At 41.4% G+C, this 127,046-nt stretch overlaps 4 protein-coding genes and 1 pseudogene across 18 annotated transcripts; 3 read left to right on the top strand and 2 right to left on the bottom strand.

The window, feature by feature from the left end:
• Window positions 1-26,207: 26,207 nt before the first annotated feature.
• Window positions 26,208-66,401, bottom strand: LOC112254760 (engulfment and cell motility protein 2). 6 transcript variants are annotated; one of them, XM_042324580.1, is made up of 23 exons: window positions 66,303-66,401; window positions 64,838-64,908; window positions 60,449-60,562; window positions 59,734-59,774; window positions 54,468-54,540; window positions 54,260-54,310; window positions 53,849-54,018; window positions 53,273-53,372; window positions 48,980-49,131; window positions 48,594-48,672; window positions 41,603-41,638; window positions 41,226-41,276; window positions 40,366-40,488; window positions 40,117-40,236; window positions 39,792-39,896; window positions 39,436-39,544; window positions 39,069-39,205; window positions 38,627-38,790; window positions 38,356-38,468; window positions 38,097-38,204; window positions 37,668-37,750; window positions 35,774-35,851; window positions 26,208-28,223 (listed from the first exon to the last, which is right to left on the bottom strand). In XM_042324580.1, exons 3-23 carry the CDS (start codon window positions 60,524-60,526, stop codon window positions 28,023-28,025), a joined length of 2,172 nt encoding a protein of 723 aa, XP_042180514.1. In that variant the 5' UTR covers window positions 60,527-60,562; window positions 64,838-64,908; window positions 66,303-66,401; the 3' UTR covers window positions 26,208-28,022. The 6 variants fall into 6 exon arrangements, with proteins under 6 accessions (XP_042180514.1, XP_042180516.1, XP_042180515.1 ...); XM_042324582.1 differs by having other exon boundaries at window positions 48,986-49,131; XM_042324581.1 differs by having other exon boundaries at window positions 60,449-60,549.
• A 175-nt stretch (window positions 66,402-66,576) lies between these two features.
• On the bottom strand, window positions 66,577-92,053 carry LOC112254759 (ADP-ribosylation factor GTPase-activating protein 1). Of its 9 annotated transcripts, XM_024427575.1 has the most exons (14): window positions 91,836-92,053; window positions 91,463-91,533; window positions 89,681-89,790; window positions 89,243-89,414; window positions 88,980-89,080; window positions 78,189-78,275; window positions 77,628-77,739; window positions 75,614-75,670; window positions 75,491-75,523; window positions 74,143-74,172; window positions 71,649-71,705; window positions 71,156-71,215; window positions 70,691-70,758; window positions 66,577-70,589 (listed from the first exon to the last, which is right to left on the bottom strand). In XM_024427575.1, exons 2-14 carry the CDS (start codon window positions 91,520-91,522, stop codon window positions 70,211-70,213), a joined length of 1,326 nt encoding a protein of 441 aa, XP_024283343.1. In that variant the 5' UTR covers window positions 91,523-91,533; window positions 91,836-92,053; the 3' UTR covers window positions 66,577-70,210. The 9 variants fall into 9 exon arrangements, with proteins under 9 accessions (XP_024283343.1, XP_024283345.1, XP_024283346.1 ...); XM_024427577.1 differs by lacking the exon at window positions 71,156-71,215; XM_024427578.2 differs by lacking the exon at window positions 71,156-71,215 and having other exon boundaries at window positions 70,691-70,752.
• A 4,605-nt stretch (window positions 92,054-96,658) lies between these two features.
• On the top strand, window positions 96,659-97,952 carry LOC112255297 (annotated as a pseudogene).
• Window positions 97,953-112,792: 14,840 nt separating this feature from the next.
• LOC112254757 (translocon-associated protein subunit alpha) lies at window positions 112,793-116,942 on the top strand. Its single transcript, XM_024427571.2, has 9 exons — window positions 112,793-112,943; window positions 114,040-114,164; window positions 114,278-114,371; window positions 114,524-114,651; window positions 114,991-115,125; window positions 115,291-115,367; window positions 115,505-115,583; window positions 115,693-115,786; window positions 116,023-116,942. The coding sequence occupies exons 1-9, from the start codon at window positions 112,874-112,876 to the stop codon at window positions 116,091-116,093; spliced, it is 873 nt and encodes a 290-aa protein (XP_024283339.1). The 5' UTR covers window positions 112,793-112,873; the 3' UTR covers window positions 116,094-116,942.
• Window positions 116,943-117,064: 122 nt separating this feature from the next.
• On the top strand, window positions 117,065-121,619 carry LOC112254758 (neuritin). 2 transcript variants are annotated; one of them, XM_024427574.2, is made up of 4 exons: window positions 117,065-117,535; window positions 117,637-117,725; window positions 120,248-120,398; window positions 121,239-121,619. In XM_024427574.2, the coding sequence occupies exons 2-4, from the start codon at window positions 117,668-117,670 to the stop codon at window positions 121,459-121,461; spliced, it is 432 nt and encodes a 143-aa protein (XP_024283342.1). In that variant the 5' UTR covers window positions 117,065-117,535; window positions 117,637-117,667; the 3' UTR covers window positions 121,462-121,619. The 2 variants fall into 2 exon arrangements, with proteins under 2 accessions (XP_024283342.1, XP_024283341.1); XM_024427573.2 differs by having other exon boundaries at window positions 117,065-117,725.
• Window positions 121,620-127,046: the final 5,427 nt, after the last annotated feature.

Raw genomic sequence — 127,046 nt, 5'->3', positions numbered from 1 at the left:
TGTTTGGAGTGTTTATCCGACAGGATAAAAAATTTATCATAATAATAATGCCCCGCCACTTCTAAAAACCAACGTTGCGCCTCTGATTATTTTTATATGCACATTTTCATGGACCAGTTTCATTTCAATAATGAAGTTTTCGTTTCTAAAAAAGGGTGTAGTGTATACACCCTTATGTTATAGTTGGGCTGACAGTGAGGACTTGTGAAGAGCAGAATCAACAGCCTCTGCATAATCAAAACAGTTGCTTTGTGAGAAGGTGTTAGCCATTGTTATGTAAATGAAATCTGAAAAGTGCCAGTGGCCTGGCTTTGGTCCCAAGTGAGAGAAGGTCCGCAGGAGCCATGGCCCAGTGAGACATGGGTGCCGGACCACGTAGATGGAAACAGAAAAGTCTGAGCCTTTTGGTTAAAACACTGGGATAATCGCATATGGAAATGCGCTAGAAGAGTAGAAGTGCTGATCTAGGGTCCCACAAGTTAATATCATTTGATTCATTATGATCTAAAAGTACAAACTGATCCTAGATCAGCACTCCTACTCTAAGAAGCTTTGTGAATATGGGTCCAGATAAAACAAGTTGACCCTAGCCCCCCCACCCGGCACATAAGCTATTGCAGAATAATTACTGGGGACTGAGACAGGTGGATGGGAGACACGGTCACCAATGTCACCCCTGGACAGGGCCAGCCAGGAAGGAGCTTACCCACTCTGAGGCAGTGATTGTGTGGCTATCAGAGGTGTGCTTAGCAGATCTGAAAGAAAAGCCCAGCATTATTTTAATGAGAATTCAGTCCACTTGAAAATTCAACAGAATTCAGAATTCTTCATGCTGATGATTTGTACAACTTGAGACAGATAGCATTACAGTACAAATATATTAAAACATCATAGGGAATGTAACACAGATACAGATGATGTGCATGTGGTGGTTTCAAATAATAATGTTACTACAGATAACAGCTAGCTCTTTCCATGCTTTTCCTGAAAATGTTTATCTGATATTATAGCTAGCTAGTCGATGTTGTTTTTTAATTTTTAATTTCACCTTTATTTAACCAGGTAGGCTAGTTGAGAACAAGTTCTCATTTGCAACTGCGACCTGGCCAAGATAAAGCAGAGCAGTTCGACACATACAACAACACAGTTACACACGGAATAAACAAACATACAATCAATAATACAGTAGAAAAAACTATATACAGCATGTGCAAATGATGTAGGATAAGAGAGGTAAGGCAATAAATAGGCCATGGTGGTGAAGTAATTACAATATAGCAATTAAACACTGGAATGGTAGAATGTGCAGAAGATGAATGTGCAAGTAGAGATACTGGGGTGAAAAGGAGCAAGATAAATTAATTAATTAATACAGTATGGGGATGAGGTAGATTGGATGGGCTATTTACAGATGAGCTATGTACAGGTGCAGTGATCTGTGAGCTGCTCTGACAGCTGGTGCTTAAAGCTAGTGAGGGAGGTAAGAGTCTCCAGCTTTAGTGATTTTTGCAGTTCGCTCCAGTCATTGGCAGCAGAGAACTGGAAGGAGAGGTGGCTGAAGGAAGAATTAGCTTTGGGGGTGACCAGTGAGATATACCTGCTGGAGCGCGTGCTACGGGTGGGTGCTGCTATGGTGACCAGTGAGCTGAGATAAGGCGGGGCTTTACCTAGCAGAGACTTGCAGATGACCTGAAGCCAGTGGGTTTGGCGACGAGTATGATGCGAGGGCCAGCCAACGAGAGCGTACAGGTCTCAATGGTGGGTAGTATATGGGGCTTTGGTGACAAAACGGATGGCACTGTAGTAGACTGCATCCAATTTGTTGAGTAGAGTGTTGGAGGCCATTTTGTAAATGACATCGCCAAAGTCGAGGATCGGTAGGATGGTCAGTTTTACGAGGGTATGCTTGGCAGCATGAGTGAAGGATGCTTTGTTGCGAAAAAGGAAGCAGATTCTAGATTTAATTTTGGATTGGAGATGTTTAATGTGAGTCTGGAAGGAGAGTTTACAGTCTAACCAGACTCCTAGGTATTTGAATTTGTCCACATATACTAAGTCAGAACTGTCCAGAGTAGTGATCCTGGACGGGCGGGCAGGTTGCCGGCAGCAATCGGTTGAAGAGCATGCATTTTGTTTTACTAGCATTTAAGATCAGTTGTAGGTCACGGAAGGAGAGTTGTATGGCATTGAAGCTCATCTGGAGGTTAGTTAACACCGTGTCCAAAGAAGGGCCAGAGGTATGGAGAAGGGTGTCATCTGCAGAGAGGTGGATCAAAGAATCACCAGCAGCAAGAGCGACATCATTGATGTATACAGAGAAGAAAGTCGGCCCGAGAATTGAACCCTGTGGCACCCCCATAGAGAATGCCAGAGGTCCGGACAACAGGCCCTCCGATTTGACACACTGAACTATGTCTGAGAAGTAGTTGGTGAACCAGGTGAGGCAATCATTTGAGAAAACAAAGGCTGTTGAGTCTGCCAATAAGAATGTTGTGATTGACAGAGTCGAAAGCCTTAGCCATGTCGATGAAGACGGCTGCACAGTAATGCCTCTTAACGATGGCGGATATGATATCGTTTATGACCTTGAGCGTGGCTGAGGTGCACCTATGACCAGCTCTGAAACCAGATTGCATAACGGAGAAGGTACGGTGGGATTCAAAATTGTCGGTAATCTGTTCGTTAACTTGGCTTTCGAAGACCTTAGAATGGCAGGGTAGGCCTCCCGGGTGGCGCAGTCGTTAAGGGCGCTGTACTGCAGCGCCAGCTGTGCCATCAGAGACTCTGGGTTCGCGCCCAGGCTCTGTCGTAACCGGCCGCGACCGGGAGGTCCGTGGGGCGACGCACAATTGGCCTAGTGTCGTCCGGGTTAGGGAGGGCTTGGCCGGTAGTGATGTCCTTGTCTCATTGCGCACCAGCGACTCCTGTGGCGGGCCGGGCGCAGTGCACGCTAACCAAGGTTGCCAGGTGCACGGTGTTTCCTCCGACACACTGGTGCGGCTGGCTTCCGGGTTGGATGCGAGCTGTGTTAAGAAGCAGAAGAGAAGTTGAACAGGCTAGTAGTTGCAACAATTGCGGCAGATAATTTTAGAAAGAGAGGGTCCAGATTGTCTAGCCCTGCTGATTTGGGGTCCAGATTTTGAATCTATTTAAGAACATCAGCTATCTGGATTTGGGTGAAGGAGAAGTGGGGGAGGTTTGGGCAAGTTGCTGCGGGGAGCACAGGGCTATTGATCGGGGTAGGGGTAGCCAGGTGGAAAGCATGGCCAGCCATAGAAAAATGCTTATCGAAATTCTCAATTATAGTGTATTTATCGGTGGTAACAGTGTTTCCTAGCCTCAGTGCAGCGGGCAGCTGGGAGGAGGTGCTCTTATTCTCCGTGGACTTTACAGCGTCCCAGAACTTTTTTGAGTTTGTGCTACAGGATGCAAATTTCTGCTTGAAAAAGCTAGCCTTAGCTTTCCTAACTGCCTGTGCATATTTTTTCCTAACTTCCCTGAAAAGTTGCATATCACTGGGGCTGTTCGGTGCTAATGCAGAATGCCACAGGATGTTTTTGTGCTGGTCAAGGGCAGTCAGGTCTGGGGAGAACCAAGGGCTATATCTCTTCTTGGTTCTACATTTTTTGAACGGGGCATGCTTATTTAAGATGGTGAGGAAGGCACTTTTAAAGAACAACCAGACATCCTCTAATGACGGCATAAGGTCAATAGCCTTCCAGGATACCAGGGCCAGGTCGATTAGAAAGGCCTGCTCACTGTATTAGGGAGTGTTTGACAGTGATGAGGGATGGTCTTTTGACTGCAGACCTATTATGGATGCAGGCAATGAAGCAGTGATCGCTGAGATCTTGGTTGAAAACAGCAGAGGTGTATTTGGAGGGCAAGTTGGTTAGGATGATATCTATGAGGGTGCCCATGTTTACGGATTTGGGGTTGTACCTGGTGGGTTCATTGATCATTTGTGTGAGATTGAGGGCATCAAGCTTAGATTGTAGGATGGCAGGGTGTTAAGCACGTCACAGTTTAGGACACCTAGCAGCACAGGCTCTGAAGATAGATGGGGGCAATCTATCTTCAGATAGCTAGCTCACCCAAAGCAGGCTTTTCTCCTCCTCGCTGGTCTGCAGATGCATGACTAAATGATCATGATGTTGTAGCTGTAACATTTAATGGAAACTAGAATAACAACAACATCTAATTAGCTATACCAAATATACATTTTCAGGAAAAGCAGCTCATATAGCAAGCCAATAAAAGGAATATGATTGCATTGGTTTGACATTGACACCTAGCTAGCTAGTCAAGATAAAAAGGTGTGATTGCTCAGATTCTATGTAGCATTTAGCTCTCATCTTATCTGGGCATTGCATCAGCGGCATGTAGATGGACCTGGCCCGGTGGTGGTGATGGTGGTCAAAGGAATGAGGTGCCCAACCAGACAGTGAAGGTTACCCACTATGGGGAAGCGGAGCCCTGGGAACTCTACCTAGCCCAGTTTCAGCTAGCTGTGTGGCAAAATAAATGGGCTGAAGAGAAAATGGCTATGCAGCTGGTCCTGGAGAGGCGTGCATTACAGGCTCACTAGAACTCAGCTCTGATCAGCGGAGGTACTATACTGCCCTAACTACCACCTTCAGGCAGAGGTTTGGCAGTAGAGACGACAGCAAGAGCATGCAGGTGAAGTTAGCAGGTTGCGAGAGAAATGGAGGTGAGAGCCTTGGTGCCCTGGCTGCAGACAAGCGTACCCCAAGTTTGCTATGGCTGATCAAGATTAACTGTCCCTACATGTCTTCCTCCGGGCCTTGACACCTGAGAGGCTCCAATAGCAGGTGCTCCTGGTCACCCCTGCCACCCTGTCTAAGGCCCTGGAAGAAGCGGAAAGACTGGAAAACATCTTGGGCCCAGAGAGTCGGGTTATCCAAGGACATGGCGGGTAGAAACGGAGGTGGAGACTAAGAGTGACTCAGATGAGGTGGTCTGTCAAGCCACGGTGGCACACCCGCAGTGGACTCCACGACGGTCCACTTCGAGAGGTCAATGCCGGCCTGAGATAATCTGTTTCCGCTGTGGCCAGAAAGATCACAACTCTTGTCACTGTGAATCCCAATCTCACCCCTTGCCCACCCCTGAGTCGACGGGAAAAGCCAGGGGGATGATGAAGTGAGGGGAACATCATCCCAGTCTCCTGACCCCCTCTTTGAGTCGGAACATCAAGTTGGTTGTTTGGTCCAGATGCAGGGCCTCTACCTTCCATGCAGCATTAGCAGTGAGGCCTGCCAGGTGTTGATTGACACCGGTTCCACGATATCCCTTGTTCGGCCTGGTGTTCTTAAAGACATAGAGGGCCCTTCCCCTCTGGGTTGCACCCCTACCACGGTATGGCTTCTCACTGTGACGGGAGGTTGCAGACATGAAGGGTCCTTATCGGTGAGAGTCGGCAATGTATTTTTGGAGCACGAATTCTGGTTGGCCGATATCCAAGATGACTAGGGTTGGATTTCCTCAGTCAAATAGGAGCATGGCTAAATGCTGAAACGCGGAAACTCCAGATGAAAGACTCTGTGATGGGACTTTGGAGCAGTGGAAGGGAGCCCCAGGTGTTTTGGATGGAATTGGAGACAGACAGCAACACAAAGATCCTTCCCTCAGATGAGAAGGAGCAGGTAAAGCCCCCCAAAGGGGTGACTGTGCCCCAGCAGATGACCAGAGGCACAGTAGACATACCTTCGGAAGCTACCCGGCAAACTGTGCGGGAACTAGGGCAGAGATGTTTGGAAAGGTTGGAGAATGAGCAGTGGGATAAGTTGGAACCACTACTTGCAGAGTTTGTGGATGTCTTTGCAGCACGAGACAAAGACTGCCAGAGAACCAGCACTCTATCGATACTGGTGACGCAGCACCTATCCGTTTGCGGCCCCATCACTTGCCACTGGCAAAGAGAGAGGTAGAGGAGCAGAAGATCCGGGAGATGGCGGCCTATATCGAATCTTCCATTCCTCTCGAAAATTTTAGAAAAGGCTGTTGCACAGCAACTCCCTGCCTTCCTGAAGACAAACAATGTATGGCATCAGACCGAGGCTCTGCATCTGTCCTCGTGCTCCAAGACCTTAGTGCTGCTTTTGATGCCATCGATCACCACATTCTTTTGGAGAGATTGGAAACCCAAATTGGTCTACACGGACAAGTTCTAGCCTGGTTTAGATCTTATCTGTCAGAAAGATATTTTTATTTTATTTATTTTATTTCACCTTTATTTAACCAGGTAGGCTAGTTGAGAACAAGTTCTCATTTACAACTGTGACCTGGCCAAGATAAAGCATAGCAGTGTGAACAGACAGCAACACAGAGTTACACATGGAGTAAACAATAAACAAGTCAATAACACAGTAGAGAAAAAGAAAAAAGGAGTCTATATACATTGTGTGCAAAAGGCATGAGGAGGTAGGCGAATAATTACAATTTTAGCAGATTAACACTGGAGTGATAAATGATCAGATGGTCATGTGCAGGTAGAGATACTGGTGTGCAAAAGAGCAGAAAAGTAAATAAATAAAAACAGTATGGGGATGAGGTAGGTAAATTGGGTGGGCTATTTACCGATGGATTATGTAGAGCTGCAGCGATCGATTAGCTGCTCAGATAGCAGATGTTTGAAGTTGGTGAGGGAGATAAAAGTCTCCAACTTCAGCGATTTTTGCAATTCGTTCCAGTCACAGGCAGCAGAAAACTGGAAGGAAAGGCGGCCAAATGAGGTGTTGGCTTTAGGGATGATCAGTGAGACACACCTGCTGGAGCGTGTGCTACGGGTGGGTGTTGCCATCGTGACCAGTGAACTGAGATAAGGTGGAGCTTAACCTAGCATGGACTTGTAGATGACCTGGAGCCAGTGGGTCTGGCGACGTATATGTGGCGAGGGCCAGCCGACTAGAGCATACAGTTTGTCTCTGTGAATGGTTTGTCCTCTGACAAATCAACTGTAAATTTCGGTGTTCCTCAAGGTTCCATTTTAGGACCACTATTGTTTTCACTATATATTTTACCTCTTGGGGATGTCATTCGAAAACACAATGTTAACTTTCCCTGCTATGCGGATGACACAAGCTGTACATTTCAATGAACCATGGTGAAGCCCCAAAATTGCCCTCGCTAGAAGCATGTGCTTCAGACATAAGGAAGTGGATGGCTGCAAACTTTCTTCTTTTAAACTCGGACAAAACAGAGATGCTTGTTCTAGGTCCCAAGAAACAAAGAGATCTTCTGTTGAATCTGACAATTAATCTTAATGGTTGTACAGTCGTACAGTCGTCTCAAATACAACTGTGAAGGACCTCGGCGTTACTCTGGACCCTGATCTCTCTTTTGACGAACATATCAAGACTGTTTCAAGGGCAGCTTTTTTCCATCTACGTAACATTGCAAAAATCAGAAACTTTCTGTCCAAAAATGATGCAGAAAAATTTATCCATGCTTTTGTTACTTCTAGGTTAGACTACTGCAATGCTCTACTTTCCGGCTACCCGGATAAAGCACTAAATAAACTTCAGTTAGTGCTAAATACGGCTGCTAGAATCCTGACTAGAACCGAAAAATGTGATCATATTACTCCAGTGCTAGCCTCCCTATACTGGTTTCCTGTCAAGGCAAGGGTTGATTTCAAGGTTTTACTGCTAACCTACAAAGCATTACATGGGCTTGCTCCTACCTATCTCTCTGATTTGGTCCTGCCGTACATACCTACACGTACGCTACGGTCACAAGACGCAGGCCTCCTAATTGTCCCTAGAATTTCTAAGCAAACAGCTGGAGGCAGGGCTTTCTCCTATAGAGCTCCATTTTAATGGAATGGTCTGCCTACCCATGTGAGAGACGCAAACTCCGTCTCAACATTTAAGTCTTTACTGAAGACTCATCTCTTCAGTAGGTCATATGATTGAGTGTAGTCTGGCCCAGGAGTGTGAAGGTGAACGGAAAGGCTCTGGAGCAACGAACCGCCCTTGCTGTCTCTGCCTGGCCGGTTCCCCTCTTTCCACTGGGATTCTCTGCCTCTAACCCTATTACAGGGGCTGATTCACTGGCTTACTGGTGCTCTTTCATGCTGTTCCTAGGAGGGGTGTGTCACTTGAGTGGGTTGAGTCACTGATGCGATCTTCCTGTCTGGGTTGGCGCCCCCCCTTGGGTTGTGTTGTGGCGGAGATCTTTGTGGGCTATACTCGGCCTTGTCTCAGGATGGTAAGTTGGTGATTGAAGATATCGCTCTAGTGGTGTGGGGGCTGTGCTTTGGCAAAGTGGGTGGGGTTATATCCTTCCTGTTTGGCCCTGTCCGGGGGTATCATCGGATGGGGCCACAGTGTCTCCTGACCCCTCCTGTCTCAGCCTCCAGTATTTATGCTGCAGTAGTTTATGTGTCGGGGGGCTAGGGTCAGTTTGTTATATCTGGAGTACTTCTCCTGTTTTATCCAGTGTCCTGTGTGAATTTAAGTATGATCTCTCTAATTCTCTCTTTCTCTCTCTCGGAGGACCTGAGCCCTAGGACCATGCCTCAGGACTACCTGACATGATGACTCCTTGCTGTCCCCAGTCCACCTGGCCATGCTGCTGCTCCAGTTTCAACTGTTCTGCCTGTGATTATTATTATTTGACCATGCTCGTCATTTATGAACATTTGAACATCTTGGCCATGTTCTGTTATAATCTCCACCCGGCACAGCCAGAAGAGGATTGGCCACCCCTCATAGCCTGGTTCCTCTCTAGGTTTCTTCCTAGGTTTTGGCCTTTCTAGGGAGTTTTTCCTAGCCACCGTGCTTCTACACCTGCATTGCTTGCTGTTTGGGGTATTAGGCTGGGTTTCAGTACAGCACTTTGAGATATCAGCTGATGTACGAAGGGCTATATAAATACATTTGATTTGATTTTTCTATTGTGTTATTGACTGTATGTTTGTTTATGTGTAACTCTGTGTTGTTGTTTTTGTCGCACTGCTTTGCTTTATCTTGGCCAGGTCGCAATTGTAAATGAGAACTTGTTCTCAACTGGCTTACCTGGTTAAATAAAGGTTAAATACATTTTTTTTAAGTTTAAAAAAACAGTAGCCAGCCCTCTACACTGCCTTACAAACAAGGACCAGCGGTTCGACTGGGATGTTTACTACATGGCAGAGTTCGCTGAACTACACCAGGCACTTATCAAGCTTCAGTCCTGGCATACCCCAACCTCCAGCACCCATTCATTGTGGACACAGATGCCAGAAATGTGGGCATTGGTGCCGTTCTTTCACAGGATGATGTCAGTCATCCCATAATTTTTGTCAGGGAATACTTACCCCTTATGTGGGGGCAATGTAGCTCCTCCAACCTATTAGAGGATCTGGAGGTGCAGCCTTGGGTTAACTATGTTTGGACAGCTGTGGGTGAAAGTTTCATGCCAGTTCGTTCAAGTATCATGTTGTACTCTGTTAATAAAGGTTAAGCTTGTACACTGCCAGTTCTGCAGTCTTAAATGGGAATGGAAACACTTTAGGAAGTAAATCTAAGCAAATTGATGTATTCAATCCACTAACACTAAACATGTGCATTTAACATAAAAACATCTCTATATTCAGTATTTCGATTGCCGACTAGGTTAATTTGAGCTATGGTTAGCGCCATTTTAAATTGCCATAGTAACGACTGACGCCAGTGCGTCACTGGCAGGAATCAGCAAATTGTCTGTGGTATGGAGTTAGTTACTGTATACATAAAACATAAATTCAGCTTTCAATCTTCTTCGTAAGTTTGTAAACAAAATAGGACTTCTGGTCATACAAGAACAAACTAATGAATTGAAATACCTGAGTATTCCTGTAAAATAGTCACCTGATGCTTGTTAGGTAAACCACATAAGGAAAATGAGAATACCATGGCTGAAACCATCAACCTGTTCCTTCTGGTGAGATTTTAGGGAGGAATATGGATTTCTGAACCGTTGATGAAACCTCGTCCTCCTACGAAGTAAGCAGCCTTCCCCTCACTTCGTGCTATCTTGATCGTTGGCCACAACTTGTTCCTTCTTTCTATGTCTTCCGGGCTGAGATGCTCGGCGAAACGCATACCATGGCTCTGAAGGATGGCGTTCTTCCTAGCAGCTTTCCAGACAGCATCCCTGTAGAATCTGGTAGTGAATAGGATGATGATACCCCTGGGTCTTGAATCGCTTTGCTGTTGCTTCTTGCCGAGGCGATGTACAACGTCGATGGTATCACCAACTTTGTTCTTCTCTGCAGGCAAAACTTCTTGGCAGATACGGATAGCCTCTCCTCGCACATCTTCCTTCTCCACCTCTGGCAAGCCGTAGAGTCTCAGGTTCCATTTTCTTGTGTATTGTTCCAGATCATTGAGACGTCTATGGTAGACATTGTTATTCTTTTCCACCCTTTCCACATTTTTTTCAACTTTTGCCACTCTCGTTTTCACATCATTAATTTCACCACATGCAAACTCCACAGTCTTTTTCAAGCCTTCGATAACCATGGTGTTCGCGCCTACCATTTTCTCAATGGCGTCACACCTGGAGTTGATGAGTAAGGAGAGGGTAGCCACGATGTCAGAGTTCATGTTGGGTTTTTTGGAGGGTGGAGGTTTGCACGGAGTAACCGGTAAAGAGGGGAATTCGTCATCTTCAGCATTCGAAAGCATGATATTATCCATAGGCCAAGTGTAGTTATGGCAGTTGTCTATAAGCACGTTTCTCTCTTGTTGATTAGCAATAGAACGGCTAACTTTTTCCTTTCTTTTTTTGTCACGACTTTGCATGGACATGCTGAAATAAATGATCCAATTATCATTCCAGTCACAGGAAAGGTCTTATATCTTGAACAAATAAAGATAATAATGACTAAACTTTTTTTGTAAAATTTTTTCACAATCTTTCTGAAGTTTGGTACGGAGCTCGGTAAAAAGCGTCTGTTCAAGCAGCCATCTTGGCACCGTCCTTCAACCCTAGGTTTATAATTGAACACATTTATGAAGATTTTACACTATTGTGGAGAGATGTACTGTTTGGATTCTTTACATACAATAGAAATAAGCGGAATCATTTTTATGTAATTAATTTCATTATTCTTTTGGCCAAATTTCATAACACAAATGTAAATTTACAAACAGAAAACCACATTTTCGTACCCTACAAAAAGAAATTGAACTGTATTTTAAGACGGTTAAATGCTCTACTAACAAAAAAGCTGTTAGAATTGTAAGTATATGCATGTCCCTTAATTAAGGTCCTTGTGTAATTGTAATGTGATATTGTACCCCCTAGCGCGATTGTCCATTGTTTGTAATCTATGTATGCTTGTGTTCACTCATGTGCTTTATGTATTGATTTGTTGTTAATAAAAATAAAATTTATATTTAAAATTTAAAAAAAAAACTGTGGTATGGAGTTTTCGTGCGGAGAGTGAATCGAAGAGAGTGAGGCTAGGGGCGGACAACGAAGATGTAGCAGTAATTCAAATATGAAGTGTATAGCGCCAGGCTCTATGAATTGGCTCAAAAAAAATCCCTCGGTAAACTACCATCGGCTGCCCAAGGACACACAACTTTTGAAGAAGTGGCTCCATGTCCTGAAGAGGAAGTACGTGCCAGCTCGAGCTAGCAGGATCTGCAGACAGTATTTTGCAGAGGCAGACTTCGTGATGAAGGGCCATTTCGATGCGACAACCGGGAGTTTCAGAATTGAAAGGAGTCACAGGCCTAAGCCCTCTAATTGCGCCTCCTTTTTAAATTGAGGGTTATGATGTAGGAGTTACCGGCCAACCGATTTTGTTGGGGGTGTGTTATAGGCCGCCCAAGCAGAATGCATTTTATGAAGGTCCTGAAATTGTGCTGTTAAACTGTAATGATTCCCTGTTGAAGGAAATCATTTTGTTAGGGGATTTCAATACTGATGTCTGCAAAAAGAATAGCCCATCCCACAATGTATTTATGCACTTTTGTAGATCACTTGCTCTGACCCAAATTATAAAACATCCCACCAGGATATGTGAAACAGTGCAAAGTACAATTAACTTAATATTGGTGTCTGATAAATCTAAAATATTGCAGAGTGGAGTAATAGTCTATGGAATCAGTGATCATTTTATTACAATTTGCACAAGGAGGATTTTTAAAGATATATTTAAGTGTCACAAAACCATTAGAATCAGAGGACTCAAAAAATACTGTGTAGAAAGGTTTGGGGAGGAACAAGGTCAAATTGACTGGTCACCTGTGCTAGATAGTGTAGGGGTAGAAAATGCCTGGGAAGCCTTTAAATGTAGATTCATTGATGTGGTGAATATGATGGCTCCCATTAGACAGGTCAGGGTAAAGCAGAGATCTAGCCCTTGGTTTAATCATGAGATTCTAGAATCTATCCAAGCAAGGAATAAGGCCTTTAAAAAATGTAAGAACTCTCAAGAGCAGCATGATTTTGTCCTATATAAACGTCACAGAAATGGAGCACAGAGGAGGATGGATGAAGCTAAGAGGGTTTACTTTGCTGAGAAAATCATTGAAAACAAAAATGGCCCTAAAAAGCTTTGGAAATCATTTAAGGTTCCTTACCTAGGCTGTAATAGTACTACCAAAAACAAACTAAACAGTATTGGACTGAACATCAAAGGGGAGATGGTATATGAAAAAGCAGAGGTTGCCAATTAATTCAACTATTTTTTTTTACTTCTGTTGCCAGCAAGCTGGTTAGCAAGCTGCCCACCAGTTCTGGTTTGTATGGAAGAAACCAAGTCAAGAAGTATTATGTAGAGTTAGGGGTTCAGCCAAACTCTTTTTCTTTTGCAAAGGTAGCAACAGCCAAAATAGTCAGTATGCTGGCAGAGGTTAAATGCTCCAAAGCCAAAGTCCTGGATAATATTCCTGCAAGGCTTCTTATAGATTCTGCTGAGCAAATTGGCCCTTGTATTACGCATATCGTTAATCTTTTTCTTGAACAAGGCACCTTTCCCAGGGACATGAAACAAGCTAAAGAAAGAGATAAAGTCTGACCCTGGGAAATTGTTAGGAAAATTATGATATAATGACTGAACAATTGTCTTATTTTATATGAAACTGTGACTAAGTTAACTTATACTCTATAAGTAAACTTATACTCTGTTTTATTATATCTGATTAACAATATGAGTTCATAAGAAGGGATTGTGTGACACGGACAAGGAGTAATTAAAGTTAATGAACACCATTCCAACTAGGAAGAAAGGAATGGTTTGTGGTTGAACTGACAAAACTGAGCTCTGGGGTGTTTTAGATAAGGCAGTGAGTGCATTCCTAGGTTTTCTGTTAATTAGAACTGTCAGCTAAGTGGTGATTGATAATGGTGAGGGGTCTAAAGTTAATTCAGTTAGGTTGTGTGACCTGTGAGTGTGTAAGTGAGTTGGAATGAACTTTTGAACTCACTTGATTCTAGGTCGGGAGGAAGGGATTCATTCTAGAAGCAATGAAATGACGTCATGTTATTGTATATAAACTGTTGCTCGTGGTAACGTGGCAGCGCGCTCCGATAATAAATTCTGTTACCTATTATTGATAAGACTGGTCTCCGTCTATTTTATGCAAACAAGAATCTTACAAATTCTCATAAAATAGATTAAGGGAATTCAATTAATGAAAACACATTGGTATAATTAAATTACAGTAACATAATTATAGGCCTGTATCTATCCTCTGTGTAACATCAAAGATCCTGGAGAGAGTTGTACATGAGCAAATGTATGAATATGTTAACAAACAGGGTCTAATGTATGATTTTCAGTCAGGTTTTAGAAAAACATACTCCACTGATTCATGTCTACTTTACTTGACTGACTTCATCAGGAAAGAGATTGATGAGGGAAATCGTTGGTACTGCTTGACCTACAGAAGGCCTTTCATACAGTTAACCACGGTCTCATAATCTCTAAACTGGAGGCACTGGGGTTAACCTCTTGAAGCTAGGGGGCACTATTTTTATGTTTGGAAAAATAACGTTCCAAAGTAAACGGCCTATTTCTCAGGACCAGATGCTAGAATATGTATATAATTGACAGATTATGATAGAAAACACTCTAAAGTTTCCAAAACTGTAAAAATATTGTCTGTGAGTATAACAGAACTGATATTGCAGGCAAAACCCTGAGGAAAATCCAATCAGGAAGTGCCTCTTATTTTGAAACCTTTCTGTTCCTATGCATGCCTATCCTCCATTTAAAGGGATATCAACCAGATTCCTTTTTTCTCTGGCTTCCCTAAGGTGTCAACAGTCTTTAGACATAGTTTCAGGCTTTTATTTTGAAAAATTAGCGTGAAAGATCACATTGCGTAAGTGGATAGGTGAGGGCTCTCAGAGTGAGTTTTTGCGCTACAGAGTAAAGCCGCCATTGTTCCTCCCGCTGTTATTGAAAAACCTACACACTCGGTTGATATATTATCGAATATATATTTTAAAAACTACCTGAGGAATGATTATAAAAAATGTTTGACATGTTTCTGTGGACATTATGAAGACTGTCTGGAATTTCCGTCTGCGTTGTCGTGACCGCTCTTTCCTGTGGATTTCTGAACATAACGCGACAAACAAACATCGGTATTTTGGGTATAAAAATAACATTTTTGGAACAAAAGGAACATTTGTTGTGTAACTGGGAGTCTCGTGAGTGAAAACATCCGAAGATCATCAAAGGTAAACGATTAATTTGATTGCTTTTCTGATTTTCGTGACCAAGCTTCCTGATGCTAAGTGTACATAATGCTATGCTAGGCTATCGATAAACTTACATAAACGCTTGGATTGCTTTCGATGTGAAGCATAATTTCAAAATCTGAGATGATAGGTGGATTAACAAAAGGCTAAACTGTGTTAGCCTTTTGCAATATTGCACTTGTGATTTCATGAATATTTTTTGTAATATTATTTGACTGCGACAGGGATGGATAGCGTCAAGAAGTTAAGCAGTGTCCCTCTAGGCTGGGTAAAGTCCTATTTATCAGGAAGGGAGCAAGTAGTAGAGGTTAATGGTTCACTGTCTCAGGCAAAACCAATGAGTTGTGGCATTCTGCAGGGGAGCGTGCTTGGGCCTCTGCTGTTTTTATTGTATATTAATGATATGAAAGATGCTTGTTTTTGCCGTCTTTTTCTTTATGACTCTACACTTCTGGTGTCTCACAAAAGCAAAACTATGTTGGAGTGCATACGTAGCACAGAGCTTACTAACATTAGCAAATGGCTTGGAGATAATAAGCTATCTCTGCACTTAGGGAAAACGGAAGCAATTATTTTTGGATCCAGACATAAATTGTGTAGGTCGTCTGAAATCAGAGTGGAGTTAGGGGGTGAGGTGCTGACTACTAAAATCTCTGTTAGCTACTTGGGATGTATCCCTGATGGAAGCTTGGGAGGTGTGAGCATGGCCAATAAGGTGCTAGGAAAGGTTAATGCCAGGACTAAGTTATTGGCTAGAACGTCCAAGCTGCTTGATAAGAACTCCTTGAAAGTGCTAGCTACTGCCCTCATTCAATGCCATTTTGACTACGCTAGTACTTCCTGGTTTGGGGCCTTATCTAAATTTATTAAGGGGAAGCTCCAGATAGCTCAGAATAAGCTGATCAGGGTAGTATTGAAGGTGAGTCCACGTACTCACATAGGCAGGAGCTGCTTTCAGGAACTAAACTGGCTGCCTGTTGAGGCTAGGGTGTCCCAGATTAGACTAGGTTTGGTTTACAGGAGTATTTATGGTCCTGCGCCCAGATATCTAAGTGATTACTTTCCTCGTGTTAGGGATGCACACAATCACAGCACCAGATCAGGTGTTGCTGATGTGTGCTTATACAGGTTCAGGAGTAATGCTGGGAAAGGTACTTTCTTGTATACTGGAGCCACAGAATGGAATGAGTTGCCTCTGCCTATAAAAACAACGTCCTCTCTGGACAGCTTTAAAAAGAAAGTAAAAATATGTTTGATGTCTTCTGTCCCCATATGAAAAACCCCTATGATGTAACTGGAATGATGAGATAGATGTTCTTCTTCTTCGTTTTGTTTTATTATTTCACTGTCATGCTGTGTTTTATCTTGTCTAGCCATCTTGTCTCAAGAGGACCACAATGGAAATATGTCCCAGACTTTATTGTGTGTTATCTTGAATGATTTTATTAATGTGCATGTATGGCTTTTAAGTTTTACGTGTACTTGTTTTTTTTAAATGGTCGAATTAATAAACTGAACAAAAAAGAAATCAACATCGCTGACTTTGGAGTCATGCAAAAGCAACTGAACGGAGGAGGACTTGAGTCATTGCAATGGAGCTAAGGTAACGATAACCGGTCAGGACTGTTGTTGACTGGCGAAGTGTTAGACACTGGAACACTTTATTGCATCTGTAGTTGAAAGTAACTATCAATTGCGTCTTTTGTGTAACACCTTCCCAGCAAATAATAGCAAGCTACTCAACCGCAACTAAATTTGCAACACAGTTTATTTGTGTACCCCTGTTATTAGGTAACATTAGTTACTGTAGCTAGCTTCCAGCTCAGATACACAAGTATTGTAATACATGTTGTTGACAAATTCGTTTTTGTAATGTTTTGTTCGCTCCACCTCATTTAGCTAGACTGAAGTTGACATAGCTAATGTTTGCTGAAAAATAAATGTCCCTGTATTTGCTGTGTGGGTGTGTTTGTGTGTGTTGACAAAGCATACAAAACAGGTAACTTGTTAATGCCAACAGATATATTTGGGTTCAGTTGTCTGAATCTTCATCCCTGAAAATGTTGTCATCCTTGAGGAGACTGTGCAGGAGGCAATAACATGCAAATCCATTTCTAAGACTATTGTTTATTTCAAGTATATGCAGTGATTCTTGAATATAACTATAGCCTAATAGATGCCTTAATTGTTTTCTACCTACAGGAAAGAACGGTTAGTACTGACCCCTGGGTGCCAGAGTGTTCCTGTGCTGCGGTGGATAAGAGGTCCACTGGGACCATCACTAAAGAGCTCGGGCCCAGCTAGATTGCCCTCACGACCATCAGTATACAACCGAGGCCTGCCCCTATACGCCCCAGATGGAGCTGACGGAGAGTGAGATCAGTGAAGACCTTAACTCGCTGTATGAACCTGAGAGCTCAGAATCACAATCATCACAGTGCGAGCCAAGATGTACTATCGACCACTTTGGGGGAGTGGGATGGTGTTCTGAAAGTGGAGAAGGAGCAGGCCATTCAACAGCGAATTCAAAGATACACCCATCCATAAAGGGAATCGGAGTGGAATTTTTACCCGTTTCAATGGATGTGCTGTGCTACCTTGTCCCGGTTCTGCTGTTTCGACTCTCTCAACATATGGATGCTCAGCTATGAAAAGCCAACCGACATTTGCTCCTGAGGTGTTGAACTGTTGCACCCTCTAGTCTATAACCACTGTGGTTATTATTTTAATGTAAAAAGGGCTTTTGTAAAATATATTTGATTTTACTTTTGATTTTACGCTACTGTTATTTTTCACTGTCTTTTTACTGTTGTTTTTTTATTTTTTTACTTACCTATTGTTCACCTAATACCTTTTTTGCACTGTTGGTTAGAGCCTTTAAGTAAGCATTTCACTGTAAGGTCTACACCTGTTGTATTCTGTGCACGTGACAAATAAACTTTGATTTGATTGATTGTTCGCTGTGCTGGATGCTGTGTACTAACTGTCTGAGTGATGGGTCCTTTTTATAGTATCTGTAACATATTTTGGTGTGTATTTAATCTGCATCTTAACTTCTTAATGTGGCAATCAGCAGTAGAAATAATAACAAAGTGTTTCCCTGTTCCTCTTTTGGTAAAAAGCTGAGGGATGGGCCTGAAGAAATGTAACCACACAAATTCATAACAGAGCTATAGATGCAGGGACTGACCATTGTCGTGTCTTACTATCATTAAATTGAAGACTTATAGTTTTTATCAAAGATTCTCTGTAATTAGTATTACACGATCAACTGATTAATCATGTAACTGTAATTAACTAGGAAGTCGGGACACCAAGGGAAAATATTCAGATTACAAAGTTATCATTTCCTAAAATAACTTCAGATATTTTATCTGATCAATTAGTCTTCGAATTAATGAATTATTTACTTTCCCTCACGTTAATCTCATTCCAAACATCGTAAATGGTTGGTTATCTGCATGAACCCAGTATTCACGATGAGTCATCCAGACATCAATTGTCTTAAATCATTTATTTATTACTAACTAAGTAATTCACAGAAATACATAAACAAACAGTAAATATGGTTACAAGAAATGATAGGAGAATGTGCCCTAGTGGGCTAAACGGGCAAGGCGGCTTGTTAGACAAAAGGGGAAGTGGGGGTCGACTAAGAAGTCACTACAGAGTGATAATTAAAACAATTGAAATGCTAATCCTTTGCACATGAATGCTCACTCATTCGGGAACAATTGCAATCAATCAATATATTTACGCTCAGTGTGTCGTCTTGATCGCTGGTGAAAAGTTTGTTTCTGTTGGAGAGTTTCGTCCTCTCTCTCTCTCTCTCTCTGTCTTGGTTAGAGGGAATAGTTCAGAGTGACATTCATTAATTTGTTATAGAATGGATGTTTCGGCGGTTGTCGTTCTTCGCGTTCAATGATAGCGAATTCCTAGCTGCAGACTAGTAATTAATATCAAAGACTTGTTCTTATTCTGTCGGTATCGATAGTCTAAGAGTTTTACCATGTGGTATGGTTAAAAGATTCAGCAATGGTCTTACAACCTTTGTCCTCTCCTAATGGAGAAAAACATGGTCTGGTGATAATTTCTCAAAGTTGGGTTTTATTCGGAATTGCAGAAAAGGGGCTGTCCCAGGATGCCTGACCCTAACTGGGCTCAGGGGCAGTCCTCTGATTTATTTAAAATCAAAAGGGAATTGTATTTTCCTTCATTAAACAGTCCAAAATAATATTACACAATTTTACAAACAGTATCATACTCACTCATTCATCTTATACAACAATTAGATGTAAACCTCATATCTGAGGCTATTATATAAACAGCGTTATGGTAATGTGGCCACACCATCTCCCATGAGCTTCCCCAAGTTGTAACAAACGGACCAGTTCGTAGCTGGATTCTTCACCAGTCTTTTATACTTTTTCCAGAACATGAAATGTGTTCGTACCTCAAGTTCTGTGAGGTGGAAGAAATTCCTTTGTGCTCTATGAAAATGTACTCTCTCTATACTGGATCTTGATAAAGGAATTCTAAATTCCTCTGTATTTTTTCCCAATCAGAATTAAATACTCTGTCAATGCATTCTAAGGGATTGTAAGACCCAATATTTTTATAATAATGGACAGAGCCTCGGTCTTAAAAGTCAGGTAACAGTGTTTAATTCAAGAGAGTACTGGTATATACACATTTTTCCACAGGTTATAAACTGAAAATGACATCAGCGTTTTCTAAATGATCTATCTCTTCATGACACCGGTAGAGAGGCCCTATAGTTCTCGAGCCTTCCCTCCTCGCCTGTAGCCAAGGTCAATTCATCAGTGTAGATAGCATTCTAGACAGTCTAGAGATTGTCCGTCCCTGCCATCTGGAGATAGTTAATTCATTTGTACCAAGGCACTGTTCTAAACTCCTGACTATATTATATACAATTGGAAAAGGGAGCAAGAGAGAAAATTCATATATGTACAGTACATAATAGCATTTGGACTAGTCAGTCCTGATTGAAATGTATACATAATTAGTCATCATTGATAAAAATTCCCTTAACATATCCACCCTTTGATTAAATATTATACATTCAAACACACATTGTAGTTATATTGTAATATTGAAAAGCCCATTTCTATTTTTATTAGAGATATTTCTTGTCATCAAAACATCACCTAAACATATCCCAACACTTGCATTCGCCATAACTGTTTCTCAGGCCTACATCAGAATCATAACTCTTCTTATCAGGATTTTCGTTACAATCTTTATTAAAAAACAGTCTAATATTGAGATGGGATACAACCTAGCCTCCCTAAACATCAAAAATGGTCTCATCAAATATAAATTCGATTCGTCCACTTGTTCTGTAGACATGCATTCAGTCCTCCACGGGTCAGAACCTGGAATCGGCCCATACCGCACCATCTATTGTCATCGATTTCTCCTGGAAATAAGGCCTCATACACAGGGAATTAGACAACAGCCCCCTAAAACTAAAACAGTCACACAGGTGAATGTAGCCCATAACACAGTGATCATAACATTTTTCCATTTTACATTTCCTGATTGAAATGTATACATAATTAGTCATCATTGATAAAAAATTCCCTTAACAGATCTCCATGAGGAGATCCTCAGGAATTTACGACGTCTCTCGGACCACAGCAGCCTAGTTAAAGGAGGAAAGGGGGTGGCAGGGAGAGGGGGATGGGCTTTCTGTTCCCAAAGAGGGCAATGTCATGACACCATCCATGATATCAAAATTGTAATACTGCTTCTATGATCTGTTTCCACTACCATGTACCCAATTCCCTTTGGATAAAGGCATCTGCTAAATGGAATATATATTATTACAGTCTACTTTGACCATGCCAACTAGCTGCCCATTCCTTTCCAATAGATGGCAGCCAAAGCTAGTTGAAGTCACTACTCTTGCGACTGGGACACAGGATTAGCGCGCACTGAAAGTAGTTTTATCTTCCAATCAAGTTTATCTGGTTACGCTTGAACCTGTTGTTATAGTGGACAAGCTAACTAATACTATTTTTACATGAGGCGCAGGCATTGGGTATATATCTCAGGCTAGGTTAGATTTACTAAATGAACTGGTTTTATTCAAACCTTTATTAAATGCCTTTGTTTCTGACTATGCATGCCTTTTAGAAGAAACGACACACGCAGGGATGAGACGCCGTACACCCCGTCTAATTCTCCCTTGTGCCCATAGGGTGTACTGGCGATAATCTGCCAGCCTGTATGCTCTGCAAACAAAATCATAAGAAAAGTTAGCCTGATACCGTAATTAAATCACAATGTATTTATAATGAGCATGCCCCATTATTGGTTAGAATGAGATTTCATGAATCATTATGCCCTCTGCGATTCGAACTCCGGTCGTTACCACCGTGCCAAACAGAGCTGATGATAAACATCGTTATAGGATACTGATTATATAAATTGAGCACCTACGTACTACTGATATTAACCTTATATAATTTATAATCAAACAAAATTTCACAAATTATGGCATATCGGCTGCTGACTGGTCGAGTAACCTCTTCTGCCAGGAAGTCCTTCATAGCATTAGTGACACGTTCAATAAATACATCGCCATCCACAGACTGACTGGAACCTCTGACTGGATGTAAACAGCAAATCATCCGCTGGGATTTTGTGCTGTATCGCTACCATCTCTCTACAACACACACACTCATACACTAGTCATTACCTGGCAGCATCCCCACTCACACCAGTTTGTGTTTGCCCACGCCGACCCTCAATCTGACGTGTTTCAGGCGGCATATATGTATTGTTACTGCTACGAGAACGAACTCTTTGATCTGGGGGGTAGCGATCGGCTCAAACATGAATGGCTCCAGTAGGTTTAGTGGCTCCCTAACAAACAGTATAGCTTCCTTCCCTCTCCTCACCCCTAACTGGGCTCGAACCAGGAACCCTCTGCACACGTCAACAACAGCCACCCTCGAAGCATCGTTATCCATCGCCCCACAAAAGCCGCCCTTGCCGAGCAAAGGGAACAACTACTTCAAGGCCTCAAAGCGAGTGATGTCACCGATTGAAACGTTATTAGCGCGCACCCCACTAACTAGCTAGCCATTTCACATCGGTTACACTTTTTTAAAAACTCCAGGTTTCCGTCATAAGAGTCAATTAAATAAATACATTTTGGGGGGAAAACTAATCCTGTGTGAATCGTCCTCTGGAATAACGCACATACTTAGAAAATAATTATATAACACGGCAAAGAAAAGGCTTATCAGCATAGAATGCAGCATGTCATCCCATGGGAAGTGCCAAGGCAGTGCTCAGCAGGAATATCACTGAAATGTTCTAGTTCCTACACATCACCTTCCTTTTATTGTCTTAAGTTAATGAGCAAATGCAAAGCTTCATACACATGCCAGTCCTCTCTAGAACGCACTATTAGTTTTCCTAGCAGGACTCCGCAATAATGAGGTGGTGTGTACATGTGCGCAGAGAGTGGAGCAAGAGCCAGCTCCTTCGATTTCAACCACAGGAGTCAGAGTTGACCCCAAAAACCCTGGAGTCCTTCACCCCTTACCATGACAACCACGGGTTGTCTAATGTTGGCGGAACATGTTTTGATGATACTCCTGAATCACTATTATCAATAAAAACACATATTGAGTGTACTTTTAATAAAGCTGAGATTTACTTCGAAGTGCATTTGCTTACAGCCTTTTTCCTTACAGTCTTTGCTTACAGCCTTACACAACAACACATCTGCCACGCTGATCCTCAACACAGGCCCCTTGGGGGTGCATGCTAAGTCCCCCCCTGTACTCCCTGTTCACCCATAACTGTGTGGCCAAGCCCGACTTCAGCAAAATCATTAAGTTTGCCTACGACACAACGGTGGTAGGTCTGATCACCGACAACAATTTGACAGCCTATTGGGATGAGGTCAGAGACCTGGAAGTGTGGTGCCAGGACACCAACCTCTCCCTCAACGTGATCAAGACAAGGGAGATAATCGTGGACTACATGAAAAGGAGGGCTGAGCACGCCCCCATTCTCATCGATGGGGCTGTAGCGGAGCAGGTTGAGAGCTTCAAGATTCTTGGTGTCCATATCATCAACAAAACTAACATGGTCCAAACACACCAATACAGTCGTGAAGAGGGCACGACAAAGTCTATTCCCCCTCAAAAAAGATTTGGCATGGGTCCGCAGATCATCAAAAAGTTTTACAGCTGCACCATCGAGAGCATCACCGCTTGGTATGGCAACTGCTCGGGTTCCGACCGCAAAGCGCTACAGAGGGTAGTGTGTACGGCCCAGTACATCACTGGTGCCAAGCTTCCTTCCATCCAGGACCTATATACCATGCGGTGTCAGAGGAGGCCCTAAAATTGCCAAAGACTCCAGCCATCCTAGTCATAGGCTGTTCTCTCTGCTACCACACGGCAAGAGGTACTGGAGCTCCAAGTGTAGGTCCAAAATGCTTCTTAACAGCTTCTACCCCCAAGCCAAAAGACTGCTGAATAGCTGATCAAATGGCTACCCGGACCATTTGCATTGACAACCCCCCCCCCCTTTTTTAGGCTGCTGCTACTCACTGTTTATAATCTATTATCAATGCATAGTCACTTGACAAATAAAATTTGATTTGTTTTGTTTCAGATCTACACATGTGCCTACGGAGTAGAGGTTAGGGTTTCTTCTAGACAGGACAGAGCATAACTACTGGCCCAGTAAGCCCATGCCCTAGAGCTATCCCTTATTAGGACAGTGGTTATGAGGACGTTGATGGAATATTCTCAGAGCCCACCGAAAACCGGACACGATGTTCTTGCAACATTCCCATGAAACGTGCCTAGAACATTCATATCTTAAATTATAAGAACATGGTAACCACGTTCTGGGTATATTTTGATATTTGACATTAAGGGAATAGTCTCTAGGAAACATTCCATGCACATCAGGAAACATACCTATGAAAACATTAACAACCTAATGAGACTCTTAACGGAACGTTTTCTAAAGTTTGTTACCCGTACACCAAGCCTAAAATGTCTGTACTAACATACACTGCTCAAAAAAATAAAGGGAACACTAAAATAACGCATCCTAGATCTGAATGAATGAAATATTTTTATTAAATACTTTTTTCTTTACATAGTTGAATGTGCTGACAACAAAAATCACACAAAAATTCTCAATGGAAATCAAATTTATCAACCCATGAAGGTCTGGATTTGGAGTCACACTCAAAATTAAAGTGGAAAACCACACTACAGGCTAATCCAACTTTGACGTAATGTCCTTAAAACAAGTCAAAATGAGGCTCAGTAGTGTGTGTGGCCTCCACGTGCCTGTATGACCTCCCTACAACGCCTGGGCATGCTCCTGATGAGGTGGCAGATGGTCTCCTGAGGGATCTCCTCCCAGACCTGGACTAAAGCATCCGCCAACTCCTGGACAGTCTGTGGTGCAACGTGGCGTTGGTGGATGGAGCGAGACATGATGTCCCAGATGTGCCCAATTGGATTCAGGTCTGGGGAACGGGCGGGCCAGTCCATAGCATCAATGCCTTCCTCTTGCAGGAACTGCTGACACACTCCAGCCACATGAGGTCTAGCATTATCTTGCATTAGGAGGAACCCAGGGCCAACCGCACCAGCATATGGTCTCACAAGGGGTCTGAGGATCTCATCTCGGTACCTAATGGCAGTCAGGCTACCTCTGGCGAGCACATGGAGGGCTGTGCGGCCCCCCAAAGAAATGACACCCCACACCATGACTGACCCACCGCCAAACCGGTCATGCTGGAAGATGTTGCAGGCAGCAGAACATTCTCCACGGCGTCTCCAGACTATCATATCTGTCACATGTGCTCAGTGTGAACCTGCTTTCATCTGTGAAGAGCACAGGGCGCCAGTGGTGAATTTACCAATCTTGGTGTTCTCTGGCAAACCCCCACCTGTGGACGTCAGGCCCTCATACCACCCTCATGGAGTCTGTTTCTGACCGTTTGAGCAGACACATGCACATTTGTGGCCTGCTGGAGGTCATTTTGCAGGGCTCTGGCAGTGCTCCTCCTTGCACAAAGGCGGAGGTAACGGTCCTGCTGCTGGGTTGTTGCCTTCCTACGGCCTCCTCCATGTCTCCTGATGTACTGGCCTGTCTCCTGGTAGCGCCTCCATGTTCTGGACACTACGCTGACAGACACAGCAAACCATCTTGCCACAGCTCGCATTGATGTGCCATCCTGGATGAGCTGCACTACCTGAGCCACTTGTGTGGGTTGTAGACTCCGTCTCATGCTACCACTAGAGTGAAAGCATCGCCAGCATTCAAAAGTGACCAAAACATCAGCCAGGAAGTATAGGAACTGAGAAGTGGTCTGTAGTCACCACCTGCAGAACCACTCCTTTATTGGGGGTGTCTTGCTAATTGCCTATCATTTCCACCTGTTGTCTATTCCATTTGCACAACAGCATGTGAAATTTATTGTCAATCAGTGTTGCTTCCAAAGTGGACAGTTTGATTTCACAGAAGTGTGATTGACTTGGAGTTACATTGTGTTGTTTAAGTGTTCCCTTTATTTTTTTTGAGCAGTGTATTTCACCTCAACCCATGCCAGATATCCCTACGGTTGTGTAATGACTATGGTGGACAAGACCTGTAACCTGGTGGATGGCAACCTGAGAAATATCTTTACAAGCAAGAAAATCTAACGAAAGGTGAGTCAGATCATTTAACACTGTTGAAGTTCCTTTAAAAGTACCATCATGTGCCAGTTATGCCAGCATTTATTGGCCAACAAATATAATCTGTAGATGTCAAATTTCAAACTGGGGAATGAGGTTACGAAGCTAAATCCGTTACATAGAGAAGCAACACATTTCTACTTGATTTCATCATCTTTCTCTGGATGGAAGAATGCAGTAATCAGCTGGGCATCCCAATGAACTGCATCCTTCCCCTAAAGGACTACGATAAGGAGGGAGATGTAAATGAGAATGTAGATGTGGTGCTGCTGCTGAAACCTATCATCCAAATCACACATTTTGCAAAGGACTATGGGACCTTCAACACCAGGAGAGTTGCACTCTAAATGGAGCTTGATGTGGTGTGCTGTTAACACCAAGTTGTGTCAAACTGCTTTTGAAAGCATTGTGGGCATTTCCAGTTTGCCTTGGATGTATTGCATTTTTTTCTGTACTAAAACTTGTATTTTGATAAGAGAACCAGTTAAATTAGTTAAATGTATTGGTGAATTTTGAATTCTTCAAAGATAATTGATACATTTTGAATTCTTTATAAAGATAACTGATGAAATTAGGTATTATACTGTACAACATTGACTACAGTTTTGTTGAGTCGATCCTGTAGTAGATGACTGACTCTCCAATACAATGTAGAGGAGTCAATAAACTTGGATACATGCAGATATACAGTGGTAAACAGGTGTGAAAAGCTAAAGACAATTTAAAACCCTCTTTTCCAGGACAAAATACCATACCAGTTTAGCTTTATTTATTCACACAACTTTTTTTTAATAAGGCAACACAATATATACAGACAATTATTTATATATGAATACCATATTTCAATTTAAAGTTATTTCGTGACAAACATGTCATTCAGTACCAGCACTAGCCTGAACACAGTCATGGTTCAGCAAGTCATGTAAAAGAGTACCAGATGCTAAAGCCTCTTCAAAAGTCTCATTGTTGGTGTCCATTAGAAACCCCACTTGGTTCAATGTGGAATTTTGTAGAATTCTCTAAGCAGCTACAAGCTTTTGAAAGTGATGTCTCTTACATAACATCCCTTTCCAATTGTGTACTATGAACAATGGGACATCAAATATCAAGACCCAGAACCCTTTTCCAAAGGAAAGACTCAGAACAGAAACACTTTTGTTGAAATAACTTCCAATACAAGACCACTAAATCTTATTAATTTACATACAGCGCAACCAAACTCCAATAGCATATACTGAGCACATTTCTTGTTACTTTCATTAGTTGTGTAAGATACAACAAAAACATATCCGATATTGAACATCTTGATCATTGAGGATTTATGTTAGAGACATTTTGGCAATCTCCTGACCTACTAATGCCAGAGAATATGACGGATGACTTCAGAGTGCTTGCATGGTGAAAGCTCCATTTGTTTAGTGTAAAACATCTCCACATACAGATCGCTATTTGGCAACTGGGACTATACAAAGTAGAATAATTATAGACGAAAAACATGTGACAAGCCTACAAATGGCTTACTGCTTGATCTGAGAACTGTTGCAGAGAACAGACAGTTTGATACCTAGCTTATTAGTCTTTCTCAATAACCACGTCTCTGAAGTCAAATTAGTAGGTTGCTAGAAAGTTAGTGTTCCTTCTCTTCACTGCTGAGACTGAATTCACAATCATTTACAAAAAATATAATTATATTCTGCATAACAAACATCAATAATATAGATTAGTACTGAATTAGAAGATGAAAGGACATGGAGTGACTTGAAAACAACACCGTGGCCCATGAAGTATCAGTTCAAACCACACCTGGGTTCAAATGCATGTGTATTTGATTATTTGCTATTTATATACTTGTGTTTGAGTATTTTCAAATAATGTGGCCTGAATCAACTACTTCTATGGTAAGTCTACTATTTGAGAGTATTTAAGTACTTATTTCAAATACTATTTTCAAATACCTGGGTTAAATGCATGGGAGTGTATTTAAGTCAGTGCATTTGAGATTCGTCAAATACATGCCAATTCATTCCAAGTGTATTTCCAAATAGATTCCAATATTCAATGACTTGTCTTATTAAATAAAAAATATCTGACTATTTACTTCGAAATGTATGTGAAAGTAATTGAGATATTTGGAATAGTATTTGAACACAGGTCTCGTTCAAACAGATCTGGTTCTGTTGTTATGCATGAAGCAATAGTAGGGCTCAGCTGTAACTGTTCAAAACACACAGAGCTTCTTTTCACACATACAGTTGATAAGGCCATGAAATGATGTGTTACAAAACAAAATGTTAAGGTTTGTATCAAGCTCATATCATAATCACGATTTAAATACGATGGTAGACTTATTGGTAGTACCCTGCCTGGATTATTTGTGGGAGGTTGGATTTCAGATCCTTAGACAAGCGACGTTGAGCTCAAGATGTAGTGGTTAGGGGATGTGTGTGGTTTCCTTGTCTTACTATACATAAAGACGCACACTCGCAATTATGCCCACACACACTATAGTCTTTCTCTCACTCATACATATGTAAACACAAACAGGCCTTCCACACACACTTCTCAGCCATAGTTGTAGGTGAAGTTGTAAGTGCTGGGCTCCTTTGGCACGGGGGGAGGGGCTTCAGGTATGGTGATGTTCTCCAGGTCCAGGAGGCGTAGCTTCATCTCCATGGAGATGAGCGTGTCCAGGTCGCTGCGTGTGAGGTCACTGCCCATCTCTCGCCCCAACAATGCACACAGCCCATCAGTCCAGATACAGTACTGCTCCATGCACAAGCAGGCAGGCAGGAACACAGACAAAGCAGACAGCGAGCAAAGGTCAGATAACATACAGTACATTTGCAACACACTCACATATAGTTGAAGTCGTAAATTAACTTCATATGGCTGCAGGGGCAGTATTGAGTAGCTTGGATGAAAAAGGTGCCCATTGTAAACGGCCAGCTCCTCAGTCTCAGTTGCTAATATATGCATATTGTTATTAGTATTGGATAGAAAACCCTATAACGTTTCCAAAACTGTCAAAATATTGTCTGAGTATAACAGAACTGATATTGCATGCGAAACCCTGAGGAAAATCAAAACAGGAAGTGGCTTCTATTTTGAAAACTCCATGTTCCATAGCCTCCCTTTGCTGGATTTAAAGGGATATGAACCAGATTCCTTTTCCTATCGCTTCCTCAAGGTGTCAGTATTCAGACATAGTTTCAGGCTTTTATTTTGAAAAATGAGCCAGAACGATAACATCGCGTCAAGTGGTCACATGAGTTATGCTTGCGCAACAGAATTTGGACAGCCATTGTTTTACCCTCTCCTACTGTAAAAGACATTTGCGGTTGATATATTATCGATTATATATTTTAAAAAGAACCTGAGGATTGATTATAAAAAAACATTTGACATGTTTTTGTGGACATTATGGAAACTATTTGGAATTTTCGTCTGCGTTGTCGTGACCTCTTTCCTGTGGATTTCTGAACATAACGCAACAAACAAAACGGAGGTATTTTGGAAATAAAAATCATCTTTATGGAACAAACGGAACATTTGTTGTGTAACTGGGAGTCTCGTGAGTGAAAACATCCTAAGATCAAAGGTAAACGATTCATTTGATTGCTTTTCTGATTTTCGTGACCGAGCTACCTGATGCTAAGTGTACTTAATGTTTTATCGTGCGATCGATAAACTTACAAATGCTTGGATTGCTTTCTCTGTAAAGCATAATTTCAAAATCTGACACGACAGGTGGATTAACAAAAGGCTAAACTGTGTTTTCCTATATTGCACTTGTGATTTCATGAATATAAATATTTATAGTAATATTTATTGTATGTAGCGCTATGCTATTCAGCGGTTGTTGATGACACTTATCCCGATAGGGGGATTGCAGCCATTACAAGTTAACATACACTTAGGTTGAAGTCATTAAAACTCGCTTTTCAACCACTCACAAATTTCTTGTAAACAAACTACAGTTTTGGGAAGTCAGTTAGGACATCTACTTTGTGCATGACACAAGTAATATTTCCAACAATTGTTTACAGACAAATTATTTCACTTATAATTCACTGCATCACAATTCCAGTGGGTCAGAAGTTTACATACAGTAACAGGCTGACTACACTGCTCTCGCGTCGCGTGCACTGCAAAATAAATGTAGAAATCTGTTATAGAGGTCGACTGATTATGATTTTTCAACGCCAATACCGATTATTGGAGGACCAAAAAAAGCTGATACCGATTAATCAGCCGATTTTAAAAATGTATTTGTGATAATGACAATTACAACAATACTGAATGAACACTTATTTTAACTTCTTCGGGATAGGGGGCAGGATTTTCACTTTTGGATAAATAGCGTGCCCAATTTCAACTTCCTGCTACTCATCCCCAGAATATAATATATGCATATTATTAGTTGATTTGGATAGAACACTCTGACATTTCTAAAACTGTTTGAATCATGTCTGTGAGTATAACAGAACTTATGTAGCAGGCAAAACCCAGAGGACAAACCATTCAGATTTTAGTTTTTCAATTAGTTTTCATTGGGAAACTAGATTTCTAAGAGACTTCCTTGGGGTTCCTACCACTTCCACTGGATGTCACCAGTCTTTAGAAATTGGTTGAGGTTATTCCTTTGTGTAATGAAGAAGTACGGTCATCTTGAATGAGTGTCATTTGAAGTGTACTTTTTGAGAGAGACTCATGGCTTGAAAAGTAGCGTCAGTTTGTTGTCTTCCTGTATTGAACACAGAAAGTCCAGTCTTCAAGTTGATCGATTATTAACGTTTAAAAATACCTAAAGTTGTATTACAAAAGTAGTTTGAAATGTTTTGGCAAAGTTTACAGGTAACTTTTGAGATATTTTGTAGTGACTTTGCGTAAATTGGAAGCTGTGTTGTTCTGGATCAAACACGCCAAATAAATGGACATTTTGGATATATATCGACGGAATTAATCTAACAAAAGGACCATTTGTGATATTATGGAACATATTGGAGTGCCAACAAAAGAAGCTCGTCAAAGGTAAGGCATGATTTATATTTTATTTCTGCCTTTTGTGTTGCGCCTGCAGGGTTGAAATATGCTACTCTTTGTTTATTGTGCTATCATCAGATAATAGCACCTTTTTGAAATCTGACATGTTGGCTGGATTCACAACGAGTGTAGCTTTAATTTGGTATCTTACATGTGTGATTTAATGAAAGTTAGATTTTTATAGTATTATTTTTTTTATTGGCCAAGTGGGACGCGACTGTCCCGCCTATCCCAGAGAGGTTTTAACTTCAATTAAGCCTCAAATAAATAATGAAACATGTTCAATTTGGTTTAAATAATGCAAAAACAAAGTGTTGGAGAAGAAAGTAAAAGTACAATATGTGCCATGTAAGAAAGCTAACGTTTAAGTTCCTTGCTCAGAACATGAGAACATATGAAAGCTGGTGGTTCCTTTTAAACATGAGTCTTCAATATTCCCAGGTAAGAAGTTTTAGGTTGTAGTTATTATAGGACTATTTATCTCTATACCATTTGTATTTCATTAACCTTTGACTATTGGATGTTCTTATAGGCACTTTAGTATTGCCAATGTAACAGTATAGCTTCCGTCCCTCTCCTCGCTCCTCCCTGGGCTCGAACCAGGAACACATGACAACAGCCACCCTCGAAGCAGTGTTACCCATGCAGAGCAAGGGGAACAACCACTCCAAGTCTCAGAGCGAGTGACGTTTGAAACGCTGTTTGCGCGCACCCCACTAACTACCTAGCCATTTCACATGGGTTACACGAGCCTAATCTCGGGAGTTGATAGGCTTGAAGTCATAAACAGCGCAATGCTTAACACACAACGAAGAGCTTCTGGCAAAACACACAAAAGTGCTGTTTGAATGAATGCTTACGAGCCTGCTGCTGCCTACCACCGCTCAGTCAGACTGCTCTATCAAATCAGACTTAATTATAACATAATAAACACACAGAAATACAAGCCTTAGGTCATTAATATGGTCGAATCCAGAAACTATCATCTCGAAAACAAAACGTTTATTCTTTCAGTGAAATACGGAACAGTTCCGTATTTGATCTAAGGGGTGGCATCCATTTGTCTAAATATTCCTGTTACATTGCACAACCTTCAATGTTATGTCATAATTACGTAATAATCTGGAAAATTAGGCAACCCAAACTGTGGCATATACACTGACTCTGTGTGCAATGAACGCAATAGAAGTGACACAATTTCACCTGATTAATATTGCCTGCTAACCTGGATTTCTTTTAGCTAAATATGCAGGTTTAAAAATATATACTTCTGTGTATTGATTTTAAGAAAGGCATTGATGTTTATGCTTAGGTACACATTGGAGCAACGATACGCACAGCATCGATTATATGCAACGCAGGACACACTAGCTAAACTAGTAATATCATCAACCATGTGTAGTTAACTAGTGATTATGATTGATTGTTTTTTATGAGAAGTTTCATGCTAGCTAGCAACTTACCTTGGCTTACTGCATTCGCGTAACAGGCAGTCTCCTCATGGAGTGCAATGAGAGGCAGGTGGTTAGAGCGTTGGACTAGTTAACTGTAAGGTTGCAAGATTGAATCCCCTGAGCTGACAAGGTGAAAATCTGTCGTTCTGCCCCTGAACGAGGCAGTTAAACCACCGTCCCTAGGCCGTCATTGAAAATAAGAATGTGTTAACTGACTTGCCTAGTTACATAAAGATTAAATAAAGGTGTAAAAAAAAAACGGCGAAAAAAACCCTGGCCAAGTCGGTGTCCAAAAATACAGATTTCCCATTGTTATGAAAACCTGAAATCGGCCCTAATTAATCTGCCATTCCGATTAATCTGTCGACCTCTACTATGTTATTCAATTATTGTACCCACACTGCTCGAAAGCGCCATTGCGCGTCTGCGTTGCCAAGGGCTAAAATAGTTATATTTCTGACGCAGATCGCGCTGCAAGTTCTGCCTCCCCATCTGCTCATTGGTTTATAGAAGTAGGTACCCACGTGCCATCTCCTCATTGGTTATACCCACGTGGGTGACTGAAAGACGAATGAGGTCAGTTGCGGTAATACACCTAATTTATGAAAGTTGCCAATCATAATATAATGTCAAGAGAAGAAAAAGCCTGGAAGGAAGAGAGATGACTAGATACGATTTGGTTGACCGTTTTATGTGTGGATTAATTGGCGGAGTAGAGGACCTTGTGCATTTCAGGTAAAATAACAACTCAATGTTTATATCCCAGGACAAATTAGCTAGCAACAGCAAGCTAGCTAAATAGGAAAAATTAGCTAGTAAGTGCAAGCTAACTAGCTAAATTGCCAAAAATGTTTAATGCTTTTCGACCAGTCCCCAAATTAATATAATTGGTTCAGAGTTTGTTTTGATATTTCAACCTGCGTGTCCTGATCATGTTTGGTGTGGGGGGACAAAATACATTTATGCACGATGGCGCACGCGCGCAGCCGGTTTGGCTTCCGTGTAAGTTGACTGTGCTTTTCAACAGCTTGGAAAATTCAGAAGCTTCTGATAGGCTAATTGACATCATTTGAGTCAATTGGAGGTGTACCTGTGGATGTATTTCAAGGCCTACCTTCAAACACAGTGCCTCTTTGCTTGACATCATGGGAAAATCCAAATAAATCCGCCAAGACCTCAGAAAATAAAATTGTAGACCTCCACAAGTCTGGTTCATCCTTGGGATCAATTTCCAAACACTTGAAGGTACAACATTCATCTGTACAAACAATTATACGCAAGTATAAACACCATGGGACCACGCAGCCATAATACCCCTCAGGAAGGAGACGCGTTCTGTCGCCTAGAGATGAACATACTTTGGTGCGAAAAGTGCAAATCAATCCCAGAACAGCAGCAAAGGATCTTGTGAAGATGCTGGAGGAAACAGGTACAAAATTATCTATATCCACAGTACAACAAGTCCTATATCGACATAACCTGAAAGGCCGCTCAGCAAGGAAGAAGAGCCACTGACATTAAAAAAGCCAGACAACGCACATGGGGACAAAGACTTTTTGGAGAAATGTCCTCTGGTCTGATGAAACAAAAATAGAACTGTTTGACCATAATGACCATCATTATGTTTGGAGGAAAAAGGGGGAGGCTTGCAAGCCAAAGAACACCATCCCAACCGTGAAGCACAGGGGTGGCAGCATCATGTTGTGCGGGTGCTTTGCTGCAAGAGAGACTGGTGCACTTCACTAAATAGATGACATCATGAGGCAGGAAAATTATGTGGATATATTGAAGCAACATCTTAAGACATCTGTCAGGAAGTTAAAGCTTGGTCACAAATGGGTCTTCCAAATGGACAATGACCCCAAGCATACTTCCAAAGTTGTGGCAAAATGGCTTAAGGACAACAAAGTCAAGGTATTGGAGTGGCCATCACAAAGTCCTGATCTCAATCCTATAGCACATTTGTGGGCAGAACTTTAAAAGCTTGTGCGAGCAAGGAGGCATACAAACCTGACTCAGTTACACCAGCTCTGTCAGGAGGAATGGGCCAAAATTCACCCAACTTATTGTGGGAAGCTTGTGGAAGGCTACCCGAAACATTTGACCCAAGTTAAACAAACAATTTAACATCTTATGGCTGGGGGAGCTATTTTCACATTCAAATGAAAAGCTTGCCCAGATTAAACTGCCTGCTACAGGTCCAGAAGCTACGATATGCATATTATTAGTAGATTTGGATAGAAAACACTGAAGTTTCTAAACCTGTTTGAATGATGTCTGTGAGTATAACAGAACTCGTATGGCAGGCGAAAACCCGAGAAAAATTCAACCAGGAAGTGGGAAATCTGAGGTTTGTAGTTTCAAGTGATTGCCTATCCAATATACAGTGTCAAATTTGGTCCAATTGCACTTCCTACGGCTTCCACTAGATGTCAACAGTCTTTAGAACCTTGTTTCAGGCTTCTACTGTGGAGGGGGCCGAATAAGAGCTGTTTGAACCAGGGGTCTGGCTGAAAGCCATTAGTTTAGTCACGCGCGGGGCCGTGAGCACGAGCTCTGTTCCTTTTCATTTCTAAAGACAAAGGAATTGTCCGGTTGAAACATGATGTTTTTATCATAAAGCTTCAGTAAAGATTGATTCTATACACCTGTTTACATGTTTCTACGAACTGTAATAGAACTTTTGACTTTTCGTCTGGACTTAGTGCTCACGCATTGTGCATTTGGATTACTGGACTAAACGCATGAACATAAAGGAGGTATTTGGACATATGGACTTTATCGAACAAAACACATTTATTGTGGAACTGGGATTACTGGGAGTGCATTCCGATGAAGATCAAAGGCAAGTGAATATTTATAATGCTATTTCTGACTTTTGTTGACTCCACAACATGGCGGGTATCTGTTTGGTAGCTGAGCGCTGTACTCAGATTATTGCATGGTGTGCTTTTGTCGCAAAGCTTTTTTGAAATCTGACAGCAGTTGCATTAAGGAGAAGTATATCTTTAATTCTATGCATAACACTTGTATCTTTCATCAACGTTTATGGTGAGTATTTCTGTAAATTGATGTGGCTCTCTGCAAAATCACCGGATGTTTTGGAGGCAAAACATTACTGAACATAACGTGCCAATGTAAACTGAGATTTTTGGATATAAATATGAACTTTTTCGAACAAAACATACATGTATTGTGTAACATGAAGACCTAAGAGTGCCATCTGATGAAGATCGTCAAAGGTTAGTGATTCATTTTCTCTGTCTGCTTTTTGTGACTCCTCTCTTCGGCTGGAAAATGGCCATGTTTTTGTGACTAGGAGCTGACCTAACATAGTTGCATGGTATGCTTTCGTCGTAAAGCCTTTTTGAAATCGGACACTGTGGTGGGATTAACAACAAGTTCTTTATCTTTAAAATGGTGTATAATACTTGTATGTTTGAGGAATTTGAATTGAGATTTCTGTTGTTTGAATTTGGCGCCCTGCACTTTCACTGGCTGTTGTCAAATCGATCTCGTTAACGGGATTTCAGCCATAAGAAGTTTAAAGGCAATGCTACCAAATACCAATTGAGTGTATCTAAACTTCTGACCCACTGGGAATGTGATGAAAGAAATAAAAGCTGAAATAAACCACTACTATTATTCTGACATTTCACATTCTGAAAATAAAGTGGTGATCCTAACTGACCTAAATGTCAGGAATTGTGAAAACTGTGTTTAAATATATTTGGGTAGGGTGCATGTAAACTTCCGACTTCGACTGTACATGTCTTCAGAGTTGTATTTATTCTAGGGATAAGACGGGTTGCTTACCTCGTATTTGTTGGGAGCCACGAAGTTGAGATTTTCATCAGGATCGTACAGGATGGAGAAAGCCTGCTCCAACACCTCCTACACACAGAGCAGAGAGCACATTTCATGTCCACAACTCTAATACGAACCGCATGCACAAGGATGACTAGATATTCCATGGATGGACCCTGATGAAAAATAGTGCACTATAAAGGGAACAGGTTGCCATTTGGGACGCAATCCATAACCATTGACATGAATAAGAGAAAGGGCTAGTAGTTAAATACAGTGGGGCAAAAAAGTGTTTAGTTAGCCACCAATTGTGCAAGTTCTCCCACTTAAAGATGAGGCCTATAATTTTCATCATAGGTACACTTCAACTATGACAGACAAAATGAGAAAAAGAAATCCAGAAAATCACATTGTAGGATTTTTTAATGAATTTATTTGCAAATTATGGTGGAAAATAAGTATTTGGTCACCTACAAACAAGCAAGATTTCTGGCAGACCTGTAACTTCTTCTTTAAGAGGCTCCTCTGTCCTCCACTTGTTACCTGTATTAATGGCACCTGTTTGAACTTGTTATCAGTATAAAAGACACCTGTCCACAACCTCAAACAGTAACACTCCACTATGGCCAAGACCAAAGAGCTGTCAAAGGACACCAGAAACAAAATTGTAGACCTGCACCAGACTGGGAAGACAATCTGCAATAGGTAAGCAGCTTGGTTTGAAGAAATCAACTGTGGGAGCAATTATTAGGAAATGGAAGACATACAAGACCACTGATAATCTCCCTCGATCTGGGGCTCCACGCAAGATCTCACCTCGTGGGGTCAAAATGATCACAAGAACGGTGAGCAAAAATCCCAGAACCACACGAGGGGACCTAGTGAATGACCTGCAGAGAGCTGGGACCAAAGTAACAAAGCCTACCATCAGTAACACACTACGCCGCCAGGGACTCAAATCCTGCAGTGCCAGACGTGTACCCCTGCTTAAGCCAGTACATGTCCAGGCCCGACTGAAGTTTGCTAGAGAGCATTTGGATGATCCAGAAGAAGATTGGGAGAATGTCATATGGTCAGATGAAACCAAAATATAACTTTTTGGTAAAAACTCAACTCGTCGTGTTTGGAGGACAAAGAATGCTGAGTTGCATCCAAAGAACACCATACCTACTGTGAAGCATGGGGGTGGAAACATCATGCTTTGGGGGCTGTTTTTCTGCAAAGGGACCAGGACGACTGATCCGTGTAAAGGAAAGAATGAACGGGGCCATGTATCGTGAGATTTTGAGTGATAACCTCCTTCCATCAGCAAGGGCATTGAAGATGAAACGTGGCTGGGTCTTTCAGCATGACAATGATCCCAAACACACCGCTCGGGCAAAAAAGGAGTGGCTTCGTAAGAAGCATTTCAAGGTCCTGGAGTGGCCTAGCCAGTCTCCAGATCTCAACCCCATAGAAAATCTTTGGAGGGAGTTGAAAGTCCGTGTTGCCTAGCAACAGCCCCAAAACAAACATCACTGCTCTAGAGATCTGCATGGAGGAATGGGCCAAAATACCAGCAACAGTGTGTGAAAACCTTGTGAAGACTTACAGAAAACATTTGACCTCTATCATTGCCAACAAAGGGTATGTAACAAAGTATTGAGAAACTTTTGTTATTGACCAAATAGTTATTTTCCACCATAATTTGCAAATAAATTCATTAAAAATCCTACAATGTGATTTTCTGGATTTTTTTTCTCTCATTTTGTCTGTCATAGTTGAAGTGTACCTATGATAAATTACAGGCCTCATATTTTTTTAAGTGGGAGAACTTGTACAATTGGTGGCTGACTAAATACTTTTTTGCCCCACTGTATCAGTCATACTAACAGGCATGCCCTCTGCTGGTAGGCTACAGTACCTTATTTTGTTTCAGTGCACTCTTTTCTTTCATGTGGGGACAGTCCTTCCCCGTCACCACTGACTTGATATCAGACACGGGGACTGCAGGGGAAGATTAGAAAGAGCAGGAAATTAAAAAGAGATGAAACAAGCATGTATCTAGGTCAGTTCCACAGATCTAGGCGTGATGTGGATCAGTCCGTTTTAAGACTTGGTTATTTGCCATCCATATCTGTGCAACATCAGCTCAGAGATAGACTGAGAACAACATGAGGTGTGGCTTTTGCCTAAAAAAAAACTAAAACTGAAGCCTACAACAGACCTCAGAGCTGATGCCTTTGCATGTGATTTTGAGACTTCACCTGATGAGCTTTAAGATAGACAACCTCACTCAAATCTCACTGTAGAGAGTCAGTGGGAGACAGAGGGTTGTAGCCAGAAGACTCACTCTTGTCGGTGAGCAGCTCAAAAGGCACTTCCCCCTGGGGAGACTCGTCTAGATCTCCATAGTGCAGCACCTTGTGGTTCAGAGATAGGCGGCAGAACCAGAACTTCTCTGAGGACAAAACAAAGGACAACGTTAGGAATAAAGACAAAGGTAGTGATCAGTCCTATGAAGTAAATCAACAGTAAGAAAATATTTGTATTAAAACTCCTGGCAAATGTTGACATATTTGTTATTGTGCATGTGTGTGTAAGGTCCTCACCTTGTCTGCGGCGGTTGCCAAGCTTGCGGAAGCAGCTTCCCTCACACAGGCGGTTCAGTCGCTGTTGCTTAATCAGCTCCAGTATCTCTGGCTGGATCCTCTCACGCAGTTCACTGCAACACACACACAGTAGGTCTCATAGTATTGAACAGAAACCAAGACAAGACTGAGGCAAGGCTAAAAAAATAACATGAGGGGTTAAGAAGCCAAACACAGAGGCAGACTAATCTGATTGCCAAAGTCAAAGAGTTAACGTGGATGTGGGACTGACATGATGGGTGGTGACTGAAAGTCGTCCTGGCTCATCCTTTCTGACTGGCGCAGACGCAGGATCTCAGAGTAGCTGAGGCCTCGTAGTTTCCCTTTTAGCTGGTCCAGGGACGAGGGCTTCATAGCCAGAGTCCGGGTGATCTGCTCCCGAACCACCTGCATCACCTGGCCAACCAAGGGTTAGCAACACAATGGATTACCAACCACAGTCAACCACACAGAGCCAATGTCTACATCCACATTTCCACAAATTTCCAGTAGTGTGCACTTTAAAAGCATAGGATCGGTGTAAGCATTGGCTGGAGGGAGTTTCCACATTGTAAAATCCATACGAGAAAGTGTGCAAGTGCACACTTCCGGACAAGGGTGGAGAATTGTGACTCAGCCTATGAGGTTCAGAGATTCTGCGATGGTCAAAGACCTCTAGGTGGTTGAACTCTGACCTTGTTGAAGTCCTCAGCCGTGGCCCTCATCTCCTTCCAGGTCTTGTTGAGCAGTTGGATGCAGACGCAGAAGAACTCCTCCCACGCCCGGTCATGAGTAAAGAACATGGGGTGGTAGTCGTTGCAGCCCTCATTGGCTGGAGAGAGGGAACACACACACAATGGATGCTTATAACGTGGTTGTCATGAACAGAATGAATCAGTTATCCCTCTGATGATACATGTACAATAGAACTCATGAGGTTGGCCATTCTGATTAGCTTGGAAAGCTCCAAACAGATTGAGGCTTGCTTGAATGCCATGTCAGCCGTAAAGCCATCTGTGGTGTGTTGAGTCCATGTATGAGAAGTGGGAGCATTGTACTCACGCAATTCTCCCACTTGAAGTATCTCACACAGCATTCGGGTGAGCTCGATGGCACAGCGTCCGAAGGGACACTCGTGTTTGTCCTCACGGCTGCTGTTCTCTAGAACAATCTGATGTGAGAAACACACACTATGGTCATACTTGGGAAAACTGAATTTCGACCATTTGAAATCTTTAATTACTTTTTCAGTTTTTTTTCTCTCCAGAAAACCTTGTGGTACAGCCTGCGTCTCAAATGGCAAGCTATTCCCTACATAGTGCACTACTTTTGACCAGGACCATGGTCAAAATTAATGCACTATAGGTAAAAAAATAGTGCCCTGAATAGGGTGCCAATTGTGAAGCACACAGACTCACCCTGATGTAGGTGTCCTGGTGCAGCTTGGCCAGGTAGAGCATGTTGTCCAGGGCCAGCATGCCTGGAGGGGTCTGAGTGAAGTCCATGGCAGGGTTCACATGGTTCTGGAGCGACAACCGACATGAGAGTCAATGAAAGACAGACCGTAACTCCTAACAACTCCTCTAGAGAGCAGCAGCTGTACCAACCCAAACAACACCTCTACAGAAGCAAACAATCCCTCTATGACCCCCAAACAGCCACTTTAATATACATCCACACACACTCCAACTCAACACCTCTAGAGAGCTATACAGAAGAAAACAGCCCACTAGCTGGACTCACAGTGAAGCCCAGCATCTTGTAGTCCTTGGTATACATGGCCTTTCTCTTCTCTGTGCCACTAGGGTCATTTTCCCCATCAAACGCAATCCTGCGCAGCTCAAAAATGATGTCCCTCTGGGCCTGGAGATGGATGAGGGCAGAACATAAAAACATAAAATCGGTATGAATAAGGCTAAAAGGGTTCAGCTTAAAGATTCAGGGAATCCAACGAAAGAAAATACCGCTTCTGTTAGTTTCTGGTCATTTTACCTGGTCACTGGGATCCATCTTGGTCATCATCCGTTCTTCCAAAAGGTTAAAGGTAAGCACCTGCAGCACGTACAGCTGGTGTGCCATCTCAGCTTTGATAGGTCGGTTGCCTCGGATAACATGCTGTGAAAGATGACATATTAGGAGTTCTGGATCTGTACTGTTTAGAAAGCATCACGTTATTATGAAGGGCTGTTTAGAAAGCATCACGTTATTATGAAGGGCTGTTTAGAAAGCATCACGTTATTATGAAGGGCTGTTTAGAAAGCATCACGTTATTATGAAGGGCTGTTTAGAAAGCATCACGTTATTATGAAGGGCTGTTTAGAAAGCATCACGTTATTATGAAGGGCTGTTTAGAAAGCATCACGTTATTATGAAGGGCTGTTTATCACGTTATTATGAAGGGCTGTTTAGAAAGCATCACGTTATTATGAAGGGCTGTTTAGAAAGCATCACGTTATTATGAAGGGCTGTTTAGAAAGCATCACGTTATTATGAAGGGCTGTTTAGAAAGCATCACGTTATTATGAAGGGCTGTTTAGAAAGCATCACGTTACTATGAAGGGCTGTTTAGAAAGCATCACGTTATTATGAAGGGCTGTTTAGAAAGCATCACGTTATTATGAAGGGCTGTTTAGAAAGCAGCATGTTACTATGAAGGGCTGTTTAGAAAGCATCATGTTACTATGAAGGGCTGTTTAGAAAGCATCATGTTACTATGAAGGGCTATTTAGAAAGCATCATGTTACTATGAAGGGCTGTTTAGAAAGCATCATGTTACTATGAAGGGCTGTTTGGTTGTGGCTCTGGTTTGTGCCATCCAAGACAAGTACACTCAGGCTTTCCCTGAAACTCACATTGAGGATGATGGATCGTAGGTGTTTCTGTGCCAGGGTGCTCGCCATCTCCTGAGAGGAAGATAGATGGACAAATACAGTGAGACTCAAAAGCGAGGCCTGGTATGGAAATAGTTGGCCAATAAGCTTACTACCAGACAGCAATATCAAAAAGATAATTTGAGAAAAGGCTTACAGCCATTTCACACAACCCTGAAAGGGGTCCATAACTGTTACAATTCTGTTTTTTGGGTGGGGTCACATCATCTGAAACCCTTACAGCAGTGAAACATGTCTAAGTACAGAATGCAGCTGCTACAACTAGGGGGACCCTTTGGATAAGAAAGAGGGGGGGTTGAGGGGATGGAGTGAAGGATTGTGGAATGATGTGTACTCACTGTGAGCCGCTGGTCCAGGGGGTTAGTATGCTCCTCCTTAGGGGGGGGTGGGTTGGGAGGAGGGGTGCAGGTGTGACGGCAATGGAAACAAAGAGTGCACACATCACTAGACACAGCATGGTACAGTACACCTTGGTAGTGAGGAACAGCACATCACAGCACAATATGGCATGGCAATGCACAACGGTATGTGACACAACTAGAGGTCGACCGATTAAATCGAAATGGCCAATTAATTAGGGCCGATTTCAAGTTTTCATAACAATCAGTAAATCGTCATTTTTGGTCACCGATCATGTCCGATTACATTGCACTCCACGAGGAGACTGCGTGGCAGGCTGACTCCCTGTTATGTGAGTGCAGCAAGGAGCCAAAGTAAGGTGCTAGCTAGCATTAAACGTATCTTATAAAAAACTATCTTAACATAAATCACTAGTTTACTACACATGGTTGATGATATTACTAGTTTATCTAGCTTGTCCTGCGTTGTATATAATCAATGCGATGCCTGTTAATTTATCATTGAATCATAGCCTACTTCGCCAAACGGGTGTTTTAACAAGCACATTTGCGAAAAAAGCACTGTCGTTGCACCAATGTGTACCTAACCATAAACATCAACACCTTTCTTAAAATCAATACACAAGTATATATTTTTAAACCTGCATATTTAGTTAATATTGCCTGCTAACATTAATTTCTATTAACAAGGGAAATTGTGTCACTTCTCTTGAATTCTGTGCAACAGTCAGGCTATATGCAGCAGTTTGGGCCGCCTGGCTCGTTGAACTGTATGAAGACTTTGTTCCTAACAAAGACAGCCAACTTCGCCAAACGGGGGATGATTTAACAAAAGCGCATTTGCGAAAAAAGCACTGTCGTTGCACCAATGTGTACCTAACCATAAACATCAACACCTTTCTTAAAATCAATACACAAGTATAGATTTTTAAACCTGCATATTTAGTTAATATTGCCTGCTAACATTAATTTCTATTAACAAGGGAAATTGTGTCACTTCTCTTGAATTCTGTGCAACAGTCAGGCTATATGCAGCAGTTTGGGCCGCCTGGCTCATTGAACTGTATGAAGACTATTTGTTCCTAACAAAGACAGCCAACTTCGCCAAACGGGGGATGATTTAACAAAAGTGCATTTGCGAAAAAAGCACAATCGTTGCACAGATGTACCTAACCATAAACATCAATGCCTTTCTTAAAATCAATACACAGAAGTATATATTTTTTTAAACCTGCATATTTAGTTAAAACTTCTTCAGGGTACCCCCCCCCCTCTTCTCAATTTCCACCCAAAGACATACCCTAATCTAACTGCCTGTAGCTCAGGCCCAGAGGCAAGGATATGCATATTATTGATATCATTTGAAAGGAAACACTCTGAATTTTGTGGAAATGTGAATTGAATGTAGAAGAATATAACACAATAGATCTGGTAGAATAAACTACAAGGAAATAAATATAAGTTCTGTTTTTTATTGTTGCTGCATCATCTTTCAAATGGCCAAGAACAGCCAAACATACAGATAGGATGCTGTGGATGGTTTGAATGAAGAACATAAGATGGAAACAATAGCTGAGCAAAGTTTTAGACAGATAACTTCAAAAATGAGCGACCTACATGGCATTGAGTATGAAGTCACCCAGGTGTCCCACACAAATGTACCCAAGTGGCCGAATTGGTACAGTGATACATTTTGAAGGAAAGAACTATATACAAAATACATAAATGCTATTCTAACACACACCCCAAAAATGTGTGTGTGTGTACATATATGAAAAAAAAATACAAAAAAATAACAAGCTTAACTATTTACACATTTTCTATTTACAATATTGTGAAGACCCTCAGTCCTCTACACAATATTGTGCTGCTGGTGCCATGGCCTATAGCCGTCTCTTTCTGCTGTAAATCAGAGGCTTACTGAACAGGTGGTGCAGGTGATGGGGCATTTCCTGTGACAAAGGGCACAACGACGTCTCCCTACTGTGCCCTTTTTGCCCTGAGGCACATTCATGCCTGCAGAGATGAATCTGGGCAGGTGAACACCACTGGTTGGAGCAGAAGGTGCTGCAGTGGACTTGCTGTAGATAGCATGCTCCTGGATGAGCAGCTCCCTGAAGGCTAGCTGTGAGATAGGGGGCTGTCCAGACTTGTATACCTAGACTTTGAATGACCTGATTTATTCGCCATAATTTAAATATATAAACTTGTTGAAAATGCTATTGAATATGTACTGCTATGCGTTACACTCGTGGCTCCGTCAAGTAGGATTTGCAATGGCGAATGAACCTCTTTTACGCCAGAGTTTACGACAAAGGCTGGTCTTCGAACGTATAACCATTACATATTGCCGTTTACCTCAGCTCATTGGCTATCTTCCAAGCTAGATTGCAAGATGACAGTGGTCATTGGGCTAAAATACAGTCAATCAACCATAGCCCGGTCCTACCATTGGTGCGCAATGAGGTCATTGATTGGTGTCTTCAAATCGGTTTGTTTCGGTCAATACGACCCGGGAAAAGAACCATCATGTATGGTTGTGTTAGTAACAACCAGAGGATTGCAATGAAACCAACCATGACTGGATAAACGTTTGTTTAGTGTGTGTACTTACCACGAACGCTTCGTCCAAAGTTGAATGAGACGGAAATCACGACGCAACAGGTTAACAAATGTTTCGTGTTAGGCTATAAAAATGGATTTTATCAAACAAAACGAACATTCACTGTGTAGTTAGGACACTTGGCATTTCCACCAGAAGAAGATCTTCAATGGTAAGTGATTTTATTGTTATTTCTGACTTTCGTGACGCTAATGCTTGGTTGGAAAATGCTAGTGATACTTGTGTGTGTGGGGCGCCGTCCTCAGAAAATCGCATGTTTGCTTTTGCAGTAAACCCTTTTGAAATCTGACACAGCAGCTGGATTAATAAGACGTTCATCTTTTAAATGATGTAAGATACATGTATTTACAACAATGTTTAATACAACGAATGATGTATTTAAAATGTTAGCTCTCTGCAGTTTCACCGGATGTTGGCCTGGTGGGACGTTCATTCAAACAGCACTTTCGTGTGTTTGCCAGCAGCTCTTCCCTGTGCTTCAAGCATTGAGCTGTTTATGACTTATCAACCTATCAACTCCCGAGATTAGACTGGTGTAACTGATGTGAAATGGCTAGCTAGTTAAAGGGGTGCGCGCTAATAGCGTTTCAATCGGTGACGTAACTCGCTCTGAGACCTTGAAGAAGTTGTTCCCCTTGCCCTGCAAGGTCCGCGGCTTTTGTGGAGCGATGGATAATGATGCTTCGAGGGTGGCTGTTGTCGATGTGTCCTGGTTCAAGCCCAGGTAGGGGGGAGGAGAGGGACGGAAGCTATACTGTTACACTGGCAATACTAAAGTGCCTATAAGAACATCCAATAGTAGGTATATGAGGTATATGAAATATGAGGTATAAAGGTATATGAAATACAAATAGTATAGAGAGAAATAGTCCTATAATTTCTATATAATAACTACAACCTAAAACCTCTTACCTGGAAATATTGAAGACTCATGTTGACCATGTTAACCAAGCTGGAACCACCAGCTTTCATATGTTCTCATGTTCTGAGCAAGGAGCTTAAACGATAGCTTTTTTACATGGCACATATTGCACTTTTACTTTTGTTTTTGCATTATTTAAACCAAATTGAACATGTTTCATTATTTATTTGAGGCTAAATTGATTTTATTGATGTATTATATTAAGTTAAAATAAAAGTGTTCATTCAGTATTGTTATAATTGTCATTATTACAAATAGATACATTTAAAAAAATATATAAAAAAATAGAAAATAAAAAAATAAAATCTGCCTTTTTTGGTCCTCCAATAATCGGTATCAGCGTTGGAAAATCATAGTAGGTCGACCTCTAGACACAACAGCGTAGTATGGCACAGCACTGAATGAGATGTACAACAATGCAGTGTTGTGTGGCAATGCATGCACAGCAGAGCACAGTACAGCATAGCATGGAATCTAGAGCCGAAGGACAGCTCAGACTGACCTGCTCCTCTGGTTGTATGAATAGTATGCATGTAGGTTGGATGTCAAATTTAATCTTTGCACTTCAAAATATGATATCTGCACTTTATTACTTTTGTCAAATAAATATTTTACACTGAACAAAAATAAAAACGCAACAATTTCAAAGATTGTACTGACTTACAGTTCATGTAAGGAAATCAGTCAGTTGAAATAAATGTATTAGGCCCTAATCTATGGATTTCATGACTGGGAATACAGATATGCATCTGTTGGTCACAGATACCTTTGGCCATGTAGTGTATGTGGACACCTGATCGTCAAACTTCTCTTCCCAAAATAATGGCTATTAATATGGAGTGAGTTCCTTCCTTGCTGTTACAACAGCCTACACTCTTCTGGGAAGGCTTTCAACTAGATGTTGGAACATTGCTGTAGGGACTTGCTTCCATTCAGCCACAAGAGCATTCGTGAGGTCGGGCTGTGATGTTGGGCGATTAGTTCTGGCTCGCAGTCGGTGTTCCAATTCATCCCAAAGGTCTTTGATAGGGTTAAGGTCAGGGCTCTATGCAGGCCAGTCAAATTATTCCACACAGATCGACAAACCATTTCTGTATGGACCTCGCTTTGTGCATGAGGGCATAGTCATGCTGAAACAGGAAAGTGCCTTCCCCAATCTGTTGCCACAAAGTTGGAAGAACAGAATCGTGTGGAATGTCATTGAACGCTGTAGCGTTAAGATTTTCCTTGACTGGAACTAAGGGGCCTAGCCCGAATCATAAAAAACAGCCCCAGACCATTAATCCTCCTCGACCAAACATTACAGTTGGCACTATGCATTGGGGCAGGTAGCGTTTTCCTGGCATCCGCCAAACCCAGATGCGTCAGATGGTGAAGCCCGATTCAATACTCCAGAAAATGCACCTCCACTGCTCCAGAGTCCAATAGCGGTGAGATTTACACCACTCCAGGCGAAGCTTGGCTTTACGCATGGTGATCTAAGGTTTGTGTGTGGCTGCTCGGCCATGAAAACCCATTTCATGAAGCTTCCGACAAACAGTTCTTGTGCTGACGTTGCTTCCAGAGGCAGTTTGGAACTCCCGCTTAAGCACTCGTTGATCCCGTTCTGTGAGCTTGTCTGGCCTACAACTTCGTGGCTGAGCCGTTGTTGCTCCTAGATGTTCAGCATCATTATGCTGAAACATGAGGTGATGGCGGTGGATGAATGGCATGAGAATGGGTCTCAGGATCTCGTCACGGTATCTCTGTGCATTCAAATTGCCATTGATAAAAAGTAATTGTGTTCGTTGTCCATAGTTTATGCCTGCCTATGCCATAACCCAAACGCCACCATGGGGCGTGCCAGTGACCATGGAGCATGCCAGTGGCCATCGAAGGTTAGCATTTGCCAAGATCCTGGTGAGGACGACGAGTAAGCAGATGAGCTTCCCTGAGACGGTTTCTGACTGTTTATGCAGAAATTCTTTGGTCATGCAAACCCACAGTTTCATCAGCTGTCCAAGTGGCTAGTCTCAGACCATTCTGCAGGTGAGGAAGCCAGATGTGGAGGTCCTGGGCTGGCGTAGTTACACATGGTCTACGGTTGTGAGGCTGGTTGGACGTTCTGCCAAATTCTCCAAAAAGATGTTGGAAGCAGCTTATGATAGAGAAATTAAAATTACATTCTCTGGCAACTGCTCTGGTGAGCATTCCTGCAGTCAGCATGCCAATTGCACACTCCTCAAAACTTGAGACATCTGTGACATTGTGTTGTGACTAAACTGCACATTTTAGAGTAGCCTTTTATTGCCCCAGCACAAGGTGCATCTGTGTAATGATTATGCTGTTTAATCATCTTCTTGATATACCACAACTGTCAGGTGGATTGATTATTTTGGCAAAGGAGAAATGCTCACTAACAGGGACCAACATTTTACATATTATATTTACATTTTTGTTCAGTGTATTTCGATAAAGTTCTGAGTCTGACAATAATTAATTTTTTTAAATTTGGAAATCACAGTGTGACATCAAATTTAAAATAGCTTGCCTCTTAAATTGCATGATGTCAAATTTGGAAATCAAAATGTTTTATCTTTTTCCCATGCATCTACCAGACAGGATGTAGGAGAAGAAAGTATTGCGTGGGTGACTTCCTACATGATGTCATAGTACACAAACTCTTGTATCCACATCTGTCTCACACATACTGCCTGTCGGTCTGGCAGTTTTACTCTGTTTCTCAGAGTAGAGTGGTTTCTTGACAGTTTACTTTATGATGTATAACATTTAACATTTTAGTGATTTAGCAGACGCTCTTATCTATAGCGACTTACTGTTAAGATCTTAAAATAGCTAGGTGGGGGGTGCTGTAGGATTATTTAAGATACTCCTCAAAGAGCTAGGGGTTTCAGATGTTTTTGGAAGATGGCAGGGACTTGGTTGTCCTAGCTTCAGGGGGAAGCTGGTTCCAACATTGGGGTGCCAAGACAGAGAAGAGCTTGGACTGGGCTGAGTGGGAGCTGCCCTCCCATAGAGGTGGGAGGGCCAAGAGACCAGAGGTGGCAGAACACCACCTTTCATATTGTGTGTGCACATTTCAAGGTAAAGACTTTCTTCAATAAGCAAAATAGATGGACTGACTAAGGTGAAAATAGGTGGAATAACTAAGCATAGAGAGCTGAGCACAGAATGACCAGAGGTCATTAAACTTGGTGACAGTGGGGTTGGCCTATATGACATGGGTTATTTATTACTGACCATGATATGTGTGAGTGACCATGAAGTGTGATGTAACAGTGAGATATGTATTACATTACCCTTGATGTGTGTCTTGTCTTGTCTAACCTTTATAGGTGGTATTCATGTATGAGTGATCGTAGTTAAGTATAAATATTTTGTAAGAGGACCCTTCCGGTGTGCTGGTGAGCAGGTACTGTACTGACCTGCCGCCTGTCCTCCGGTGCCTTGAGGAAGAGGGCGTTGATGAGTGCGATGGCGTATGTCTGGATCTCCTGATTGGACCTAAAAGTCACATCAGACACAGCAACACCAGTTAGAAGCATCTGGTTCTAGGAATTCTCACATGGGCACAAAAACATTAAGTTGCCACTGGTTAAGTGTATAAGTACAGTACTCAGTATTAGTCTGGGGTTCTACACTTCTAAGCTTAGTCATAATTACAAGGAGGCAGAGCAAGGCAAGGCTTGTCATCTACGCTCTATTGCACTGACGTTAGTTAGTTACGCCACTACATTTCTACATACTAACTCAGGCTACATCCCCCACACAGCTGTATGTGGGAGGCCCCAGTGCGTGTGTGTGTGCTCACACTTGCAGGTGCCCGATGAGCTGTCCAACGGTGATCTCCTGCGCCACCCGGTGGTAGAGGCTGTGGCTGTTGAGGACCATGCTTTCCAGGATGGCTAATGAGCGCTGCAGGATGGATACGTCTACCATCGGCTGGTTCACGTAGCTCGCAATCTGACCAGACAGGAGGGGGAAATACTCCATTAAAATGGACACCTAATTCTAGAGGCTTGTTGATTACAGCTAGGTTTATGAGGTAGTTTTGAAAGCTGATTTACTAAGGTTTGAGATTAAGACTACATACCCCAACCAGAAACCATGGATTACAGACAGCATCCGCACTGAGCTAAAGGCTAGAGCTGCCGCGTTCAAGGAATGGGATTCTAACCCGGAAGCTTATAAGAAATCCCGCTATGCCCTCCGACAAACCATCAAACAGGCAAAGCGTCAATACAGGACTAAGATCGAGTCGTACTACACCGGCTCTGATGCTCGTCGGATGTGGCAGGGCCTGCAAACCATTACAGACTACAAAAGGGAAGCACAGCCGAGAGCTGCCCAGTGACACGAGCCTACCGGACAAACTCAACTACTTCTATGCTCGCTTCGAAGCAAATAACACTGAAACATGCATGAGAGCACCAGATGTACCGAAAGACTGTGTGATCACGCTCTCCGCAGCTGATGTGAGTAAGACCTTTAGACAGGTCAACATTCACAAGGCTGCAGGGCCAGACGGATTACCAGGACGTGTACTGCGAGCATGCGCTGACCAACTAGCAAGTGTCTTCACTGACATTTTCAACCTCTCCCTGTCCGAGTCTGTAATACCAACATGTATTAAGATTTTGCTCAAGGACACTAAGGTAACCTGCCTAAATGACTACTGACGTCTGTAGCCATGAAGTGCTTTGAAAGGCTGGTCATGGCTCACATCAACACCATCATCCCAGAAACCCTAGACCCACTCCAATTTGCATACCTCCCCAACAGATCCACAGATGACGCAGTCTCTATTGCACTCCACACTGACCTTTCCCACCTGGACAAAAGGAACACCTATGTGAGAATGCTGTTCATTGACTCCAGCTCAGCGTTCAACCCCATAGTGTCCTCAAAGCTCATCAATAAGCTAAGGACCCTGGGACTAAACACCTACCTCTGCAACTGGATCCTGGAATTCCTGACTGGCCGCCCCCAGGTTGTAAGAGTAGGTAACAACACATCCGCCACGCTGATCCACAACACAGGGGCTCCTCAGGGGTGCGTGCTCAGTCCCCTCCTGTACTCCCTGTTCGCTCATGACTGTATGGCCAGGCACGACTCCAACACCATCATTAAAATTGCCGATAATACAACACTGGTAGGCCTGATCACCAACAACGACGAGACAGCCTATAGGAAGGAGGTCAGAGACCTGGTCAGGTGGCGCCAGGACAACAACCTCTCCCTCAACGTGATCAAGATAAAGGAGTTGATTGTGGACTACAGGAAAAAGAGGACAGAGCACGCCCCCATTCTCATTGACGGGGCTGCAGTGGAGCAGGTTGAGAGCTTCAAGTTCCTTGGTGTCCACATCACCAACAAACTAACATGGTCCAAGCACACCATGACAGTCGTGAAGCGGGCACATCAAAACCTATTCCCCCTCAGGAGACTGAAAAGGTTTGGCATGGGTCCTTAGATCCTCAAAAGGTTCTAAAGCTGCACCATCGAGAGCATCCTGACTAGTTGCATCCCTGCCTGGTATGGCAACTGCTCGGCCTCTGACCGCAAGGCACTACAGAGGGTTGTGCGTATGGCCCAGTACATCACTGGGGCCAAGCTTCCTGCCATCCAAGACCTCTATACCAGGCGGTGTCAGAGGAAGGCCCTACAAATTGTCAAAGACTCCAGCCACCCTAGTCATAGACTGTTCTCACTGCAAGCGGTACCGGAGCACCAAGTCTTGGTCCAAGAGGCTTCTAAACAGCTTCTACCCCCAAGCCATAGGACTCCTGAACATCTAGTCAAATGGCTACCCAGACTATTCACATTGCCTGCCTGCCCGCCCCACCACTGCCACTTTCTGTTGTAATCTATGCATAGTAACTTTAACTCTACCTACATGTACATACTACATCAACTAACCGGTGCCCCCGCACATTGACTCTGTACCGGCACCCCCCTGAATATACAGTGGGGAGAGAGGCCTGTAATTGTCATCATAGGTACACTTCAACTATGACAGACAAAATTAGGGAAAAAAATCCAGAAAATCACATTGTAGTAAATAAGTATTTGGTCAATAACAAAAGTTTCTCAATACTTTATATACCCTTTGTTGGCAATGACAGAGGTCAAACATTTTCTGTAAGTCTTCACAAGGTTTTCACATACTGTTGCTGGTATTTTGGCCCATTCCTCCATGCAGATCTCCTCTAGAGCAGTGATGTTTTGGGGCTGTTGCTGGGCAACACGGACTTTCAACTCCCTCCAAAGATGTTCTATGGGGTTGAGATCTGGAGACTGGCTAGGCCACTCCAGGACCTTGAAATGCTTCTTACGAAGCCACTCCTTCGTTGCCCGGGCGGTGTGCTTGGGATCATTGTCATGCTGAAAGACCCAGCCACGTTTCATCTTCAATGCCCTTGCTGATGGAAGGAGGTTATCACTCAAAATCTCACGATACATGGCCCCATTCATTCTTTCCTTTACACGGATCAGTCGTCCTGGTCCCTTTGCAGAAAAACAGCCCCAAAGCATGATGTTTCCACCCCCATGCTTCACAGTAGGTATGGTGTTCTTTGGATGCAACTCAGCATTCTTTGTCCTCCAAACATGACAAGTTGAGTTTTTACCAAAAAGTTCTATTTTGGTTTCATCTGACCATATGACATTCTCCCAATCTTCTTCTGGATCATCCAAATGCTCTCTAGCAAACTTCAGTCGGGCCTGGACATGTACTGGCTTAAGCAGGGGTACACGTCTGGCACTGCAGGATTTGAGTCCCTGGCGGCGTAGTGTGTTACTGATGGTAGGCTTTGTTACTTTGGTCCCAGCTCTCTGCAGGTCATTCACTAGGTCCCCTCGTGTGGTTCTGGGATTTTTGCTCACCGTTCTTGTGATCATTTTGACCCCACGAAGTGAGATCTTGCGTGGAGCCCCAGATCGAGGGAGATTATCAGTGGTCTTGTATGTCTTCCATTTCCTAATAATTGCTCCCACAGTTGATTTCTTCAAACCAAGCTGCTTACCTATTGCAGATTCAGTCTTCCCAGCCTGGTGCAGGTCTACAATTTTGTTTCTGGTGTCCTTTGACAGCTCTTTGGTCTTGGCCATAGTGGAGTGTTACTGTTTGAGGTTGTGGACAGGTGTCTTTTATACTGATAACAAGTTCAAACAGGTGCCATTAATACAGGTAACAAGTGGAGGACAGAGGAGCCTCTTAAAGAAGAAGTTACAGGTCTGTGAGAGCCAGAAATCTTGCTTGTTTGTAGGTGACCAAATACTTATTTTCCACCATAATTTGCAAATAAATTATTTTTTTTTTAATCATACAATGTGATTTTCTGGATTTTTTCCCCCATTTTGTCTGTCGTAGTTTAAGTGTACCTATGATGAAAATTATAGGCCTCATCTTTTCTAAGTGGGAGAACTTGCACAATTGGTGGCTGACTAAATACTTTTTTGCCCCACTGTGTGTATATATATATTTTTACTGCTCCCCTTTAATTACTTGTTACTTTGATCTCTTATTCTTATCCATATTTTTTGAAACTGCACTGTCGGTTAGGTGCTCGTAAGTAAGCATTTCACTGTAAGGTCTACACCTGTTGTATTTGGCACATGTGACTAATACATTTTGATTTGAAACATGTCTGTCAAATGACATACAGTTGGCAAAAAAACTATCCATACATACTAACCCTAACCCTTGTACAGTGCTTGTTGTTGTGCAGCACATCATAGGACTTCATCAGGGAGAAAACCATTCACAGAAGATACAGCTGAAAGAGCTCCAAATAACATGGGGGGGTTGCTAGGTAACAGCAACCAACTCAGTTCTGGCAGCCAATGAGGGGTTGAATGTCAAGTAATTAAAGAAAAGAGAGAAAAAATAAATAAGGGGAGGACTTTGAAATAGGCCTCAAACTACTGAAACTACCAAAACTAATCTACAGAAGAAAGTTCCACATAAGTTTCATCAAACTAGAAATACATTACACATTTTTTCCATTGCAGACAGTGTAGGAATCTAACAGCTGGGCTTCCTTATATGCCAAGTTTTACGAAGAGTGTTGTGTTTTGTGGAAGTAAGGAGGCGAGTTCTAACCTGTTTGATGAAGGACAGAGAGATAAGGTCCCAGGACACAATGCCATGGTCCATCAGCTCCAGGAAGGCTGTGAGAGTGAAGGCCAGCATCTCCCCAAAGCTGAGGAGAGAGCAGACTAGAGTCAGAGGACAACACTCTATATACACACTGAGTAAAAAATTGTTTTTTAAAATATGGCCATATTCACCAACAAAGTCCTACGACAACTCTTCCTATGCGCCACCATCAAATACAGCCACAAACAGCATGCTATCAGTATGGGCCAATAAGTGTTAACCCACAGTAACCATCTCCAGAGAGGCTCCGAAGACGTGGATGTAGATTATGGCAGCCCACCACACCTCTCTGATTCTCAGGGGTTGGGTTAAATGCGGAAGACACATTTCAGTTGAATGCATTCAGTTGTACAACTGACTAGGTATATTTCTAGTAGCCAGTAGAAGTACCTTTAGGCCAGGGGTCTCAATCTAAATCTGCCCTGGAGGCACATTTAAAAAATGGGCTTGTGCGATGCCAGTTTGAAACCCCCGCTTTAGACAACAGACCCATGGATTGACTGTCTGTATGAGACTCACTGGGTGCCACTCTCCACCAGGCGCGCCAGGGTTCCAATGCCCTCCATGCTGATGAACTCAGTGGCGAAGGTGGGGTCAGCTGACAGCTTGGCCAGCTCCTTCAGGGCCTCCAGGCGGGCGTCTATGCCGTGGGACTGGATCCTGTCCAGGAGCTGCCGCGCTGCACGGGCCTATTGGGGGGGTCAGGTATGCCGTTATATTTAATTTTTTTACCCGGTTTACCTCTGACTACATTAGCTTGATATATGCAGGCAGCAACCATTGCTGAGAAATCTATAACGTAGCAATAGGGTTTATCTAATGCAGCAACCATTATTGTTAACTGTAAAGCCGTCATTATATAGAATGAATCAAATATAATTTATTTGGGGGGGATTAAATAACTGCATGTACAAGAAGAGAGTGTCTCACAGGAGATATGGCTAATCGAAGGATGGTTCCATTCTTGATTTCACTACGGCTCTGGAAAGAAAGAAAATGGTGAACATTGCTACTACCACAGCACTTCTCTAGAGTCATTGGTAATATCACATAGAAATAGTAACATACTAAGGAACCATGTAGTGTATTGTGAAGAATTGTAAACAGCACTTTATTCTGCCATGGCGCTGAGGCTCACCTGCTCAGTAATGTAGAGCTGAGGACCGTCAGCATAACGCAGGGCAAACTGTTCCGAGCCAGACAGAGACCAGCTGTGGACACACACACACGCACAAAATCTATTGTAAAGTAGGTGACCGAATTCACCAATTTTCCACTTAATACCAGAGCGCACTGACCTCCCTAAACATGAGGCAGACAGAAGCTAAACCCATACATTTCTCAATAAGACCTATTACTATAATGACGTGCGTTTTTTCCACCCTACAGAAAATACATACCATGTGCATAAGGTTAACAAAAGTGATTATCGGAGCCTCCAGCATTTCTATTTGCCAGAAGATCAGATGGAGAACATTGTACAAGGAGATATTCAGTGGGCGTTAAGTGTTAGAAAAACATCTAATGCATTCAGATGTGAGAGGGAGGAAGCAGAGAAAAGAGCGAGAAAGGAGAAATAGGGAGTTAGCAAAAGTCTCAGTATTCATGGACAGACAAGGTAGATAAGGAGACAAAAGGAAATGGAGAGACAATGAGGAGGCACTCGGGGAAAACGAGTCAGAAAGAGAAAGCGATAAATGAACATTCAGACAAATAGGGAGAAAGAAGGAAAGAAATCAAAATGTTTATGAAATGTATGAATATAACCCTAACTCCATTAGCCAGATATCAACATAGCAAAACAAATTTAACCCCTAAGCACACGGTTCCACTTACTTAGACTGGGTCTGGCCTAGAAGCAGATTAAGGTCACTTTGGATGCATCCCAAATGGCACCCAATTCAATAGATATTTAGGGAATAGGGTGCCATTTGGGACATATTCCTTGTGTGGCATACCTTGGACTTAGTGAGTGAAGCCTGAGTATTGGCTAAAGGTTGTGTCTGTTTATTGGCAGTGGTATATGAGTAAGCTCTGAAAGGGTGGAGTACCAGAGCATTTGTGTGTATCTGGGGATTACGCTGAACTGTCTGGTATTTTATTGAATAAATATCTGCATCTAATGCAAAATCATTCTGAACTTGTACGATAACGTAGCATAGTGAATCAGTATAGCATCACTAGAATCAATTGGTATGATGGCGCAAGACTGTAGAAGGCATTCAAAATGGGATTTGTTATTGTGTGCAGAACCTTCAGCAGTATGCCAATAGGTAGTTAGTTACTCCAAACTGTTCCATTTCTACACAGGATAATATACAGTACCAGTCAAAGTTGACACACCTACTCATTCAAGGGTTTTACTTTAGACTATTTTCTACTTTGTAGAATAATAGTGAAGACATCTAAACTATGAAATGACACATATGGAATCATGTAGTAACCAAAAAAGTGTTCAAAAAAGATTATTCAAAGTAGCCACACGTTGCCTTGATGACAGCTTTTCACACTCTTAGCATTCTCTCAACCAGCTTCATGAGGTAGTCACCTGGAATGCATTTCAATTAACATGTGGGCCTTCTTAAAAGTTCATTTGTGGAATTTATTTTCTTCTTAATGCATTTCAGCCAATCAGTTGTGTTGTGACAAGGTAGGGGTGGTTTACAGAAGATAGCCCTATTTGGTAAAAGACCAAGTCCATATTATGGCAAGAACAGCTCAAATAAGCAAAGAGAAACGACAGTCCATCATTACGTTAAGACATGAAGGTCAGTCAATGCGGAAAATGTCAAGAACTCTGAAAGTTTCTTCAAGAGCAGTCGCAAAAATCACCAAGCGCCATGATGAAACTGGCTCTCATGAGGACCGCCACAGGAAAGGAAGACCCAGAGTTAACTCTGCTGCAGGGGACAAGTTCATTAGAGTTACCAGCCTCAGAAATTGCAGTCCAGATAAATGCTTCAGAGTTCAAGTAACAGACACCTCAACATCAACTGTTCAGAGGAGACTGAGTGAATCGGGTCTTCATGATTGAATCAATGTGCAATGAAACCACTACTGGAGGACACCCATAAGAAGAAGAGACTTGTGTGGGCCAATGTCAGTGATTGTCAGTGATTGGTGACAATGTCAGTGATTAATTTAGAATTCAAGGCACACTTAACCAGCATGGCTACCACAGCATTCTGAAGCGATACGCCATCCCGCGCTTAGTATTATTTTGGTTTTATCATTTGGTTTTCAACAGGACAACGACCCAACACACATACAGGCTGTGTAAGGGCTTTTTGACCAAGGATGAGAGTGATGGAGTGCTGCATCAGATGACCTGGCCTCCACAATCAACCAACCTTATCCCAATCCATCTCAATTGGGTTGGATTGGGATGAGTTGGACCGCAGAGTGAAGGAAAAGCAGCCAATAAGTGCTCAGCATGTGGGAACTCCTTCAAGACTGTTGGAAAAGCATTCCAGGTGAAGCTGGTTGAGAGAAAGCCAAGAGTGTGCAAAGCTGTTATCAAGGCAAAGGGTGGCTACTTTGAAGAATCTAAAACATTAAAAAATAGTTTTATTTGTTTAACACTTTGTTACTACATGATTCCATAGGTTTCATGTCTTCACTATTATTCTACAATGTAGAAATATTACAAATAAAAGGAAAATCCTGGAATGAGTAGGTGTGTCCAAACTTTTGACTAGTACTGTATATCCAGTGCCATGTGAAAGTATTCACACCCGTTGACATTTTGTTGTGTTACAGCCTGAATTTAAAATAGAGATGGTGTGTCACTGGCTTACACACAATACCCCATAAAGCCAAAGTGGAATTATGTTTTTAGACAATTTTACAAATTAATTAAAAATGAAAAGTATTCAACCTCTTTGTTGTGGCAAGCCTAAATAAGTTCAGTAGTATACATTTGTTTAAAAAGTCACAATAATTGGCACGGACTCATTCTGTGTGCAATAATAGTGTTTAACATGATTTCTGAATGACTGCCTCCATCTCTGTACCCCACACATACAGATAATTGTAAGGTCCCTCAGTCGAGCAGTGAATTTCAAACAGATTCAACCAAAGACCAGGGAGGTTTTCCAATGCCTCGCAAAGAAGGGTACCCATTGGTAGATAGGTTTTTTAAAAAGCAGACATTGACTATCCCTTTAAGCATGGTGAAGTTATTAATTACACTTTGGATGGTGTATCAATATACATAGTCACTACAAACATCCTTCCTAACTCAGTTGCCAGAGAGGAAGGAAACCGCTCAGGGAATTCACCATGAGGCCAATGGTGACTTTAAAACATTAGAGTTTAATGGCTGTGATAGGAGAAAACTGAGGATGGATCAACAACATTGTAGTTGCTCCACAATACCAACCTAAATGACAGAGTGAAAAGGAGGAAGCCTGTACAGAATAAAAAATATTCCAAAATGTGCATCATGTTTGCAATAAGGCACTAAAATAAAACTGCCAAAAAAGAATAATAATAGGCAAAGACATGAAATGTATGTCCTGAATACAATGCATTATGTTCAGGGCAAATCCAACACAACACATCACTGAGTACCACTCTTCATATTTTCAAGCATGGTGGTGGCTGCATCATGATATGGGTATGCTTGTCATCGGCATGGACTAGGGAGTTTATATGATAAAAATAAATGCAACAGAGCTAAGCTATGCACAGGCAAAATCCTAGAGGGAAACCTGGTTCAGTCTGCTTTTCAACAGACACTAGGAGACAAATTCACCTTCAAGCAAGACAATAACCTAAAACACATGGCCAAATATACACTGGAGTTGTTTACCAAGACAACATTGCATGTTCATGAGTAGCCTAGTTACAGTTTTGACTTAAATTAGCTTTAAATTCTATGGCAAGACTTGAAAATGGCTGTCTAGCGATGATCAACAACCAACTTCACAGAGCTTGAAGAATTATTTTAAGTGTGCAAATATTGTACAATCCAGGTATGCAAAGCTTATAGAGACTTATCCAGAAAGACTCAAAGCTGTGATTGCTGCCAAAGGTGATTCTAACATGTATTGACTTAGGGGTGTGAATACTTAGACATTTCTGTATTTCCTTTTCAATAACTTTGAAAACATTTTCTTTAAACATGTTTTCACTTTGTCATTATAGGGTAGTGTGTGTAGATGGATTCAGGCTGTAACAACTACATGTGGAATAAGTCAAGGGGCATGAATACTTTCTGAAGGAATTGTTTTTCGTTGGCTATGGCTAGAAATGCTGCAGATGTCATTTGGTTAGCTAGCAAGAAATGTGAATTGCTTTTCTAGCTAGCTGTGGATAGCATACTGTATCTCTTAGTTGTCGATCAAATGGGCGGACAGGCAAGTTCCCATTCAGTTGTCAAAACATGGGTTGGGACAAGCATGCATTGGCAGGCAAACTGCAGAAAGACGAGCAGGATACTAATCCCCATCATTTATCGGCCAACTAGCTGAAAACGTTTGAAAGGGTTTATCTAATGTTCCCTCGTTAGGTTTTAGTTTAGCATTAGTTGTTGATCTTGCTGATGTGCATAGGCAACTGAGGGAGAGAGAGCCTACCTTTTCTTGGTTGTTTGATCAACAGGTTTGTCAAGTTCCCAAATGTAAGAGGACTCCCGTGGTATTTACATATTTGCAGAAATCCATTCAGGTGTATTTTGTGGCTTTTGTCGAATGCTTTCTAATGATCTAAAGTCACGCTGTTGCTACTGCCTGTAAACACACAATCCAGTTCAATGTGAATGATGGCAGACCATCTGGAAAATGGTTTATTTGCATATAGGCCTACTGTAGCTCTGATTGACTGTCACACCGGTCTGTGTAGACTCTGGTCCTCTGGACAGACCAGATGTTTTTATTAGGTTTTATGACTACAGTGTATTAATTGTCCAAACACACCGCCACTTTCCCACTCTATATAGCTATAACATTTTCACAAATACCTTACTATATGTCATTCCCAAACATTTTATGAATTTATGACATGAAAATGACCATATCTAAGTGCTCGCTATCTAAGTGTGACAAAAATGTGTCATATTCTTCCTGGGGATATGAATGATATGAACAGATTTTAAATAAGATGTAATCTTGCTAAAATGCTGTCAGTTCCACTTTAATGATATAATAAGAAATCAGGCATTGTAATGAAGAACATGTGTGATCCAGTCCATGTGTAATGGCTCATACTAACATTTCTCTGCATGTTCTTATTATGGACCTGCTATACATGCGGCTCCCGCTGAGTCCATCTAGCTACCACTAGTCTTACGCATGTGAGCACAAGGTGTGTGTGTTCATATCACACACACACACGTTGTAAACATTGTTACGCCATTAGCTCCAGCGAGAGCAGAAACAGCTGGGTGTGGAGCTGGTGCTTACCCATCACACACCTCCCGTATGATAGATGACAGGGGCTTCTTCTGCAAAACAGACGACAGACAAAAAGAAAAAAAAAACTGTCAAACTCTGCACTGCCACTGGAATCACAGGAAAGTTGCTGATTGGTCAGAAAATACCCTTTTATAAGTTTAACAATGGTTCTCACTCCTTGCTTTGCTTTCATCAGAGGAAAATAAACGTTGATGGATTTGTTGGTGGGTAGGCGCTGTTGAAATTGTGTTGGACAAAATCAAATCCACTGTATTGTGTTGCCAGCAAAATACAGAGAAATAAGATGTGCTAGAGCTAGACTCACCAACAAAATCTCAGTGATGTAGTTTATGCTTGTCTGAGCAGAAGAAAAAAAACATACTGTAGCTTTCTTTTCCCTTCAATTATTTAATGTGGAGTCTCGTGTTTAAAGTATCTGACACAGGGAAAACAGACTTCTATAAAAAGTTTGGTTGAGACGACAGAGTGGAGGATTGATGCTGTTAAAGACAAAACAGACCAACAGAAACATCAGCACTGCACAGTGCCTGGCTGCCCTATGGTCTCTGACCACAGAGGCTGTCATTTTCTGTTAATTTCTCTAGGATTTTAAGTGTTGAATCGCCAACGTTCGTCGATACCCAGCAGGCGATCTATTGTGCACGGCTGATGTTCATGTTGGTATGTCTTGTCGTTGAGTGGTGTTTTTAGACTGGACACTGACCTGGTCAATCTCCATGAGCTGGGCGTTGGCACCAGGCCACTCGATGGCCACCTTGACGATGTCAGAGGGGGGTGGCATGGCTGCTGTCTTCTCACACACCACTAGAGGACAGACCTCACAGAGAAGAAGAAACAGCACCTTATTACTGTTACATCATTAGATATGATCCCACTTCCGCCACCATGTTACATTATTAGATATTTCAACATGACCACATTATGTTGGCATTAACGTTTCACAGCCATTTTTAAACTTCATAGTTAAATCACTCATTCTGTTGGCCCAAATGTGGCTTAAAACACCAGTTCATGGTATCAAAATGGTTCCTTACTAGTGGCACAAGATCAGACGAATTCCCTTCTCTTCATTGCCAAACAGCATCCATTCAATTTGGTCTCATTACAGTCCATTTTGTCCTTCCCCACATGACAATACAAAACTTTAATGAGAGTGATCTAGGGTAGAAAGATGGGACCAGGACCGCTTTTACGGCTGTAGTGGCTTGTCGTAGCATCTATCAGTGTAATTAAATCCTCAGATGTAATACCTGAAGTAGCTAGTAGCTACACACTTTGTTTGCCTTTAGCTCAGAGCCATTTTAACAGCCTGATGTATGGTGGTCTGGGCCATCAACGAGGAGACAAGGGCTTTTATGTGGACATCCTCTAAATATCAGTGGCCAGGGGTTTAACATCAAAGCCCTGGACCACCAAGTGGAAAACAGGCTGATATTATGCATGTAACCTGAACTTAACTTCAGCTGTGTCCCTGACAGATATAGTCTAGCACTAAAACCAGATGACCATTTGACAAAGAAAAACAATATCTTGCTGTTTAAATACACAATGTTTTGTCTGTCTGTGTTTACTCCACTATACGGTCAAATTCTCTGTTGTTGCCGACAGAAACGTTTTCATTCATCAACATTGTATTCAGACGCCTACAGAACCTTTCGAGATTCTTTCTGCACATTTCTGTACAGAAGATTTGCATGCAGGCACACACATACACACACGGTATCTGGGGTAGTTATAAACAGCAGGTTTCACATATCCACATCTCTGGCAGGCTCAGTCCTCCCACTCAGGAGTCCTAGCACCTGTAAGTGGGCTGGGTTGGTTTACCACAGCTCCCCGATCTACTGCAGATGCAACAGCACCACAGCTCTCCAATCTACTGCAGATACAACAGGACCCTGATCTACTGCAGATGCAACAGCACCACAGCTCTCCAATCTACTGCAGATACAACAGCACCCTGATCTACTGCAGATACAACAGCCCCAAAATATACTGCAGATACAACAGCACCACAGAGCTCAGGTTTATCCCTGCTAGCCTCCCTATTCTAAATCCACAGGGAATCTTTGCTCTGTGCTTGGCTGTCGTCAGGCAGTGCGATGACAGATGAGTGCGCATCAAAGGAGTAGAAATCAGTTCCATTTTACTGGGGAACCACACAACGCATAATCAAGCAGGGCTTTTCACTGCACGGTACAGATGTCGGCACTCTCCGAACCAACACTTTTTGTTGAGTGTTGGGCGGTGGGAGGAGAGAAGGAGGTTCTAAAAACTGTTTTGTTTGGGGAAATGTCTGTACACTGTCTTTTGCCAAATGCACAATGACTGGAAGGCATCCAAAGACATCAGTGAACAATCCTTCTCCCAGAATTCCCTCCGTCTCTGGGGGCCCCACTCTGGCTGGGAAGCCTGTTGGTGGCTTGTCATGGCCGTGGTTAAAAGTGTCCCTGTTTGTTTGGCTTGGTTTTCTTGCTGTTTTCTAGACAGTTTTCAAGAGGGATATTTTCAAAGCAGATACAATCTCAGGGTAATTACAGGTTCTGTGAACTAATAAATTCAAGCACCAGTTTTATTGTCGATTGATCCTACTGAAAAAATCCTGAACTGCAAATGCAGTTCAATTCAGAAATCATAATCTGTGATTATTATTCTGCAGTAGTTTGCCTAATGATCAACTGAAGTGGTCTGTGCAACACTTGTTAACTTTGAGGAAAATGGAATTCCATTCGTAACACCTCTAATAACAAGCTGGGTCCAATTCTATATTGCCTTTGAATAAAGTATTACTTCTGCTCTCATATCTGGCAATAATATCCATACATGAGTCTCAAAGTTATGCAACTCAAGGGGATAGGAGAATTTTGCAAAATGAGAACAAGTCAAACCACAATCAGGAATGAGACTTGCCTTTGAGTGAATAATGGGGCATTGTGCAACAAAGCCACTCCTAAACAGGCTGTGAAAAAGCTGCAGAGAAATACTAAGAATTGAGTCCAAGACTGGCCGGGGCAGGATAGCTCATCAACAGTGTACATTCAGAGACTCTGACTCTACTACACAAAAAGCATATGCTAGTAGTCTATGCTCCACTGCTGCATAGAATTACACAAACAGTTTTATATGAACACATCAACAGTGTTGGGGATTGTTTGAGGGTTTAATTCCTTAAGTCATTTAATATTTTTTAATTTCAACTAACATCTTTTTCTTTCCATGCTGTCACTGCATTTGAGGCAAACAACATGAAAATAGACACATGGCACACGTAATTAGGGCCAGGATGATACCAGTATCACAATATTTTTTTCAATGGCAAAAATGAAAACACCATGTAGACCAAACTCTTTGGTCCTTTAAAAATCAGCTGTAGGCCTATCTCAAATATTGTGTGCTATAGCTTGGATAATACATGTGACTCTGGATGACAACATAATGTTAGTTTCCAACACTAGGGTTGTTTTCCTAGAGAAGTGAAATCCACCTTGTGTTTTGTTTCCTTGACACGATACTAACGAGTATGGTGATACTGGTATCGTCCCGGCTCTACATGTAATGGATAAATTAAAGGTAGACTCAGCGAAATGACGTTGCCACAAGCAGCAGCGCAGATATTGAGATGAGCGAGATGCAAGATTTGGCTCTAACAGTCACATACAGTACCTGCATATGTGCATGGGCACCAAAACAGTGGAAAAGTTGAGCCTCGCACTAGAACGGTTTTAGTTTCAATCAACCCACTATGCTATTTACTTTCTGCATCTATGTAATATCGCTGAGTCTACCTTTAACCTTGCTACACAGGAACTCCTGCCATGATATATCAACTGGGCCACAATGCTGCCATTGTCTGGGGGGTATAAATGAGAGAAGTTCATTCCCAGTCTGAAATCACACCCTATTCCCTATGTAGTGCACTACTTTTAACCAGGGCATATAGGGCTCAGGTCAATAGGGGCAGCATGGTAGCCTAGTGGTTAGAGCGTTGGAATAGTAACTGGAAGGTTGCAAGTTCAAATCCCCGAGCTGACATGGTACAAATCTGTCGGTCTGCCCCTGAACAGGCAGTTAACCCACTGTTCCTTAACTGACTTGCCTAGTTAAATAAAGGTAAAAAAATAAACAAAAATAGTAGTGCACTATATAGGAAATAAGGTGTCATTTGGGACACAGTTGTCCATTCCCAGTCCCAAAGCCACTGGTGGAAGCCTCCACAGAGTAACCTCCATAATGACAGTTTGAAGAGCAGCACCAGACCTGTACAAGTGCTACAGTTGCTGTCAGCTCCACTTTGTGTACTGATTTTTGATACCATGAACTTGCAAGAACAGTGTTCATTTTTTCAGGTCACAGAATAGCTCTACAAAAATCGTTAAATGAGGGTCTTTCAAATTCTTGAATCAAGTGTAGCAAAAGTCAGACCGCTAGATCATAATTGAATTTGAAATGAGGGAAAGAATTAGAAGCCGAGTCAATATTCTACTGGTGAACAATAATGGCATGAAACAAGTCCAGCATAGTAAGGACACCGACAGAATATCAACTGTGAATTCCATTAGTTGACAGAGGGCCAAGTGCTACCGACCACAATTGTGTGAAAACCCACTAAGCGCCACTAAGAAACCAGAGTCCATGAAGGAAAGAGCTAAGAGGTTGAAAGAGACAGTGTGTGTCTAGGTTGGGGGGAGGGGGGAGAGAAATCAGACAGTCAGCACAAGTCAGGACCTATATGCCTGGGCAATTACGGAGAGAATTGAAAACAGATGCCCAGTAAGCCTGAGAGAGAGCCATTCTTAATTTAGCAGGATTTCCCCTCTCCCTATAACAAAGACTATGCAGTCTCAGGCTCAGCAGTCTCAGCAGCCATCTTGTTCAACATGAATTCACAACAACAATAAAATACTGCTGTTCCTGCCTAGAACAACTTTCCCCCACACATTTGAAGAGCAGTCTCAGCCAGGGCTCTTTTTTAATGCTAAAAGGCAAATCTCAACTCTGTGTTGCTAATCACTTAAAACCATTAAATTGGTACATTGTTTCTGTTCCCTGATCCTGGGTCTTATCTTAACGAGATATGGCGACCGGACCTCACCTGTTGGAGCGTTGAGTGGGCACCTCACTCGCTCTCGCAGTCTCACAGTTCAGAACATGGCATCAGCTCCCCTGCAAAGTCAGACGGGCAAATAACCGTCAGAGGAACTGCAGTACAGTCAAATATTCACCCTCTGAGGTTTATGTTGAGCACTCCTGTAAATGTCTTCTTTGAGAAGTTCCCTTCAGTCTTTTCTTGATGTTAATAACAAATCAAATACTGACAACCTGCTTTCATACAGACGTTTAATCTAAAGCTGCTTCAGTTACATATCAGATTGAAAACAATCTCGGAGAACGCTTTCAACTGATATTGTTTGAGTTTTTTTAATGTATTATTTTATAGCCAGGGAGGGATTGTCTTGCATTTCATATTGATGTGGGACTGGAAAAACTGCAAGCTAAAATAAGAATTTCCAACAGCATCCTGGCTGAAAATAAGGGACAGTAGTACTGCTTCGAAGCTCAGCTACTCTAGCAACTACTGACCTACCTAATCTAGGAAAGGTATGTGAGACTCCAAATAACTGATCCTAAAGACCCCATAGCCTACCTACCACTGCCTGAGTGACAATAGTACAGTAATGCCTTTCATCCTTTGTTTTCAGGACTCAATCACATGCATGATCCTGGCACCTTGACATTCTATTATGACAGGTAGGTAGGTACCTGATCTAATAGGCTACTGTGTCAAAAAATGTCTTCAGCTCGCAGGACAGATACTGAACCTTCTGTAGAATGACGGGGAGAGTCTCCGTCTCTCATAGATGTCACAAGGCAGCTGGATACATTTGTAACAATGTTATTGATTGCTCTCCACCACCACTGTAGCAGCAACACTGTTACTCAAGACAGACTGAGCTGCAGCCAGGATGCATAGTGACTGGCTGTAACTTGATTAATTGGATTGAGCTGGCTTTAAAAAGGCATTCCTGCTGTCAACGCTATATTTTTTAGAAACCATGGCAAGCATGGACAATTGTGAAATATATGTATTAGTACCCATTTTATAAACCATGATAATACATAGTGACCATTCGTAATTATCTAGCCACGAAGGCAGTGGGCTGCAAATGAGCCGCATCGCGCAAACCATGTAATTCGTTACTAATTTTGGGGCGAAACACCGAGCCTAAATTTAATTGTTACCAGTAGTCAATTGAAAACGTTGAATTTTAGGACATTCATATTTACAAACTGGAATCCCCAGCAATTCAATGGAACATGTATTACATTTACAGAACGTATTCGTCTCAAGAAGGAATCACTACACTGAAAAAAAGCCTTCACGCGATATTCCTTCAGCGAGAGATTTGTTCCTTCGCAAACATCTTTCAGCAGGCTATTGCCGATGGGCTTATTGGTTTTCAGGCGCGCGAAAGTTACAATTTAACCACCAAATGATAATTTATCCTAATTGTTAATTTACTCATAGTAAATCGTTCGTTGTAACGGTATTTACTTACCCCATGGCTTGGACCTGATCGCCGCCGTTTAATACTTCCACCAATGGAGCATCTGTGGTAAGATGATACATCACCACGCCTCATAGGCGGGACACAAGGTCTGTGTCCACGGCGCTGCACAAGACTCCCGTCTTCTATACACTTAGATTTTTAAAATCAGTGCATGTGCAGCGAAATACATGTAAACATTTAATATAACTCGTAATGTGATTCAAGTGACCTCATGACACCATCTTCTAAAAAGATATCCACCGTGAAAAAAAAGTAAAAAACATACATGTAATACGTTTTTATTTAGCATACAGACAACAGGTGGTGCACAGAAATACACCCACAACCGGAACTGTTATATTTATAGAGTATTTATGGAGTACAGTACTATAAGGGTCAAGCCTACCGTAATCTTATGGTTTACATTAGGGTTAAGGGCACTGGAGGAAATGATCTTCAATCAACCACCATTATAGAACGCGTGTATAGACAGATAAATTAGTGGAACTCAAAGAAAACTCTGACGCCCAATGCACTTAGAAATACCAATTATGTTTTAAAAAATAATCCTCAACTATTTGTTTCTTCAAACCGTAGTTACATTAGGATGCAATAACCATTTAATTTACAATATCGAAAAATAGCAATTTGACTGAACAATGATATCTACAAAATATTGTGGGTTGCAATCTCCAATGTGACAATCAAAACATGAAGACAAAGAGCACATAGTACTTTTGTGATTAGTTCTTTTAGGCCTATATTTCACACATACCACATGTTGTGAGATTTTGTAGATCTATAAATAGGATATAACATTAAACATCCTTTAAAGCACTGGAATTCATTGATAAAAAAACAAAAACATTTTGGGACTGTATAAGATGTGATTTTCCCTGGTGGAACTAGCATGATCACTACGTTCACCTTCAGGCTTGTTCCACTAGACTGATCATTTTAACTGAAAATGTTAAGTCTTCATAAAACTTACAGTACAAGGAAGAAAAAAAAATCAACAAAGCATAAGAAATATGGATGCAAACTAAACAGCAGCACCTCGTTTTACTTTAATATTTTATCACACATGCTGTCCAGCTAATAAGGGAGAACACACACACACTCTTCAAACCAAACTGACAATGGTTTATCAATAGACTGAGGTCAGCTCTTTAAGGCTGGTACCATTAAAATAGAGGGCAGGGGAGATGGAGCACTATTACAGAAGATGCACTACTACACAAACATTGCACAGTTATCCTAGTTTACATCTCCAGTCATTATGATTTTTTTTGTTCAGAAAACATGCAACTCTTAACAGATGGTCTTTGTTGCCCTTTTAGCAGAAGCATGCCATATCAGCCCATAAACTGTGGTTCCACCAAAAAAAAAACAGCCAGGGGAAGGAAATGCCAACAATCTGGTGCAACTAAGAAATAGTAGCCTCGTCATCTTTCTCAGGAGTAGAATAATTATCTAAGCAACACCTCACTCATACAGGGGTGAAATTGAGGGTTCCACCTCCTTATCCTTACAATGGGAGACTGCAAACAACTTTAATTAATCTGTTAAAAGTGACCTTGGTAAAGTCACTCAAAACATGCATAACTCGAACAAGGCCATGATTAGGCCTAGCCAAGCCTACATGGCTGATTTTGGAGTGAATCTCTGGAACCACCTTATTCTGCACGTCTATGTAAAACATGTGGCTCATTTTAGAAGTCCAGCAAATAGCTTGCTTTCAAATCAGCAGTATTCAACATCACTCCTTGAGAAGTGAACTTGTCAGAAATTCACTGCACAAATCTGAATTTTATATCAAACTTTCCTTTAAAGATTACATGAATGGCCTGAGATGTGTTCTTTGACCGTCGTTTGATTCAACATTTGAGTTCATAAACGTGCATACTTGGAGATCAACAAATTCAGATGCAACACTTACCACAGACTGAAAAGCTCAGCACACTAAGAAAGTTGTGACTTTTAGTGTTAAGAGGACAGACACAGACTAGATCCCACTACGGGTCAATGAAGTTCAGAGGTCACAGAAGGTTGCTGTGGTGGTCCCACAGGTTCGGCAGTATTACATACATGCAATTAAGCATAAGTTACCCCAAAAACAAATGTGCCCAGTTCAACACACAATCATGTTAGATTAACATACTGTACATAAAATGAACACATGATCATTCATATTACAGTTAGCGGATGAGATTAATACAATCAACAACCACCGATTGGGTGGTGGAATAGTACTTTTATACTATCAACCTCTTTAGACAGGGTTGTATAGATTTTTCTTTATTTAACCTTTACTTAACTAGGCAAGTCAGTTAAAAACACATTTTTATTTATGATGGCCTATATACCAAAATGTACTTCATCACCCGTTCATCAAAATAACCAAGTAGTACTGACTCAGTCTTCTCTTAGGGTTTCAATGAAAAGAGGGCTGAGAATGTATAAGATAAAAAAATATTGTTCAAATAATGTACTTGCATCATATGAATCCAGCAACTACATTTACCAGCAACTACATCCTACCAAGGTTAGTTGCAGTCATAAATTGACACAACAGAACGTTTTGTCTCAGTATTAGTCAACACCGACAGCATTGTTGGGGTGCAATCCAGGGATGCTGGCTTTACATGACAAACAGTCAAGTTCCTTGTCAACTTCATTATGCATCATGTGGCAACAAAGTGGAAATCCCCGTTTCTCATGGGCCAACCAGTGAGCTCCTCTCACTCTAGACACTCTGGTTCAGTAGGTGACTGCTGCCATCTTTAGTTAGAATGACTTGAACGCCTGAATATAGAGCAGGGCTATTCAAACTGGTGGCCCGCCGGCCAGATCCGGCCCATTTATTAAATTAGACTGGCCCTTTGATCAATTATAAAAGATCTGCAAAAAAATCCCAGCCAAAATGACAAGCAGCATTGTGGTTGTCTAAAGTGTAGTTTTGGGAATTTTTAGCACCTAGGTGGCATGTTAATTTTTTGTTCATATGAATGTCTCGTGTTTGAACGGTTTAAGCTACAAAATATTATGACCCCATTCCTGAAAGGTACGAACACGTACATGACTTCTGTTTCCCTCGCTGACGCTCACAGGGACTCGTTAGAAAAGATTGACAAAAACATTCACCTAATGACTGAGGGAAATTAATTCAAAGAATACTTGGCATTAACTTTATTTTTTTAATGGTTTTTATTGAAATGCTTAGTTTGATGATTTTCTAATGGCCTAATTACTTTTAAGAAGCTTTTAATAGTGGTTTAAATAAACGGTGAGCAAGCATTGTACATTTTCTTTATCAATTATATAAAGAAAAAGTGGTTGCACCTCTACTCACTTTGGTTGGGCACCCTCCACTTTTCTAATTACTTTTGGCAACATTTAAATTGGACAAGTGTCTATTGGTGTCTCCTTAGAATAATCGCATGGGAAATATCCAGCCCCCCTGCAATTAACCTTTATTTCTTTACATCTGGCCCTTGTAAGAATATTGTTGAATAGCCCTGCTATAGTCATAAAACCAAGATTGCACCGTGCCTTCTAATATGGAAACAACTTTAAATATTACATATGATTATTCCCCTGCTCTCACTTTGATTTTTGAACTCCTGCAATTAAAAGGTCACTATTTACACACATCCAGCAAAAATAAAACACTAGACTGCTTTAAAGTTTGTGAATATTCAGGTATACTCCATATGCATGGAGCTCAATTTACTTTCAATTAATTCTTATTGAGGAATAACACAAAACTGGCATTGAGCGCAGCCCAGGTTAGAGACAGGACTGTGCAACTGTAAAAGTGCCAGAAAAAAGGAAAGAAGGCGGTGAAGGAAAAAAGGCAAGGAGGGATAGAGAAAAAGAGAGAAATAGTGCAGGTGAGGAGAGGGAGTGAGAGGCCTCTACCAGTCTGCATTGTCCCAGGTTTCCTCAGCAGGTTTGTCAGGGGCAGCAGCGGGGCTCTTCTTGCCTTTGGTCTCTCGGCCACTGTTGTCCCAGTTGTTGTCCCAGGCCTCCCAGCTGTCTCCAGTGCTGTGTTTGTTGTTGGTTGCTACCTCCGAGCCCCAGTTGTCCCAGCTGTCAGAGCTCTTCTTCTCTGTGGCAGAGTTGTCGACGTTGATCCAACTGTCGCTGCTTGGAGACTTCTTGGGCTTGGAGGAGCTGGTGCTCCCAAAGGTCTCCCAGAAGTCCTGCGCAGGGGCCTGGCCTGGTTCTGGGCCTGAGGAGTTGCCCTGGTAACCCTCAGTGGCGTCCATGTTCTGGTAGCTCTCTCCTTCTGACCTGTGGGAGAGGGTTAATCAAATAAAGCCACCCACCTAACTAAGAACATAGATGGTATGTCACATCTCCAAGCCAAAGTCCATTTTAATATTTGACGTTACCCGTCCTCTGGCTTTCCAGCAAAGAAGTCGCTCATGTCTTTCCAGCCTTTTGCACCAGCGCCCTGGACCTGAGAAGAGGGCACACGTCAAACTCCAAAAAACATCACTAGATATGAAATTACTTTAATAAAAAGTTAACTAATGAAATCAAATCATTGACTTCTGTATTCATCGCATTGTCCTTTACTTCATATATAATACGGGTCCAGTTCAAATCTACATACTCACCACCAGAATAACAATGGCAGCAAGAGAAATGGGAGATAAAATTGAATTATCTTCAAAATATACATCAACACACCCAAACCAGTCTCCTTTTCAGGATACGCAATGGGGGTGACAGCACCTGAATATTTAGTCATTCTAAACTTGGGAAAATTTCTAATGAATGCCTAGCTTCCCATGACCCTTGCTCAGGAGACTGGTTGTCGGTTTGCAGTGTGGCAGAGGTCTGCCTTCTCCTACCTTGGATGCCAGCCCAGCAATGCTGACGGACATTTCATCTAGCAACTTGCCATCTTTTACCTGGACAAGCCAAATCACCGTTAATTGAAATGGAGACAACTCACAGCATCAAGAGGTGGGGGTGTAAATAAAGACATCACCCACTTAAGCTAGCTCAGGCAATATTTCTTATTGAGAGCAGTACATATTTTACTGTGAGCAGTGGTTAGGCTTCAATATTTTACTGAGAGAACATTAATAAATGTGGTGATTAGCCTACTTATAAGGAGAGAGCAGGTGATTTCAGTCTCAGTCAACACCCATTTTAAGCAGCTATGTGGAATGTTTCTACATCAAGCAATTAGCTATTACACATGCACCCTATCTAGTCAGTCACCACAGCAGACATTCCGAAGGACACAATGCACATTCAAATTTAAAGCTGGTTCAATTAAGCATATAAGCCTAGAGGGACCCACCACCACATTAACATTAACTTCAAACACAATGTTACCTTTTCGTGGGTAGGTTTGATAACATTCTCATTTAATGTCTGTCCTAACTCTGTGGCCTAGTTGGGAGTGAGGGAGAAAATGTGTGAATCAAACGAACAATCGACATTCACGCCAACACAAGACACTGAGTTTGAGTAGTAGGCAGCTGAGGCAGGCGGGGGAACTGTCATGCCATTGACTAGGATGTTAAATGAGCAGTCAGCACAGCGGACGGATAGCTGACCATCAAAGGGTACTGAGCAATGGAACTGTCATGCATGGATGGATAACCCCATGGTTGGTGAGTACGAAAGTAATGGTCACTTTACCCTGCCTTCATGTACATATCTACAGTGGGGCAAAAAAAGTATTTAGTCAGCCACCAATTGTGCAAGTTCTCCCACTTAAAAAGATGAGGCCTGTAATTTTCATCATAGGTACACTTCAACTATGACAGACAAAATGAGGGGGAGAAAAATCCAGAAAATCACATTGTAGGATTCTTAATGGATATATTTGCAAATTATGGTGGAAAATAAGTATTTGGTCACCTACAAACAAGCAAGATTTCTGGCTCTCACAGACCTGTAACTTCTTTAAGAGGCTCCTCTGTCCTCCACTCATTACCTGTATTAATGGCACCTGTTTGAACTTGTTATCAGTATAAAAGACACCTGTCCACAACATCAAACAGTCACACTCCAAACTCCACTATGGCCAAGACCAAAGAGCTGTCAAAGGACACCAGAAACAAAATTGTAGACCTGCACCAGGCTGGGAAGGCTGAATCTGCAATAGGTAAGCAGCTTGGTTTGAAGAAATCAACTGTGGGAGCAATTATTAGGAAATGGAAGACATACAAGACCACTGATAATCTCCCTCGATCTGGGGCTCCGCGCAAGATTTCACCCCGTGGGGTCAAAATGATCACAAGAACGGTGAGCAAAAATCCCAGAACCACACGGGGGGGACCTAGTGAATGACCTGCAGAGAGCTGGGACCAAAGTAACAAAGCCTACCATCAGTAACACACTACGCCGCCAGGGACTCAAATCCTGCAGTACCAGACGTGTCCCCCTGCTTAAGCCAGTACATGTCCAGGCCCGTCTGAAGTTTGCTAGAGAGCATTTGGATGATCCAGAAGAAGATTGGGAGAATGTCATATGGTCAGGTGAAACCAAAATATAACTTTTTGGTAAAAACTCAACTTGTCATGTTTGGAGGACAAAGAATGCTGAGTTGCATCCAAAGAACACCATACCTACTGTGAAGCATGGGGGTGGGCTTTGGGGCAGTTTTTCTGCAAAGGGACCAGGACGACTGATCCGTGTAAAGGAAAGAATGAATGGGGCCATGTATCGTGAGATTGAGTGAAAACCTCCTTCCATCAGCAAGGGCATTGAAGATGAAACGTGGCTGGGTCTTTCAGCATGACAATGATCCCAAACACACCGCCCGGGCAACGAAGGAGTGGCTTCGTAAGAAGCATTTCAAGGTCCTAGAGTGGCCTAGCCAGTCTCCAGATCGCAACCCCATAGAAAATCTTTGGAGGGAGTTGAAAGTCCGTGTTGCCCAGCAACAGCCCCAAAACATCACTGCTCTAGAGGAGATCTGCATGGAGGAATGGGCCAAAATACCAGCAACAGTGTGTGAAAACCTTGTGAAGACTTACAGAAAACGTTTGACCTCTGTCATTGCCAACAAAGGGTATATAAAAAAGTATTGAGATAAACTTTTGTTATTGACCAAATACTTATTTTCCACCATATTTTGCAAATAAATTCATTAAAAAGTCCTACAATGTGATTTTCTGGATTTTTTTTCTCATTTCGTCCATCATAGTTGAAGTGTACCTATGATAAATTACAGGCCTCATCGTTTTAAGTGGGAGAACTTGTACAATTGGTGGCTGACCAAATACTATTTTTGCCCCACTGTACTTCGTAGCCCTGCACATTAATCTGGTACTCCTTGTGTATAGCTTAGTTCTTGTGTACTTTATTCTGCTTATGGAAGCATTTCACGGTAGTCTACACTTGTATTCGGCACGTGACAAATAAAATGCTTTTTGTTTATAACGATGATATCATGTCTTTCTTTGTAAATGACAGGAATGTTGAGACTCCTAGAACAGGTTCTAAACCATTTGGTTTTATGAGCCACCAATGTTAGTGACCAAGAACTTCATAAATACATTTAACACTACAACCTTTGACAGTAAGATTATCCATCATCTTTAAAAATTAAAATAACTTTTTTTTTAAAGTGGACCGGACAATGTTAGTCTGCAGCCAAGCAAAGCTTACAGTAACAGTACAGGTTTGGCTACCTGTATGCATCCACCATTTCACAGGAGTGGGTTTAGAAATGTTTACATAGAATACCAGACAGGACACTGATGACCAGCCAACAAGCTCTGGGTGGTTGGGAATGAATGCATTCATAAAAACAGTAAGTAAATGAGATATGCAGGTATCATACGGACAAAGAGCATGCATTTGTTATTGGTTTTACCGGCTCTGGGGGCGGCTTATAGCCCCTTAACTATGTTCCGAGAAAGCGAGGTTAAAAAAGTGTCAAACAGTTCCAACATGGTAAATTCACAGATTAAGGTCAGTTATTTCTGTCCAGTTAATTTATGAGCAAAAATACAAGGGAAACGTGTGGGGGGGAAAAAAAAATCTGTGTTCCATGAGCTCTGAAGGCTAAACATTTACATTGCAGTTTCTGCTGCAGAGGGAATAACATGCATTAAGGGCATCCATAGAAACAATTAAGTTCTAGAATATATTTTTCAGTGGCTACATCACATGGAATTAGGAGACTGAGCCTCAACCAATATATCGCTTTGGTTGAATTATGATAAATGAAAATGTCTTATCACTCAAATCAATCATCATAGCTTGGTATTTCCTTAGAGAGGGGGGCTAGAACTGTCTCTCTTTAGCAGAGCATCATGTTAGTTATTACTTGAGCCATGAGAGAGAATGAGCATATGAATGGTTTCCTTATTCAACAAAAGGGGATTCATACAATCATGTCTTCATCAAAATTGTTAAATGGCATCTTAGACTTGTAAGGTTAAAATAGTTTGTTTGAGCTCCCGAGTGGAGTAGTGGTCTAATGGAATGCATCGCAGTGCTAGCTGTGCCACTAGAGATCCTGGTTTTAGTCCAGGCTCTGTGGCAGCCGACCATGACCAGGAGATCCAAGGGGCGGTGCACAATTGGCCCAGTGACATCCGGGTTAGAGGGTTTGGCTGGCAGCGATCTTCTTGTCCAATCGCACACTAGCGACTCCTGTGGCGGGCTGGGCGCAGTGAACGCGGTGTTTCCTCCGACACATTGGTTCGGCTGGCTTCCGGGTTAAGTGGGCATTGTGTCAAGAAGCAGTACGGCTTGGCTGGGTTGTTTCGGGGGATGCACGGCTCTGGGCGACAGGACAATTGGATACCAAAAATTGGGGTGAAAAAAAGTTTACACATCCATGTAAATAGTCTCATCTAAATACAAGTTTTTAGAGCTCATGTACAGTAAGTTGCAAAATTATGCCAGTAAAAACATTCATAACGTTATCTTCACAGTCAGGGCTTTTTTTTGGGCTAAAAATGGCTTAGGTGGTAGGCGTGGCAGGGGCAATGGGCATAGTTGCCAACTGAAAACTTTAGGTCCTCGTGGCCAGGGAGAAAGTTTTGCTGGTTTAAATATCCTTTCCTGCAATTTTAAAATGAGGCTAAATGAAAATTGAGGAAAAAATAAAATATGGAGCCCCAAAAAAAACACTATGCAGAAAAAACCCTGGTAGTAACTAAAGACAAAACTCATCAGTTACTAATAACGGTTTAAACAAAAGGAATTCATACCTTTAGCGTTGCTGAAGTTGCAAGTTTTGCAGTCTGTTTCAGTGAAAAGATGTGATAACGCAATTAATAAACAATAAAATGAAGTTCTGTGACAGGATAACAACTTTCCGTAAAGATACTTACATTATCCTTGGCAACTGCAGCAATTTTGCTAGCTCCGATGGTGAAATTGCTCCAGCCCTATACAACAAAACATGTCATACGAGTCATCATACCTCCCAAATGGTACTATTACAGCTTCAAAACTGGGAACTCTGAAATCTAAGACTTCAGTGCGTTCAAGACAACTGGGGGGGGGAGCTCCAACTGGAAAAAAAAACTTTTTGAACACTTATCCAACTCAGAAACTCAGGGCATCTTCCTAGAGCTCTGACTTTCTGACCTGAAGATCAGACACACCATGATTTGACATTTGGGGGGCCAGAGTTCCCAGTTGTCTTAAAAGCGCCACACACACACATACAGTTGAAGTTGGAAGTTTACATACACCTTAGCCAAATACATTTAAACTCAGTTTCACAATTCCTGACATTTAATCCTAGTACAAATTCCCTGTCTTAGGTCAGTTAGGATCACCACTTTATTTTAAGAATGTGAAATGTCAGAACAGTAGAGAATTATTTATTTCAGCTTTTATTTCTTTCATCACATTCTCAGTGGGTCAGAAGTTTACATTGGTATTTGGTAGCATTACCTTTAAATTGTTTAACTTGGGTCAAACGTGTCACGTAGCCTTCCACAAGCTTCCCACAATAAGTTGGGTGAATTTGGGCCCATGTCTCCTGACAGAGCTGGTGTAACGGAGTCAGGTTTGTAGGCCTCTATGCTCGCACACGCTTTTTCAGTTCTGCCCACAAATGTTCTATAGGATTGAGGTCAGGGCTTTGTGATGGCCACTCCAATACCTTGAATTTGTTGTCCTTAAGCCATTTTGCCACAACTTTGGAAGTATGCTTGGGGTCATTGTCCATTTGGAAGACCCATTTGCAACCAAGCTTTAACTTCCTGACAGATGTCTTGAGAAGTTGATATAATATATCCACATCATTTTCCTTCCTCAGGATGTCATCTATTTAGTGAAGTGCACCAGTCACTCCTGCAGTAAAGCACCCCCACAACATGATGCGTTACCCCCGTGCTTCATGGTTCAGATGGTTTTCATCATGCAAGCATCCCCCTTTTTCCTCCAAACATAACGATGGTCATTATGGCCAAACAGTTCTGTTTTTGTTTCATCAGACCAGAGGACATTTCTCCAAAAAGTACCATCTTTGACCCCATGTGCAGCTGCAAACCGTAGTCTGGCTTTTTTATGGCAATTTTGGAGCAGTGGCTTCTTCCTGCGACCATTCAGGTTATGTCGATATAGGACTCGTTTTACTGTGGATATAGATACTTTTATACGCGTTTCCTACAGCATCTTCACAGGGTCATTTGCTGTTGCTCTGGGATTGAGTTGCACTTTTCGCACCAAAGTACGCTCATCTCTAGGAGACAGAAAACGTCTCCTTCCTGAGCGGTATGACGGCTGCGTGGTCCTGTGGTGTTTATACTTGCATACTATTGTTTGTACAGATGAACGTGGTACCTTCAGACATTTGGAAATTGCTCCCAAGGATGAACCAGACTTGTGGAGGTCTGCATTATTTCTGAGGTCTTGGCTAATTTCTTTTGATTTTCCCATGATGTCAAGCAAAGAGGCACAGAGTTTGAAGGTAGGCCTTGAAATACATCAACAGGTACACCTCCAATTGACTCAAATTAGGCTAATTTACATATCAGAAGCTTCTGAAGCCATGACATCATTTTCAGGAATTTTCCAAGCTGTTTAAAGGCACAGTCAACTTGGTGTATGTAAACTTCTGACCCACTGAAATTGTGATATAATGAATTATAAAGTGAAGTATCGGTCTGTAAACAATTGTTGGAAAAATGACTTGTGTTATGCACAAAGTGGACGTCCTAACCGACTTGCCAAAACTATAGTTAGTTAACAAGAAATTTGGTTGAAAAACAAGTTTTAATTACTCCAAACTAAGTGTATGTAAACTTCGACTTCAACTGTACACACACAGAGAGACCCATCTACTGCAGAGCTATGCAGATTTCTAAATGCTGTGCCGTATTACTGCCGTACCGAATAAATGGAAGAGAGCGCGTTGTTCAGGACATCATCCTCCTTCTCTGGAGTCGGCGTATTCCCAAAGCCAACATAGCGGTTTTCCTGATTCCCACTATAACTGCCACCACTAGAGGAAATTGTAAATTTGCATAAATGACAAGTCCTCATAGGGTGACCAAAAACATATATAATATGCCATTTAGCCAATGGTTTTATGGAAAGCAACTTACAATCATGCATACACATATGGGTGGCCCCAGCAGGAAAGAAAACAATATGGATGAAATTGAGCTATAAGCAAAATGTTCAATATGTTGTATTCTGTGGCATCTTTTGTTATAAGACCCTGTGCTACATTTTGGGTGAGCATTCACAGATTAAGTCCTAAAAGTTGTTAAGTTTTATAATTAAGGTTAAGAATACATTACATAAGAGAAAAGCAGATTAAAGTGATCTTTAAACAAAACAAAAATGTTCTGTGGCATCTTTCGAATTGTGACAATGTGCTTTGTGTACTATAAGAGAAAAGCTGTGCAGCTGCCTCAGAGAGGAGTGTCATTGATACAATGGTCTCACCTCTGATAAGAGTTCACATCGTCACTCAACCAGTCCTCAAAGGCCTTGTCTGAAGGTTTGCCCGAGTTCTGCCCCAGGCCCCCTGAGCTACATTGGAAAACAGATGACAGAATATTATGAGACTAGATAACATTGGACATCAGTACTTTGGAAATATTCAAGTAGTCGAATACTTTAGCTAAATAACACTATTTTCACAGATTTTTTAGGTCATATCGCCCAGCCCTAACTTATGGGCAATTCACAATATATAGTGATTTAAAAAAAATGTTATCTTAATAAGCTTTGTTGTACAATTAATAAGGTCAAATACACTGCATTTCAAACAACCAGCAATAATCTCATGAATTCAGGTCACATGAAATTAGGCTAAATAAGCCCCACTAATAATTGTATAATTTTATAAAAAAAGTTTAACCTGCTTTTCTTGCAATAATCACAGATCTGGCTTTCAAGTCTATGAAAATGTCAGGGAAAAAATGTTCTAATGTAACCAGACCCATACATAATGGACATTCACTAATAATGACCCTTGTAGCACTAACTAGAGAAAATTAACGCAGGTCTCAAACAATCTCTCAAGGGCAAACTGGCATGCTCGTGAGTGGCAGCTATTCTTTATGTTTCAAGTATAGTCAACTTGGATCTATTTGCTTGCTAACAACGCAGAACAGTTATGAACACACTTCTGTTCACCTCCAATGGTTTGAACAACATGCTAGTCTGTCCACTTTGTTCAGATGTTGAAATCAAGTGGCCTACTTTAGAGTTTCCGATTCCTTATATAAAACGTATGCTTATTCCACATTTATAACGCGCTTGACAAACTGCACATACATTTTTCAGAATAAATGTTCATTAATACTCCTGTTTAAATAGCATCTTATTTGCATGCAATTTGAGTAGTTGAGACCTTTAAAAAAATGGTAGAAAGGATAACTTCTGTTACAGTAAAATAATGTCTCAGTGTATTGGTGTCCATATGACCCATTCTGTTGGACCAAACCTTTTAGCAACATGAAATCTTATTCAAATCTGTTCATATACATTGCCAGGAAGAATCACTTATTTAAACATTGACAAAAACCACTTAGATTTAATTTTCACATATTCATATTCGTAATTTTCACATTCATAAATTCATCGAATGTTTGGGAATTACGTATATTAAGGCATTTGTTAAGTAATATAGTGAGAAAGCAGCTGTGCGTTTGGACAATTAGACACTGGAGTAAATAAAACCGAATAAAAACATTGTCTTGTCCAGGACCGGAGTCTACACAGACCGGTGTGCTATAGCCAATCAGAGCTACAGTAGAACCTATATACAAACAAGCCATTTGCCACAGGGTCTTGCCATCATTCACTTTGAACTGGAACGTGTGTTTACAGGCAGTTGCAACACCGTGACTTTAGATCATTACAACAGTCGCCAAAAGCCACCAGAATGGATTTCTGCAAATAAGTTCACACCATGGGAGTCCTCTGTAAAGTTTCCAAATGTAAGTCCAGTTGATCAAACCACTATGAAAAATGGTAGGCTCTCTATCCATCAGTTATGTACATCAACAAGATCAACAACTAATGCTAGCCAGAGCAAGATGAGCTAAAATCTAACGACAGAAAACTAGATAAACCCTCAAACTTATTCAGCTAGTTGCCCGTCAATTTGACTGATAAATGGGGAATTGTCGCCTTGTCCTTCTGTAGCTTGCCTGCCAATGCCACAGACAAGACATGACACGCAGAGCTCTGACAAAGTGGGAAGCATGAACAAAGGAAAGCATTAGCAGAATCTCTAACTCTTGGACTCAGTTGCTGTGAAAGCTACCGTCCCGGGATCCTGCCAGATTCCATGTGTAGAGACACGGAAACCCAGATAGCTCGGCAGTCTCAAACAGAAGCCCCTACTGAACGATTAACGCTGCAGGAGCTGAGTTTACTTTGCTTTATTCCGCGACAATGTGGACCACCTGGACTTTCAATGTAGCTTGCAGAGGCCTAAAGGGGTGAAGTGGCTACTCTTAGCAAACAAGTAGCGAACCTACACTAGCTACTGGGGAAAATCAACGCCCGCCTACTTTTTTTTTTACCCCAGTAGCCAGATGCCTTTCTGGTGGAAGTGTCGCCACCGTGTCGGCTGTCCACAGTAATCATGTGCCTATGAACCAGAGTTACACTGTCAACACTGAGGCAGTCTGCCCGAGTAAGTCCACTGTGTGCAGCTTACCATCAGCTCCAATATAAATAACATGAGCAAGTCTACTTCTGATAAGCTACTTCCCAGTAAAGCATTAAAAACAATCAAGCAACCCAGGAAAGGCCTACAAATAGCCCATGTACACATACGTTGCTTAAGAAACAAGGTTCATGAAGTCATTAAGCAGCATTCCCCAAGAGAGGATGACTTTCACTTTAGCAGTGATAAATTCGTGAACTTCTTTGAGGAAAAGATTGATTATTAGAAAGCAAATTACGGACTCCTCTTTAAATCTGCGTCTTCCTTCAAAGCTCAGTTGTCCTGAGTCTGCACAACTCTCCCAGGACCTAGGATCAAGAGAGACGCTCAAGTGTTTTAGTACTATATCTCTTGACACAATGATGAAAATAATCATGGCCTCTAAACCTTCAAGCTGCATACTGGACCCTATTCCAACTAAACTACTGAAAGAGCTGCTTCCTGTGCTTGGCCCTATGTTGAACATAATAAACGGCTCTATCCATCGGATGTGTACCAAACTCACTAAAAGTGGCAGTAATAAAGCCTCTCTTGAAAAACCCAAACCTTGACCCAGAAAATATAACTATTGGCCTATTACGACTCTTCCATTCCTCGCAAAAATTTTAGAAAAGGCTGTTGCGCAGCAACTAACTAGCTTCCTGAAGACAAACAATGGATACGAAATGCTTCAGTCTGGTTTTAGACCCCATCATAGCACTGAGACGGCACTTGTGAAGGTGGTAAATTACATTTTAATGGCATCGGGCCGAGGCTCTGCATCTGTCCTCGTGCTCCTAGACCTTAGTGCTGCTTTTGATACCATCGATTACCACATTCTTTTGGAGAGATTGGAAACCCAAATTGGTCTACACGGACAAGTTCTGGCCTGGTTTAGATCTTCTGTCGGAAAGATATCAGTTTGTCTCTGAATGGTTTGTCCTCTGACAAGTCAACTGTAAATTTCGGTGTTCAAGGTTCTGTTTTAGGACCACTATTGTTTTCACTATATATTTTACCTCTTGGGGATGTTATTCGAAAACATGTTAACTTTCACTGCTATGCGGATGACACACAGCTGTACATTTCAATGAAACATGGGGAAGCCCCAAAATTGCCCTTGCTAGAAGCATGTGTTTCAGACATAAGTGGATGGCTGCAAACTTTCTACTTTTAAACTCAGACAAAACAGAGATGCTTGTTCTAGGTCCCAAGAAACAAAGAGATCTTCTGTTGAATCTGACAATTAATCTTAATGGTTGTACAGTCGTCTCAAATAAAACTGTAAAGGACCTCGGCGTTACTCTGGACCCTGATCTCTCTTTTGAAGAACATAACAAGACCATTTCAAGGACAGCTTTTTTCCATCTACGTAACATTGCAAAAATCAGAAACTTTGTCCAAAAATGCAGAAAACTTAATCCATGCTTTTGTCACTTCTAGGTTAGACTACTGCAATGCTCTACTTTCCGACTACCCGGATAAAGCACTAAATAAACTTCAGTTAGTGCTAAATACGGCTGCTAGAATCCTGACTAGAACCCAAAAAATTTATCATATTACTCCAGTGCTAGCCTCTCTACACTGGCTTCCTGTCAAAGCAAGGGCTGATTTCAAGGTTTTACTGCTAACCTACAAAGCATTACATGGGCTTGCTCCTACCTATCTCTCTGATTTGGTCCTGCCGTACATACCTACACGTACGCTACGGTCACAAGACGCAGGCCTCCTAATTGTCCCTAGAATTTCTAAGCAAACAGCTGGAGGCAGGGCTTTCTCCTATAGAGCTCCATTTTTATGGAACGGTCTGCCTACCCATGTCAGAGACGCAAACTCGGTCTCAACCTTTAAGTCTTTACTGAAGACTCATCCCTTCAGTGGGTCATATGATTGAGTGTAGTCTGGCCCAGGAGTGGGAAGGTGAACGGAAAGGCTCTGGAGCAACGAACCTGCTGTCTCTGCCTAGCCGGTTCCCCTCTTTCCACTGGGATTCTCTGCCTCTAACCCTATTACAGGGGCCGAGTCACTGGCTTGCTGGGGCTCTCTCATGCCGTCCCTGGAAGGGGTGCGTCACCTGAGTGGGTTGATTCACTGATGTGGTCATCCTGTCTGGGTTGGCGCCCCCCCTTGGTTTGTGCCATGGCAGAGATCTTTGTGGGTTATACTCAGCCTTGTCTCAGGATGGTAAGTTGGTGGTTGAAGATATCCCTCCTAGTGGTGTGGGGGCTGTGCTTTGGCAAAGTGGGTGGGGTTATATCCTTCCTGTTTGGCCCTGTCCGGGGGTGTCCTCGGATGGGGCCACAGTGTCTCCTGACCCCTCCTGTCTCAGCCTCCAGTATTTATGCTGCAGTAGTTTGTGTGTCGGGGGGGGGCTAGGGTCAGTTTTTTATATCTGGAGTACTTTTCGGTGTCCTGTGTGAATCTAAGTGTGCGTTCTCTAATTCTCTCCTCTTTCTCTCGGAGGACCTGAGCCCTAGGACCATGCCCCAGGACTACCTGACATGATGACTCCTTGCTGTCCCCAGTCCATCTGACCGTGCTGCTGCTCCAGTTTCAACTGTTCTGCCTTATTATTATACGACCATGCTGGTCATTTATGAACATTTGAACATCTTGGCCATGTTCTGTTATAATCTCCACCCGGCACAGCCAGAAGAGGACTGGCCACCCCACATAGCCTGGTTCCTCTCTAGGTTTCGGCCTTTCTAGGGAGTTTTTCCTAGCCACCGTCTACACCTGCATTGCTTGCTGTTTGGGGTTTTAGGCTGGGTTTCTGTACAGCCCTTTGAGATATCAGCTGATGTACGAAGGGCTATATAAATAAATTTCATTTGATTTTGATTTGATTAACTTTAACAGATGACATTCATATTCTGACTCTTTGAAACTCATGTAAGTCCCTTAATGTGTTTGAACCCCAGGATGAGTAGCTGCTGCCTTGGGGATCCCCAATAAATACAAATGCATGGTTGTCCCAACCAAGCACCCAAAGCTAACTGGCTAAAGTTGGCTAATTAGCTACATCCAGACAAATGAGAACACCTCACTCTGACCAGTGGTGAAAAAAGTACCCAACTGTCATACTTGAGTAAAAGTAAAAGATACCTTAATAGAAAATGATTCAAGTAAAATACTTGAGTAAAAGTATTTGGTTTTAAAATATACTTAAGTATCAAAAGTATAAATCATTTCAACCTCCTTATATAAGAAAAAAACAGATGGCACAATTATTTTTTTACGGATCGCCAGGGGCACACTCAGACATATACAAATGAAGCATGTGTGTTTAGTGAGTCCGCCAGAGCAGAGGCAGTAGGATTACTAGGGATGTTCTCTTGACAAGTGTGAATTGGACCATTTTCCTGTCAAAATGTAATGAGTACTTTTGGGTGTCAGGGAAAATGTATGCAGTAGAAAGAACATTATTTTCTTTATGAATGTAGTGACAGAAGAGTAGCCAAAAATATAAATAGTAAAGACATCCAAAAGCTACTTAAGTAGTACTTTAAAGTATTTTTACACCACTGACTGACCATTTTATTCACCTTAGCAGAGCTGGTTAGGCTGTTTACATGTTATCTAGAGCAATGTTTCCCCAACCTTGGTCCTCGAGTACCCCCAACAGTTCACATTTTTATTGTAACTCTGGGCAAGCACACTTGATTCAACTAATCATCAAGCCCTTAATGAGTTGACAGAGCTGTGTATGTCCAGGGCTACAATGAAAATGTGTACTGTTGGGTGTACTGGAGGACCAGGGTTAGGAAACACTGATCTAGAGCATTCTTGACTATTACCTTTTTGGAATATGTTTACTGACACCAGTCAAATTCAGCAGGTGTTGCTTGTTTGGAAATTCATAAGTTCTGCGCTCTGGCACAGTCAGAAGAGAGTTTTGAAATCGGAGTAGATCGCCAGAGTGAATTTGCAAACGCAAGCGATATGCTAACAGGATAAGTAGTTCAAGTTCTTGCTAACCAAATGATACCTGCATCTCTAGCTGTGTATGACCACCGAATAACAATGAGGGGGAAAAAAAATTTGGTCACTCACCCACTCCAATGGCATGACATCCTCCTAGCAGCTAGCTAACATTAGGCTCTGTTTTGAGCTTACTTCATAAATAGATAAGCTAGCCTATTAGCCACGTTATGTCTGACTTGTGATCATTTCCCTTGCTAGTTTGATTGTATTGACATTCCCAGCCTTAGTTACATTTGTCCAGAATAGTCATTGAAACAGTGCATCCTGAATAGAGGCAGCAAACAATGTACCAGTCAAATTTGATGGACTAACTCCACAATAATACTTACACCACTTGACTGTCAGGGCCTGGCTCCTTAAATGGGTGGGCCTCCATCTACCCAGACCCATCCATGTCCACGACCCTGATGCAAACAGTGCACATCACAAATAACCTACTAAATCAACACTTCGGTCTAAACTTTCAGTACCTGGTTTGCATACCCATTGCCTTAGCATTTACTGGTAGATAAAATTGAAATGTCTTTTCTATCCTACCGACTACCGAAGTCATTCTTCTGTGAACTGCTCCATGTCAAAACCAGTTGAGAGCTGTGCGCTCTTGCTGCCTGCAGATTATATTCTGCTGCAACTAGGCTGTGTGCGGTGCACATCTGAATCTATTTCACGTGCTCAACTTCATAGTTGGCACTATACATTGGGGCAGGTAGCGTTCTCCTCATTAATAACAGGAGTTAGTCTGTTCATCATATTTTATAGGCCTACCTACTGCTGCACTGGAATGTCTATCCTTGGCCCTTAGCCAAACTCGGCTAGGCGTACCGAATGAGTGCACTCACATACTCCCTTAAAAAAAAGGACTACAGTTTGTCCATTTGAGACACCGTAGCCAGTATACACTTCAAAAGTCACAATTAATCCAAGAGAACGCAAGAAATGTAATTACATTGATGTTTTTACCAAGGAGATCTTAGCCGCTCAACGTTACAACTAACTAACATGTTTGGTGCAGTATTTCACAATTACATTCTTTTTCATGAAAACGAGTTCAATGAATGACAAATAATCATTACTGTTGACCAATCTATGAAGGGTCGTAGACGTCGGCTACCGACAGACTTGCCTCAAATCATTGTCTGAACAACCAAAAAACCCCTTACCGAAGTCCAAAACGTCATAAAATACTGAGAAAAAATATACATGCAACATGTGTTGGTCCCATGTTTCATGAGCTGAAATAAGATCCTCAAAATATTCCATATGCAAAGAGTGTATTTCTCTCAAATTGTGCACAAATTTGTTTACATGCCTGTTAGTGAGCATTTCTCCTTTACCAAGATAATCAATCCACCTGGCATGTGTGGCATATCAAGAAGCTGATTGAACAGCATGATCATTACACAGGTGACCCTTGTGCTGGGGACAATAGGCAACAAAAAAAAGGTGCAGTGGTCACAACACAATGCCACAGATGTCTCATGTTGAGGGAGTACACAATTGGCATGCTGACTGTAGGAAAGTCCACCAGAGCTGTTGCCAGAGAATGTAATGTTGATTTCTTTACCATAAGCCGCCTCTGTCATTTTAGAGAATTTGGCAGTAATTCCAACCAGCCTCACAACTGCAGACCACGTACAAACACACCAACCATGACCTCCACGTCCGGCTACTTCCTCTGCGGCATGGTCTAAGACGAGCCACCCGGAAACCTGATGAAACTGGGTTTGCACAACCAAAGATTTATTGCACAAACTGTAAGAAACGGTCTAAGGGAAGCTCATCTATGTGCTCGTCGTCCTCACCAGGGTCTTGACCCAGATCGGCGTCATACCTGACTTCAGTGGGCAAATGCTCACCTTCCATGGCCACTGGCACACTGGAGAAGTGTGCTCTTCACGGTTGAATCACAGTTTCAATTGTACCGGGTAGATAGTGTGTATGGCGTCGTGTGGGAGAGCGGTTTGCTGAGGTCAACGTTGTGAATACAGTGCCCCATGTTTGCGATGGGGTTATGTATAAGCTACAGACAATGAACACAAATGCATTTTATTGATGACCATTTGAATGCAGAGATAACGTGACGAGATCCTGAGGGACATTGTCGAGCCCTTCATCCACCGCATGTTTGTTAATTTTTATTAGGATCCACATTAGCTAACGCCGTAACATCAGCTAATCTTCCTGGGGTCCAATAGATATGTTTCAGCATGATAATGCACTGCCCCATGTTGCAAGTATCTATACACAATTCCTGAAAGTTGAAAATGTCCCAGTTCTGCCATGGCCTGCATACTCGTCAGACATGTCACCCATTGAGTATGTTTGGGATCCTCTGGATCGACGTGTACGACAGCGTGTTTCAGTTCCTGCCAAAATCCAGCAACTTCACACAGCTATTGAACAGGAGTGAGACAACATTCCACAATCAACAGCATGATCAACTATGTGAAGGTGTCGTGCTACACAAGGCAAATGGTGGTCACACTAGATTAGAGATCGACCGATTAATCGGAATGGCCGATTAATTAGGGCCGATTTCAAGTTGATAACAACTGGAAATCTGTATTTTTAGACACCGATTTTGAGGGGGAAAAAAATGTACACCTTTATTTAATCTTAAATTAACTAGGCAAGTCAGTTAAGAACACATCCTTATTTTCAATGACGGCCTAGGAACGGTGGGTTAACTGCCTATTTCAGGGGCAGAACGACAGATTTTCACCTTGTCAGCTCGGAAGATCCAATCTTGCAACCTTACAGTTAACTAGTCCAACGCAATAACGACCTGCCTCTCGTTGCACTCCACAAGGAGACTGCCTGTTACGCGAATGCAGTAAGCCAAGGTAAGTTGCTAGTTAGCATTAAACTTCTTCTAAAAACAATCTTATAAAAACAATCAATCATAATCACTAGTTAACTACACATGGTTGATGATATTACAAGATATTATCTAGCGTGTCCTACGTTGCATATAATCTGACTGAGCATATAGCATCAAGTATCTAATCTATCTGACTGAGCAGTGGTAGGCAGACGCAGGCGGGTAAACATTCATTTCAAACAGCACTTTCGTGCGTTTTGTCAGCAGCTCTTCGTTGTGCCTCAAGCATTGCGCTGTTTATGACTTCAAGTCTATCAACTCCCGAGATTAGGCTGGTGTAACCGAAGTGAAATGGCTAGCGAGTTAGCGCGCGCTAATAGCGTTTTAAACGTCACTCGCTGAGCCTGTGGTTGTTCCCCTTGCTCTGCTGCTTCGAGGGTGGCTGTTGTCGTGTTGCTGGTTTGAGCGAGGAGAGGGACGGAAGCTATACTGTTACACTGGCAATACTAAAGTGCCTATAAGAACATCCAATAGACAAAGGTTAATGAAATACAAATGGTAGAGAGGGAAATAGTCCTATAATTCCTATAATAACTACAACTTCTTACCTGGGAATATTGAAGACTCATGTTAAAAAGGAACCACCAGCTTCCATATGTTCTGAGCAAGGAACTTAAACGTTAGCTTTCTTACATGGCACATATTGCACTTTTACTTTCTTTGTTTTTGCATTATTTAAACCAAATTGAACATGTTTCATTATTTATTTGAGGCTAAATTGACCTTATTGATGTATTATATTAAGTTAAAATAAGTGTTCATCCAGTATTGTTGTAACGGTCATTACAAATAAAATAAAAACATAGTTTTCAATTGGCATCGGCTTTTTTGGTCCTCCAATAATCGGTATTGGCGTTGAAAAATCATAATCGGTCGACCTCTACACTAGATAGTGACATCTGATCCACGCCACATTTTTTTTTTTAGGTATCTGTGACCAACAGATGCATATCTGTATTCCCAGTCATGTGAAATTCATAGAATAGGGCCTAATAATTGTATTTCAATTGTCCGATTTCCTTACATGAACTGTAACTCAGTAGAATCTTTGAAATTGTAGCGTTTATGTTCAGTGTGTATGCACAAACCCTTCCAAATTGTTTCGGCTGGGAAGCATGCGGACGCCTTTAAGCAACAGCCCACTCGTTGCACACATGCAGGTAATGCACACAAACATTCGGATCCTGACTGTTGTGTTGATTTTTATTTGATTGATCAAATATTTAAAAACGGTGCTTAAATAAATTACATTAACAAAAATTAAATGAATTTCCAGGACTTTTCCAAAACATTACAGATATGATCATTTCTGAACTTTTCCAGGCCTGGAAAACAACATTTTAAAATTCTATGACTTTTCTAGGATTGTCATGACCATATCCTGGAGGTTTCACTCAACAAAAATATGTCCAACACATTTCTATGGGCTTATTTTGCACTTAGGCTTGTTGCCTACCTTCCCGCCTTTGGGACAACGACTCCCATTGTTAGGGTGGAGACATGAACAGCTTGTCATTATATTCAGATCTCTGGCATAAATGAGAAAGTGCACACAGCAAAGAAGGAGCGAAGTAGACAAAACCAAAAAAGACATCAAGCAGACAAAAATGAATTACAAAAAACCTTGAATCTTCCAATACAGGCATCTGGAATATCGCACAAAAACATGAATTTGAATAAATAAAAAATATTGCCCAGCCCTACTTACCGATGAGACGACGAAAGTCCAGTCTTGGGCTGAGGTGGAGTCCAGTCCTTGGCAGAGGAAGTTTCAATAGACCACTCCTTCCCTTCTGCAATGGTTGCAACCTGTCAATGGAATACAGAGGAATGGAATTCAGTGAGTGAGACCATTCAATGTCCTGTCTGATATTAGCATTGGAAATCCATAGATGGACATTTGGAGTGTCCCCAGCAACTGTGCTGAGCATGATCATTAAATTATGACTCATGAGAGTGAGACTTCCTCACCTTGTCTCTGAAAAGTGCAGCAGCTCTGCTGTTATATTTGTCCTGCATGGTCCAAGTGGCATCATAATCATCTTGGAGTTCCAGAAACATACGGAACTTTCCGTTCCCTCCCGCCTTCATCTTCTCCAGCTCAATGTCCTTCCACTTGTCCATGGTAACAGAGCGCACAAAGCTACAGTATAGAGATCACATCAGGGGTTCAATACTTCCAAACACACTGACTAACAGTCAGGAAAGAAGAAATGTGGATGGCTTCTGGCTGTGGTGGGTTAACAAAGCACATAACTTCTAATCATTTTCTTAGAAGAGCATGGCTAAAAGCAATAACTTATCTAGGATAAGAGAGGATTTTGACATTCATGCACATGCCTCTGCTGGCAAGCATAAATTCCAACACAATCATCAAATTTGTCATTTTGGAACTTTAAAGTTACTCACCTAAGGTGCACTCCCAAGCCTCTGTGTTTGCCAGAACACTCCAGACAAATCCAGATCCCATAGGTAACACTAACCCACTGAGGGTTGAAGCCCCCACACTCAAAGCAAAGCTGAAAAAAGGAGGGGGAAATGTTGTCTAACCATTTGATGTCATTGTTGACATTGAAAAAGTGAATATGGACACTGGACAGTTAACACATTGAATATATCAGCAGAGATTGTTCAGCCCTCACTACTGTTTTAACTCCAGTGTCCATATAAAACCTTAGGTAGTTCACCCTAGGCCCTGAGCAATCAAGTCGTGGCTAAAGTGTGAGTCGTGAAGCATGCTTCCCAGTCAAAACAGTTGACTGGGGGTTCTTAATGTTTAATATAGTCACGGTAAATGCAAAATAATTTCAATTCAAATTGCGTCAGTCAATCAGTAATGTCCTACCTTCATCCACAGCGCATCTGCTAAGTATTCAGACCCCTTGACTTTTTCCACATTTTGTTACGTTATAGCCTTATTCTAAGATTGATGAAAAAAAAAATGTAATCCATCTACACACAACACCCCATAATGAGAAAGCAAAAATGTTTTTTTTTTATAAATCTTTGCAATTTTATTTTTAAAAGTATCACATTTACATAATTATTCAGACCCTTTAATCAGTACTTTTTTAAAGCACCTTCCAGCGATTACAGCCTCGATTCTTCTTGGGTATGACGCTACAAGCTTGGCACACCTGTATTTGGAGAGTTTCTCCCATTCTTCTATTTTCAGCTATAGTCTCCCAGTCCCTGCCGCTGAAAAACATCCCCACAGCACAATACTGCCACAAACATGCTTCACCGTAGGGATGGTGCCAGGTTTCCTCCAGATGTGATGCTTGGCATTCAGACCAAATAGTTAAATCTTGGTTTCATCCGACCCGAGAATCTTGTTTCCCCATGGTTAGAGTCCTTTAGGTGCCTTTAGGCAAATTCCAAGCAGGCTGTCATTTGGCTTTTATTAAGGAGAGGCTTCTGTCTGGCCACTACCATAAAGACCTGATTGGTGGAGTGCAGCAGAGATTGTTGTCCTTCTGGAAGGTTCTCCAATCGCCACAGATGAACTCTGGAACTTATTCAAAGTGACCTATGGGTCTTGGTCACCTCCCTGACCAAGGCCCTTCTCCCCCAATTGTTCAGTTTGGCCGGGCGGCCAGCTCTAGGAAGACTCTTGGTGATTTCAAACTTCTTCCATTTAGGAATGATGGAGACCACTGTGTTCTTGGGGATTTTCAATGCTGCTGGTACTATTCCCCAGATCTGCGCCTCGACAACAATCCTGTCAACACTCTACGGTCAATTCCTTCGACCTCATGTCTTGGTTTTTGCTCTGACAGGCACGGTCAACTGTGAGGCCTTATATAGACAGGCGTGTGCATTTCTAATCAATTGAATTTACCACAGGTGGACTCCAATCAAGTTGTAGTAACATCAAGGATGATCAATGGAAACAGGATGCACCTGAGCTCAATTTCCAGTCTCATAGCAAAGGGTCTGGATACTAATGTAAATACGTTTTTTTATTTATTACAAATTAGCAAAACATTCTAAAAACCTCTGCTTTGTCACCATGTGGTATTGTGTAAATTGCTGAGGATTTTAAATTTATCCAATCAATTTTAGAATATGGCTTTTAACATATCAAAATGTGGAAAAAGTCAAGGGGTCTGAATACTTTCTGAAGGCACTTTGGCTATACTGCTCAAACAGCAAGCGAATGTCGTTAGCTATCCAACAGTAGTTACTCACGTTGTTTTCCTCCTGAGTTCTCACTTCCTTCAAAACTCTTCTAGTCCTTGGACTTGCCATTTTGACTGACACTGAAAGAGAGGAATCATTAACAATCTTACGAAGAAATCACGTCCCATTTACCTCTTATCAACGAGCAATCAATGCACCACTAGCTAGCGGCTAATTTAGGCAGCCTTGGACAGACATAACGAGCTATCTAGCTAAATAATCAACACTATTCGAAAACAATGAAAATACGAACTGACAGCAACTACCAAGCTGAATGGCATCCAATAGTCTATGTATGATATATTGTGTATCTGGAGCTAGCTAGCCGTCTAGATAACGCCGGTAGCCAACTGCCTGATGTTAGCAACTGCTAGTCTCTTACCAGGCCGGATAATGTAGAGAGCGTCTGGCTTGCTTAGTTCGATATGACTTTTTGCTAAAGATGTGGAGTTAAAATGTATGGACAATATGTGTCAGCTCAAATTAAATCCATTGAGAAGAGCTACGAATGCTAGCTGATGTCAAACACCGGTGGCCATGTTGAAAACTAGCTAGGCAATGGCAGATGTGCCTACGTTGGCATTGCAGTGCATTATGGGACAGCGTAACTCTTCTTCTTCTTCTTCTTCTTCTTCTTCTTCTTCTTCTTCTTCTTCAATCGTATATTGGCGATCGCAGATTTTAATGAGCATCCCGCCACCTAACGTGTGGGATGGAAATAGGATTCCCCAAAATGGAACAAAATACACCAAAAAATAACTACCAAACTATCAAAAAATAAATAAAACTTTTCTTTAAAAAAATAAAATAGATCTGATCCCTACACAGATTCAAGAGGAACCTGGGAGGTCGGGTCTTCAGGCGCCAGTACCCCAGATATAAAATCCCCAAACCTTTTCTGTCGCAGCCACAATAATGTCCAGTTTTTTAGATTTCTTTGAGACTTGTGCTGTACAGTTTATAACTGTGGCAATGAATGCAACAAAATCCACCTTTTTAACACACAGGGTATATTTTGACTGGCAGTAAACATTTACAACAGGTGTGGTGCGTCCACTACCATATCTTCACTAGCATCACTTGTTTCCTCAATTATTTTTTAATCGCCTTCACATAGGAGATTCAATTGACCGCTCTGACTTTTGCCACCTCAATCTCCTTCACCCTTGCAAGGCACTCCAGGTACTCAGGGTCATGATCCCCACCACAATTGCAACACCGTTGTCCTACCTACACACATTTCTTCATTATACTCTGTCCATCTGCACACACTTGAAACATGGTCAAATCCTTTACAATTCTTACACTGCAGTGGTTTGGGGACAAAAGCTCTTACAGTGTATCTTACAGTGTATCTTATAACCAAGCTTCACATGCGTAGGTATTTGCTTTTTATCAAAAAAACAACAGGGCCGACAGACTTTCTTCTTTTTCTCCATTCACCCAGTGGGTCAGACGCAGGGCACCAACCACACCAGGAATTGTCTTCAGGTATTCAACATGAACATCCATCATCACCCAAGAGATGACTCCTTTGACGGGTGCTCTACTCCGAAGTTCAAATCACAAACTTATGTTGTTCTGATTATTTTTAGGCCCACTGCAATCTCCTGCTGCTCTTCAGAAATACAATTAATCAAAATAAGACCACTCCTGGTCACTCTGAGGCTCAGGCTCCACTTTTCCCAGTGCATACTTCCCCATTTTCAACACCTCAAATGGGTTTCCAAAATATGCATCCTGACTCAACAAACGCATCCCAACAAGAAGCGATTCATTTTCATTCATACATGTATCCAAATTTAGACATTTTGTTCCAGTTTTCACTACTACTGTTGTCCATTCAGAACATTTGTTTTCACCAACTTTGCTCGATGCGCTGCTTGATTCGAACTCAGCATCCACTTCCTCCATCTTTTTCCTGAACCGGAACCGTGGTCCTCAAACATCACAATTTGTTGATGATCAGTGCTATCAAGCATCCTTTGGAAGTGCCTTCCCTACACCCGTAGCCTAACCTTTAAAAATATATATATATTTAACCTTTATTTTATCAGGGAGTCATACTGAGACAAAGGTCTGTTTTACAGATGAGCCCTGAATTACATAAGTTACAGAAAATACACACATCAAAATAAAATACAAAATGCAAGCAGAAAGAAGAAAAAGGTCATAAAAAAACAAACACATTCAACAGAAATAAGGTCCTCAATCATCTTTCTGAATTGCCCTAGAGGCACCAAAACACCAAATTAAAGAACATTTTGAAGATTGTTCCACAAATAACGTACAACAAAACTAAAAGCTGATATACATACAGTGAGGGGAAAAAAGTATTTGATCCCCTGCAGATTTTGTATATTTGGCACCATTTTCTTGTTTTATTAATTTACGGAAAGCCAGGGGCACACTCCAACACTCAGACATCATTTACATACAAAACATGTGTGTATAGTGAGTCTGCCAGATCAGAGGCAGTAGGGATGACCAGGGATATTCGGTTGATAAGTGCGTGAATTTGACTATTTTCCTGTCCTACTAAGCATTCAAAATGTAACATGTACTTTTGGGTGTCAAGGAAAATGTATGGAGTAAAAAGTACAATATTTACTTAAGGAATGTAATGAAGTAAAAGTAGTCAAAAATATAAATAGTAAAGTACAGATACCACAAAAACTATTAAAGTAGTACTTGAAAATATTTTTACTTAGGTACTTTAAACCACTGGGTTAGGGGTTAGGATTAAGGTTAAGGTTAAGTTTAGGAGTTAGGTTAAAGGCTTAAGGTTAAGGTTAGGTTAAGGGGAAGGGGAAGGGTTAGCTACAAGGGTTAAAGTTAAGGGAAGGGTTAGCTAAAAGGGTTCAAGTTAAGGGAAGGGTTAGCTAAAAGGGTTAAGGTTAAGGGAAGGGTTAGCTAAAAGGGTTAAGGTTAGGGGAAGGGTTAGCTAAAAGGGTTAAGGTTAGGGGAAGGGTTAGCTAAAAGGGTTCAAGTTAAGGGAAGGGTTAGCTAAAAGGGTTAAGGTTAGGGGAAGGGTTAGCTAAAAGGGTTAAGGTTAAGGTTAGGGTAAGGTTTAGCTAACATGATAAGTAGTTCCAAAGTAGCTAAAAAGTAGTAAGTAGTTGAAAAGTTGATAACTAGCTAAAATTGTCCATGATGGGATTCAAACTCGCAACCTTTGTATTGCTAGATGTTCACATTGAACGCTCACCCATCCACACCGACCAAACACCATAATTTGTTTTTTGCTTTATGGAACCATCTGTCTTAAGTAACCATTCCAAACGTAACATATCATACTAATTTGAGTATTACAGATTTACATTTACTATATTACATCTAGTCTAGTCTACCAGTGTGATTCTCCCCCTCTCCTCCAAGCCAGCATAGATAGATTGAGGGAGTGAGGGACACAATGGAGAACGGCAATTGGTGAGTTTAGAGCAGGTTCCTGCCGATAAATATGTTTAAAGTTATAGGCTGCTACCTATATGCCTAATATATGTGAAACTAAAACCTAGGCTAGGGTAGGCTAGTCTAGAAACCGGTTGGTGATAAATTGAGATAGGCTAGATAATGTTATCCTAGGCTACATTTTAAATATCCTGTAGAAAGCATTACAAATGCAAAAATATGCCAAATCTACAAATCTTATTGCATGACATGCACAATTCAAGAAAACAGTTTTGGGGTTTTCTAAAACCCCACTCCGAGATGTCATAGATGAGAATGAGTAGGCCTACTCATAAACTGAGTGGGAAAATGGCACAGCAAAATAGTGCATGTCATCCCTGAAAATAAATCATAGCTTACAAATTGTGAGAATACAAAAAATAATTACTATCAGGTGGGGTCGATGTTGGAGGACCACTGTTGTAGAGAGTTCCTGTAATGTCGATGTATTCCCACTAGATGTCAACATATTCCCACAATGAAACACAATTTGAAACAGAGCTTGCCTGCAGTGCGTCAACGTTTACAAAATCACTTACCAACCCAACACCTGTTCACTGATAGAGGCTAAAGCAAAGGTATTTACTCCAATGCAGAGGTGTAGTCAGAAATTCGTTGGTGGGTGGGACTGCAGAAAAATGTTGTGGAATATATTGTGCTGTATTCTAATGAAGTAGAATTACTAGTAATTGCAATGAATACATAAAATCCTAGTAAATTGTTTGGGCATTTTTTTGTTTAGTAAAAGTGTTGAATACTATAATACCTTGAAGGCATTAGCTCATTGCTTTTTACAGTATTTAGACTGTATCACAACCGGCTGTGATTGGGAGTCCCATAGGGCGGCACACAATTGGCCCAGCGTCCTCCGGGTTTGGCCGACGTAGGCCGTCATTGTAAATAAGAATTTGTTCTTAACTGACTTGCAGAGTAAAATAAAGGTTAAATAAAAAAATAGAAAATAAAAAATGAATCCCTCTCACAATAGAAATTCTAATTTGAGGCTTACAGTAACAAATAGTTGGGAAGTTTAAAAAAACACCAAGCCAGCTGTGCCACCAGAGACTCTGAGTTAGCGCCCAGGCTCTGTCATAACCGGCCGGGGTTAGGGAGGGTTTGGCAAGTAGGGATGTCCTTGGCTCATCGCGACTCCTGTGGCGGGTCGGGCGCAGTGCACGCTAACCAAGGTTGCCAGGTGCACAGTGTTTCCTCCGACACATTGGTGCGGCTGGCTTCCGGGTTGGATGCGCGCTGTGTTAAGAAGCAGTGCGGCTTGGTTGGGTTGTGTTTCGGAGGATGCATGACTTTCAACCTTCGTCTCTCCCGAGCCCGTACGGAAGTTGTAGCGATGAGACAAGATAGTAGCTACTAACAATTGGATACCACAAAATTGGGGAGAAAAAGGGGGTAGAAAAAAAATTTAACACAAAAAACCCACCAAAAAACATTTACTTTCTTAATCAAAATAGACCCTGCATGGCTACAACCCTACCAATTTATTTTATCTGAATCTATAACAAGTCCATCAGTACACATTGTGTTGTGAAACTGTAGAACATATGGGTTAATTTGAGGGACCAAAGTACAACTCTGTCCTGAGTGGGAGAGATGTGGAGTCCTTGTGTAGCTGTGTGGTGTGCGTGCGTCTGCTCTCTGCACAATGCCAGAAGACACTTCTCTGGCAGGAGAGGTAGAAAGGGAAGGAGAGAGTGCTGCTGCTAGAGTAATTGGTCTCTGTGAGCTGTCCATTGCACCATGAATAAGTCCACTAGCCTGAGGGTGCGCTTGCCAGTGCTGGAACTGGTGATGGAAGTGGTTTTCCTTGGTCTCTGTGCCAGCTTTGTCACCTATGACGACAATGCCAACGGCAAGTTTCAGGAACAATGAGACCAACCCTATGGACAACTCCCTGTATCGAGACTGTCCCTTCTTCCCTGACATGCAGATGATGATATTTGGCTGCCTGCTGGCCTTCATGTGGCTTTACGGCTTTAGCGGGATGGTCTTCAACTTCCTGACAGCCAACTTCGCCATCTAGTGGGAAGGGCTACTTGGTCCAGGGCTACTTCCAGTTATACTCCGATGGAAAGATCCACCTTGGGGTCGTCAACCTGGTCAATGCTGGCCACGTCAAAGGAATGACTAGTTACCAGTCAGACATTCTGTCAGTGATGGGCACCCTGTTTCTCTGGGTGTTCTGACCCTCTTTCAACCTTGACCAGTACAGGCTTGTCCTGCAGACCTTCATAAGCCTCAGCTCCTTGTCGATGACAGCCTTCGCCTTATCTGCCCTATTCAACAAGAGAGGCTAGATCACCATGGCCGACATTCAGAATGTGCCTCTGGTGGGTGCTGTGACTGTTGGGGCCTCCGTGGACATGATGATCTCCCCTGCAGCCGCCTACGCCCTTGGGGTCATGGTCTGCACAGCCTGCTTCACGGGATACAGGTACCTCACCCCTTTCCTGACCTACCGCTTCTGTCACGTCTACTCCCGCTCCACCTCTACGGCGCTCGACTTTGCCAGTTTATTCATTATTACGCACACCTGCCATCATCATTACGTGCACCTGCGCCTCATGAGACTCACCTGGACTCCATCTCCTTCTTGATTACCTCCTCTATATCCGTCACTACTTTGGTTCTGTCCCCAGGCGTTATTGACTCTGTTTCTGTGTTTCACGTCTGTACGCTACTCGTGTTTCTTGTTTTGTTCCGTTCCGTTTTTTTTTAAATTCACTCCCTATACTTGTTTCCCAATTCTTAGCATACACGTTACAGCTTCAGGATCCAAGACCAGTTTGGCATCCATAATCTCCAAGGCCTCACCGGACTCATATCCTGCATGACCGGCATTTATGCCATCCTCATGTCCAACAAAGAAACCTATGGCCCCAGTATATACCAGATCTCCGCGCACCCATGGGAGGAGACCCAAAGCTGCTGGAGCTGCAGCAGCTGATCCCCAGGGCTGAAGTCCGGCCTGGGCCGCACCGCCAATGAGCAGGCCCTCTACCAGGTGGCAGCTACACTACATGACCAAAAGTAGGTGAGCACCTGCTCATCGAACATCTCATTCCTTAAATCATGGGCATTAATATGGAGTTGGTTCCCCCTTTGCTGCTATAACAGCCTCCACTCTTCCAGGAAGTCTTTTTACTAGATTTTGGAACATTGCTGCGGGGACATGCTTCTGTTCAGCCACAAGCACATTAGTGAGGTCTGGCACTAATGTTGGGCAATTAGGCCTGGTTCGCAGTCTGCAGTCTGTGTTAGATGAGGTTGAGATCAGGGCTCTGTGCAGGCCAGGCAAGTTCTTCCACACCGATCTCAACAAACCTTTTTTGTATGGACCTTGTTTTGTGAACTGGGGCATTGCCATGCTGAAACAGGAAAGGGCCTTCCCCAAACTGTTGCCACAAAGCACAGAATCGTCTAGAATGCCATTGTGTGCTGTCGCGTTAAGATTTCTCTTCACTGGAACTATGTGGCCCAGACCATTATTGGCCTACACACAATACTCCATCATGTCAATGTGGAATTGTGTTTTTAGAGATTTCAACAAATTGATTAAAAATGAAAAACTGAAATGGTTTGAGTGAATATTCCACTCCTTTGTTATGGCAAACCTTGTTTGCAAGTTTGATTGCACACAACACAGAGGGGATATCATTGGGAGTACATATTAGGCATCAACAAGGTCACAAGATGTATTGATATAGTGCCTTCAGAAAGTATTCACACCCCTTGACTTTTTCCCCAAAAAATTCACAGCCTGCGTTTAACATTGATTAAATTAAGATTTTTTTTGTCATTGGTCTACACACAATACCCCATAATGTCAAAGTGGCATTACTTTTTCAAATTAATAAAACGTTTAAAGATGAAATGTTAAGACAATAAGTTTAACCCCTTTGTTATGGAAAGCCTAAATAAGTTTACTCAACAAGTCACATAATAAGTTGCATGGACTCACTGTGTGCAATAACAGTGTTTAACATGATTTTTGACTCTCTCAACATGCAGATAATTGTAAGGTCCCTCAGTTAAGAAGTGAATTTCAAACGTAAATTCAACCACAAAGACCAGGGAGGTTTTCCAGTGCTTATTTGTAGATGGGTAAAATAAAAAAGCAGACATTGAATATCCCTTTGAGCATAGTGAAGTTAATACATACACCATATAAAGTGTATCAATACAGTCAGTCAATGCAAATATACAGGTGTCCTTACTAACTCAGTTGCCGGAGAGGAAGGAAACCACTCAGGGATTTCACTATGAGGCCAATGGAGACTTTACAGGTACAGACAGTGATGGAAAAAGTACCCAATTGTCCTACATGAGTAAAAGTAAAGATCCCTTAAATGGCTGTGATAAGACACAACTGAGGATGGATCAACAACATTGTAGTTACTCCACAATACTAACCTAAATGAGTGAAAAGAAGGAAGATTATACAAAATATGCATCCTAGGCGGTTTATTAGGATAAAAATAAATGGAATAGAGCTAAGCACAGGCAAAATCCTAGAGGATAACCTTGTTCAGTCTGCATTCCAACAGACACTGGGAGACAAATTCACTTTTCAGCAGAACAATAAACTAGAACACAAGGCCAAATATTCACTGGAATTGCTAACATAGATGACATTAAATGTCCCTGAGTGGCTTAGGTACAGAAGACCTATCTAGTTCAGGTCATGCTGAATTATTAAAAGTGAAGCTCAAAAGAAACATATATGGTCAGATCCATAAATATTTGGACATTGACCAAGTTATTATTATTTTAGCTGATAATGAATATGAGTTGAAAGTGCTTTAATTTGAGAGTATTTACATCCAAATCGGGTGAATGGTGAAGGAATTACAGCACTTTTTACATGTGGTCCCCCTCTTTTTAAGGGACCAAATGCAATTGGACAATTGGCTGCTCTACTGTTCCATGGCCTGGTGTGTGTTATTCCCTCATTAGTTCATTTACAAGTAAGCAGTGTTGTGAAAATTCTTACACAGGGATACTCGAAGTCAATCTTAATATGAATCATTGTTTATTGTCAGCGCTTTGGAGAGATTCCAACCAACTCAATGCACCATAATACACATGTCAATCAGGAGCTCTGCTTGGGCAGTCCCAGCAGTTATGGTTATACACAGACAAGTTATATTTGCATGATTTAGCATAATTAATTCATCATTACCATTTTGGTTCATTCATGTGGCTGACCAATACTGGTTCATAACATGTGATAGCCCAATACCTCACAAGGCTTCTTCTCTCTAAGCTGAGACCTTGAAACTGAGATATATTTCGTTCTCAAAACAAGGTCTGGGCGTACTGCCAAATTGCAGCTACTGATAGTGATGATTCGTTCAGTCAGCCACTTGCATGAACACAAAAATTGGTTTATAGAACAGCATATGAATAGAACACAGAAATTAGTTATAAGAAAAGCACACGTATAACATTTCTATCACAGCAGATAAAAGGTCTAGAGTTGATTTCAAGTGTGGCATTTGCATTTTGAATCTGTTGCTGTTAACCCTCAATATGAAGTCCAAAGATCTGTCACTGCCAGTGAAGTAAGCCATGATTAAGCTGATCAATCTAAACAAACTCATCAGAGAGATAGCAACAACATTAGGTGTGGCCAAATCAACTATTTGGTACATTCTTTAAAAGAACGAACTCGCTGGTGAGCTTAGGAACACCAAAAGGCTTGGAAGATCACGGAAAACAACTAAGGTGGATGACAGAATAATTTCCCTGGTGAAGAAAGACCCCTTCACAACAGTTGGCCAGATCAAGAACACCCTCCAGGAGGCAGGCGTATCTGTGTCAAAGTCAACAATCAAGAGAAGACTTCACCAGAGAAAAAAACAGGGTTTACCACAAGATGTAAACCATTTGTGAGCCTCAAAAATAGGAAGACCAGATTAGAGTTAGCCAAAAACATCTAAAAAAAAAGCCTGTACAGTTTTGGAACAACATCCTATGAACCGATGAGACAAAGATCAACTTGTACCAGAATGATAGGAAGAGAAGAGTTTGGAGAAGGGAAGGAACTGCTTGTGATCTGAAGCATACCACCTCATCTGTGAAGCATGGTAGAGGTAGTGTTATGGGTACTGTATGTATGGCTGCCAATGGAACTTGTTCCCTTGTATTTATTGTTGATGTGACTGCTGAGAAAAGCAGCAGGATGAAATCTGAAGTGTTTAGGGCTATATTATCTGCTCATATTCAGCCAAATGCTTCAAAACTCATTGGATGGTGCTTCACGGTGCAGATGGACAATGACCCGAAGCATACTGCGAAAGCAATCCAATAATTTTCAAGGCAAAGAAGTGGAATGTTCTGCAATGGCCAAGTTAATCACCTGACCTGAATCCATTTGAGCATGCGTTTCACTTGCTGAAGACAAAACTGAAGGCAAAACGACCCAAGAACAAGCAGGAACTGAAGCCAGCTGCAGTAAAGGCCAGGCAGAGCATCACCAGGGAAGAAACCCAGCATCTGGTGATGGCTATGGGTTCCAGACTTCAGGCAGCCATTGACTGCAAAGGATTTGCAACCAAGTATTAAAACTTAATTTATGATTATGTTAGTTTGTCCAATTACTTTTGAGCCCCTAAAATTGGGGGGCTATGCATAACAATAGTTGTAATTCCTACACGGTTCATACAATAATTTTGACAAAACCCTAAAATTGAAGATGAAAAGCTACACTTAAAGCACATCTTGATTGTTTAATTTCAAATCCATTGTGGTGGCGTACAGAGCCAAAATGATGCAAAGTGTCACTGTCCAAATACGTATAGGCCTGACTGTAATACTCAACTTATTATACAGTCTTAATCTCCTGTTTACAGTTTTTATCTATAGTTTACTATCTTATCGGCACCTCAATAATCATACCACTCTATATCAGCATAATTAACTTAAGGGGGCTGAATAATTTTGCACGCCCAATTTTTCAGTTTTTGATTTGTTAAAAAGTTTGAAATATCCAATAAATGTCGTTCCACTTCATGATTGGGTCCCACTTGTTGTTGATTCTTCACAAAAAAATACAGTTTTATATCTTTATGTTTTAAGCCTGAAATGTGGCAAAAGGTTGCAAAGTTCAAGGGGGCCGAATACTTTCGCAAGGCACTGTATGTTGGGGGGACTATCTGTTGTTCCATGTAGTGGATCTGTTATTCAATGTGTTTCTATTGGCTAATAGAAATAATGCCAAATTCAATGTTTCCTCCAATCATTTTTTAAATATATTTTTTTGATACCTTAAGGGGTCTTACAACCCCTCCCCTGGCTTCGACGGGGCTTAGACTCTAGTCTAGAGGGTTAATAACAAAGTATACTATATGTTCACAAAATATTCACCCAATATATATTAGATATTGTGTATTATTTGTATGGACAACTGTTCATAGATATAAATGTACTATAATGTTCTGTTATCTTGTAGACTTTGTGTTGTCCAGCATCTTATCTCAATCAAGATGACAGAGGAGTAATAATCCACAAGCGATAATTGTTAATGAGAAAATACTTTATGGTCAAAATGGTAAATTAACGATGATCGATAAATAACGATAATCCCATAATAAAGAATTACTACCTTAGTAAAACTATTTTTGCAGATTATGTATAGTACCGTCCACAGAATGAAAGTGGACAGAAAGTGATGCTGCTCTATACTCTCTACCAGAGATCATGTGTAACGTGGATGGTGGTGTTTTATAAGCCTTACTAAACTCTGGGTGAAATCAATAATGTGGACATAATACAATGTTTTGATCACTTTGAACCTGTGTATCCGGAAACCCAGTGTCCTTCATGGCTCTGTTCCCAGAGATTCTGTGAGAGGAGATGAGTGGCAAAGGGCATAACACACAAGACTGCTTTATCAAGTGCAAAAGCAACAACACTGACCTGCTTATAAAAATTGTTGTATTCCTAATGTCTGGGGCCAGGGTTTTGTCCTGACCATGTGACCTGACCAGGAACAACTCTGGGCCTTGACCTTGCAGTGGCAATTAAAAGATCCAACAAAGATATGAAGTACACGTGCTCCCACCACTCAGCAACAGTAATGAGTATCAGTGGTGGCTGGTGCCACTTTAAATCGAAGGATGGGCTTATTGTAATGGTTGGAATGGAACCGTATCAAACACATGGTTTCATGGTACTTGTTGCCTATTCCAATAGAACACCTTGAGCCGGTCAACAATACAGATGTAGGATCTTAATTTGATCACCCTGTTACAGGATAAATGTCAAACTTGTACTGTATTTGTGGTGTAAACAGGCTTTTGAAGTTTGTAATTTCCACTTTTAAATTTCAGACTTGATATTCACTTACGAAAAATGTATCAACTCCTACAAAAATGTCCATAATCCACATAATAACGCAGATAGAACAATGAGACAGATATTTCACCTGATATATAGTTGTGAAGCATCGGCTAGTGTTTCCACTCACTACCAAATATGGTAGTGTGAGGAAGCACAGTGGGAGAAGATGGAACAAGATGGAATTTGGCCAACATTCTGAAAATTGTCTCATCGATGAAACATTTGATCTCAATACAGTTTTCTGTCCCCAAAACTAGAATCTATTACGAACAGAGTGGACTAGGTTTTGCAGACTTTACCCTTTGCCAAAGTTTTTTTTAAATTGTGTTGTTTAGAAGGAACTCAACAGCAAATTGAACTATTGCACACACACACTTAAACAAGGATCTCACCTTTAAGGCAAAGAAATTAAAAGCTTGAGAGTGGTATATGTAGTAGAGTAATGAATGCTAGATTTCAAATGAATTTCAGACAAACTGCTCAAGTTTTAATATAGTGATTATAACTTGCAAAGCCTCATGCCTGTATCTCAACGTGGCAGCTAGCCTAGTAGTTAAGAGTGTTGGACTAGTAACTGAAAGGTTGCAAGATCAAATCCTTGAGCTGACAAGGTAAAAATCTGTCATTTTCTGCCCCTGAACAAGGCAGTTAACCCACTGATCCTAGGCTGTCATTAAAAATAAGAATTTGTTCTTAACTGACTTGCCTAGTTAAATAAAGGTAAAATTAAGTTTTAAAAAGGCCTAGTCACTCACAATCACTAATGCAGCATTCTATGGGTTTAAACATTAACATATCAAAAGGTCTATGATGCATTATCACCCTTAAAGTAGAATCTGACTGTCAAATGAACTGACAAAATAAATATACACCGAACTTAAATAAAATATCATTTTTTTGTTTATTTCGAAAGGAGGTATTAGCAATTTAGACATAAACAACATGGGTGAACATCTCAACAATATAGAAATGGATTGCTTTTCACAATTTTCTCTTCATACATTTCATGTTCAGTTCAACCTTACTGTTAGGCAGGATCTGGAGATTATAAAACTGTAAATAACATTCCCCTGAAGGTAGACACTCTACCCAAACAGGCATCTGAAAAAGTGTCATTGAAAAAAATTGAGGAAATAATCAACCGCCAAATATTTTGCATCACATAAGGCTGCTGAGGGGAGAACGGCTCATAAAAATGTCCGGAATGGAACAAATAGATTGGCATCAAATACCTGGAAACTATGTGTTTGATACCATTCCACAAATGCCGTTCCAGTCATTCCCACGAGCCCGTTTTCTCCAATTAAGGTGCCACCATCCTCCTGTGCTTTGCATGTAGCCTCTTACCTCCTACTGGCTTCTTGTTTGAGCCAAAAGTTCAGACAAAGGGTCAGGGGAATTAGATAAGTAAGAACGGGCCTCAACAAGTTGTAATAAAGTCTGGCTGCATGTACTGATTACTGAAGTTAAACCACACAGTTGTCACACACACACCGCTCTGCAGACTTTGATATTAAGAAGAGCAAGGGGATATATTTTTCATTTACTCACAAATAGCGACACTCAGTGGTTAAGAAGTGAAACTGCGGCTAGACAACCAACATCGTTTCCAAATCTTGCCAAATAAAAACAAAAATTCAATAACAGATTGGAAAGCATATCACCAACATTTTGTCTCTCAGACATGGTTGGCATAGCCATCATTGCCATCCTCTGTGTCCAGAGTTTTGGTGCGGTCCGTTTGCACTGAGGCATAGAGGTCAGAAAGCACAGAGACCGTGTCAGCGTTGTTGTTGGTCACAGTCACCTTCTCCACTTCCTGTGGCCCTTGTAGTGTCACCACGTCAGAGTACTCAATCTGGGGCTGTGGGGAGCTGCGGCCAGACACCAACTTTGGGGCCTTCAGAGTCAGGTTGGCATAACAGTCCTGCCTTTTAGAGGTCGCCTGACAGAAAGAAGAAACATGGTAAATGTATGTTTAATAAAGGTCCAATACAGCCCTTTCTATCTGAATATCAAATTATTTCTGAGTAACAGCTAAGTACCTTACTGTGATTGTTTAAATTAAAATAGTCAAAAAGAAACAAAAATAGCTTCTTAGCAAAGAGCAATTTCTCAAGAAAGAATTTAGTTAGGACTGTCTGGGAGTGGTCTGAATGGGTAGGAGAAAACAAAAAATTAGCTGTTATTGGCAGAGAGGTTTGGAACTCTTTTTCCCCATGGTCTGCTAACTAATTTACCGCTTGGTGATTTCACCAGGCAGGCCATAACTTCATCCCTCCAATACAGGCTGAAATTTCAGGTAGTCTTTTCAAACAGTTCTTACACAAAAAGGGTATTATCAGAATTTTCTCAATTTCGCAGTATAATTCCAACCACAAAGGGAAATCACATTTTTGACTGCACTGGACCGTTTATATATAATCTTGTCGACCAGCCAGCACTCTCTAGCAATTGAGCCTGGGGACAAGATTAGGTTTAATATACTGTAGGACCTTTTGGTATGGGCCTATACATGACACAAAGAGATAGGTAACACAAATAATGAACAATAACAGGAGACATCTGTGCTTCACAAGGAGAAGGTGTAGAAAAAGTAGCACCTGAGAACCACTTTTGATCGGACGATCTCTGATGGATGAGGAACTGAGTGGAAGTTCTACTCCTGTCAACAAAGAGAAACAAGTTGTTAAAAATAGAATAATTCAACCCTGTGTCACTCATCACATCGCAGTGCACATATTCCATGCAGTAAGATGGAATTGTATTTTCTTGGTGTTATTACATGTAAGTACATAGTAACTATACTACAAAACAAATTTGAAAAACTAAATGACCTGTTTCATAACCTTATGATTCACAATGCTTTGCTTTCGGGTGCTTGCATTGTGAATCGTAATGTAATGAAACAGGTCATTTAGTTTTTCAAATTTGTTTTGTAGTATAGTTACAATGTACTTACATGTAATAACACCAAGAAAATACAATTCCATCTTACTGCATCGGACGATATGTGCACTACTCTGACAACAGTGAAACATTGACATTCAAAATGAAATCTTCTGGGAACTTCTTCTCACTTGTCTGGGTGTAGCTGATGTTCCCATAGATAGGGTTGTCCTCCATGTCCCTCAGTCTCAGACTAAGACTGGTTGATTCACATCAAGGATGAGGAGAGAGCAAACAGTGAGGTCGTTAGCAAAATGGATGTTAGCATGTAATAATAGTCCAAAGCCATCATGATCAAACCAGATAAACAATTCTAAAGGTGAATAAAGACAAACATCTGTGATCCAGAGCCATGTAGATACTGTATCTATATCTGTCTATATACTGTATATATGGCTCTGCATCATTCATTGCAGCCCCATCAGACAGACAATTAATCTGTCATTAAACCTTTTTGTCCCTTTGTCCCTCTGTCGAAGCATTACAGTTTTTCTCAATTGCCTACAAGCATTTTTTTTGAACAAAACAGTAAATACATTTTCCAGATGTAGTTGCCTTCTCAAAACATAAATACATTCATCAAAACTATTTTATACAGTCAGAATTGGAAATTCATGAATCAAAAGAACACGAATGCCTGCAAGAAGAATAACACAACCATATTTACCTTGAGTCCATGCAGACAAAACAAAATTAGTCTGTCTTTTAAATATCCCAGTAGATAAATACATTGTTTTTGCAGTCACTGAATCATGAAGATCAAATTTGGAAGAGCAACTATCCAAAGGTGCAGAACTATGGGCAATTACTCTCCATTTTTGCATATTTCAGCAAACAATTTCATACACAATTTCATACACCAAATTATTCAAATAAAAATAATGTAAAAAATGCATTGTTTGCAGGATTCAGATTCAGAGTGTTTAATAGTCTAATGTACAGGGTTGCAGGTGTTATTGCAGGGTACAGTGTTTAATAGTCACATGTACAGGGTTGCAGGTGTTATTGCAGGGTACAGGGAAAATCTTAGGCTCCAAGCTCCAACATGCAGGACTTAAAATGATGCAGTGAAATAAAATAATGAAAATTGTAATAAAAAACAAAAATAATAGAAATAGCCCTATAAACATCCTAACTGTAGTAGTGATGAATAAATAAATGTCCATTGGTGTGGAGGCAGAGTAAATAATGTTTAGGGGGTGTCGGGGTGTGGGGGAATGACCATAGGGTGAGAAGCATGACCATTGAGGGGGTGTGAAATAAAAACAATCAAAATTATATATAATATACAGTGGGGCAAAAAAGTATTTAGTCAGCCACCAATTGTGCAAGTTCTCCCACTTAAAAAGATGAGAGAGGCCTGTAATTTTCATCATAGGTACACTTCAACTATGACAGACAAAATGAGAAAAAAAATCCTGAAAATCACATTGTAGGATTTTTAATGAATTTATTTGCAAATGATGGTGGAAAATATGTATTTGGTCAATAACAAAAGTTTATCTCAATACTTTGTTATATACCCTTTGTTGGCAATGACAGAGGTCAAACGTTTTCTGTAAGTCTTCACAAGGTTTTCACACACTGTTGCTGGTATTTTGGCCCATTCCTCCATGCAGATCTCCTCTAGAGCAGTGATGTTTTGGGGCTGTTGCTGGGCAACACGCACTTTCAACTCCCTCCAAAGATTTTCTATGGGGTTGAGATCTGGAGACTGGCTAGGCCACTCCAGGACCTTGAAATGCTTCTTACGAAGCCACTCCTTTTTTGCCCGAGCGGTGTGTTTGGGATCATTGTCATGCTGAAAGACCCAGCCACGTTTCATCTTCAATGCCCTTGCTGATGGAAGGAGGTTTTCACTCAAAATCTCACGATACATGGCCCCATTCATTCTTTCCTTTACACGGATCAGTTGTCCTGGTCCCTTTGCAGAAAAACAGCCCCAAAGCATGATGTTTCCACCCCCATGCTTCACAGTAGGTATGGTGTTCTTTGGATGCAACTCAGCATTCTTTGTCCTCCAAACATGACAAGTTGAGTTTTTACCAAAAATGTATATTTTGGTTTCATCTGACCATATGACATTCTCCCAATCTTCTTCTGGATCATCCAAATGCTCTCTAGCAAACTTCAGACGGGCCTGGACATGTACTGGCTTAAGCAGGGGGACACGTCTGGCACTGCAGGATTTGAGTCCCTGGCGGCGTAGTGTGTTACTGATGGTAGGCTTTGTTACTTTGGTCCCAGCTCTCTGCAGGTCATTCACTACGTCCCCCCGTGTGGTTCTGGGATTTTTGCTCACCGTTCTTGTGATCATTTTGAACCCACGGGGTCTGATCTTGCGTGGAGCCCCAGATTGAGGGAGATTATCAGTGGTCTTGTATGTCTTCCATTTCCTAATATTTGCTCCCACAGTTGATTTCTTCAAACCAAGCTACTTACCTATTGCAGATTCAGTCTTCCCAGCATGGTGCAGGTCTACAATTTTGTTTCTGGTGTCCTTTGACAGCTCTTTGGTCTTGGCCATAGTGGGGTTTGGAGTGTGACTGTTTGAGGTTGTGGACAGGTGTCTTTTATAATGATAACCAGTTAATACAGGTAACGAGTGGAGAACAGAGGAGCCTCTTAAAGAAGAAGTTACAGGTCTGTGAGAGCCAGAAATCTTGCTTTTTTGTAGGTGACCAAATACTTATTTTACACCATAATTTGCTAATAAATTCATTAAAAATCCTACAATGTGATTTTCTGGATTATTTTCTCATTTTGTCTGTCATAGTTGAAGTGTACCTATGATGAAAATTACAGGCCTCTCTCATCTTTTTAAGTGGGAGAACTTGCACAATTGGTGGCTGACTAAATACTTTTTTGCCCCACTGTATATATTAATAACTGCAAAAGTGATGAATGTCGTCGGTGTGGGGGCAGAGTAAAAGTCCCTTGCGGGGTGTCCATAGTGGCAGTAGCAGGGGAGAGGGGGGAGCAGGTAGCTGACTAGTGGCGGCTATTCAGCAGCCTGATGGTCTGAGGGTAGAAACTATTGGCCAGTCTTCCAGTTTTTACCATGATGCTCCTGTACTCTCCACGTCTGAGTGATAGAAGCGGGGAGAACAGGCCATGGGTTGGGTGGCTGGTGTCCCTGAGAATCGGCCATCCTGCAACACCTGGCGTTGTAGGTGTCCTGTAGGGCAGGCAGTGTGTACCCAATGGTGCGTTCGGCTGCACGTATCACCATCTGAAGAGTCTTGCGGTCCGCAGAGGTGGAGTTACCGTACCAGGCTATGATGCAGCCCGACATTATGCTCTCAATGGTTCTCCTGTAGAACACTGTGAGGGTTCTCGGGGACAGGCAAAAAATGTTCAGCATCCTGAGGATGAAGAGTCGCTGTCATGCCTTCTTCACCACGTGTCCATGTGGTTAGACCATTTCAGCTTCTCTGAGATGTGTACGCCGAGGAAATAGAAGTTATTGATCGTCTCCATGGCGGCCCTGTTGATGAGGATGGGGGCGTGCCCCAGCCTGGTTCCTCCTGAAAACCACAATCAGCTCCTTTGTTTAGCTAACGCTGAGGGAGAGGTTGCTTACCTGGCACCACACCGTCAGAGTGCCTACCTCCTCCCTGTAGGCTGTCTCGTCGTTGTTGGTAATCAGGCCTACTACTGTTGTCGTCATGGAACTTGATGATAGAGTTAGAACTGTGTGATGCCACACACTCGTGGGTATACAGGGGAATACAGGAGGGAACTGAGAACGCACCCTTGTGGGGCACCCGTGTTGAGAATCACTGTTGAGGACGTAATGTTGCTTACCTTCACCTTCACTGGGGGCGCCCGGTCAGGAAGTCAAGGACCAGTTTCATAGGGAGGAGTTCAGACTGATTGCTATGAGCTTTCTAATGAGCTTATAGGGCACTATGGTATTGAAGGCCAAGATGTAGTCGATGAACAGCATCTTATGCATTTCTTTTGTCCAGGTAGGTGAGGGCAGTGTGCAGTGCATTGACGATTGCATCGTCCATGAAGCTGTCAGGGAGGTAGGCGAATTGGAGAGGGTCGAGTGTGTTGGGGAGGGAGGAGGTGCGTGCTACTGGTCGGTAGTCGTTCAGTTACTTTCCCTTTTTTTATTTTTTTGTAGCAGAGTTTCGACTGTTAGATGCACATCAGCTGTAGTGATGCATAAAACAGTGGAAAGAGGCATGCTGCTAGCCAACATTGTACCGGAGAACAAGCGCCCACACATGGATTATTTGGCCTCCCCATCTTTCCAGACCAGATTTATACCCCCCAGAATCGCTGGATGTTTTGCCCCTGCCTGCTATGAGAGTGAGCTAGTGAGTGAGTAAGTGAGCCAGCCAGCCAACACTTTAGCCAGATTCATTCATCGGTATCATCACAATCTAATTCCATGGAGTCAATACATAGGCTGATTTGTTCGTAGTTTTGGAGACTTTCCTTTGGCACACAGAAACAAAATCCACAGTAGAAATAAGGAAAGGTGAATACAATGGAGGAACACAATTGATATGTATGTATAGCCCTCAATATATACCAAAGTAATTATCTATAATGGAATGTAAAATTGTTGAAGATTAAGATTTAAGATGAACCAAAAGTTACTGAAAGTAACCCTCTACATCTCTGCATGTCTGCAATTTTATAAAAGTATAAAAATGATATTGTCCCTATTGCCTAGATCTTTCCCTTCATTGTACATGGCTATGACACTGATGGGGTGATTAATAGTTTACTGATTCCCGGAAACAGAACACAATTGCACACATTTCTCTTCTGACAAAAACGTTGTGTTAATATTCTGTGAACAAAGCACATAACAGTGAATTTCGTATTCACTGATGACATATGTATTTAAAGTTTTGCAAAAGGTGGTCTAAGATATGCATGTCAGGTATAAAACCAAGAATATGATCAGAAGATCTGTAAATGGATTTGAGCACAGATCAAAAAATTGCTTGTAGGCAATTGAGAAACTGCAATTAGATACAAACCTCCTTCTGAAGCGGGGCAGAAATGTATTTCCTTTATCTGTAACAACAAAAGAGTGTTCTCTGTCAGTATTTTCTTTTCAATCAGAGGTTGTGTTAACCATTGACTTCAGTCTTACCTGTACAATGTGTTTCGATACAGCAAAGAATATTCCAGCACACTGAAAAGACCAACATTGTGCTGACAACTGACAGTAGGATCCACAGCTCAAAAGACCCGCAGAAAATACCAAAAACTATGGGGAGAACAACAACAAGAAAAAGAACAGGTGTATAACCGTTAGTATACGTTGTTTTCTTTGCATTCGGCTGACAAGACTTTATGGCATGTCTGACAAAGACTTTCGGGTCTAGATTTTGCACAATAAAACGGCAGGTGCATGGAGTAGTGTGTGGGTATTCATATTTCTTTCAAGATTTGATGGCTTGTCTTGTGTAATATGTCTATAGCTCCAGAAGACACTGAATTGAATAAATAGTTCAAAGTAAACTAAATGAACCAACACACTGTTGTATATCCTCCCACATGTCTTTTGGGAGCCTACAACAGTGTGTGGGTTCATTTGGATTACACTGTGTAATACTTTTTTTTTTAAATTACGCTGACACCAATCTTTGAACCTGAAGAGTTTTGAGCTGCATTTTTTTTAATGGCATGTAAATTTGACCTTTTTGACCTCTTGATGAGAATAAAATATTGTCTAACTTCAAACAAGCTTTTAAAAAGGACACCACAATATCCACTGTTTCTAGGCCGTCATTGAAAATAAGAATTTGTTCTTAACTGTCTTGCCTAGTTAAATAAAGGTTAAAAAAATCCAAATAATATTGTGAGTTAAAATAGATCAGACTTACCTGTTGTTTGAGTGCTGCTGTTACAGCTATCTGCCATGATTGCGAGTTTATAAACCTGATAAATTCAGACTCGCTTGAGAAAAATAAATGATTTAATCCCTCCCTGTGACTCTCTAAAATATTGATCCAAGATGTAATTATATTGAAGCGTAATTCTGTACTAAACTATTACATTTGTATTTTAAGGTGTTGGTTTTAGTGATGCAGGTTCATCTAGGGTTCTTTCTGGGAGTTTGCTGCAGGATGTTAGCTTGTCATTTCTTTTGTGCATCAGCAGGGCAATCTGCAGAAAACCACAATCCTTCCTATGAAAACAACTCATGCTGAGCCACATTTTGGTAATGCGCAAAAGAGAGAGAATATTTTGTGTGAGTTTTATACCAAGGGATGCAGCACCGCTTTATTTTTGACTGAAAGATTAGGACAGATTTTTGGTTTGTACGTTTTGGGAAATGTACTAATGTGTTTGCTATTGTGCTTAAAAAAAAGAGAAAATTATAGTGTCTGCAAAGATACAAAAAAAAAACATTATAAATATTTAGACAGCGTAGGCCTAAAATGATCTACAATGGTTAACTATACTGAGACCCCCCAACATAAGTTAATTTAATTATCGATGATGGATGGAAGAATGACATGTGTTTTTGTTGTTGTGAGTCAATCAATTTCTCCTAAACAGTTTGACAATACCTATACGTGCATAGTATGGGCGTGTCTTAAAACTCTTATCCCGCGTCTTCTCTAACTTTTCTTCCTTTTCCTGAGTGCTGGTGTGTATGTAGCAAGCTACGAACTTGACCGCAGCAAAATGTTCAATTTCGGATCAAAAATACTTGTACTTTTTCTCGTGGCTTTCCCATGTGGCCTGATATCCTTCGGTAAGTCATTTTATACTTTTGAATTTGTATTCGTCACTCCAACGGTCCAAAGTTCATTGCAATAATGAAACGTTAACAAAGTTAACATTGACGTGGCATAACGCAGTTTTTCATTCAGTGATATTTAACGTTTGAAGACTGCATTGTCTTAAAGCTTCGTGCTCAATATCCATATTTGATTAATTAAACAAATGCATTTAACATAAAATTATAGCAGGAACATAACACTTTGGGAAGCTTTCTCAATATAGGCTTGTTGAGACATCGCATGCTTATGCAAATGCAACATTTCCATAGATGTAGTTTTGTGGTGAAAGACAATAAGAACCTTAAATGGAGAAACAAAAATGACACATTTTTCAAGACAAAATGTGTCTGGTTGGCAATATTTGTTTCTATACACAAACTAATATTCTGCACTAGAGCGCTAAAAAAACGATATTCACAAAGTTTAGCATATCTTTGCAGGGGGGGCTCTTATTTTGAAAAATACAAGTAAAGGATCTGCGGTCATGCTGCCAGCATAATATACTGCTGCTAGGAGAACGGTAATCTCCACACTGAGTTCCCCTTTTCTCTATGGTGACGTGTCCCAGGATCATCGTTGCGTTAGTACTGTGTTGATGCATTGTAACACCCGTGTGAGGCGCTTACTTTTAAGTTGTATCTTGCCTGTTACATAGTGTTCAAATTGATACAATAGGGCAGGCCTACTACTAAATGATTGGCTTTGCAATTTGTTATACAAAGTTTATACAGCATGTTCGATTAATTAGGCCTACCAATCATGAAGCATAACAAGACCTAGTTTTAACCTTTAGGCTACACATTCTTTGTGAACGAGCACAATTAACTAATTAATCTCTTTTCATTATCACTTGTATCTATTTAGTAGTGTCACTAGTTTACATTTATTTGATCCATTGTATCCCATGTGTATTTTTTGTGAAGATGGACAAACTAGGGGTAACGTTAGGTTAAGAGACCTGGCCTTTTTAACAGGTGGCGAGTTGAAGTCACACATATGTTATTATAGCAATTTATGCTATGTGTTAAAATGCACACATTGCTAATGTCTTCTTCTCTGTTTGGACAGGCCAAGTATCTGCAGACTCTGAGTCTGCGGAGGACATTTTCCCGGATTCAACAGTCGATGAGGAGGAGGAGGAGGAGGAGGAAGAGGATGAGGTGCTGGTGGAAGAAGATCAGGTCCCAGGCTCAGTATGTGTCGTTGGTCGAACTGGGATGAAAGCGGCTTCTATTGTCCCTGCCAAATGAACCAGACAGTCATTTGACATATTGCTATTTGATTTGATATTTTTTAAATCTCTCAGGAAACAGAAGATGACATAGATGAAGATGCTGCAGTTGGAGATGTAACCTCTCACCCTGATGCTGACACCACCATTGTCTTTGTGACTGGGGAAGGTTGGCCTTCTCTTCCTTGATGAAGACTTTCATATCATTTTACACTCAGTCATTCATTGTAAATTTAAAGGCTAATATGCAAGACAGCGTTGAATTTAATAATTCATTCACATCAATGGTTTAATTTGTATATCTTTGTGCCCTCTATTCAGAGTTCCCAGCCAATGAGATTGTGAAGTTCCTGGTGGGTTTCACCAACAAGGGAAGCCAGGATTTCACTGTCCATTCCCTGGAGGCCTCCTTCCGTTACCCTCAGGACTTCCAGTTCTACATCCAGAACGTGAGTCTGGTCTCTCGGATGCATGACGCCTGCATGCCTCATCTGAAGAATAGAAAGTCCCCATGAAAACACACATGATTCTGTAACACTTCATACATTATAATGGGGTTTGTAATCTGTTTACTTCCAATTTATTAACTAACAATTACTATAATATTAACTTATTATAAAGCCTTTACAAACCTGATAACATATGTCTTACCTATGATAGATGACAGTTAGTTCAAAAACAGTGTGTTGTATTTACCAAATATACATGGAATGCCCTGTAAAATGTAGTATTGGGAACTTTCTGCCATTGTTGATCAGAAAAGTAGACAAGATTTTTTTGGTATCTAGTTCACAGCCTTGCCCCTGAGCACTGTGGTCCAGCCCCAGAAGCAGGCCTCCTTTGAGTACTCCTTCATCCCTGCTCAGCCTATGGCTGGTCGTCCCTTCGGCCTGGTTATCCTACTCAACTACCAGGACAGTGAGGTGAGATTTATTGATTGTTTTTATTTTTGTAATGTTTTGCATCTTCAGTATGCCCAGCTCATATGGGTGGTTGACCAGGTGTTCAGACATCACCCTGACCAGGTTCAGAAGTTCATTGGAATGTATGTCCTGAGGCGCTGATCTTGTGTTTTGACTGTCCTGCAGGGCAACGGTTTCCAGACGGCCATTTACAACCAGACCGTCACTATCGTTGAGCTGGAGGAGGGTCTGGATGGAGAGACGTAAGCATTTCTTTGCATACATCAATTCTATTTTTATGCCAGTATTTGGTTATTTCAATTCATGTTTTAGGTACATTTGTTTAAATATTTTAACTCATTGTTATAGTATGACATGTTTTCCTTTGTTTCTCCTCCAGAATATTCATGTATATCTTCCTGACTGGATTGGTTGTCTTGGCGGTCTTTGGCATGTACCAGGTGCTGGAGTCTAGGACGGTACGAGTTTCATGAATCTAAATTGTCATAGTTTAAAATGTGTTGAATGTTACATTAAAAATGAGCACCAGGGTGAATGAAGTGATGACCTTTCATCTATGTTGTGCAGAGGAAGAGGTTCCCTGTGAAGGTGGAGACGGGCACTGGTGGGATGAACGGTGTGGACATAAGCTGGATTCCCCAAGAGACCCTCAACATCATGAGTAAGTTGAGCTTTGTCATGAGCTTTAATACTCTGTCATAGCTTTTCTTCCTGAGTGCAGGAAGACAAATTCAAACTCTGCTTATAACAACCACTTTTTTGGAAGTGTACTTGAAAAGGCCTCCTCTGTTTTTATCTTGTCTGTACAAAGATGAATATCAACTCAAATGCCTGTATTGACCATCCCTCTTTCTCTCTCACTCTCTCTTACTCTCTTTGTCTCGCTCTCTCTTACAGGCAAGGCATCGGCATCCCCTAAAGCCTCCCCAAGGAAACGCACCAAGAGAGCGGTGGGAGTAGATCAGTAAACCATTCCATGATGTGGCCGTCTTCATATCAATGTCCACCAGGCCCATGTTCAAGGCTCATGACATCACAACCGTCAACATCATCAACCTCTGCTCAACCTCTGGGTGGACCTAGTTAGTTATCCAAGAGCTTTTCGCCACTGATACATAGGCATACACCAAATGTCTCAATGTCAAGGGTTCTTGTACTGAAGACACTGGTGTCACGAATGTGTCCCATTTAGACACCACTCTAGTTGGACATGGTCATAATTGTGCATATTTGGCCCACATTTAGTTTAATAAAGGAACTTGTTTTTTATCACTGTGTGGTTGAAACACTAACGGACTGATATGAGACTAAAGACTGAGTAATTGAATCACCATGCCAGCTCCATGAAAGACATGGGGAAGACTTGGAGTTTTAGACCTGCCAAAGAAAGCTATAATGCTACACCAAGTATTTCAATCAATCTTTTTTCTTTTTTTTTACTTTTACAAATGTATTTAAATACTTAAATTCCTGAAGTATTATGATATTGAGCTTTTAGTTCTATTTTATTCTGTGCCTTAGTGGCTGACTCCCTGTCTGCACGGTCAGGAATTGAGATAGTGACCTAAAGGGTCTCCCAAGTTCCTCCAAGGGAAAGTTTTCCTTAATGTGGACCAGGTTTTTCAGTGTCATACTTTGGAATATCATAAAGATGCTTTGAAAGGCTCAGCGAAGAGAATTTCAAAAGAAAAGGCCATCAGCTACCAGGTTACATTGTTAAATGTCAAATGATACAAATGCGTTTGAAAAGGTACTTGCTTTCAGAGTCCGGTTTCATTTTTTCCCAAACCATACTACAATAAATGTAACTGGTTGAATTATGAATTATATTTTTTTCTCACACATACTGCACTGACACTCCAACACACACAAACTACATATTCACGCCACACACTCTTTCACACACTGCAGCTACTGTTTATTATCTATCCTGATTGCCATTTCCTTTTTATTTTGTATAATTGTCATTTTCAATCTGCATTGTTGGGAAAGGGCTCTTAAGTAAGCATTTCATGGTAAAGTCTACACCTGTTGTATTTGGAGCATGTGACAAATACATTTGTTTTGATTTCATGCCTCAATTTATGACGCTCTGAAATAAGCACTTTATATGGTCTTTTGATTTTGCTCAATATTATTCTCAGAGAAATCAAAGATGACTGATGTCAGATTGACAAGGGATCCGAATGAGAGGAGACTGTCCATATGTACCAATGGGCTATTTGTTTGTCAGCAAATGAGAGACATGGGATGGCACTAAACGTATCTCTGGCGAAGAGCGTTGATGAGGTGAGAGAAGCGCTCTGAGACGAAGCACGCACGCGAGGGGCAGGTTAAGTAACGTCACCGTTATCAGGTTTTGGATCGAGAATAAACTGCAACTGATACTGCAAATGTCAATCGCCTCCTGGTAACCAGATAGGACGTCATAAATAATTTATCTTGATCGATTCATCTTACTTCGCTTTGATTTTTTTTTCAATTTATGAGCGACTTTGTTGGATCCCACAGATGGCGAGAGGCACCCTCCGCTGGGTTTGATATGGGAATGGGATTTACGTCAGCGAAGATTCTAATATTTTGTGCATGTATTACATTAGGTAAGACGGGTTCAATAATCGTTCTAGATACATATTTATTTGTAGAATATTCCATTTATTTATTTTTCGACACCACTGTATTGGCTCTGTTTTTATAATATATTGGATGAAACGTAATATTGTATTAATTAAGGGTGTAGGCTAAATGTAGATGTTGCATGCAGAGTGAGAATAGAGTTGTAGCCTACTATTTGATAGTGACAAGCCTTTTTCATATTTTAAGTGCTTATCAATAATGCATTGTCACTCAGGTGTGTGCAGTTAGATTTTGGAGTGCTTGAATGATATTTGACAAGAAATAGACTTGCAATGTGCTGGTTTGGGGTCACAAAGTACTGAGTATGGCTGGAGGGGGACTAGGCCCCATCCTGAAGTTGGAGAATTGTGCATTTTTCAAACACCTGAAACATTTTTAATCATTATGCTTAATTCTATATACAAAAAAATATGTATGTAAATGTATCTGCATATTTAAGTTTACCTCTTGAGCTGTATCCTCCTGACTGGTGGTTCTTTTTTTTAAAGAAACTAAATATGCTTCTCTGGTAAAAAACTGGGTAAATGATTGAAAGGAATGTGAGTTGTATTCAGTAATTGCTTGCTTTTCTGAAGTCCACCAACCTTGCCAGCAGGTATTTAATTTTGTCCTTATTTTACCAGGTAAGTTTTATCATCTACAGGAACAACCCTCAGAATAGTTACAGGGGAGCAGAATGATCCAATTGGAAGCTGGGGAAAATTAGTTGGGTATGAGGGCCAGATTGGGAATTTAGCCAGGACACCAGGGTTAAAACCCCTACTCTTACAATAAATGCCATTGGATATTTTAGTTACCACAGAGAGTCAGGACACCTGTTTAATGTCCCATCCAGAAGACAGCACCCTACACAGGGCAATGTCCCCAATCACTGCCCTGGGGCATTGGGATCTTTTTTTATATATATCAGAGGAAATAGTACTCTCTACTGGCCCTCTAACACCACTTCCAGCAGCATCTGGTCTCCCATCCAAGACCAATCCTGCTTAGCTTCAGTGGCAAGCCAGCAGTGTGTTGCAGGGTGGTGGTATGCGGCTTATGAGGTTGGGAGATTGGGACCCTATCTAGGCTAGCTAAAGCCAACGTCATACAATTGCTAGGTGGCCAGTAGTATTACAGCTAATATATATTTTTAAATATCATTATTATTATATAGTGCCTTGCAAAAGTATTCATCCCCCTTGGCATTATTCCTATTTTGTTGGATTACAACCTGTAATTTAAATAGATTTTTATATTGATTTCATTTAATGGACATACACAAAATAGTCCAAATTGGTTAAGTGAAATGTAAAAAATTACTTGTTTAAAAAAATAAAAATAGAAAAACGAAAAAGTGGTGTGTGCATATGTATTCACCCCCTTTGCTATGAAGCCCCTAAATAAGATCTGGTGCAACAAATTACATTCAGAAGTCACATAATTAGTTAAATAAAGTTCACCTGTGTGCAATCTAAATGTTACATGAGCTGTCACATGATCTCATTATATATACACCTGTTCTGAAAGGCCCTGGAGTCTACAACACCACCAAGCAAGCATCACCATGAAGACCAAGGAGCTCTCCAAAGTTGTGGAGAAGTACAGATCAAGGTTGGATTATAAAAAACATCTGAAACTTTGAAAATCCCACGGAGAACCGTTAAATCCATTATAAAAAAATGGAAAGAAAATGGCACCACAACAAACCTGCCAAGAGAGGACAGCCCACCAAAACTGGGGGGGGGGTGAATAATTATGCAGGTATTCTCACAGGTAGCCTATGCTGCTTATATCTATTGGCAACGGACATATCTGCTGATGGCATCATCCACCCTTTGAAGCATCTCTAAATCACAGGAGGACAAATATCTCTAATCCAATCTCGTCATTAAAACTACGTTGAAAGGCCATTTTGAAAGACTGGAAGAAAAACATTTGCCAAACTTCCTGGGAGGGATGCTGAGAGCTGTTATGTCTTTGTTTCCTCCATTTTAACTCCAAGAACAACAACAGAAGGAGGGTGACCTACTTCTGGCATCCTCCCATTTGTTTCAGAAGACACTCTTCTCTTCAAACAGGGAGATGGATAAAGGTCTGGATCAGTAGAGGCTGGTGGGAGGAGCTATAAGAGAACAGGCTCAATGTAATGGCTGGAATGGAATTAATAGAACGGTATCAAACATATGGAAACCACATGTTTGACTCCATTCCATTCACTGCATTCCTGCCATTACAATGAGCCCGTCATCTTACAGCTCCTCTCACCAGCGTCCACTGATCTAGATAAAGATGAGAGCTTATTGCTATTCTATCATGACATAAAACAATTATATTTGGCCTCTGTAAGAGCAATGCCTGAATTGTACAATAAAACCTATGGTAAAAATGAACAAGCAGGATATGTACCATATGGATACAGTATTTTTTTCACAACAGGCAATATAATGGGCTTTCTTTCCTTCATGCATTTGGATGTATTTTTCTCTCTGTGTGTGTTTTGCAGTGTCCCTGGCTGTGGCAAGAGTCTCAGCGGCAGATGTGAAGTGTGAGAATATTTACAGGGACTTCTCTGACTGTGTTCTGGAGCTGGGGGAGAGCATGGATAACTACCAGGAGAATGTGACCAGCGAGATGGGAGTGGAAGCTGTGTGTAGGTGAGTGGTGTGTGTGTGTGTGTGTGTGTGCAACGTACAGCATCCTCTACGTAGCTGCATCTGTGTTTGCAGTGCACCAGGATCTCATGGGACCTGATTACTCTTACGACTGTAGGCAGAATGTATAAAACAGTGTGTTTTTTTTAAGCAGTCTCCTTCTGCTTGTGCACATAAGATCTAATATCGAAATCCAGTAAGGTGTGTACCTTGCATAAGAACAGTGGAGAGAAAGCATAAGTGAATGGTGCTGAAACACTGAGCCACTGTACTGAAGAATGTACAACTTTGCTGCAGCTGTAATGGAAACTCACAGGCCATCTTCTATATATTTTTTTATTGTTACTGAGTGCATTACCTATACATAGTAAAAAATATTATTGTCTAAAGCTTACGCAGGCCTTTCCTTCGCCGGGTGAAAGAAGTTCCCTGTGCAGCATTAGCTCTTTTTTTCATATCTAATTTCTGTGACTACAAAATAAAGGTGGGTTGATCTTGCAAAATGCTAGAATAAAAACTGTTAGTTTCACTGGACAGTAGTATAATAAACCAAAAATACTCCTGTAAAACACACCTTTAGCCATATGTGTTACAGGTGAGCTTTGAAGCCTGGCATGTGAGGCGATTTAAAGTGCCAGATAAATCAAATCAATGATATTCTTCAATCCAATAGATTGAAAACCAATGGAATGTTTTCATGTCAAATATGAAACCGGTAGTGGATTTGTAGAAGACCCTCTTGTAAAGCACTTCGAGACAACTGCTGATGTAAAAAGGGCTTTATAAAATATATTTGATATATATATATATATACTGATTCATTGATTGATCTTTCATCCCTAGCCACTGGGAGGCGTTCCACACGTGTGCCCTGACGGCACTGTCCGGTTGTCAGGAGGTGGGCTCCATGTGGGAGACGCTAAGAGAAGACTCCAGGAAGATCCGCTTCCAGGGCAGCCTCTTCGACCTGTGCAGCCCTAGCTCGGCCCCAAGCCTGCGATCGCCTCTACCCCTGCTGTTCCTGGGCTTGCTGATCCTGGGGGGGCCCATCTGGCCCCCCATATAGGTGATGGATGCCTCTCTCCTCCTCCTCGCTTTCACCACCATGCGCTCTCTCATTCCCCGAGGTGGGATGAGTAGCGAGACGATCAGTGAGTAGAGAGGAGATATGGATTGAAGATTAAAAATCAAATCCAAATCAAATTTTATTTGTCACATACACATGGTTAGCAGATGTTAATGCGAGTGTAGCGAAATGCTTGTGCTTCTAGTTCCGACAATGCAGTAATAACGAGCAAGTAATCTAACTAACAATTCCAAAAAAAACTACTGTCATACACAGTGTAAGGGGATAAAGAATATGTACATAAGGATATATGAATGAGTGATGGTACAGAGCAGCATAGGCAAGATACAGTAGATGATATCGAGTACAGTATATACATATGAGATAAGTATGTAAACCAAGTGGCATAGTTAAAGTGGCTAGTGATACATGTATTACATAAGTATTACATAATCAACGTATGCATATGAGATGAACAATGAACAATGTAGGGTAAGTAACATTATATAAGGTAGCATTGTTTAAAGTGGCTAGTGATATGTTTACATTTTCCCATCGATTCCCATGATTAAAGTGGCTGGAGTAGAGTCAGTGTCATTGACAGTGTGTTGGCACACAGAGCCATGTCTCTATGGAGACACCATTGATATCTATAGTACTGGGTAATCAGAAGCTTATGATGTCACAGAGCCATTTATGTCTATGGAGAGATTAATGGATACTTATGGCTCTGGGTTACCATAGATGTCACCATAGATATCTTTGGCACTAAGTAATTATAGGGTTATGTTATCAGGGCCTTGGATGTTAATGTCATCAATATCTAGGAGTCTGGATAAACATACATACCCAAGCAATTGTAATGAAATTACCTACTACAGTATATGCCTATGAAAAAAAGCAATTTTAAAGCAATTGGTCGGTTTTGTTGACAATCAGGTGAATTCTTTATAAACAATGACCTTTTGACCCCTACACACCAGCCCCAAATGGTTGGAGTTGCATGGCTGCTATAATGACACCAAAAAGGTATTTTCTATATTTTTGCTCTGTTAAACCGTTTCTTTGGTCATCCTGTTAGACAGTAGGTGCTGTTAAAGTCAGGTAATGCTCTTAACTGAAAATATTGTAAAAAATAATTGTTAGTAATTGTGGATGAAGGACAACAGTCTAGTTAGTTTCTCTCTTGCCAACTAGTTATTGTACCTGAATTATCCCTGGTTATGTGAGAATGTTCAGCGTTGTTTTATGAACCTGTGTCTTGTATGGAAGTCCAAGTTTTTGGCTGTTAATTCATTTTATATCATTGACTCCACAACTATATACAATTGTACACAGTTCACTTCCAAGCACATTCACCCTTACAGAAAACGCACAGCATACTGAGTAGAAATAAAGATGAGGTAATGCCACAAATATTAACTTTATTATGGAAGCTAAAATATATAGGACTTAAGTCATAGGATTATCCTATGGCACCACCCTGCATTGTTAGGGCTAATGTCTCAATGCATTACAATATTTGATTTTGTCAACAGTTGTAATATTACATCAAACTGAGTAAATATAAAATCGAAGTAATTTGTAGTTTTATAGCAACATGTGGTGTTATTGTATAGCTTCTCCGTTACTACTCTGACTGAATAGGCAATGAGGGGTGAATCCTGACTTAGGAATTTATTCCTATCCTACACACTTCTCAGTATATTCAGACTTACCTTATTGAGTCGCGTAATGCGCTCTGCAGGTATGGCTACCTTGCACACTCTGAATAAATGTAAAACCCTCCCACTTGCTGGCCACCATATTTTCTAGATGAGTTTTCATTCAATGGTATTTTCAGTACATTTATCTTAAGCCATCCCTTTAAATACAGTGTAACTTTAATTTTTTTAATTTCACCTTTATTTTAACCATAGGCCAGTTGAGAACAAGTTCTCATTTACAACTGCAACCTGGCCAAGATAAAGCAAAGCAGTGCGACAAAAACAACACATGGAATAAACAAACGTACAGTCAATAACACAATAGAAAAATCTGTATACAGTGTGTGCAAATTAAGGAGGCAAGGAAATAAATAGGCCAATAGTGGTGAAGTAATTACAATTTAGCATTTTACACTGGAGTGATATATGTGCAGATGAGAATGTGCAAGTAGAAATACTGGTGTGCAAAAGAGCAGAAAAACATATGGGGATGATGTAGGTAGTTGGTTGGATGGGCTATTTAAGACTGTCTATGTACAGCTGCAGCGATTGCTAAGCTGCTCTGACAGCTGAAGCTTAAAGTTAGTGAGGGAGATATAAGTCTCCAACTTCAGTGATTTAAAAAAAAAATTCAATTCGTTCCAGTCATTGGCAGCAGAGAACTGTAAGGAAAGGCAGCCAAAGGAGGTGTTGGCTTTGGGGATGACCAGTTTAATATACCTGCTGGAGCGTGTGCTACAGGTGGGTGTTGCTATGGTGACCAGTGAGCTGAGAAGGCGGAGCTTTACCTAGCAAAGACTTGTAGATGACCTAGAGTCAGTGGGCGACAAATATGTAGCGAGGACCAGCCAACGAGAGCATACAGGTCGCTGTGGTGGGTAGTATATGGGGCTTTGGTGACAAAAAGGATGGCACTGTGATAGACTGCATCCAATTTGCTGAGTAGAGTGTTGGAGGCTATTTTGTAAATGACATCGCCGAAGTCAAGGATCGGTAGGATAGTCCGTTTTACTAGGGTATGTTTGGCAGCTTGAGTGAAGGAGGCTTTGTTGCGAAATAGGAAGCCAATTCTAGATTTAACTTTGGATTGGAGATGCTTAATGTGAGTCTGGAAGGAGACTTTACAGTCTTGTCAGACACCTAGGTATGTATAGTTGTCCACATATTCTAAGTCAGAACCGTACAGAGTAGTGATGCTAGTTGGGCAGGCCGGTACGGGCAGCGATCGGTTGAAGAGCATGCATTTCGTTTTACTAGTATTTAAGAGCAGTTGGAGGCCATGGAAGGAGTGTTGTATGGCATTGAAGCTCGTTTGGATGTTTTTAACACAGTGTCCAAAGACAAATATAGTTAGAATATAGTCGACAGACTTAATAGAATACATAGAGAGAACAGGGTCAGAATATAGGGATTAATGAAAGAAAGCCATCTATGCATATTCGTCTCTGTTTCAGGAACCAACTGGTAGATTTAAAAATACTCTGATCTTGTAGATTATTTAGGCACATTTTTGGGGTAGGAAAGTATATATGAATTAAAACTAATTACGGTTTGGAGAAGCTTTACGCACAAAATATACTGATGAATAAAAAATACAGTGGTTCGAGTCAAACTGAAAGCTGTCATATTCAAGTTCAATCCATAAAATATTGGAAGGTGGAAAAAAGAGTACAATAGAGGTTGAACAATAATCCTATAAATCTACTCTAATTCCCACTAATCATGGAACTGTATGACAACAGTCCAGTCGTGTGTTCTTAGTTCCAGAATGATTCAAATAGGCTACATGTCCCAACTTATTGCACAACGTTAGCCGAATATGATCCACTAATGCTAGCAACCCTCAGGAACAATTTACAAGGACATGACAGAGGAAAGGTAAACGGAATGGAATGAAGCAAAAATAAATGTATGTGGGTATTACTGACGGTGGCTCGAGATAGTGGCTAATATTTAACGTGATACAAATTGTAAAATAAAACGGAGAAAAGCCTGGGCATATAATCAAAACATTCTAAAGAGCATACATCAACTTGGCAGGTTCAGCCCTACAGAAGCCTACAAATTTCATCAATGCAAATTATGAGGGCACACAATTACAATTCTGAATAATGACACAGCAATTTTGTTTTCTATTTCACTGTGTTAAAGGGGCGGCAATACATGTCATGTTATGATTTTCAGTTTGCTTCTATATGCCTGGTGTCACATTTGTCTCCAGGGGTCATAAGAAAATATTATCTAAAACAACTGCCCTGTTTATTTACAGTTCTCCAAACGGAATACTAATTTACCTAGCTCTTATTAATAGCTCTTATCAATATATAAATTACAGTGCATGGAGAATGCTGTTATTTAAATTAGAAAAAAAGAAAGCACATGCTTTTTCCACTTGGAACTGTCAGGCTAGCTTGACCATATTCATGGTTTCCCTGCAAGTTAAAATGGCGGAATTATGAGGGGAATTAAAATCAAGGTCAAAATACGATGTGTCCGTAGACACAACTCCACCACACCTTCATTTATTCCACCTCAAACGAATAGCAGGTGAATATCATGCTATTCTCAAGCTTAAATTCAAGGTCATAATATGTATAGAGAGAAAAGCGCATAAAAAGGTAATTACCTTCCATTTACGCACGCTTAACTTGGGTTGGAATCGGGGCCTTAGTACTAAGATTTTTGTGCAAATCTCTCATTGATAAGAGTGCATGATTTACGCCTAAACTAAAGCTACATCCACATCCATGTATCTCAAATTAGGATTTGACCCAGAGAGAGCATGTCAAATATTCACACTGCTTCAGCCAAAATAGGACAGTTTTCTTTTGTACCCTCCCAACAGTACCTATAGTATGAATGGATCTCTCTCTGCATGGTTGTGTCTGTATATTCAGTTGAAAATACATTCCCAAGAGACATCCTATATCCTCTATCAGCATGTTTGTACTGGTTGTCCTCCACACCTAGTCTGTGCTCCTGATTGTGGTAGCATTCTGTCACCCAATCTGTGTGACTGGTGGCAAGAGTCCACATTTGTTTTTTTTTGTTTGTTTTTTTAAAGGTTGTGCTATTCACAAAGCATGAGCAATATGTATGGGAAACACTTGAGGGACCAACTACTTTCCTTTTCTGTGAGATCGGCAGCTAACGAAAGCATGAACAATATCACATTTTTAAAGGGAGATATCATAAACACTAAGCATATCATTATGTGTGACTGATTATTGAAAGAATTACTGCATGGAAAAATAGGCCTACATCAGGAAACACTAAGAATTCAATGTATGTGGTTTTTCAACGATACAAACTACAGAGTACATTAAGTATTGTATTAAGGATTGTATTGCAAAGTAATGTGTTTGAAATAATAAAGTATCAAGTTTGAAAATATGACATTCTGTTTATACCTGCATGACCACAGAGGGATCTGCTAGATCAAGATGATACTTGCTCCTACTCAGTATATGCTCTATCACAGTTATAGAGGATAGATTCTAGGCACGAGACACTTATTGTTGATGATGTCCCTCCCCTGCACCATGGTTTCTTTTTTAGTCGTCCTCGTGGCAAGGTTCTAATAATCAGGACTGGATCCAGTATGGAACAGCCCAGCTGGCAGTCAGCCGCTTGTTAGTGGGCAACCATCTGTTCTCCCCAACCTGGCCACAGAGAATGCAGAGAGGGAGTGGGGGGAGTGGCAGAGGGTGCAGCAGGGCTCAGGGCCCCCAGGACTCCCCATGGAAGGCTAACATCTATGTGTGGTGGTGTAAGCCTCTCATTATGTTGCCTCCTCCGTCGCTGACATTTCTACAGTCCAGTTTATCACCCACAATATCCCACATTACAATGCACACGATCACTTCGTCTGTGCCAATG

Source organism: Oncorhynchus tshawytscha, linkage group LG07 (genome assembly GCF_018296145.1).
Source record: "Oncorhynchus tshawytscha isolate Ot180627B linkage group LG07, Otsh_v2.0, whole genome shotgun sequence".
Lineage (NCBI taxonomy): Eukaryota > Metazoa > Chordata > Actinopteri > Salmoniformes > Salmonidae > Oncorhynchus > Oncorhynchus tshawytscha.
The sequence above is the reverse complement of the archived record's forward strand: the minus strand, read 5'-3'. Positions and strand labels throughout refer to the sequence as shown.

Excerpts from the sequence above, each read along its gene's own strand:
- LOC112254760 (XM_042324580.1), bottom strand. The coding sequence starts at position 60,526 with ATGCCACCCCCCTCTGACATCGTCAAGGTGGCCATCGAGTGGCCTGGT. Across the intron at positions 54,019-54,259 it reads TTCGATTAGCCATATCTCCT|GCCCGTGCAGCGCGGCAGCT; the intron begins GTGAGACACTCT and ends CCCCCCCAATAG. Across the intron at positions 38,205-38,355 it reads TGGCAACCGCCGCAGACAAG|AGAAGTTCTGGTTCTGCCGC; the intron begins GTGAGGACCTTA and ends TTTTGTCCTCAG.
- LOC112254759 (XM_024427575.1), bottom strand. The coding sequence starts at position 91,522 with ATGGCAAGTCCAAGGACTAGAAGAGTTTTGAAGGAAGTGAGAACTCAG. Across the intron at positions 89,415-89,680 it reads GGCTTGGGAGTGCACCTTAG|CTTTGTGCGCTCTGTTACCA; the intron begins GTGAGTAACTTT and ends TCTATACTGTAG. Across the intron at positions 71,216-71,648 it reads TCAAACCTACCCACGAAAAG|GTAAAAGATGGCAAGTTGCT; the intron begins GTAACATTGTGT and ends TGGCTTGTCCAG.
- LOC112254757 (XM_024427571.2), top strand. The coding sequence starts at position 112,874 with ATGTTCAATTTCGGATCAAAAATACTTGTACTTTTTCTCGTGGCTTTC. Across the intron at positions 114,652-114,990 it reads TCCAGTTCTACATCCAGAAC|TTCACAGCCTTGCCCCTGAG; the intron begins GTGAGTCTGGTC and ends TTTGGTATCTAG. Across the intron at positions 115,584-115,692 it reads AGGTGCTGGAGTCTAGGACG|AGGAAGAGGTTCCCTGTGAA; the intron begins GTACGAGTTTCA and ends TATGTTGTGCAG.
- LOC112254758 (XM_024427573.2), top strand. The coding sequence starts at position 117,611 with ATGAGCGACTTTGTTGGATCCCACAGATGGCGAGAGGCACCCTCCGCT. Across the intron at positions 117,726-120,247 it reads TTGTGCATGTATTACATTAG|TGTCCCTGGCTGTGGCAAGA; the intron begins GTAAGACGGGTT and ends TGTGTTTTGCAG. Across the intron at positions 120,399-121,238 it reads GGAGTGGAAGCTGTGTGTAG|CCACTGGGAGGCGTTCCACA; the intron begins GTGAGTGGTGTG and ends TTTCATCCCTAG.